The sequence below is a fragment of the Panthera onca genome, chromosome A3, assembly GCF_046562875.1.
Source record: "Panthera onca isolate mPanOnc1 chromosome A3, mPanOnc1 haplotype 2, whole genome shotgun sequence".
In the NCBI taxonomy this organism is placed as follows: Eukaryota; Metazoa; Chordata; class Mammalia; order Carnivora; family Felidae; genus Panthera; species Panthera onca.
In genome coordinates, this window is record NC_138341.1 from 48,719,088 (window position 1) to 48,863,266 (window position 144,179).

The window sequence follows — 144,179 nt, forward strand, 5'->3', positions numbered from 1 at the left end:
GTCCACGCTTATGACAGTTACAGCTGCCATCACCCCAATTCCAAATAAAGTTACATTCTCAGGTACTGGGGGTTAGACTTTAAGGTGGGAATTTTTAGGGGACATGGTTCAACCTGTAATACCATGTTTCTGATTTTATTGCCCTCCTGCTACCATCAGCAATGCCTATGAGGAAGCGGCCAGAATGATGGTGCCTGGGAGGGCCGGGCGGGGAGTCAGGGGTGGTGCCCCAGGAAGAAATCAAAGGGTGGTCTGCAAAACCGGGAAACATCTGCTGGGAGGAGAGCATTTGTGCTGGAAAGTAGCATGTCCTGGGCAGCTGCAGCAGCAGGGAGTTAGCCGTGCAGGGGTTTGGTCCCCTATGCCTTTGTGCCTAGAGCTGGCAGGAACCTGAAGGGAAGGAAAAAGCCCCAAGCAGGCAGCCCCACTTGCCTGGGATGGAGCTGCCAGGGGCGAACAGGGTCAGGCTGCCCCTACAAGTTGGGTGAAGTGATCCCTGGAACCTGAGAGACAGGGGAGAAAAGCAGCCAAGGCCCAGAGTTCTGAGGTACATCCAGGTAGTCTGGTGGGCAGGAACTGGCGTGTGGGGCTGCTTGCAAGGGTGCCTGCGGGGACTGAGGCTGTGTGAGTGACTTGGCGTTCCTTTGTGCAACCATCCAGGATTTGCTGCCGCTCTCTTAACCACAACCTCTTTGAAACACAGATGAATTTAATGGAAAAGCATAATTATAGTGGGGCATCATAACAGAGCACTTGTAGGCTGTGACAATTTTGAAAAAGAAAATTGGGGACATTTACCTCACCAAATATTAAAATTTAAGATAAAGTGATTGTCATCGAGAAAATGTATTTTGGCACCTGAATAAATAACTCAGTGGAATAGGCTTGATGTCGGGAATGAACATAGTGTGTTGCCATACTTAAAATCGGATAAAGGTGACATTTCAATTCAGTGGGAAAATTATGATTGATTCAAGAAATGGTGTTGACCTAATTGGCTCTCATTCTGGGAGAAAAAAAGCAAGGTAGCTACTACCTCATACCGTATGCAGCAATAAATCTCAGATGGGTTTGGGTTAAAGATATAATTCTAAGTAAACAAATAAGCACATAAAGTATTTGAAAAAAATTTAGTGGAAAACTCACTTTCCAAATTTACAAATTTGTATAACTTTGGAGTAGAAGGGATATTTTTAATAATTGTAGAAATCCCCAAAACTGAAGGGAGAGAAAAAAGGACACATGCCTACATATTTTTTTTTCAAATTTTAAGGAAAAAAAAAATGCCATAAGGAAAGTCATATGACAGACTATAGATTCAGATAAACCTGGGCTGCACATATGAGAAGACGTTATCCTTAATTTACCCAAAGCTCATATAAACTGGTAATAAAATGGCAAAAGGCAATAGGAATGTAGGGGAAAACATGAACAGGTAAGTCACAGAAGAGAAAATAAAGATTAAAGTGGAGCTGAAAAGGATTGGTCAAAAGGAAGTTCAAACTTAGTGATTTTATTTTATCAAATTTAATGATTTATTTGTCAGATTGGCAAAAATTAACACCAGTAACATCTTGTGCTTGAGAGAATGTAGGAGGATGAACGCTTTCATACCTTGCTGGTAGGAGTACAAACCACTGAAACCTCCATGAAAAATAATCTGGCGATGCTTTTTAAAGTTTAAAGTGCCACCATTGACTCAGCAAACCCATTGGGGGCAGTTATTCCAGTAGATGTAAAAACACCCCTACCCAAGAATATACGCACATGAATGTTTACAGAAGCACTCTTTGCTGTGGCAAAATATTGGGCAATGCATAGTTATCTATCAACAATAAAAGAACTGAATAAACATGGTGTCTCCATGCTATGGGATATTACGTAGCTATCAAAAAGAGTTAGATTTATCAACATACTCATGTAGAGAGATGCTAATATATTAAGTGCAAGAGCAGGTTGCGGAAAGTGTGTACGCTATGATCCCTTTTCATAAAAAATTCAAATAAGCAGATGAAACTGAATGCACATGCCCATATTGTGTTTGCGTGTATTTGTCCCAGTGTCGAGAAGCGTGTCTTAACAGCATGTGCTACCTCAAGGCGGAGGCATGAGATGGAAAGATTTTTAACTTCTTGTTTCTGTCTTTTTGGCCTTTATGCTTATTACAAGAATCACGTTTTTGCTTTTTAAATTAAAAGCAATTGGATAAAGGCAATTTTAAAAGGAAAAAAGGACAAAGTGTTTAAAACACTTCTATGACTCATCGGGCCCTCAGGATAAAGTCCACTCTCTTTAACAGACTTACAAGGCCCCTGGGATCTGGTGTCCATATACACTACCAGCCTCTTTTCCTTTTGTTTTGCTTTTTTCCCCCTCTGTTTTCCAGCTGTGCATTCCCAGAAGCATTCTTGACCACATTCTGTTCTCACCATAGACCTCCTTCCCATGGGCTGAGCAAAGTATCCACCTACCTATTCCAATAGCTCCTTGTACCTATATCCCTGTGGGCTATAGGGATTGTGGGCCTCCCCCTCAATCACCTGCTAGCTTAGTGTTCTCCCCAATGGATGGTAATTACCAAGAGGGCAGGAGTAGCATTTGTCATGGTGTCCCTAGTGCCTTGTGTAGCTCATTGTAGGTGCTAAATACAATAAATGTTTGTCAAACGAATAAAGGAAAGAAGGATGAAACGAATGAAGGAACGTGAAGCATTAGAAATACCAAGAAGAAAACATAGTCTGTGCCCTCAAAATTGCATGGTAGAGAGACAGGCCTGTAAATAGCCCAGTTATAATAAAAGAAGATAATTATCGTTATAGGACCAAGGGAACACAGACTACCCCAAATTGCCTGGGGGAAGTCTGGAAGGTTTCACAAGTGAGGAAATATCTAATCAAAGATGTGAAGAATGAACAGACGTTTACCAGGAAATAAGAGGATGGTGTGATGTTTCTGGCACTAGGACCAGCCCCTGCAAGGACATGAAGGCATATTCTGAAAGCTTTAAGTGATTTAATATTGCTTGAGCATCAAGTTCAAGGTTGGGGAAAAGGAGTATATGAAAGAAGACAAATGGAAGCAGTTATACTGGAACCAACTCATTCATGAAGGTCCCTGCAGGCCATGCCTGTGAGTTTAGAGTTTAGAGGGGGAACAACTGTGGAAGATTTAAGCAGGGGTGTGACATGAGGGGTTTTAGATCACACTAGTGGAATGAGAAGGGTAAGTGAGGGTGGGGGGGGGGGGGCTCTCAGATGATGTCAGATGAAGGGAGATTGGCCCAGTGTGCAAAACAGGAAGGAGGTCACTACAATATTCTCCTGGTGAAGGCACCAGGCTGAACCAGGGCAGAGACTCATGCAGTAAAAGGAGGTCAAGTTGATGTGACTTGGCACTTGATGATGGGCTGGCATGAGGACGGGGGTGGGGGGCGGTCAAAGTGGACTCTCAAATTTCTGACTCGGCAGCTTGTTTCCTTTATCACAACACAGATTAGCAGAAGAGAAGCAAGTCTGAGAAAGGCAGAAAATGGAGAACTCAGTTTGGGCCATGTTGACATTACTCCTTTCCTAGGGCTGCTAAGTTCTATAAACTGCATGGCTTCAAACAACAGAACTGGAATTGTCTCACAGTTCTAGAGGATGGAAGTCCTCATGAAGGCATGGGCAGGGCTTGCTCCCAGACTCTGGGTGGGATCTTCCCTTCCCTCTCCCCAGCTTCTGCTGGTGGCCTCCAACCTTTAGTGTCCTTGGTTTGTAGCCACGTCGGTCCATCTCAGCCTGTGTCCTCATGTGGTGTTCTCCCTGTGTGTGTCTTCCTATTGCACTTTTCTCTTCATAGAAGGACACCAGTCATACTGGATTAGGGCCCACCCCAGTGACCTCATCTTAACTTGATTACATCTGCAAAGACCCTATTTCCCTTTAAAGTCACATTCATAGGTACTGGGAGTTAGGATGTCAGTCCTTTGTCCGTGGGGCGGCGGGACATAATTCAACCTATAACACTGAGTTTGAAGGGCCATGGGACCTTGGGTGGAGAGGTCCAGGAGGCCTCTGGATAGATGGGAGTGAGGGCTCAGGGGAGATGTCTGGGATGCATCTTTATTTAGAATCTATCAGCAAAAGACACCAGCATGAGGTGATCATAGCAAACAGGTGAACGGCCCGAGAAGAGAAACCTTGGGGAAGGTCCTGTTTAAGGAGGTGCAGGGGGCAGAGGATCCCATGTAGGAGGTGACTGAGAAGAAGGGTCAGAGCATGGTGTGTGTGTGAGGGACTCTGTGGGCATGGCTGACACTGAGCTGGCCTGTGCCCTTCCTTTACCAGGAGCTGACCATCACCCACTGCAGTGCCAGGCTGTGTTTTCTGTTGCCTGGTTCCTTCAGGTCTGAATCTCTCCCCCACATTTGACATGGCCTTTTTTCCCTTATTTAGGAAGCCGTGGAGCCCTGGAGCCATCTCCTGAAGGAGTCAGCATGGGCATTACAAGATGTTGTTGGGGCAGCCGCCTCCCTAAACCCAGCACTACAGTACAGCATTGATAAAGCAAACAAGGCCGGCTTGTTTGTGTTTTGCATTTCTTCAGAAATGAGCTGGCAGTTTTGTAATAACACTGAGGAATTACACTTTACAGCATCACCAAAATATTCCCATATGGCCATAAAAGTGTTGTCCAGAGTGTACACAGTCTTTCCCCTCCCATCGCACACACCCACTCACCCGTAAGAGAGTCTGCAAAGCCAGCTTTTGGGTATCAGAGAAAGCTGCAGATTCTTCAATGTGAGACTGAGAGGGCAGTCTCCAGTGACTGAGCCGAGGACTTCTGAAAGGTGTGCCTTTAAAATATAGTAAACAATAGAACGTGCTCTCCAGGAGGGCTGGGTCCTCCTTGGCTGGGTTGTTCTCTGTTGGAGGCTCTGCATCTGGTAGACATTCAACAAATATCTCCAGGCTCTGGGTGGCCTAGGATGTGAGATGAGTGTCCACACTGGGATCTGGAGTCACTGGGTCAGCAATGCTCAGCCAGTGTGGACTCTCCACCCACAGATGCTGGGTGAGCAGGAGAGAGATGTTTGCATGGTCACCTTTTCTTTTCCCCCATGGGGCTCTGGTGACCAGTGGCCAGGCCGACTATAGATCGGCAGTGCTGGGCTAACATTTCTCATTCTAGTAAGACCCATCTTCTCCGGCTCTGGAAAATGTATGGCAAACCATGACTAGAGTGTCTATTTGCATTATGACTTAATAAAAACAATGGCTAATATTTATCAAGTGTTTGCTATGGATCAGGCTCTGTGCTAAGTGTTTAATATGTATTATAAAATACATATTGTTGTCTTGCAACAACTCTTTGAGATAGGTGCTATCTATATCACCATTTTAAAACATAAACCAAACTTAAAATGATGAAATCACATTATCCAATGGTCGCAGCTAGAATGTGGTCCTGGGGGTGTTTGAACCCAGATTGTCTGGGACTAGGGCCCACCTACCGAGCCCTTTGTTGTGCTTGTGAGTTTTGCCAACCTCCCGTCGAGATTTCTTGTTCATTTACTGCATGCTTAACTTAGGAATTATTGCCCAAGAGATGGGGCAAGAATGACGTGGATGGTTAGGAAGCCCTCAGGACAGCTGCTGTCAGGTTCCAGGAATTAGGATACAATTTTGGCTTTGGGAAGAAAAACAGCAGAGAGTCTAGTGGGAAATGCAGAGGGGCCTCGGCGCCCAGGGTCATTGCTGCCCTGTGAGCTCTGCATGTCTGTCAGGCTCTGTTAAACTGTCACCGCATGCATGCTGGTTTACAAAGGGCATGGACCTGCAGACTGGGCTTCTTTGTCAGTCAGCAAATTATGCATCAGATCCAGTGACTCATCGCCTTTGGGGGTTGGCAAGGCCCTCAAAGATAATCCAGTTTGACTCTTTGATTTCACAGGTGAGAAGCCTGAGGCCCAAAAGGCATATCGAGGACTGTGGCAGATTAAAGATGGCTGCAAATTCTTTGACACTGCTCCCACTGAGAGCAGAACTGTATCCCTCCCCTGGAATCTGGGCAGGTTCTGTGACCACTTAGCTAATAGAAAGCTAAGTGACATGGTACCAGTTTCTGGACTCAGGCCTTACTTAAGAGACCAGTTGCTTCTACTTCCTGCTCTGTGAACATGGACTCTTGGAACCCAGATGCCGTGCTGGGAGGAAGTCCAAGTAGCACCCTAGAGACACACAGAGAAAGGAATTGGGGTCCCTGGTCAACAGCCCCTGCTGACACTCCATATTGTGTGGCCAACTTGGTAGTGGATCCTATAGCTCCAGGCAAGCACTCCTTCCTGGAAACACATGGAACAGAAACAGCCATCTCTGCAGACCCCTGCCCCAAATGCGGATCTTGAGCAAATGAAATGCTTGTTGGTATTTTAAGCCACTAGGTTTTGGGCTGGTTTGCTGTGCAGCAATAGATAATCAGAACAAGAACCAAGTAGTAGGTGTTATGACCCTCAGCCAGTGTTTGTTTCACTCTATTTTATTGGCGCTCGTGACTTCCTTTGGGTCGCCTGATGGCTCACCAGTCTCAGTGGTCTGTGACATTGGAAAGGCTGGTGCATTACCTTGCATGAGGACTGCTGGACTTGAATGTCTTCAGCGAAAGTTACCAAACCTAATGATCATAAGAATCCCTGGAGTCCAGGGGTTAGGTACATAGATTCTTAGGGCACATTCCAGCATATATTGAATAAGAATTCTTAGGGGTGACACCCAGACATTTCCATCTTTGTTTGTTTCCCAGGTGATTCTGAAGATCAGCCAGCTTTGGGAGCCACACTGATCATGAGTCATTTGCAATTGAGAGAAATGTGCCAGTATCACCTATGTGCACAGATTATCCTAAACTAGATATTACTGAAATGTTTCCATTTATGTTAAAATTCCTGGGTGCAATGAGTTATTTCTATTCTCCAGTTAAGCCAGCCTGGGGATTCCATGTTCTTAAAATACTTACTCTTCACTTAATGCGATGATGGCCTGGATATCTCTGATGCCCCTGGACCAAGCCAATGTGTGTAAATAAAAGGAAAGAACCCATTAGTCGTTAGTGTTGTTTGCTAAATATTTATGGCTTTCTCCTCTTCTCATATACTAAGATTGCATTTCCTGGATCCCTGTGATGGAGTGGGACCATATACATAACTCTAGTTAATGAGCAGAAGTGATACGTGTCACTCCTGGGTCAGAGCATTTTGTTACAAGTGCAAAAGCCTCCAGAATTCTCTCTCTCAAACTGCATTGTGACTGGCAATGTTCTGGATGGTACTTGTTTTCTCAGCATGATCCCCTGACTGAGAATGATGTATAGGGCCTCCTTGCTGACCCACAATGGACACATGATATTAGCAAGAACAGAATTTTTATTGTTTGAAGCCACTGAAATTTGGGGGACACTTGTATTATAACATCATTGAGCTAGCCAAATGATGTAGCCAGAGATGTTAGGCTTATCACTCTGAAGCCTCCTATCTCTGTGCCTAGTGGGAAGGATATGCCCCATAGCCAATTTGAATTTTTTTGTGTTTCCTCTTTATAGACTTATTAATCACAAAGTTCTGTTCCCTTTCTTGCATGAATGAACACTTTTCCCCCCAGTAAACTTGTCAGGGAACTGTCAGTATTCTCAGAACAGCCAGTAAGCGTTGAGAACATGATGTTACCAGTTGAAAGGTAATAGCTTTTGTTTGCCTATCACAGGGGACTCTAATAACGATGGATCCTGGGGCATAAACTAATTCAGTGAAAATTCTACTTAAATGTATAAACCACATTGTGTAATAGTATCTTTTCAAAGGGCTGTCTTATAAAAATTTTTTAAAAATAAAGGGCTAGGTCTTACAAGGCACGTTTCTTGACCTTTTTGAAAAGCTGATGGTGTGAGATGATCTTTTTGTCAGTGAAATGAATGTGGGTTTCCTACACTCAGCAAAATTGTGCTCTACATATTCAGATTTTATTGTTAGAGGTAGTTTTTCTCTCATTTTGTAGTGGAGATGCTGAGAATCCTGGTATCAGAGAGAGGAAGGGCCGTGTTGTCTCCGAAGCCAGCCGTGGTGCTACACCTTAGGCAGCTGCAGCTTGCCATTGATCCTTGTTCCTTTCCTTGGGATGAGAACGTGCACTGAATAGGTGCTTTATTTCATCTTGTTTGCAAAGATAGCCACCAATGCTTCCTGGTATCCTAGGTGGTGTGTTTATGTTACCAGTTAACAAATAATTAAGTATCTCCCTATTTGATCTATATTTGAGTTTGGTTTCTGAATTTAGAAGCTTTAATGTTTTATTCAAGTAATATGTGTATATATTCTGCTAACAGATAATTCAATTATTGCAAATAATGCTGAAACCCCTCTTTGCTAATTCCCATTTCCCATTCTCTTTTCCAAGGGTGGATTGTTGTCATCAATTATATGTGGATCCCTTCAAATTTTTAGACACATGCTTACACACAAAAATGTACCTGTAAAATTAGGTGGTATTCATGCATTTTAATTTTTATTTCTTTACATACATGGAATCCAGTGTACCTACTGTTTGCAGATTTCTTTCTTCACTTACTAACATATCTTAGAAAGTTTTCCATGTTGGAACGCCTGGGTGACAGTCATTTAAGCATCCAACTTCAGCTCAGGTCATGGTCTTGAGGTGTGTGAGTTTGAGCCCCACATCGGCCTCTGCAATGGTAGTATGGAACCTGCTTGGGATTCTCTCTTTCTCTCTCTCTCTGCCCCTTCCCCACTTTCTCTTTCTCTTTCTCTTTCTCTTTCAAAATAAATAAATAAACTTAAAAAAAAGTTTTCCATGTCAGTATAGAGAAATCTGATTGTTTTCTATTTAATTGTTTCCCATAACATGGCTGTGCCATGCTTTATTTAAAAGCATTAAGGTTATTTCCAAGATTTTGTATTACAAATAGTGTGGCCACAAACATCTTTAATATGTGATTTGTGCAAATATGCGAATGTTTCTTTAGAGTTCATACAGAAAGATGGAATGGCTTTGTCAAAAAGTCTCAGACTTTCATTTTAATAGATAACTCTCCAATCTCCCTCCAGGTGGCTGGATCATCACATAAGAACCGCCATTTCCCACTCTTTTTTCCATCATTTATATTAAGAAACTTTTATCTCAAAGGTGAAAATGATATTTGCATTCTCCAATTAATAGTGCAGTTAAACTGTTTCTATATTTTTATTTCTATAAATTACTTCTTTAGAATCTTGTCTCATTTTCCTATTGGACCGCTTGTCTTTTTCTTACTGATTTATTGGCATTCCTTTTATTTTCTGCATATTCTTCCTTTATCTGTTGTATTCACTGCAATTATTTTCTGAGGATTTCTTTCAACTTTTTTGTGTTTGTTTTTTCCTGGATGCCCCATTACCTCTGTTTTCCATCAGTCAGGTTCTTGTGTTCCTTGAGTCTGGTGTCTCTTTTTAAAGGTGTTAGCTTTCCGGGGCACCTGGGTGGCTCAGTTAAGCAGCAGACTTCAGCTCGGGTCATGATCTCAAGGTTTGTGAGTTCGAGCCCATGTCAGGCTCTGTGCTGACAGCTTAAGAGCCTGGAGACTGCCTCAGCTTCTGTGTCTCCCTCTCTCTCTGTCCCTCCCTCGGCTCACGCTCTGTCTCTCTCTCTCAAAACTAAATAAATGTTAAAAATTTTAATGAAAAGAATCCCTCAAAAATAAAGGTGTTAGCTTTCCTTCAATGTTTGAGGATTTGTGATTATAAGCAATTCTCTGTATATGGTCTTGTCTGTTAGCTGTGATGCACGTGTTACCTGCTTACTAGCCTGCATAGCACAGGGTGAGAGGTAGGGGAGAGAGGCATTGCACGCTGTACTTATACTCTAGTGCACCCAAAGTGTGGCTAATGAGGAGCAAATTGCTGCTAGGTGTGTTACCTTGTTAGTTAGACTCGGGCAGAAGAGCTCCTCCTGCTTGCTAGGGGGTGTGAGCTGCCCAAGGGAAGAGTCGTCTTCTCTGTCCAAGCACATGTGCTTATTGCTCATCCGTAAGTGCGGATATAGCCCAGTTGTTTGCTGCCTGATCCAACTGATCAGTCCAAGTGGGAGGCATGGGAGGAAGAAGGGAAGATGGAAAGAGAGGAAGGAGGAAGGATGCTACACACTTGGTGGCTCTTACAGTTGAAGCTTAGAGAAGAACCCAGTTAGTGATTACAGGACCCTCCTTTTCTGACCTCCTGGTAGGCTGTGCCCTGTTTTTGCTTTGTCTTTCATAGGTGCCCACTTCTGTGTGCATTTTGGTTGTGGTTTTCTCCTTCAATCCAATCCTATCTGTATTCCATGTTTTAGTCACTTTTCCCTGATTTCTGGTCCACTGATGGTACATCTTATTTTTCATTAAAATTTCTAAAAAATATTTATTTAATTTTGAGAGAGAGAGAGAGAGAGAGAGAGAGAGAGAGGGAGGCAGAGAGAGAGAGAGCACGCATCAGTGGGAGAGGGGCAAAGAGAGAGGGGACAGAAGACCCGAAGCTGGCTCTGTACTGACAGCAGCAAACTCGATGTAGGACTCCAACTCACAAATGGCGAGATCATAACCTAAGCCAAAGTCTGAGCTTGACCGACTGAGCCACCCAGGTGCCCCACATTTTATTTTTCAGAGTGGACTATCCTTTCTTTTTCTTTTTAAATTTTTTTTAATGCTTATTTATTTTTGAGAGAAAGAGACAGAGCATGAGCAGTGGAGGGGCAATGAGAGAGGGAGACACAGAATCAGAAGCAGGCTCCAGGCTCTGAGCAGTCAGCACAGAGACCAATGTGGGGCTCAAACCCATGGACTGCAAGATCCTGACCTGAGCTGAAGTCGGACACTTAACCGTCGGAGTCACCTAGGCACCCCAATACTGGATTATCCTTTCTAAGAATTTGGAGTGAAAGCAGAAGTTACCATGTGAAATCTGTCAGCCATCTTGAATTAGAAGATCAGAATTCATCCGACCTGATTTATATTGCTCTATTCAGTCAGATAATTCTGAAATATTAAATGCTTCTCTTGAGCAAGAGAACAGAGGAAGATTGGGTGGTTTGTCTCATTAATGTAAATATTCTCATCTATCCTTAGTTGTGCTAGACTATTTACGTAAGCTAAACAGGATAGATAGAAGGGAGAAATCCTGACAGTGTAAAAAAAAAAATCTATTTTCAGATTTATCTCTGACCGTATTGTCTACTGGCATTTCCCCAAAGGCCCAATCCTGACTTATGAGCCGCATGTGTCCATTGTTTTTGAATACTATTTACATATTCATATCCTAGTCAGTTTTCAAGTTGCGGCACGTCTACAGCCCTCACTAATAAGTCTCCTGGGAACAAAACTGTCCTCCAACAAACCTGGAGCAAATGAGATGGAAACAAACAAACCGTAAATCTCACAGAGCAGCCTTGGCTTGTGGCTTGTGGCTTGGGGCAATATTTTTGTAAGTTGCTCATGCCCATGACAAATATGTGCCCTTGCAACTTCTCCTTGACTGGGCTTTGCCTCCAGTGAACAGGGAAAACTCTGCTCATGGACGGTGGGCCTTGGCAAACAGCCCTTAATTTTTCCTTTCCATCTTGTTCCCTTTCAGTAGCCCAGGCTCTGTATGACCTCCTCCCACCTGTGAGCACAGGACAAGAGAAAAAAGGACCAACTCTTGATCTCAGTGAGTTTCAGTCAATGTGTTATTTGATCCTGGGGTGATGTGGGGTTTTGCCCCCGCCCCTCCACTGATATACACAGTACCTTGGGAAAATTCAGTTCTTGTGTCACAGATGGGCCACCACAATGAAGAGTAGGACTGGAATCTACATTTATGTTAACAGAGAAGATAGGTGACCGCAAGATAGTTTCCATGAATCTATCAGGAAATTTTCTCCTGTGAATGTTTGTATAGGTTTTCTTACACGATAAGAAAGAGAAAGTAAACACGGCTGAATTTTCTTCAAGACTGTATCTTGAGAAATATTTGAATAAGATGAAGCAGAAAATAAAAGTTGATTTTATTTAACATAGTCAGAAGAGGTTAACTGGGCTTTGTTCTCAGATCACCAGTTTGAGGAAATTGACTGTATCCTGAGAGATCCCATTTATCTGGTTCTCAATGGCTCACAGAAATTTACATTCTTGAAGAAATGACAAGACGTGAACACACTGACCTTGAAACTGCAGGGGGAAAAAGTCAAGAGGACCTCTCATTTATGGAAGGTAAAGTAAAGATATTCAGATTCAAATTGGACATATTTTCCCTTATCAAACTGCCCTGAATTCAGAGGGAATATAGATTTGTGGGAATTGTAGATACTTGATGGAAATGAATTCACAGTATTAAAAGAAAGTCTCAAATTTTTAAAATGCATATGAATCATTATTTATGTTTCTGTAGCTGCTCTTGGAATGGAAACTTCAAGATATTCAGAACTGCTGAACGTTAGCTCCCAGCAGTCTATTTGGGTTAAAAGTGTGTTGTATCCACTGGGAAGAAGTCATAATCCTGAAGTTCTGGAGATAGGGATATACATACTAGACTAAACTACAAATATATTCCATAGGCTTGATAACAATGTAGCCTGTTGATACCATATCCATAATTAACAGGAACAAAATTGAACTCAGACTAGTAACAGGCCTTTAAATTTTTACGGAAACAAAATTTATTAAAATATGTTTTGATTTGCTTTGGCATTCAAGCTAAAAAGGCCCATATTTCTGGCTAGCAAATGGAATATCTGTAAAACCTACGTACAATTCATACACATCTGCGGCCCATCACTGGAAAAATAAAATGCCCAGCTGGATGGGGTATCTTTGGAGGGATTCTGACTCTTGGCTGGTCTCCACAACAGTTTCAGGATTCCTAAATGCCCGAGGATGATTGTGCAAGATGGGTGCAGGTGCTGGTATCATTTGGCCAGATTTTCCCCCATGTAAATGGGATGATGCTCTCTTTCATCTTTGTGCTTAAGGTTCTGTTTTCATCAGCTTTCTGTAAGGAGCCCTCATCAGGGGGAATGACAGACTCATTCAAGCAAAGGCTGTCCATGATACAATGCAATCCCTGCATGCTTTATGCTCTGTTTTTTTGCCTGTGGCGTTTCAGCTCCGTGACTTGGATTTTCCTTGGTCTTTTTTTGCATGATGATTGTTGCATGATGCATTTTTGGTAATAACACTTAAATCTTTGTTCTGGATAAATGCCATCCTTAAATATATGTTTTTCAGCTTGGACTATTGCCACACTTATTTTACAAACATTTGTCCGCACTAAAATGTAATTTTAGATTTTTGTCCAAGATCTGTGACAGATTCTAATCCCCCTCACTTCCCCCACCCCGGCTTTGTTTTCCATCTTTATATACAGGACACTCATCTCCAGTGGAGATATCTTTGGCATACTTTTCTATCTTGCTGGCCCTCTTTCGTCTAAGCCATTTGTGACTTAGAAGCATGCAGACAGTTTTTTCTTTCTTCAGTTCTAATGGATTACGCCATAGTTCATGTTCTTAAAAAAAATCCTTATAAGTGGTTTTATGCTGTGCAATCTTCAGACGTTAATTTGCAGCCCTTCAACATTCTATAGTCAGGCAAAGCCTGGGGGAGAGAGGAGAGTGGTTGGCCTCTAAACCCTTGACACAATGAAAGTAGCTCAAATCTTTGTATGGATTTTTTTTTATTATGAAAGTAATATAATACCTATTAGAGAAAACAGAAAAAGAACCCAGTATCCAGAGGAAATGTGTATTCATTTTGAGTGTCTTTTTTTCTATTCACTTAAGTTGCATAGTAGTTGGGCCTCCAACTTAGATTTGTATCCAGCTTTTAAATTTCATATTACATCATAAATATTTCCTTATGTTAATATTAACTTCATATGGCTTCAAGACATGTAGTCATAGAGATGTACCATAATTTAACAGCTCCTATATTGTTGTTTCCCAATTTTCACAGGTGTATATAATGATGTGATGAACATCTTTGTGCATATGGCTCTTAAAAATTATTTTCTTAGGCTGGTAGTCTGCTGCCTAGACTAGACTCAAAACTCCAGAGAAAGTCTCTCCAGCATGAAGTTCAAATATAACAGGGAAATCTGAAAAACCTCTTATATAACCATGGTACATAACAAAAGAAACTAACTTAGGTGCCATGCATTGACTAAAGTATAGACTTCTTCTAGATGTCCCTAGTTTTTTTCCTGATGTCTTTTTTTCTGTTCTAGGAGGCAACCCAAGACACCCTATAGCTTTTAGGATTCAACTTTTAAAACATGGTAATAGGGGGCACCTGGGTGGCTCAGTCAGTGTCTGACTCTTGATTTCCACTCACATCATGATCTCATGGTTCCTAAGTTTGAGCCCCGAGTTGGGCTCTGTGCTGACAGTGCAGAGCCTGCCTGGGATTCTCTATCTCCCTCCCTCTCTGCTTCTCTCCTACTCTCTCTCTCTCAAAATAAATAAATAAACTTAAAAACAAACAAAAAAACAAACATGGTGATAGTAGTTCATTCAGGAAAAGGAGATGAGATGTGTGTTTTCTGGGTCCTTGCATAGCTAATAATATCTTCCTGACTCCAGCCTTATGGGTGGGATTCTTGAGTCACAGTTTCCTGCCTGTTTTCCTTCTTTAAGTATTTGAATATAATTATCATGTTCCTTCCGTCTGATCACTCTGAGCCCCTTGAGTTTTCCTCCTGTGAACTGGTTCCTCATATGATCTGGCTCCCTGTGTAATAATTGGCAAAGCTTCACAACTCAGATTGCTTGCAGCTTGTCAGAACCTCACTGGTGGTTTGCTGTCTGGCACTGGATCCAAACTCAAGCGGTCTCATCAACATGAAGTATAGTAGAATTTCTACCACTTCCATCTTCAACACGAAAGTAATGGTTTTTTGACACAGCCCATGATTATGATACCTCCTTTAGCAGCTGTATCTCTTTATTGACTCATACTGAATGTCTCTTCAAATAAAATGTGAATACCAAATCAAAAGTTGGTGATAACATGAGGAAATGCTTATGATATCATATGAATTTGAATATTGCCTGTTCAAATAAAATAAAATGCATGGAGTTATTTCTCTGTCTTAATCCATGCTTTCTCAGTGGGAGTGACTAGTGGAAATACCTCTACATTTCAATGGTTTGTGGCTCTCCAAAGCTCAGCCCTACCCAACAAAATCTTTTTCCTTAGTATTTAATTTCTTTTATGGAGAGGTTAAATCACATTAAAATGTTTTCCTTAGGAGAGGTGATAATGAAAGTTATACAGTTGTTATCTTCAACAAAATACAGATTGTCCCAATCTGATAAGTTAATTTCATATCTAGGGAGGTCTAAATGTAAATCTTTATTATGAATTGACCCAAGCCATCAATAAATAATAAACTACTAAAAGGCAGCATCTTGGTTATAAGCAAAATTAGTACCTTGGTATGATTATTAACAGACCAAATATTCCTCCTCATAGATAACATGATATCATTTTGAACACATAACGAAAGACTCTGCTGTAATAAAATGAAGACAGAATAGGGTTAATGGTATTTCCTTCATTTTTCAGATTAACAACCCAAGTTAAATAGTAAGTGAAATCAGTCTGGAACAACTATTAATATATCTTTCCCAGTCTTTAATGATCATTGCACTCTCTCTCAATGCTTATAAATCATCACTACCTTCATCACCATCAGCATCATCACTATTTTTATTGAGCAACTGGTATGTGTAGGTTCAATGATAAATGTCTTACCTTCATCACCACTTATAATATTCACAAAAACTCCTGTGGAGGTAAGTATTAATAATTTATTTTACAGAAAAGGAAACAGAGGCTCAGAGAAGATAAGCATATTTTCAACTTTCTATTTCTCATAAAGGGGTGAAGCTGGCTTTCAAGGCCTGCCTGATTCCAAAACCCATGTGAACTTGCCTTGCATTCATATTGTTATATTTTTATTTTCATAGTCACTAATATGTTCCAGACTCCATCTAATTGGCATAATTCCTGGGATTCGCTTTTCTCCCCGTTTGAAAATTTGAATATTACTTTATTAATCTTCACTTTGATTTCTTGGAAACTATTAACTACTTCCTTGATCATATTCTACGTGTTCCTTCAGCAAACTGGCATGGTATAGATTTGGGCCTGGAGAATTAACTTTACTTAATTAGAACCAGCTTACCACCGCCAGCACAATTAGGGTTTGAATTTAGTATAGAAAGAGTTTGGGAACCATCTGGTTTAGGTAATGAAATCCCTTGGGTCTGAGAATTTGCTAAAGAAAAAAAGCCCTCCCTACTAATCCTAGCTCTGAGGGAATTCTGCCAGGATAGTGCATGTTATAGCTTCAGAGTTAGTATGGCTAAAAATTTTATGAATCATTTGACTCTCTCCATATTAAGCCCTGGTCAGGTTTTCCTGTTTTGCCCAGGGGTTGACCTGGCCATGGTCAACATGTGAGGTAGATAGGTTGTGGGGACAAGAAGACTGCTTTAAGGCAGCTGAAGTTGACAGGTTGGTGGCATTCAGCATGGCTCCTGCAGGATATGGAACCCTCTGATCAATTCTGGGTCACCAATTCCATTATGGCTGTCTTCTCTTAGAAATCCTGGGGCTTCTAGGTTAGCCCAATGTTTGGTGCTATCCTGCTTGACTCTCAGTGCATCTTAAGCATAGGAAAGTATTAAAACATTTTGATGGATTCACATGTTATGATAGAAAGGGCAACAGGTCTTTGATTTTTGAATTGGGGGAAAAATACAAAAGAACTACAGAGAATGAACATTAATGCGCTGAACTCCAAAAACCAATAAATGGTTGTCAAATTTGCTTTTGTTTCTTTTTCTTTTTAAAGAGGTAAAACATTACAATAAAGTTGAACTTCCTTTTGCTCATCTCCCTAGTTCCATTCACCTTCTTCCTTCTCCAGAAGCAAGGACTACCACGAATTTGTCATGTATAAATGTACATACATATACATCCACAAACAATATATCATCGTTTTTCACAAAATGTACAGAAATGGTCTCATATGGTACATATATGCAACTTTCCCCACCCAACATTATATTACTGAAAGTTATTTATGCTGATATATAAAAAGTACATATAAAATAAATAAAATATAGAATAAGTATATAAAAACATATAATAAAAATTCAGCCACTAATTGTATTATATTTTATTATTTATATCAGTACTTACCCATTTTCCTTTTTTTAAAAAAAATTTTTCTTAATGTTTATTTTTGAGAGAGAAAGAGAGTGTAAGTGGGGGAGGGGCAGAAAGGGAGAGGAACAGAGGATCTGAAGCAGGCTCTGTACTGACAGTAGAGACCCCGATGAGGGGTTGGAACCCATGAACCATGAGGTCATGACTTGAGCCAAAGTCGGATGCTTAACTGACTGAGCCACCCAAATGCCCTATCTCTTTTCCTTCTGATGGACGTTTGGGATGTTTTCAATATTTTATGATTGCAAACAGAGCTCTCTTCTAGAGCATAGGGTTAGGTCTTCACCTCAGGTATTAAGTTGAAGTTGGAATGAGTGGGTTGTCACCTTCCATGTTCCAATTTTTATGGAATGATTCTCCAAAGTGGTTGAATCAATTAGAACTTGCATTTGCAGTTTTGACAATTCCTGTTTTTCTTTACCTTAGCCAAAAGGAATATGTCAGACTTTAAGCTTTTGTCCCATTGAGAAATGTTAAATGGAAGCTCAGTGCTATTTTGTTTCATTTTCCTTGTACTAGTATTTCATATGCTAATCATCCATTTATGTTATTCTGTGAATACCAGGAAGGAACACTTATCCCTCTCAATAAAGTGACCTTTATTGTACTGAAGCTATAGTTTTGATTTAATCAATCAGGCCTTTATGATTTATGATTTTTTTATGATTTTTGTATTTTGTTTAGGAGTTCCTTTCCTTTCCAAGGTCATATAGATACTGTTATTTTCTCATTCAGTCTGGAAATTATTTTTTGAATGTTGTAAAATGGAGGTTCAATGGCATTTTCTAGCTGTGAAAAATTCTATATGGAAATCAAGTTGTCTCGGTTCCATTTATTAAATAATCTTTTCCCCAATGATTTATAATGCCTCAATCTACTCTATACCAAAGACTTTAATATATCTACTTTATACTGGGTCTATTTCTATGCTCTTTATTCTATTCCACTGATCTGTTTGTCCATCTCTGGGCTGTTATTCTTGCTGTCCTACTTTATAGTAAGCTTATGTAGCTTATAAGGTAAGTTCTTTGTTCCAGAATTATTTTGGCTGCATCTTGGCTTTTTGTTTTTCCATATGCAGTTTAGAAGAAATATGTCCATTTCAATGAAAGCGCCTATTGAGATTTTGATTAGAATTGCATAGAATTTATATGTTAATTTGATAAGAAGATTATACCAGATATCTTCTACTTCTTCCTTCAAATTCACCCTTTCATTATTTTTTTTTAGTTTTATTTATTTATTTTGAGAGAGAGAAAGGAGGGGAGGGGCATAGAAAGAGGGAGACAGGGAATCCCAAGCAGGCTCCACACTGTCAGTGCAGAGTCCGACATGGGGCTCGAACTCATGAACTGTGAAATCATGACCCAAGCTGAAACCAAAAGTGGTATGCTTAACCGAATGAGCCACCCAGGCGCCCCACAAATTCACCCTTTTAAGATAAGTAAAACATTACAATAAATTTGAATTCCTTTCTCTCTTACTGTCTTACTCTGGAAGGCTTTTACTCAACTACTTTTCCAGATCTCAGTTTCCCCATATATAATATGGGATTAACAAGAGTAATTGTGATAAGAATCATTACAAGGAATTCATATGTCTAGCCATATATGTATAATATATTCTAATGATATATTATAACATTGTAATGATATATACTAACCCTATATGTAGGTTAGTAAATAAATGAATACAATATTCTAAGAGTTAAGGAACAGAATAATATCCATATGAAGAACAAGGATTTGTGAAACAAAAACAATTTTGATATGAATCCTGAACATAGGAGAATCTTGACATAGCAAAAAAAAAAAAAAAAAAAAAAAAAAGAATCAGAAATCCTAGAAATGTCAGTATATTCTCTGAAATTTAAAATACAAATCAATACATAAAATAAGCTCTAGATTGGGAACTCTTTAGAGATAATTGATGAATTGGCATATGGTATGGTAGAAATCACACAGAAGCTATAGAGCTAGAGATTTAAAAAAAAATGAATGTGATGATATGGAAGGCAGGCAAAAAGTTTCCAACACAAATTAAAGAGGATATAAAGAAGTACAAAATAAAGGAAATGGAATATGGCAGAAAATCAATATTAGAAGCAATAATAGCAGAATGTCAGAACAACAGAAAAATATGAGTTTTAAGATTGTAAGAATATACAGGGTGCTGAGTAGGATGAAATAAACTCACAAGTGGACATATTAATGGGAACTCCAGAACATGAAGGATAAAGAGAAATTGTTACCAATTAATAGAGATAAAAGAAAAAACCAGCTAAACTGACAAAAGACATTACATTAGTAACAATAGATGCCAGAAGACAGTAACACCTTTAAAGTTATGAAGGAATATCTCTGCCAACCTAGAATTCTGTACCCAATCAAACTGTACACGAGGAGAGAAAAAGATACATAAACTGTACCCAAACTGTACCCAATCAAACTGTACACTCCTGTACATGAGGAGAGAAAATAAAGCTATTCTCAGAAATATAAAAAGCATGAGTACTGACCTTTCATAGACCCTTGGAGAAAGAGTTACTAAAGGATATACTTCAGCAAGAAGATATGTACATTCATGCTGATGACATGGGATGGAAGAAATGAGGCAAAGAGAGTAGAATTTATTGGTAAATCTAATGAAATAATTTGGGGAAGTTAAAAAGATGAAACTAATGTAAGAAAGTTGTGAATTTCAATAAGGAGATAATACATGTAAGGCCTTTCTCTTCAAGATGTGGATGGGTGACAATCACTTGATGTAAAGCCAAACTGTTAACAAACCACAGTCCTAAGTGTGGTCTCAGCTTTTAGTGGTCATCGCTGATGAGGTGAGCCTAGCTCTGGTGTCTTGGCAGGCACAGGGTGCTTTTAAGTCTCATCATGCTTCAGGAGTTGAAATTCCTCATCTTAGTTAGCTCAGACTGCTATGCTAAAACACCACAGGCTAGGTGGCTTAACCAACAGACATTTATTTCTCAGAGTTCTGGAGTCCAAGATCAAGATGCCGGCAGTTTCAGTTCCTGGGGAGGGCTGGCCTTCTGGCTTCAGATGACTGCCATCTCACTATATGCTCACATAACCTCTTTGTGTGCTTCTGGAGATACTGAGCAACTCTGGTTTTTCTTCTTCTTCTCGTAAGGACACTAATCCTATTATGGGTACTCTACCCTCCTGGCCTGAGCTAAACCTAATCACCTCTCAAAGTTTCCACGCCTAATACTGTCACAAGGGGATTAGGGTTTTAACATGAATTTTAAGGGGAAACACTAAGTCCATCACATCCCTAAAGGGCTAGGATTCTAACCCTCTCTGTTCATTTCTGGATTCATAGATTTATGGCTTCAGCCCCTGTTCGTTGCTATCTCATTCTTGTTTGTGAGCATGCCTTATCTTACTTAAAAACATTTAGGGGCAACTGGGTGGCTCAGTTGGTTAAGTATCTCATTTCGGCTCAGGTCATGATCTCGCGGTTTGTGAGTTCGAGCCCCACGTCAGGATCTGTGCTGACAGCTCAGAGCCTGGAGCCTGCTTTGGATTCTGTGTCTCCCTCTCTTTGTTGCCCCTCCCTCTCTCGTGCTCTGTCTCTCTCTCAAAAAATAAATGAATATTAAAAACATTTTTTAAAAACTGTTTTTACTGTCTTTGGAGAAGGGAGAATTTCAAGTCAAACTTGCATAGTATTATGCATGTTTCACTGACTGAAAACCCCCCAAAGTTTCAGCTGGATTATCTGTAGTCAGCTCAGTATCACCACCACCCACTTCCACCCACAGATTCCCTGCATCACCCAAGGAGAGGCCAGGAATGACATTTCCCAGAGTTCCCTTCTCTTTATGATCCCAGGGTCATGTTGGTCACTGAAAGGCATTTGCATGAGATTGGAAGGCAGAGGAGTGGGAAAGTCCACGCTCATCAAAGGCAGGTGTGAAGTTCTCAGCAGCTGCAGGGTCCTTTCCTATGAAAGAACCTCTCGGGTACAGTAGTCAGCTGAGATTGCCAACGGTAGCTTCTAGAGAATCTCTTGCTTCAGAGTTGCCAGCTAAGATGGATGGAAGGAATTTCTCAAAGTTTTCTGATATCTAAAGCAGCTTCCAAGTAAGCTCTTCAGACCCTCTTATGATGGTAATGCAGGCTGAGATCATCACAAATAGACTCCTTGACTTTTGCTCCCTTGTCCTGCAAACACATGTGAAAGCCTCAAATGCCCTGCTTTAAAGTCTTTATTACTTAGAGTACATCAAGGGATGTGGTAGCCACATTGATACAGCCCCACGATTGCTTTCTCTTGGTATTCACGACTTCACGGAGTCCTTTCCAGTGTCAATCAGGGATGGCTCTGTACATAGAGTCAGGTGGGAGGAATGGTGTATGACTTCTGAGACCAGGTCATAAAAGACGTTACAGCTTCTGCGTTGGCCTTTTGGAAGTCTTGCTCTGGGGAAGGCCAGTTTTCGAGTCACCAGGACACTCAGGTCTCTGGAAGGCCTACCTGATGGGGAACTGAGACACCCACCAATAATCAGCATCAGTCTGCCAGCTGTGTGAGTGGAGTGAAGACTTGGAGTGGACCCTCCAGTTCCAGGTAAGTCCACAGATGACTTAAACCCCAGTCAACCTCCTGAGAGACCCCAAGCTAGTATTTCCCAACTGGGCCACTTCCAAACTCCTGGCCCCTAGAAACCATGAAAAATAATAAATGGTTATTGTTATTATAAGCCACTAAGGCTTTTTTTTTGGGGGGGGGGCGTGTGATTATGCAGAAAGAGATAACTAATACAAGTAGTTTCTAATTTCCTGAACTATCCCTTATTTAAAAACTTTTCATTCTTATCTTTCCTATATTGTCTTACGTACCTATACAGTCACTAAATAATGGAGTTAGACTCATTGCCATTTTTTTGCTTGGATTTGACAAGCCCAGGCAGTTTGCTGGGTGTGAGTGTGTGTGTGTGTGTTTAGTAGGCTCCATACCCAATGTGGGAGCTTGAACTCATGACTCTGAGGTCAAGAGCTACATGCTCTACTGACTGAGCCAGCCAGGCACCTCAGCTTGTGTTTTTCAAACTGGCTGCCAATTTCCAGCTGGAAGTGTTGTTTGTAGCTCCAAAAATTATTAGCATGCCAACTGCTTATTCTTTTTGCAGGAAGAAGATGGCAGGTTTGAGATTGGTCAGGTGTGACTGGTTGAATCCCGTCTTTACTATTTTTGGTGGCTGTATAATCTTAAGCACATTTCTAAAACTTTCTGAATATTAGTTTTCTTAACTATTAAGTATGAATAATAGTACCTACCACACAAGTTTAAAAGCAGGTTAAATCTTAAGAGCGTATTAAAAATTTATAACATAGTGTCTGGCACATAGTGATAATTTACTAACAGTTTCGATAATGACGATGGCATTGATGATGAAGTATACACTTTGGTGTTTGGCGTTCAAGACCTCCCATAAGTACTTTCCTGCTTCAATTGTCTACTGCCATATAACATACCACTCCTGCATTCGTATCTAGCAGCATGGACCATTTTATTATTTCTCACTCTTGTGTGGGTTGGCTGGGATCACTTGAGTGGATCTTCTGCTCCATGTGGCATCAACCGCAGTCATCTGGGGCTAGACTGGGTTGGGATATGCAGGATGGCTCACTCACATGGCTAGTCTTAATAATGTCTGTTGGCCAGGAGTTGGGGATTTGATCAAAGAGCCTACACATGGCTTCTACATATGGTTCGAGCTTCTCACAGCATGGTGTCTGGGTTCTAAGAGACAGTGTCTCAAGAGCAAAAGTTCCAAGAAGCAGGAAGGACAAGCTGCTGATTCTCTTAAAGGCTAAGTCCCAAACTGACATGGCGTGTTTCTGCTACCAGCCCAGATTCAAAAATAGGAGAAGTAAAGGCTACCTCTCCATAGGAATAGTGACAAAGAATATGCCATCATCTTTAATCAACTGTATTTCCCAATTTCCTTTCCAAAAATCTCCCAAAATTCCCTTAAGGGGATCCTAAGGAGTGTAAGTCTATTAGCATTTTCAAAATATGTCTTGCTCTTTGCCTCTTTGTTCAGAGCAAGTCCACACCTCTCCATAAAGCCTTCCCTTGGATACCTCTACCCTCTGGGGGACCCTTAGAATTGACTGTCAGGATCAGCCTTTGATTAGTGCCTCCTGCATAGTTTTATGACAATGCATGTACCTGTTACTTCCAGACTTGAAGACTGATGCTATATGTAGCTGCCCACTGAGTGGGTTTTTCTACTTCTTGGCTTTCCCTGTAAGCCTGGTATAGGTCTTGCCATTAATTAGTATTTTCTGATTTGAATGATAGGTTGTGGGGAGACAGTGGTGATAAGGAACTGGCATGTATTGACCGCTTAGAGTGAAGCATGATGCTAAGTTTACACACTTTTTACCTTTTCCACGACTGTCCTATAAGGCAAGCATTATCATTCCCATCCAACAGCTGAGGAAACCGAGTACTAACCTTGCTTCACACCGAGTAAGTGGAAGAACCAGAACTGGGTGCAGGTCTGTTTGATGCCAAGGCCGTTATCTTTCACTGGTATTGTCCTGCCTACAACTCCTTGAAATGAAGCTATCTGGGAAAAGAGGGGAAAACTATGCAACTACAGACTGTGGTTTTTAGAACATTTGAACCATAAACTCCCCATGGCCAGGGCATGTTCTTGTCAGCCTCTCTGCGTGCAGGCATTTACCACTGCCTGGGACCAAAGCTAAACATTAACCCACACCAGCTCTGCTTTTTCTTTCCGTTTGCAAACTGTCATGGCTCCCAGTGGCTCCCAGAGGGCCATAGACCCTCTCTTTTATTATTCCCTTCTAAACAGCTTCTGGGCATCGTGATGACATGTTTGGAAACACCGTGGCATATTTGTGGTGACTAAACCTCGCTAAAATGCCTGGGTCCTCAGCTTCTACAGGCTCCCTGGCTCCAGCATCACCTGGGAGCCTCTACTTTATGTCTGTGTTTGAGGAATCTCAAGGGGGTGCTTGTGGCTCCTTCTCCCCAGGCTCAGAGGGGAGAAAAAAAATGCTGGCCAGGCATTTCCAGAGGGTTTCACGGGGATCAAAGAGAGAAAAGCAAACACTGAGGGAAAATGTGCTATTTATTCTTGGAACAAAGTTACATTGGCAGCTTTCTCCTCCCCAGTAATGCTTGTTTTCCTGAAAGGATTACACACGCGTTTGCTTCCTCCCACAGGATTTAACCACCACTCAGCTCCTGACCTGCACCGTCTACCTCCCGCCCCCTCCCAGCCATGCTCTCTCCCAGTTTTCTCACAGGCTGGGCAAAAATTAAAGAGATTAAAATCATCCATGAGAGAAAGTGGGTTAGTGCAGCTGCTGTAAATGCCCATGTCAGCAATCCAAGTCAGCAGCTCAAATAAACTTGGCCATGTGAGTGGCGTCCTGGGCCACAGACAGGAGGATCCCAGAGATTTTTAGACCTCCCTCCCTGGGGCAGGAATAAGGAGGCTTAGTCTGAGTGAGGAGGGCTGCCAGGTGGAGGTGTCTTTCTTTGGGAGAGCAAATTCATTCTTGTTTTTCATGGGCATATCTGCTTTTAATTACGTGATTAATTAAATTCATTGAAGGTTATGTGGCACAATAATGTACTGAGATATTCTTTTGTATCGTGTTCTTTTTGCTGTATTCTTCTTTCCTCTGCCTCAAGAAGGTAGGAAGACCGTGGTGTGTGCTTGTTTTGGGGGGCCCTTGTCTTTGAAAACAGACTTTCTAGTAGGAGAAGTCATCCTTATTCCTGTTTTTTTTTTTTTTTTAGCTGCCTACATTCATTGAGGGGAATTGGGAATTGTATTGTTCTGTGCGGGGGTGGGTGGGGTGGTGAAGAGTTGGGGGGAAGGATATGGGGGTGCGGTAAGGGGAGAGGGGTGGCTTTGAGTTTCTGAGGGTGTGCGTCCTGACTGAGGCTAAGGGAGTCCCTGAATAGGAAAGAAAGAACAGGATCACTGGGGTGGGGTGTTCATGAAGTGTGAACACCTGGACCCAGCACCCACACTGGGGGCTGCTGGAGGGGGAGGGGGGGATGTAGAAATAGCTAAACATTAAGGGCTGTGGCCTTACGAACATCTATGCAAAAAAGTTCCAAGACCCAGGCCTCAGCAGAAACTGCCCCCTGGTTCCAAGCAGGATTTGGACAATAAGCCTAGATGTGGTAACAAGTGCGGACAGAGTCCAGAGGGCCCTCTCTGCATGCTTTTTATGGATTACGTCACCAGGGACCTTCCCCTGACCCTGGGGAGATGGCATGCCCCAATAATGACTGAGATTACATTTCCTTATGGAGACAGTCAGAAGCTCAGAGCAAATCCAATTCAATTCAATTCAAAGAAATAAGTGCGTGATGTCCCCTGCACCCTAATCATGTAGTAGCACCTACTAAGTGACAGGCACTGCGCCAAACTCTGCAGAACCAGCTCCCACTGCCCTGGCAGCACCGGGCCTCAGATGAGGCGACACGGTGCAGAGCTCACAGTGTAGACGTGTCACTGATGCTGCAGACTCAGGAGGCTCTGCCTCAATTTGGGGGCAGGGAAGCCTTGTCAGAATTGCTCACCTTTGTTCTGAGTCTTAGAAGATGAGCTGGAATTCCTTAGGGGAGGATGGGGGTGGCATCGAGAACATTTTGTACAAAAGGTACAGAAGCGTGAAACAGCATTGACATGTTTGGGAGCCTGTAAAGAGGCTGATGGGGTGAAGGCTCGACAGGTTGTTACTGGATGAGTGGGAGAGGCAGGCAGGGGCTGACCTGAGGGGCTTGGCTAAGGAATCTAGACTGGATCCTGTGAGAGGCGGGAGACCCCTGAAGGATTTTAGTGACAAGAACAGATGTGTTTGTTATGAAGCAAAGCCAGCTCAGGAAGGTCACAAAGGAGGAGGGATCACAAAGGTAGGAGGGGATCTAGGAGATGGGGAAGTGCACACGTGAAGGGGAAAGTGTGCTGAGGGAAGCGACCAATCGTGGCCAACACTGCAGGGAGGTCACCAGCACGAGTTCAGGAGCAGTAACTGGATGTTGAAATTTGGGGGCTCTTGGTGACTTTAATTAATGAGGGCAGTTTCAGGGGAGTGCTGGGAACAGACCAGACCACAGTGAGTTGAGTACTGAATGGAGGTTACGAAAGTAATGATGGTAAACACACCCATTTGTTCGAGACTTTTGCTTATGAAAATAAATACAGTAAAACCTTGGTTTGTGAGCATAATTCCTTCTGGAAACATGCTTGTAATCCAAAGCACTTGTACATCAAAGCGAATTTCCCCATAAGAAATAATGGAAACTCAGATGATTTGTTCCACAACCCCAAAATATTCATATAAAAATAATTATAATAAGGACGACTTCCACTATCACTAATGGAATCACTGCTATCTCTCGGCTCCATGGAATCCTTTTCTGCATGGGGACCATTGTATACGCTCGCACAGTACAGTATTAATGAACTCTTGTCATATACTATATTTAATGCAGCCGAGGAAAGGGTCTATACCTGCAGGTGGCCTGACCTAGAATGAAGCAAAGCATTCCTAAGCTTACTCTTGGATGGAAAAGCAAAGAATGGTTCATAGGTGCTTTGACAAAAAATACACTAGTGCCAATTGTGGGCACCTCCCAATGTTCCGAAAAATCACTGATTTCTGCCAAACATTGCGGCCTGAGACCAAGCCTCTGAGCACGGGTGAGAGATGATCACCCACAATCCTGCAGAAAGGGGGGGAGAGAGAGAGAGAGAGAGAAAGAGAAAGAGGAACCATTGGCTCAGTTGTGATCATGTGATGTTGTGTCAAGTACTACTCGTATTGCAAGACATCACTCGTTTATCAAGTTAAAATTTATTAGAAATGTTTGTTCGTCTTGCAGAACACTGGCAGAACAAGTTACCTTCAATCCAAGGTTTTACTGTATTTAGAGAAGCATCAATAAATGGGTACATAATGTAGAAGGTTTATTTAACAATAATGTGGGTTTTTTTTTTTTTAATTTTGGAGAGAGAGAGTGAGAGAGAAACTATTTAACAGGATCCACACTCAGCACAGAGCCCAATGTAGGGCTCAATCCCACAACCCTGGGATCACGACCAGAGCAGAAATCAAGAGTCAGATGCTCAACCAACTGAGCTACCTAGGTGCCCCTATTAATGTGTTTTAAATGATGGAACGGGTTCCGGCATGTTCAAGGTTGCAGGGAAGGATACAGTGGGAAGATCAAAGACAAGGGAAGAGGAAGTAGAGTAAGGAAGAAAGTTCCGGCAAGCAGGGGTTTGAAGGGCAGAGAAGACCCCGTAACCTGACCAAACTTCCTGTATGCCCAGGGGCTTTAGTTCACACATCTGCGTGGATGCTCTGTCACCCTGTACATCTCATTACGAATAAACCCTGTGCTTCTGAGAAGTGCATTCAACCATTAGAAATAAAGCAAATGGGCCATATGGTAAATACATTAATCAAACTCACTAATTTAAAGAATTCCAAGTGTGGACTTTTAGGTGAAGCAAATGAATCAAGCCTTTCATTTATCATCTCTTCTTCTGTTAGGACCATGGACTTAGACCCCTTGTTCACACCCAAAGTAGATCCCAAACTCCATCAGCTGTGCCCAGACACAGAAGGCTGGTTGCTGGTTGCACAGACCAGGTGAGTAATAGAAATTACTCTAGTTTTAGCACTGGGTTAGTGCACTCTCTTCAAGGAAATGGATAGTTTGGTACGTTTTGTCATCTGTCCTGCTTGCCCATTTACTTTTCAGACCAACACGCTCTAATTTGTCTATGGTTTTCTCAAGCTCACACCTTTCACATTTATAGGAAATGAGTCTTGGAGGAATTTGGAACCACTGCAGGCAGTCTTGTAAGGAAACACTGAAAGAGGGCACAATGTCCAGTTCAGTTACACTGGTAGGTTGAGCTAATTTAATTTAAATTTTATAGTCTGTTTTAAGCTCTACTATTTCTTATTCCTCTAAAAATGTGACTTTTAATTTGCCACATATGAAGTGTAATTTTTTTTTAATGTATGTTTATTTTTGAGAGAGAGAGAGAGGCAGAGTATGAGTGGGGGAGGGGCAGAGAGCGAGGGAGACACAGAATCCAAAGCAGGGTCCAAGCTCTGAGTTGTCAGCACAGAGCCCGACATGGGGCTCAAACTCATGGACCGTGAGATTATGACCTGAGCCGAAGTCAGATACTTAACCAACAGAGCCACCCAGGTGCTCCTGAAGTGTAATTTTTTAAAAAATATTTATTTATTTTGAGTAGGAGGGGCAGAGAGAAAGAGGGAGAGAGAGGATCCCAGGCAGGCTCCTGGCTGTCAGCCAGGATGTGAGGCTCCTGGATGTAAGGCTCCAGCTCACAAACTGGGAAATCATGACCTCAGCAGAAATCAAGAGTCAGACGCTTAACCAACTGAGCCACCCAGGCACCCCAAAACATAATTTTTAAATAGGTCATGAGACTAAAATTATAGTAAGATATTTCAGTTTTATAATGAGTCCACGGTATTTTCAACATAAAAGTAGAAAGAGATATTTATATTTTGGGTAACTTTTTAGGGTCACATATATTGTGGCTAAAAGATCGAACTTGCATTTTCTTAAAGGACAACTATTAGCAGTTTCACTAGGCATGCTTCACAGTTCGGTCTTTTCATATATATATTTTTTAATAACTGCAAACTCTCGCTTTTACAGTGGCTTGCTGTTGGTTAGAGTGGCTTGCTGTTGCTTGTATGATTTGTTAAAGTTCCGTTTATGTGTATTTACCCTTGTTGGCTGAGATGAAGAAAGTAAAGGAGGTGTCAGCCTGGGCATGAGAATCTCCCTATGGAAAATGGAGGGGGGAAAAAAGATGCAAAGTTTATACTAGGCTATGTTTATGCTTTAGCTGGTGGATATGTTTCGACGGCCACGAGCCATCATTAATCAGAGGTAATGTATTGGGTAGCAGCAACTGGCTAGAGAAATATTTTGATTTCTACTCTAGTATTCCAAGTAAGACACAGTGGTTGAGCCAAGAGTATTTAGATTTCAATTCTTCTGACTGGGGCCTGTGACAGAAATAATTTCATGAGAGATAAGCCTCCCTTTTGAAACAGAATAGAGACGATGCTTGATTGCTGTTTTCTCCTCATTATCTCGTCCCTTTTGGGCACACCACATTTTAAGAAAGGTGGGGGAGGTGATTAGCACATTGCAGGAGAGGAGGGACTCATCTGTACAGCTTATATTCCCTGGGCTTTTTCAGTCTATTAAAATTTCTTTGAAACAACTGACTGCTGTGCCCAGCATCCCCTCATATTTCTCTGTACAGGTAAAACTTCACTTGCAGAAAAGGAAGAGAAAGCTTGGGCACATGGATATTATAATTTGGTTGTCTACATCTGGAAAATAGAACTTCAGAGAGGACATAGCCATCAACATTGATTTATTTGGTGATTAAAGGCATCCATTAGCACTCGTAAAAAGTTGGTAAAAGTTGGCCTGTTTAAGAGTGTGTTGCATTCTCTGACCTTTGCTGTCTGGGAGGTGTTAGTAGCTAAGACTATCAGATGAGCAGTTTCATTTGAGCAGGCTGTTGTGAGACAGTGAGTTAAAGGTGAGACAGTGGGTTAAAAAAAGAAAGAAAGAAAGAAAGAAAAAGAAATTGTCCTGCTGCCCCAAACTAATATTTTAAACAAGTACACATTTTCTTTCCAAGCTCACTTTTGTAAGACGAATAAGATGAATAAATGTGAAATGACCACAGGGCAGAGCATTTAAAAAAAAAAAAAAAAATCCCGGCCTCTTGATTTTCCCGAAGTGACATCATTAATGGTGACACATTGGTGTCTCTGTCTGCACATCCATTAGCCTCTCATTGGGCCATGAGGCAATTTCCTTTGTCTTTCATTATTCGGTTTACATGACTGCTCTGTCGCTCCTGGAGATCATTTACTACTTCTGGAATTCATAAGCGCTGGACTTTTGAAGGCTTCTTGTAAATAGCAGTGCCATAGGAGAAGGGGCAAGGATTCTGGTTTCAATCATTTGTACCTTCTTGGGCCAGAACCAGATTTCCTACGTTTGACCATGTGGGGATGACCTCACTCGCTCAAGGTTGAGATAAATCTAGGGATTTTTGTCAGTTTGGCATCGTCTTCACATGCTTTGGACAAGGGAGTGATTTCAGTATTTTCCTTTTCCTGATGACTTTTGGAAACCATCCACCCCTAGACTGAGCTTACTGTTTTATAAACTTCTCATCTGTTGGGACCTAGGTTTTGTTTCTGCATTTCCTACAGAAATGGTTCTCAATCCTGACTGCATGTTTTGATTACCTGTAGAGGTTAAAAAAACCAAAAAAGTCCCACCCATAGAGATTCTGATTCAACTGGTCTGGTCTGATGTCCAGCCTGTTCTTACAAAACACTCCCCAGGTGAGGACCGAGTGTCACGTGTCGGTTCCCTATGGTATCTGGACAATTCCCTGTGACGGGCAAGTGGTCTGCAGGAAATGACAGTTAACTGAACTGCACCGATAGGTACATGGGCTGCACAGGGCTGGGTGGTTTGGACTGAGGACACACTGGACAAACCTCACTGCTGCAGCTCATCATTTCAGGGTAGAATCTTAAGACCTGCAAGTCTCACCTTAGTTCAGCTGGTAGCTTGGCTTTAATTTGTTGTCTGCCTTTGGGTGTTGTGCCTTGGTTTCCTTATCAATAAAATGGGGCTAATCAAAGCCTGAGGTCATATTTTTGTTTGAGGTAAAACCCAGCAGTAAAATTTGCCACCACAAGCTTTTTGTAAAATGGTCACATTGCTGTCATAGAAACGTGGATGGGAGTTTTGAAAGTGGAAGCAGCAGGGATGTGTCTGGGATCCTGGTCAGCTAATCCATGGGGCCCAGATGCAGACCTATGGGTCCTCCTATCTGATCCTGCCATCATGAAGTGGCTGAAGGAATGTCACAGCCTCCCCTCACTGGTGGTTAGAACTGCCGCATCTCCTTTGTGCTAACGGAGGGGACCTTCCCACGAGTTGGATACGCTGTGGCCCAGGACGTCAGTGTGCGGTGGTGGAGCCCTGTTCTGGGCACCGGTGCCCTGGGGGCCCTGCACCCCTGCAGGGAGGAGCGGACCTGCTGGAAGCCACACCAGTAAGGCTGCTCACACTGGAGCCCAGCTCCCAGGCCTGGACCTGGACCATGGAGTGGTTACTTCAGATCCTGGTTTCCTGGGATAAACTTTTTTCTCTAATTCCCCATCCCTGGCTGTACCTAGAGCTGCACGCTGCACCTGCACACATGGGCTCCCTCCTGCTTCTGCCCCTGTCCAGCTTGTCCTATGGATCTCAACCCCGGCTTGTGCACTCACCCACCCCCACCCTTCAGGCCAGTCCAGCAGATCCTACGGGCCCGGGGGGAGCAGCTCTGCAGGGCGGCCACTGAGCATCTGCCCTGGTCTGGCACAGGGGCCTCATGCCCCTTCCTTACATCTGACCTAATGTTGGAATCGCTGGGTAATGCTATTCTTTCATGATGTCCTCCTAGAGATGCAAAATAGAAGATTTCCTCTTTTATGATAGTTGTGCTATTAGGGAAATGCTGGATCTTCTCGTCTTGGGATAAATAAGATGAGACCCTGATTACTTTCAATTTCTCTTAGTCTACAGGTTATGTCCCCTCATCACCTCTAAGGCTATGGGGTGTCAAGCCACACAAAATACCTGAATAAAAAGGCAATCACAGACAACTATTTTACGGGTGGGAAAATAGAGCATAGAGAGTTTTCTTGATATGTAATTGTACAAGTGAATGGGACTTGAAGTGAGGACTCTTTTCCATGGAAGGGGCAGGGTCCGGGGTGGGGATGGCAGTGGACATGGGCAATGGTGGCAGGGACAAACCTGTCAGGATGCTGTGAGGATTAAAAGAAAGATATGTGACAAGGAAGGGCGCAGGGCCTGGCAACGGAGAGGCCAGTACACGTACAACATGTGCACATCCACACGCTTCACTGAAGCCAGCAGCTTCGAGCAGTCCTTTTCTAAGGCTCAGCCGTAGCCCATGGGGTGGTCTGGGACAGCTTCTGGGAGCATCTGTTTCTGTAGGACCCTGGAGCAGTCACTTCAAAGCCATTCCCTCAAAGTTGGTCTCTATGCAAATATGTATGTTCTGGAGAGTGAGCCTAAGACTCCCAAGAGGGTTCTTGAGCCTCCTAGGTCGAGCTGTACAACCAGAGGCAGGGGCTGCCTTGGACAGCAGCTCTCATCCTTCTGTATCTGTGGCTCCTAAAACCAGCTGGAATGCAGGGGCTCAGCAGTGGCCTTCATTATAATGAAATGAGGTGATCCTAAGCAGAGTATTTAGTCCAATGCCTGTGCGCCCTAAGTATTCAACAAATGTTAGCAGTTCTTAACAGCCGTTGTAAACCCAAAGCTAGGTTCATGGATCAGAGTATTTCCAAATGTCCTTCCTCCAGGTTTAGGGGGGCAAATAAATAGGCTCTGGATTAGGGCCAGACTATGGTAAATCTATGCCATCTATTGGCATTAGTGTGTTTAATTATTTACTCATATATTTAGCACACATTTATTGAGCACCAATTATGTGTGTAGCCCTGTGCCCAGCACACAGTCCTCTGATCCCTCATGTTCGTGCATGGCCATGCACAGGGCAGACACACATATTACACCAGGAAAACCTGCTTCTTAATACGGCCTCTCCATCTGCCTGCTGATAAAGCTGGAGAGTTGGGGAGATCTCTGATCATGGCACCTTACAGGCTAGGATGTGGAATCTAGAGTTAGTCAGGTGTGTATTTTACAGATAAGTAGACTGAGGCCTGAGAGGGGAGTAGTGCCCAAGTTCAGACAGTAATTTAGCAGCCATCTGAGGCTAGAGCTGCTTTCCTGATGAATTTAGGAAACAAGGGTGCTTTTGAGCAGACCAGTCACCTCTGTGTGGGAGAGAGATAATTAGTCTTTACGTTTTCATTTAGACATGGGTGTTCTTTTCTTTTCTGAAGAGGTGCATTTCAAGATTAAATGAAGTAGCTCTTGAATAAGTCTAGAACAGTGGTCCTCAATCCTGACTGTATTAGATCATCTGGAAAGCATTTCAAAAATACTGATGTTGGAGCCCCACCCCAAAGCCAATTAAATAAGCATTTGAGGGGGTGGAAGAGGGGCCTCATCATAGTTTTTAAAGCTCCCCAGGTATTTCTAATATACAGTAGGGGCTTCACAGTCTAATATGCAGTCACTCTAGTATACAGGCAGTGGTCTAGAAAGCAGTGCTTCCGAAATTGTAGCGCACATGTGATTTTCTGGAGATCGTGCTAAAATGCAGATTCTGATTCAGTAGGTCAAGTGGGACTGGAAAGTACCTATTTCGAACAAGCTCCCAGTTGATATTAATACTGCCAGTCCACTAGGGTAGCAGCTCTAGAAGGCACCCTGGATTCTCTTCATACACTGGCCACTGGTTACTCCAGCCAGAGGTCTGGAAGTTACTTCTTTCCTTCATCGTCTCCCCATCTGCCCCAGCAGCTCTTGGTCCCCGTCTCTTGTCAATTCCACCCCACTGCACCCTGCCCTGCGGCTCCTCGGCTCGAATCCTTTCTTGATGTACTGGATCCACATTCTCTTCCCCCTCCCCCCGCCACCACTCCGCACTCCCGGCCATGTTCTCTGCTAGACTGCCTCTTGATGGGGCTTTCTCATTCCTCCTAGCCTCTGCCCAAGCTGTTTTTAATGACCTATCTCTTAAGAGACCACAGCATCCCTGGAGCTTCTCTCTGCTTGTACTAGTCACCTAGGACGATGGTCCACGAACAACATGCCCTTCTGATTCATTTCTGCGTCGCCAGCGCCCAGCTCAGCGCCTTTCAGGCTTTGCATAAATAGTTGCTGAATTTAACCAACAGAACCTCAACTCTGAATACGCAAGGCCAAACAAAGACCTCAGCACTCTCCTTCTGATCAAAATGAACATTCCTTCGAGATTATGCATCAGGCTTTAAACTTCCCGATGGAGGGAGGGGGGGGAGTTGATCAAATTTAACAAAGTAAGTACCTATATCCTGTCTTCTGGGCTGGGTGGTTTAATAGGGGGCTCAAAGCAGGCGACGGGACAGGAATGAGAGATGGATGCTGGCAAGAGCTTGGAGGTCTGCTTTCAAATCTCGACTCATCCCAGCAGGGGGAAAGGCTAGAGCTCTGGGACAGGGTGGGGACGGCGGATGGGGAACCTTCCGCGGCCCTGGAGTGGGTCGGAAGCGTGGGGAGGCAGGCAGGAGTTGGGGAGCGTGAACTAACTTGGCGTGGAGGGAGGCGCCGCACGCCGCAGCCGTTCAGGTTTCCCGTCTTTCCAGCGCCCACACGGGCCGCTGGCTTGGGGAAGGGGGCGGGGGAGAGGGAGGGCAGGTCCGGAGCCGCGGGGGTGGAGGAGGGGGGAGACCGAAGGAAATGAGACAACCTTTTCCTCCCACTGACTCGGGTTGCTCCAGCGTCTGCGGGGCTCGGTGCGGCCGCCCGTGAGCGGCGAGGCCAGGACCCCGCGCCCCGTGCCAGCCCTGGCGGCTCCTCCACTGGGATTTCTTTCTGAGGCGTCAGTGCCAGCCCAAGTCCGGGGCACCGCTTTGCCGCTTCCCCCCCTCGGTGATCGGCTCCGGGTCCCCCGGCTCGGCTCCGCGCGCCCCGAGCGCAGCCCCCGGAAGTGCGCGCCGGCAGCCCCGGCGAAGGTAAGCGGCGCCCTAGAGCGCGCCCCGGGAGCAGGGGCGCCAGGCATCCTCAGCGGGCCTGGGCGTCCCCCGAGCGCCCCCTCTTCGGAAGCACCCAGAGCACTTCTGACCTGAAGCCGCTCCTTTGTTCCTGAACCCCTGCCCAGGTGTTGTAGGCTGGGTCCCCGGGGGAACTCTGCTTCCCAGCGCTTTCTTTTTTGCTTCCTCTTCCAATTTTCCTGTTGCTTCCCCCGCCCCTAGCTTCTTTTTCTCAACCCCCAAACTCTTAGCTCTCTGACTCTGCAGCCGGGCTTCGGAGAGCGGGTCCTTCCTTCCCAAATCTCGGCGCTTCTGTCCTCCTCCGCCTCCGGGAGCACGGGCTGACCTGGCCCGCCCGCGGCAGCGACTGGCTTTGACCCCGGGCCTGCCGGGTACGGACCTGCCCCAAATCTCTGTGGCGCACGTTGAACTCACTGATCTCACCCCTTTTGGAGGCACCCAGTTCGCCGTGCGCTTTTGGCGACCCCCAGGACGCCGGAATCAGAGCCTACTGCGGAGTGGAAAGGCTCTTGGCGCCCCCTAAAGCCTCAGTGGGAGGCTCTGCTGGTGGAAAAGGGCGCAGGCGGCTCCTTGGTGCTCTGTCCGGGTTCCCCACGATTGTAAGGAGTGAGGGGAGCACGGGATCCCGGACGCAAGGAGGCATGGAAGTAATGAGGATATCTCTCTGAAGGAGAGGAGGGCCAACCACATCGTGCTAGCTTGCCATTTTGCTTTTAAACTGCCTGAGTGGTCACATCAAGCCTCTGAGTAGGGACTCTACCCTTATTTTGCAAACGGGCAAAATGAGATGCAGAGAGGTCAGGTAATGTGTCCAGGGCCACACAGCTGGGAAGGGGCCCAGCCAGGATTTGGGTACCAGTTGGTTTATACCACATATCCCATATCCAACCCTATACAGGGTTCCTCTATCTGGAGTGAGCAGGAACTCATCACCTCCCAACGGCTCACACCATGGAGGATCAGACTTTTTCTTTTTTGAGCAAATGCAACTTGTTGCTTTTCAAACCCAAATGATTTATTTAGTTCCTACTATGCTCGAAGTTCAGTGCCAAGCCCTGAGGTTTCATCTTTGACCCTCACTCCTTCAACCTCTAATCATTATCCGGTCTCTCCAGAAATACATAATTCTGCCCCAGAAGGCTGACTTGAGTCTCTTTCCCGAGAGGCAGTTAAGATCAGTGGCTGGAGTGTTTGGATCCTGGCTGGGGCCTTCCTGTGTCTTTCTACAGCTGGAGCTCCTGTCTGTAAAGTAGGGATGGGAGGGTTTAAAGCAGTTGTTCTCAACTGGGGTTTCCATTTTTGCCTCTCCAGTGACATCTGGCAATGTCTGGAAACATTTTTGGCTGTCAACAGGTAAGTGGGAGAGGATGCTATTCATCTGGTGGGCAGAGGCCAGGGATGCTGTTAAATAGCCTGTGATGCACAGACACCCCCCATAGCAAAGAATTACCCAGTCCCAAATGTCAATAGTGCTGAGGTTGAGAAACCCTGGTGTAATGTATCAGTTCATGAAGAGTGCTATTATTCCCAGCTCTCATCCTCTTATCTGCTCTAGTTTGGCCGATTGTACCAGCCTCTGTCCCCAAATCTCCTTGCGTTCCAGTGCCAGAATTCTATTGTTAAAACCACAGCAGGCCACGGTACTACACTGTCTCAGTACCCTTGTCGGCTCCCCAGTGCTAACAGAAGGGATGGGAATCTGCACATGTTTTACAAGCACCAAAGGTAGATCCTGTGCATATTAAGTTTGCGAATCACTATCTTGCAGAGTAACATCTTAACCTCCAACACTGGTTCACATGGCTGTTCACAGTAAGACCTCAACTTACCTTCCCAGCCTCACCTTTTCCACATCTTGAGGCACCCGCCTTACCACCCAATTTACTATTTTGCTATTCTAGGTCCTGACTTTTTGGAATGCCCTTCTTCCTCCTCGACAAACTCCTCATCATTCCTCCAGACTAAAGCTCAAGTCCTCTGCTGTGTGAAGCATTCTTCAGTTCCTACAGCAATTCTCTTGCTCCCAGCTGCCCCAGCTCTGGCCCTTCTCTGCCTTTTTCTTTCAATATATCTTTCCTGTAGTGCTTACTATATAGGGATCCTTTGTTCACCCCCACACTGGTCTCTGTGTACCTAGAACTAGCACAGTGCTGTACTCGTGGTGGTGGTTAAGCTTGTGGGCTTGGGAATCAGGCTGCTTGTGTTCAAATCCCAATTCTGCCACTTATTAACTCTGTGACCTTGAGCAAGTTGACTCAGTCTCTCAAAGCCTTATTGGTAAAAGAGGAAGAAATAGTCTTATCTTCTCTGCAGACTGGTGCAACTAACTAATGAGATAATAATTGTTCATCTTAATACTGATGGCCACCTCCATGCCGGGACATGGTTCAAATTTAGAATTTTATGTTTTTACTCATTCAATCCTCATAACGTCCCTTTAAAGTTAGAACTGGTATTGCCCTGTTTGCCAAAGAAATGGAAGCAGAGAGAGCTAAGTAGTTTGCCCCAAGTCACACAGTAATGGGTGGTAGGGCCAGGATTCACATAGACAACTAGACTCTTGGCACTGTGCAGGCAGGAGGCTTATATGTGGTCCTCCACATATAATAAGTAGTCAGTAAACATGAGCTGGGTTAGTTGTGTGCATTAATAAAAGCAGAAGTCCATTGGCTTTTCTACTCATACCACACCTGTGAGCTAAGATTGTGCCATTATTTTTTTGCAACTCTTGTTCTTTTCCTCTCCTCCTTGCCCGGAACCCATCCTCAGAGAGACAGGACACTGGGTCAGTCCTCTGTCACAGTGCAGGGTCAGCACCAGTGAACTTGATGCTAAATGGAGCCTTAAGTGTGCCCTAAGGGTAGGGTCAAGACAGCATTTCCTGTTTGGGGAGGAGGATATGGAGTCAGTACAGCTGCCTGGGGAGAGAGGTGCAGATTTGGGGTCAGGAACCGTCTGACTCCAGCTTTGTCCTTTTCAAGCACGTGCCCTTTGCAGTGTGCACCTAGCACATAAATACCGGTGAAGTCAATCAGTGAAGGTACAATGGATGGGTGAATGCCACCAGTTGGGTCTCCTACCTTACACTTGATTCAATGCAGAGTGCACTTTCTCTCCAAGTGTTATAAGGACCATTTATATATTAAAAGTAAACTTGTAAAGAGAATTTAATGCCCCCTATGGGGTTTTGGAGAACCAGGTTTGGAACCAGTCCCTGACCTCCTATTTGAGTTATGTGTGATGTCAGATACGAGGTTTACAGCTGATCACTTCATCAACTTGGAATCTTTTACTTCCCTGAATTCAGCACTGCCTTTGAAAGCAGAGCCCCTTCATTGCTGTTCCCTTGGTCACTTGCTCTGTAGGCCAGATGGCCTTGCATAAATAACCTGCACATTTGTGTGTTCTGGCTTCTTCCATAGCTGTGGCCCCCCTGAGTTTGTTTTGGCAAGTCAACCCCCCAACTTCAGTGGGATGAGGCTACCTGGTATGTGCAAGGCCTTGTGTTTTGTTGGGGGTCACAGAAATACTCCAGTAAGGTTGGTTTTGAGGATGGAGCAGGGGGAGAACCTCCTTGTCCCTCAGCTCGAAACCCCTCAGATCCCCTGGGGCACCGCTGTGCCCCTGCACCCCACACTCTAACTGCCTCCTGGCATTATCCCCTCGTCTGGGTTACTAGCTGGCTGATCTGAGAAACAGATTCCCCTGGGTGCTAATGACTGGAGTAAAGGTTGGATCCAAGATCTTTGGGGGCATCACCTGCATTTTTACTGAGGCTTTTAAGGTCTGGTCCAGTAGGTAAACTAGCCCAAAACAGGAATGTCAGGTCCAGTGCCAAGTTTTCAGGTCTCTGACATCACACCTTGGCCGCCACCTTGAGTATTACCTCTTAACTGACCAGCAGGCAGATTCTTAATGAAGCTGGTTCCTACTTGTGTGTCTGGTTCTAGGGAAAGACACCTCACCTGTTTAGTCTTGGGCTGTGTTCCCTGTGAAATCTACCACTGGTGTTTGCCTCTTTGTGAAAATCTGATGCTGTAAGGGGCATTTGGTTTAGACTAAACTAGATCGCACCTTGAAGTATCAGGGTGGGTTTGGAATACACATGGGATAAGTAGTTGGTGTTGGGTGCCAGAGATATGAACATGAAGAGGTCGCGGTCTTTATCATCATGGTCATAGTCTGTGATGTATGAAGGACACATGAACAGGTCATCACAGTGTATTAAGTGGAGTTAGAGATATGAGCAGAGACCTGAGGGCTGAAAGGCACCAGCCACTAGGGAGTCAGGAGACGTTTCCGAAAGAGGAGGATGTTGGAGGGTCTTAATGGAAAAGTAGCTTGCTGGGTTTGGGGGGTATTGGTGAGCATGGGTGTGGCAGACAGGAAACTGCATGTACATGGTACAAAGCCAAGAAAGGGCCTGACAGATGCGAAGGTATGTGATGATGAGGGCTGGTGATGGGCCTGGAGGGGTGGTGATGAACTTTTCAATGCTCCAGGAGCCTGTTCCTGTTTTTAGGGAGACAATGGAGTGACGTTTTAAGCTCAGGTGTACTGAGCTCTTTGAATGATGGCTCTCCCTCCTGTTTCTACTGGCCTGTTTCCTCCAGGGCAATGGGACCAGAGCCCAGGGGCCGTGGGAGGGACACTATCTCCAGTGAGCAAAGAAACCACAGTCACAAACAAAGCTGCAATGGTGATTGTAGATTGTTTTGTTTTCTTTCCAAAGCCCTGGCTGATGAACTGTGTGGATGGCCCCTCCTGAGTCTGGGCTTTTGAATGTTACCTTTAGAGCATCCAAAAGTCTGTATGAATTGCTACACAATTGCTAGGTTTCTCCAGACCGAGGTAGAGAGGGAGGAAGGAGGAAAGGAGAAGCGTGGTGAGGGGAGATTGATCAGCTCTGATTTACAGGAAATCCAGCACATGGCTCTGGTAGATCTACTGCCAGGGTGGCCACCTTGGCTGGGAATTGTGTTTGTGTTCCTAGCCCTCTGTTTGACCCCGAGGTCAGCCTCTTTTGCGTACGGCTCACCACAGGTGATGGATACATGTGCTTGCTGATCAGACCATTGATATAGGTGTTTCTGGAGGTCATCCCAAGACTTCCTTCATTTGTTTATCACTTAGTGACCCCCCTGCCGCATAGGAGGCACTTAGTAAGTGATAAATGAGTGAACGAATGCCGCAGCATGAAAGTCACATCCCATCCCCTCAGGATGCTCAAGGCCTGCATGGAGACATAGACAAGAAAAGCAGCCAATGCAGCACACTGTGCTTAGTGCAGTGACAGAGAAGACGTGGGTGCAGAGGAAGACTCAATCCCACGGTCAGGGAATGGTCGGGGAACGGAGGCAGAGGGAAGGGTGGTCCCTTCTGAGGAATGTCATCCCTCCAGGGAAAGCGGCCCCCTGGGTGGTGGCTGGTAGGCGATTAGCCCCTGGGGTAGGTGTGAGAAGCCCTGCAAAGGGCTTTGCTTGCTTTCATTGCATTTCTCCTCACCACCACCTTCTGAGGTTGGTACTGGAGGAGGAATCAGGATCCCACCCACAGCCAATAGGCAGACCTGGGATCTGATCAGGCCACCGGACTCCGAGCCCTTCCCCATGGCCTCAGACAGTTTCAGGATGGTCATATTATCATCGAAGATTCTCTTAGGAAATCTAATTTGCAAAAAGGAAAGTACAGGCATGTGGGTTTTGTGGGGTGTGAGTTAGGGGGTGGGAATGGCCATTTCGTTTTCATTTTGCCCCCTTCTCTGTCTCCCCTGCCTGATGTCTGAAGCCTTGCCTTCTTAGGGGTTTGAAGCAGTCAGAAGCTCTCTGCTCTGGGGATCAGCACCTCTGTCCTCCTCCTCTCGCCTCCTCTTTGATCACCCGGGCAGCTTGCACTTTGTCCTCTGAGGTGAGATGAGGCGGAAGTGCTGCTCAGCAGAGAAGCAGCCGTAAACTCAGAAGAAAAACAGGCTTTTTACAAAACACCTGCTGTAACTTAAGCCTCTCCCCTTTGCCCTACACCCTCCTGCCTGTGTCATTCAGATGGTCAGTAGCTGCAGGGAACAGATGTCAGGGGATCTTGTTTCTGCACTGGGACCCCTGATCAAAAGGGCTGCCTAAAGCTGTCTTCCTCTGGGCACCTCCACAAACACAGCTGACTTGTCCTTTTACTCCCTCACTTTATTGGGACAAGACAGGCCCCAGCAGCCCATGGGAGAGGGTGGGAAGGGCCTCTTGCTGGAAGACGCATGCATTATTTTCCTGAAGCTCCCATCCTTTGTGCCACTTGGGTGAGCCCCCTCTGACAGCAACAACCTTCCTTGCTAAGGTGAGATGTGACTGGGAAACTGTGGGTGGGCAGAATGAGCACTGCAAGGGGAGTCCAACATTATACTCTGCTGCACATTAAAGTAGGATGCACTGTGAGGGCTTTGTGGAAATACAGAAAGCAATGACCTGGACATTTAGAGTCTGGAAAAGACACACATGAAAGTGAAGAGCGTCCCTGGGGATGGAAGCTTGTGTGCTCACAGAGGCAGCTTGGTGGCTTTGGTGTGTCTGCTCAGCTCAGACTGTCGGTGTTTACTGACACCCTTTGTGCCAGGCACAGTTCTAGGCCCTGGAAACACAAAGAAGGACACGATACTCTTGCTCAAGAACCTCAGCAATCCAGTGTGGACACTGGACACTCAGAGATAGCCTACAGCATTTTGCTGTTCATCTCATTAAAGTAAGTTCTCTGGGGGCGCCTGGCTCAGTCAGTTAAGCGTCCCACTCTTATTTCAATTCAGTCCATGATCTCATGGTTTATGAGATCAAGCCCTGTGTTGGGCTCTGTGCTGACAGCATGGAGCCTGCTTGGGATTCTCTCTCTCTCCTTCTCTCTCTGCCCCTCCCTTTCTTGTGTTCTCCCCATTCCCCATTTATTTACTTTTTAAAGTAAATAAACTTTAAAAAGTAAAGTAAGTTCTCTGAATGCAAGATATAGATTGCTGGAGGCTACTGTGAACTGTGGCTTATAGCAGGTGCTCGACCAGTGACTGTGGTGCCACTCTAAAATTCTGTGCTAGAGGCTATCGCTGAGGGTTGTAGGCATCCAAAGGAGGGGCGCCTACACCCAGCTTGGACAGCAGGTGAGTCAAAGAGGACGTGCTTGTAGGAGGCTGAGGTGGAGGCATCCAGGCTGCTGAGAAGAGAAGAACATCAGAGGCAGAGGAAGCAGGAAGAATACCACATGGCCAGGGGAGCAGGCATGGTGTGCTCCAGGGAAGGAAGGGACTAGGCATGGATGGAGACAAGGGAGGCAGATCTGTAAAGGGGCAAAGGAACCACATCAGGGAGAGTCTTGATGAAGAACTTAGATTTTATTCTGTAGGCACTGGAGAGCTCCTGCAGGATTTCACACAGAGGAGACACTGGGTCAGAGTTTCATTGTAAAAATAGACCCCTCTGGCAGTAAAGTAGATATTGGAGAGGAATAATATAGGTGGCAGGAAGACCAGTTGGGACACCGTTGTACTTTAAAGAGTGGAACGAGCCTGGGGTTTGGAGGCAGAGAGACCTCCATCTATATCACCTTTGTGTAACAGGCTATTTATTAAATGTCTCTAAGCCTCTGTCTTCTCATCTGAAAACAGGGACTCCCGATTCCTCCCTCTTGAATGGATGGTGTTCAGTATTATGTATGATGAGGTATGTGAAGTGTCTACTACTGTGATTGATCCGTAATCAGTATGTGATGATAGTGGTGAAAATTATTTTTAGTATTATTGTTATTTATTGTCATCAGGTGAGAAATGCTGAGGCTCTGAGACATTGGCCATAAGGGCAGGGAACTGGACACAAGCTCAAGAAATACTTTGGCAATAAAGTTGACACATTTTGGTGACTGATTTCGTGGGGGAGTAAGGGAAAGGCAGGAGTCCTAGGATGACTCTGGGATTTTGGCTTGGGCAACCAAGAGGAAAGATAGTGGGGCTATTATTCATTAGGAGACTTAATGGGGAGGAGGGGGAGGAGGTGGAGGAGGAGGGCCTTGCAGGAACTTGCAGGAAAAGATGATGAGCTCAGTTGTAGACAAACTGAACTTGAGGCATCTTAGGGATGGCCATGAAGACATGTCTAGTGGACAACTGGTTTGTAGGTTGACATTCAGGAGAGAAGTCTTAAGGAAGGCTCAAGGGCCAACTTTTGACAAGAGGTAATGAAGCCATGGTATGGCTCAGTGCCCAAAGAGAGAGCATGGGAAGAGGAATTATGATGCTTATTGAGTGTATGCTCTATGTTCTGAATACTTTCTATGTGTTAATTCTCTCAATAACCATTGCCAGGGAAAACTATTACTGTAACTATTTTATAAATGAATAAATGGAGGCACAGGGGCAGCAAATCATTTGCCAGAGGTCATAGAGTAGTAAGTCATGGACTTGGGATATTAGCCCAAGCAATCAGATCCAGGCCTGTGCTACCTGTCTGTACCAGACTGCCTCAGAGAGTGGGTGGTCTCTGAGGGAGGGGAAGGGGGGACCTAGTGAAGATGACAGGAAGGGGCTGGGTAGAGAGGCAGGAGGAGATGAGAGATTGGAATGTGGAAGAGGAGAGTATCCAGGAGGGAGGAATCAATAACATCAAATGATGTGGAAATCCACTAAGACAAGAAGTGTAATATCCATGGATTTGGGAATTAGGGAGCTATTGGTGACTTGATGAGGAGACTTTGGAAGATGAGGTGGGTTAAAGAACAAATGTGAAATGAGGAGGTGTTGATACCAAGTATAGGCAATTCTTTCCAGAAGCTTTGGAAGTAACGAGAGAGAGGTTTTGGGTGGTAGGAGTGTCTCAGAGCTGGAAAGACCTGTTAGTATATATAAAGGGAGGGACGGAGTCAGAGTGGGCCCCACAGAAGGGCCGCAAATGCACTGTGCACACTGGGAGAAGTATCTCTATGTTCATTTTTCTTTTTCACACGTATTTTTAATATTTATCCCCATGTTCTGGATGACTTCCATATTGATGGTTGGAAATCATTCAAGAAGCCCCTGATAGGTGCTTCAGATGTTAGGGGGAGTAGAGAAAATTTCTTTCACAATGCCCGGTGTGAAGCATCCTGTGTGGTTAAATCCAGATCATATCAGATCACGTACAATACATCATCCACTGAATTTGTCTTTGAAATACTCTCTGAGAGAGCACAGTGTGCTGGGGCCCCACATCACATATGGGGAATTAGTGTCTGCTCTGGAGACACCAGGTTGGTAAGGACAGTGGATGGCACAAAGCCTGGAGAGGAAGAGACTCACAGCACAGGGAGGGACACTGGCTTTGAAATGGACATGAGACCTATGATCTGAGTGGAGGGAAAGGAGATTGGGGATGAAAGTAATTTGCAGGAGACAAAGAGTTGCTTGGATCTGACAGGAAATGGAAGGCACATGATAAAGCGATTGTCACCCTACACTTAGAATGACCCTAGATGATTTGGCTTCTGCCATTGAAGTTCTTAATAATGGAAAATATTGACATTTCCTTATAAATGCTTTGTTACCAGGCTTAAAGGACACAGGTCCAACAGGCTCTGAGAAGATACATTTGTCTAGAGCCAAAGACAATCTCTGTGTTTTAATACATAGGTTTCTTTTGTTGTTCAGACCAGAGGTAGATACCACAGAGGGTTAAAAGCTTGACTTAAACAAGAAATTCAGCTTTGCCTTAGTTCATGGTGCTGACATCCCGGAGGCTCAAGGCTAGAATTAGGGTTTGGCTGCCAACTTCATAAATTTGCCTTGGTTGAAATGGCATCTTTGCTCTTCTTGGATACATCTCAGAGGTATGCACATACCTTCACAGAGAGCCTTTATGGATGGGGCTCCCAGAGAGACACGGTCCAGAATCAGAAAGGTTACACAGGAAATGGCTTTGGGATATTTTTTTTTCCCCACATGAAGCAGCAACTCAGCTGAATTATTTGCTTGATCTTGAGCTTGGATTTCAGAAAAAGTAACAGTATGTCTTTCAAGAGTCACATTTCAAACTTGAAGGTTCCCTTGGTACTATTGGAGGTACTACTGGAGTGGGAGTGATCCAGGGAAGGATCATTTCAGCCTAAAACCCCTCCCTATTCTGTCCTACCCAGGTCTCTCACCCTTTGGCTGGGTATGGGTGTGATGGACAGACAAGACACTCTCCCTAGAGACAGAGGGGAAAAAAACTGCAGGAGCCTTGCCCATCCTTCCTCAACAGACAAGGAATAGAAGATGTCCTTCTTCAGGAGGGTATGGTCAGGAAATTATATGGTTCAGTGCAGACGTGGACTCAATGATATAATCCTACATGTGGCTTTATTCCAATTCTTCAGGGTCTGAATTTACTGATACAGCAAGGGGCCATGTATACGTTCCGCACTGATTCCAAGAATGAGGGTTTGTATACGTGCTCCAAATATCTACAACAGAACCATCAGTGGTGCCTATGCCCGTCTGACCTTCTGGATCATGGGAGTACCTGAAGGGTCTGAGAGGCAATATCTGGTATGTTCAGGAAGTAACAGTTTTGATGCCTTAGGTTCTTTCATTTGTATTTGATTTATTAGTAAAATCTTTTTTTTTTCATCTGTCCACTCATTTGCTCGTTCAACAAACTGAACAACTACTGTGTGGCTGGCTCCGGGCTACACGATGGTTATGGGTGGTGAATCTTAACAGTCTGGTTGCTGCCTTCTTAGAGCTCACAGTTGTTAGGGGACAGACATTAAAGAGATAAAACACAAAGAAATGCATAATTACAAACTCTGGTAAATGCTATGCTGGGAAAGAACAGTGTGCTCTAGGAGGGATAAAGAGAGAAGACAGTTTAACGTGAGGGTATCTAGTAAGGAAGAGAGATATGAAGATCCATATCTAGTGTCTATGATGTCCCATTTATTGGTGGCATATCACTTCTAAGGAAGGAGTGTCTTTGGATAGGGCCGAGGGGGGCAATTCTACAAGGCTTCATAAAAGAAGGAATAGTGAAGAACAGATAGAAGTATTCTATATGGAAAGGGAATAGAGGTGTTCTGGATGAAGGGGGCTTGTTGTGCTTGGAGGACACTCATTCAGTGAGGATGGAGATTAGGTTGCAGGTAGGGGAGTAGCAAGAGGTGAGCCAGGAAATAGGCAAGAGCCAACTCACACAGCACTGACTTTCTCTTGGAGGCCAGTCAAAGGAGGGACTGGTGAGTTATTGGGGGGCGTGTACTACTAGAACAAGTTATCAAGAGTCCAGAAAAATTTTTCTGTGAGGGACCAGAAAGTAAATATTTTAAGCTTTGCAGGTCTTACAGTCTCTGCTACAACTACTCTGCTCTGCGACTACAGTGGGAAAGCAGCCATGGGACATAAATGAATGAGCATGGCTCTGTTCCAATAAAACTTTATGTACAAAGCAGGCAATGGGCTGGATTTGCTTGTGACTGTAGTTAACCAGTCCCTGTTCTGGAATAACAATTCTGGTGGCTCACTGGAGGTTCGACTGGAGGACTGGGAGAGAATGAAGGCAGGGAGGCCAGTTAAGAGCCATCGCTTTAATTCAGGGGAACTAAATGGAAGATCATAGGGAGAAATGGTTTGTGACACACTCTGAGGTGAAAGTGACAGGACTACCTGACCAGTTTGATGGGAATATGTCTTGTTGTGTCTTCAATGTCCAGTGGACCAATTCTTCCAGTGAAAAAAATATATAAAAGTTCAGACATTCTGTATGTGTGACTCAGAACCACACATATATCCTGGGAGGTAACCTGCTGGTCACAAGACACCATGCTAGGTGCATTACTTAGATTGCCCCATTGTTAAGCACAATTCTTAAGAATATCAAGTTGTATTTCCAAACTGAACTGTAGAAATACTAAGTCATTTGCCCACAATCACATAGCTGGTACATCATGGAGCTGACACTGAACCTGGGTCTAGTGTCAAAGCCTGTGCCATTCCTAAATGTAATCTCCCCTCCTTGCAGGGCATGAAGTCCCTCTCCCTAAGTCTCCCAGCTCCCTCCTCTCCTTTCTTTCTGTCCCTGTGAAGACCCATTCCACCCTTTAAGGTTATCAATTAGCCTCCGGCACAGCAAGGACTGGACGTGTGTTTTAACTGTGGAAAATATCAGGTGTGAGCTTACTCTTCTGTGCTGGACAGAGGACGTGCAGCAAAACTCAGACCCAGACTTACTGTTCTAACCTGATGATTTGTGCATGTTATAATATGGAGAAGACAGTGTGGCATTAGGTTACAGATTAGGAAATCCCTGAATGCAAGTGCTGAGATTAGAATATTGTCTGATTCACTGCCTGATTTAGATACCCAGGAGATGTTTGTCGGATTGAGGTAATAGTGTCAGATGGAGATAATGGTATCAGATGAGGGAAAATTTGTAGGTTTAAACTCTAGAGGCCAAGGTTAGCCCCTGAAAGGACAAACCTGACCAGGTTGTGGTCAAGGAAATCAATTCAGTTACCATCTCCATTGGGTTGTCTAGAAACCCCACTGATCATTAATTTAGTATCTGTCCAGATTCAGCTAGAGACAGTCTGCCCTGAATATTTTAAACAGGGCTTTAGAGACTGAGAAATATCCAAGAACAACTGAATTATGTCATGGATACAGCAGTCCTTTTAGTGAGACCTAGTGAGCAGAACTGGGTCACATGGTAAATGGAATGGCAAAGAGACCGCCATGATTGACATGGATCAGTCGCATGACCCGTCACGCCTTGGCCCTGGCAGATGGACACAACAAAAGGGCTCCTGCAGCAAGCAGGAAGGGGAAATGCCTTTTGGGGAGATAAACACAGGTGTCTGCCACAGCTGTTGATCTGCTTCTGACCACCAGCCTTCTAGCTCGCTAGGACTGCTATAACCAAGTACTACAAACCGAATGCATTGGAACAATTGATAATTACAGGTAACAACAGATAATAAATTTGTGAGACAAATTTATTGTCTCACAGTTCTGGATGCTAGAAAAAGTATCAGTAGGGCAAGGCTCCCTCTGAAGACACTAGAGAAGCATCTGATCCAGATTTCTCCCCGGCTTCTAGTAGCCAGGTAGCTTCCTGTAGCATTTTTGTCTTCTCCCTGTGTCTTCACATCGTCTTCCCTGTGTGTGTGTCTGAGCCCAAATTTCCCCTTTTTATGAGGACACCAGCCACAGTGGATGAGGGCCCATGCTAATGGCCTCATCTTTACATGGTCAAACCTGCAAAGATCCTATTTCCAAATAAAGTCATATTCTGAGGTACTGAGGTTAAGACTTCACCATATGTTTGTTTGTTTGTTTGTTTGTGGGACACAGCTCAGCTCATAACACAGCCCAGGAGTTTAGACTGCTTCCCGAGGCCAAGGTGACTGAGTGGCATCTACTCTAAGTAAGGTATCTCCACCGATGGTCATCTTTCTGTCCACTTCCTCGATGTGCTGCTGGGGACATGTGGATTCTGTCTCTAGTGGCTCCTGATTTGTCATATTTCAGATGCTTTCCCTTCCTGACTTCTCAGCCTCTGCCCTGGCCAGTGCTCTCTAAGCCATGCTCGAGTGCATTTGTCCTCTTAAACTGTCCTTCCCTACTTGGCACTTTGCTCACTCATTTACCAGTTTGTAAAATATAAGTGTTGAGTTCCTGTTGCATTCCGGTCACTACACTAAGTTCTGAGGACGTAAAGATGAAAAAGGTGACAAAGACAGTTCCTGCTCTCAGGGAGTTTTTGTGGGAGGCCACACAAGCAAATGGAGTGAAACAATTGCAAAGGGAAGTGTGCATGCAGATTATGAATACTGTGTTGTCCCCAGCTTAGTGTCCTCTTTGGCTCCCTAGTGCCAACAGGGGAGAGTCCAAGCTCCCTAGCAGAGTATGCCAGGTCCCTTCAACAGCATCATCTCTTGCTGTTCCTTTCCTTTCACTTTGTGCTTCATTCCTTTTGACCCACCTGCTATTCCCCAACTATATAGATTTCCATATCAAATCTTGTCTTTCTACATGAGTACTGTCTCTGTTGGAATGTGCTCCTCCTGCCCCATCCTCAGCTATTACCCACTTGATTGCAATTCCCATTTCTTCTTGGAGACTCACTTCTCTGTCCCCCCATCCTCTCTTTCTCCCTGTGCTCCCCTTTGGGAATAATACCTGCCTCCTCCAGAGAGACACTGACTGGAGCTTGTTTATCTCTGTAACCCCAGCCTCTAGTATCATGCTTGTGTTAATAGGTGCTTAGTCAATAAATGAGTGAGTGAATGAATACATGAATGATTCCTAGTCTGTGCTTTGCTCCTACTCACTTCAAGCTGCACTTTCCTTTGGACTTCTTCCCTCTAAATCATTTGACCATTACTTTTCTTCTACCACAAGCCCAGAGACCTCACGGCTCCTGATATTCTCTCCATTACGCCGACACCACTGCTATGCTGGCCCTGGTGGTCAGTGGCCACATGTGACTACCCATTCACTGCCATCTCTCTGGGGTGCCCTGCCTCACACGAAGAAAGGCCTGCTTCCTTGCCTGTAGGAACCTGGTTCTCCTAGGACAAGCAAAACTGCCTCCGTGGCCTTCTCTGTGTCTCTGTTTCCAAAGCTTCTCCCTTTCCCAATTTTAGGAGCAACAGACTGCCATTTCTGCTACACTGATAATTCAACAATTATCTTTTTGAGCCCCAAGTTTGTACGTGGGGCTCTGCTGAAGCACATCAACTCTCATCTGATTTCTGCCCTTCTAATCAAGAAGATCTGTTCTTTAATCCCTTCCTGCTAAATATATTGGGTTTCTTCTATGTATTGAATGATCTAGTGATTCAAAAATTTTTTTAGCATTAAAACTCTTTAAGGGATGGGTGCCTGCCTGGCTGAGTCAGCCTGATTTTGGCTTAGGTCATGATCTCACAGTTCGTGGGATCAAGCCCTGAGTCAGGCTCCACGCTGACAGTGTGGAACCTGCTTGGATTTCTCTCTCTCCCTCTCTCTCTGCCCCTCCTCCACGCATGCTCTCGCTCTCAAAATAAATAAAAATTAAACTCCTTAAGTTAAATCTTATATGGCATATCAATGAGTAAAATGGAAAAAAAAAGCCCAATATTTTGTTGCATGTTATTTTCTGTGATAACTCTAGCTTATAACATACAGTGAATAATGGAAACAATGACATTGTCATGAAGAACATGAAAATTTGAAATGGAGGGTCTGGAATGATGGGTACAGCCTCCAGACACCCTCACTATTAATGCGTCCCTGTGTTTTGTATTAGCACCATGGCCTTGTGAAAATTATGACTGCCAGCCATTGGTAGTGATAACACTTTTAAGCAGGATCCCTTGTAGATTCAGGTTATTCTGATTAAAACAACCCAGAACTTTGAAAGAGGAATACAGGAAAAATTGCTTATGATGTTGACTCACTAACCCTATGTGAAAACTGTTTGCATTCCTTAATTACAAAGGATCTGATTGAAAGGAATAGATGAACAGGTTCTTCAAACTATTTATATCTTTGTTTGGCAGAAAACACTTGCTCAAAACATAGTGTATCATTATGAAATGTTAATTATGTTATTAAAATTATTTTCAGAAACTCCAATGCCTGTTTCTCTCTAGTAATCACTTAAAACCTTTAACACAGCAAAAGGAAGGAAGGAAGGAAGGGAGGGAGGGAGGGAGGGAGGGAGGAAGGAAGGAAGGAAGGAAGGAAGGAAGGAAGGAAGGAAGGTGGGGGAGAGGAGGGGAGGGGAGGGAAGGGGAAGGGAGGAAAGGGAAGGGAAAGGTTAATTTAATTTGGCAGGTGGAGTCCAAACTTCAGTTGTCATTTTCACTTCATCAGTTATAGGAGGGGATGGTAACAGCATGGCCCTGCATTGCTGAGTTGGTATTTTAAAAGCCTGCCGAGAACTCTAAAAATAATTTTTTAAATGTGTATTTGTTTTTTGTTTTTCTGTTTGTTTTGTTTTGTTTTGTTTTGAGAGAGAGAGAGACAGAGTGCAAGCAGGGGAGGGGCAGAGAGAGAGGGAGACACAGAATCTGAAGCAGGCCCCAGGCTCTGAGCTGTCAGCACAGAGCCCGACGTGGGGCTCGAACTCATGAACCGCGAGATCATCACTTGAGCCGAAGTTGGATGCTCCACTGACTGAGCCACCCAGGTGGCACCCAAAAGCTTGCCGAGCACTCTGAGGCTAAAACAAGCACTAAAGCTGCCAGTGATACACGGTGCAGCATGTTGTGTGGTCACTCCTTGCTGTACCGTTCACTCTTAGATCTTTATATGAGCAAGCACTCCATGGTTCCCCTGAGGGTTGCCTGGCATTTAACTGAGCATGGCCCACGTGAGCCAGGGTGGCAGTATCTACACATCCAATTTTGCAGCATGAGGAGACTTGCTGCGGTCTGAATTGTTAAAAGACATTTTTTGGAACTGCAGCTTTCCTAATTAATTACATGTGTTCAAACATATGCACGGTTTTGGCAGGAGAACCTTTATTCCGAAGTGAGCATGAGTGTGTTGACCTGTAGCTCATGGGGTCTGCAATTGTTCACGCTTGGCCTATCACACACGTGACTGTATCTGCTTCTGGTTTGAAAAACATTTTTAAAAATGTAATTTGATTCAAACATTTGTAGAACCTTCGAAACATGTAGGTTGGGCTCCAGTGTATCAGAGTAAGGTGTAAGACAGCTGTGGTTTCAGGGAAGCTGCCGGAGCTGGCTTGGGAGGGCCTCCCTGTTGGAATCAGAGAGACGTCTGCCCCGCTCGGGAATGTTCACCTTCCAGATGCTCAAGCCTTGTGTTGACTTGAATTGCAGTGGCACAGAGCAGGTCCTGTGTGGCTGTGGGACTAGCTGCCCCTGGCAAATAGCCATCAGGAAGGGCTCAGGTGGAAGCTGCCCGCCTCCAAGGACTGACGTGGTTCCTGCCAAGGAAGGCTGGCACACCCCCTACCTAGACTTTCTCATTCCTTCATCTCCCCGAGGGACTAAACTGGCCTTGCAGACTCCCTGAACTCAGGGATTTTGCTCCACCCTTCTGATCTATCCTCTGGCGTTAACTGTAGTGAACGGAGAAGTCAGCTTGGGACCAGGAGGCCCACACAAAAAAGAATCAGATGACTAGGAATGTGTCTTGTTCCCATTTGCATGTTCCTCGGTGGGGCGTTATTTCTGAGTTCTCCACATTTGCAGATGCCTCAGATAGCCTGGACTTGGGGGAAGTGCCTCTGGTGGTGGACCAAAGCCTCTGTGTGAGGAATACTGGTTAGGAATAACACGGCAAGTGGATTGCCTTTTTTAATGATGGTCTTGATTAAGGAGCCACAAGTCTGCCCACATGTCCAGCCCTACTTGCAATTCTTTTTTTTTTTTTTTTTAATGTTTACTTATTTTGGGGAGAGAGAGACAGACAGACAGACAGTGTGAGTGGGGGAGGGACAGAGAAAGAGGGACTCACAGAATCCGAAGCAGACTCCAGGCTCTGAGCTGTCAGCACAGAGCCTGACACGGGGCTCAAACTCATTAACTGTGAGATCGTGACTGGAGCTGAAGTCAGAGTCTTAACCAGCTGTGCCACCCAGGTGCCCCTTACTTGCAGTTCTAAAGAGAAAGCCACGCAGGATTCTGTCAGAGATTCAAGACCTGTCGGTATGGCTGACCAACAGGGCTGGAATTCTTTTCAGGCCCAGTGTGGTAGGAATGTTGTGATTCTGTCTGACCACTTCCTGCCAGTCCACATGACAGTTTCTTCTTTCTGCAGCTGACAGTGGCAGGCTGGTTCCCTCTAGAGTCCAGCCATGGACCTTGTCCTCTACATTTGGTGTGCTTCGTCAGGGCACATACCAACTGATGACTCCCAAGTACCTGCAGTTATCACTCCAGGATCACAGCACGACTCCAGTTTTGCTCTCTTCCTTTCCAGTGGTATTCCCCCACACTTCTTTACAATTATTACAAACTGGACAGACTTTATGTTCCAGGGTTTTCCTATACTTCCTCCATGAAGGAAAATATGATGTAAGGCCCCTCTTTTCAAACAGCTTATAGCCTAGTGCAAAATATTTTTTAAAAAGCACATGCTTTTACTATATGCAGAAGATTGGCACACAGGGTTATAGAAGTCCGAAAGGGAGAACAATTATGTATGCAGGGGAAGATCAAAGAATGTTCTTGCAGGAGGTGATGTGATGTGGATCCTGAAGGATGGGTAGGACTCAGAAATGTAATAATGTAGAGAAGTACATTTAGCAGAGTAAAACCCAGAGGTGGAACTGGTTGGGAAGTATACAAAGAAGAGAGTGATTCTATTTGCTTGACATTGGGCTGTTATTGAAAAGAATTTTACTGTGTAGGAGATGATTTCAGGACAGAGGAGTGGCATTATTAGAACAGTTTCCTAGTGCTCAGCCTGGCTCCTGTGTATGATGCTGGCGGTGGGGGGGGGGGGGGGGGGGAGGGGAGGTTGGGTGGGAGGCTTTTTTGAGTTAGGCAAGTGGCCGAGAGCACGGAGAGTCAGAAGGGATAGGAGGTAGAATTTTCAGGGCAAGAGAGAGGAAGGGCTCATGATAACCCCCAAGTTTGAACCCGAGTGATTGGGAGGTTCAGGATATTATGAACACTGTAGAGAAAAGAGGAAACGGGTGGGCGAGGAATGAATTTAGGACACAATGGGCTGGAGAGATCTCTGACAAATCCAAGTGGAGACTCCCATTCTCCCTTGTCCAACCTCAGTGTTTTGGACTCCTCTGTCAGGTCACTCCTCTCAGCTACGACCAAGCCTGGCTTTGGCACCTTATCTGACTTGAGGCACTAAATACTGACCCCCTGATGGGCTGACCTAGGGCTGATGATGAGAACCTTGTTGTTCATCTCCAAACCCTCACAGGACCAGCCTTTGCTCATCCATCTCCTTTGCAAATTTGTGTTCTCTTTCTTATTTCTCACTCATCTAGGCCTTCCTGGGCCAGAAGCCCCTGTCTCCAGGCTGGTGCCAGGGCCCTGGAGGCTGCCTTCCTGGGTTTTTTTTTCCCACCAGCTTAGGGGACACCTTGTGGCTTCTGGCCGGTGCCTATTTTTAAGGCCCACAGGACTGGCTCCACTTTGCTGTCTGCAAAGTCCAGTCCTCAGGGCACATATGTTCCTTAGGGATGGGTACAGGCCCTCTCTCAGCTCCCAAGTGCTACTTCAAGTGCAACACCATACCTCCCCAAGTGACTTCCAGGAAATGAGAGGTGTCCAGCAGGTGCACAGCAAGCACACTCTGCACCCTGCATCCACCTGGGACCTTTGATGAAAGCATCTTCCATCCTGCCTCCCTCTGTCCCGCCCTGGTTATCCTCCCACACCTGGACACCTGACCTTCATGCTACATGGAGGTCTCTGCGCTGCTGGTGCTGATGTTTCCTGTCTTGGCCATTTCTGCTGCTGGTTGCACCTGGGTGCTGGCAGTGCTGTAATCCTGTTCCACGGAAGCTTCCTTTGTGTTTGTGGTTTGGGGCCTGCAGAAATAAACCGAAACTGGGGAGGGTGCTGGGAGCATCCAGAGCCTCTGTGACTGATTTAGTCAAGCATCTTCAGTCACTTTCTTCTCATTCTGAAGACTTCACATAATTAAAACCATCCCTGGCCAACACTAAATAAATTTTGCACATGCTGCTTGAATTACTGTGCAGTCTTACCCCAGTGTGGCTTTCTACGAGATTAATATTTCACTGAAACTGTTCCTCTGGGTAGGCGGAAGCCAGCAGCTGTGGAAATTCAACATTTGCTTTATACAATGAAACTCTAGGACAGGGCTGCTTTTCACATTTCTCAGATATGTAGCCCATTTGGAAAAAAAAAAAAAGCACTCTTGGCAGAGTCCATGTGGCATGAGCCAGATATCCCAGCTTGTGTTACTATATATTTAGATATAAAGTGATGAGAAAATGTGCTTCTAAATGCTTATCATATAACACCGGCGCATAAAAGTTGGAATTACTATTTATTGAGCACCTACTATGTGCCAGGCATTTACATACTCTGTATCCTCACAAACACCCAGAAGCGCACCAGACTGGGCCTATTTGCCTCCTGATCCCTGTTCTATCTTGGACAGCAGGAGCCAACCTGCAGGCTGCCTTTCTCAGCCTCAAGGGTGCTCTGGTTTCCTGCTGGGTTCGGCCCATGGAGGCACCACTGGGACGTTAGAGGGTAGAGGAAAGGAGGAAGCCAATGTTTTCTCCCTCCGTCTCTTCCTCAAGCATCTCCTCTAGTAGTGGCCACATCTCTGTGATTCCAGATTCTTCCTGGTGACCCGGCTCTTGGGCAACACTGCGTCCTCCCTTTGTCCCTTCAACTGTCTGCTGTCCAATTTTGCTGCTCTCTCGATTGCCTCATGGTCCCACCCCATACAACCTTACTCCAACTAATTTCATCTTTTAAAACTCATGTCAATTTGAGGGGTGCCTGGGTGGCTTAGTTGATTAAGTGTCCAACTCTTGATTTCAGCTTAGGTCATGATCTCACAGTTCATGAGTTCAAGCCCCACATCGGGCTCCTTGCTGATAGTGAGGAGCCTGCTTAGGATTCTCTCTCTTCTTCTCTCTCTGCCCTTCCACTGCTCTCTGTCTCAAAATAAATAAGCTTTAAAAGTCATGTCAATTTCAGAAGTACTTTAACCCTCGAATTTGTCATCTCTTATGTGAGGCTTCACATTTTAGCCTCTCTCTCACCTTCCACCTGCATTTCTATCTTTATCATTGTAATCAGTTCCCTGCATTAAATTCTTTCTGTTGAAAATTCTTGAAACAGTTTTTGTTTCTCTGCTTCCATGCTGACTGATGGGTTGAGATAGGAATCAGCCTCATTTTAATGATAAGGTCAACTAACTTGTCTCAGTCTTAAAGATAGGGGATGGTGGAGCTGAGATTTAAATTCAGGCCTGATCCTGAAGCTTATGAGGTTTTCCCTACATTAGCCTGTGTTCTGTTCATTGGTGCTGCATGAACCAAGTCTAATTTCTTCTGCATAATCCCTTCATATTCTAGAAGAAGGAAACTCTCACCATCTCATTCTCCAAGATTTCCCCAGATGAAATTCTCTTCCCTTCAACTGTTGCTTATAAGAAAGAATTTTGAATTTCCCCTGATATCTTGGTTGAGTCTTTTGGATTCATGCTTTTTAAACTTTAATGTGAAAATTATGATTCAGGATGACTCTGGAGACGGTTTCAGATTTACATGCAATTGTAAGAAATAATACAGGGAGCCTATGTTCCATTGAACCAGTTTCCCTAATGATAAAAATTTGCAAGACTGTAGTACAATGACCACAGCCAGGATGTTGTCACTGATACAGTCAAGATGCAGAACATTTCCATCATCACAAGCCTCCCCCTGTTTCTCTCTTATAGGTGTGCTCACCACCCTTCTGACCCCACCCCCTCCTTAGCCCCTGAAACCACTAATTTGTTCCCCATTTCTATAATCTGACACTACAAGAATCTTATATAAGTGAAACCATACAATATGCAACCTTCTGAAATTGAATTTTTTCACTCAGCATAATTTTTTGAAGATTCATCCAGGTTGTTGCATGAGTTAAGATTTTGTTTTGTTTTGTTTTGCTTTTCTGAGTAGTATCCTATGTCATGGATGTACCACATTTTGTTTAAATATTCACTCATTGTAGGAAATTTGGGTTGTTTCCAGTTTGGAGCTATTACAAATACAGCTGCTATAAATACCTATGTGGATTTTGTGTGAACCTAAGTCTTCATGTCTCTGAGATAAATGCCAAGGAGCAATGCAGTTGCTGGTTGTATGTTTGTATGTTTTTTTAAGAAACTGCCAAATTGTTTTCCATAGTGGCTGTTTCATTTTACATTTCCATGAACAATGTATGAGTGATCCATTTTTCTACATCCTTATCAACATTTGATGTTCTCACTATTTTTGAAGATTCTTTATATATTCTACATACTATTTCTTTTGGCAGATAAATAATTTGCAACCCCCCCCCACCCCCAACCCTATAGTTTGTCTTTTCATCCTCTTAACACAGAGGAAATGTGTTTAATTTTGATGGTGTCCAAATTATCAATTTTCCCTGTTTTGGAATGTAATTTTGGTGTCAAGCCTAAGAATTCTCTGCCTCATCCTTGATTCCAGTGGTGAAAGAAGTAGGAAGATATAAGGTTCTGGTTCTGGTTGGAGAGTGGGATTTCTGAGTGTGAGTCAGTCACCCATAGTCACTATGGGAGGGCCTAGGAACAAAGAGCAGAATGAAGACATGGTCCCTGCTCTTAAGGAGCTCGCAGCCCAGATTTCAGAGGTTGCGCCTTTCCAGATGTGTCCCTGGAAATGGTTTGCTGCAGTGGGTTGCAGGGGAAGTTTGATGGAGCAAAGGAAGCCAAGTGGCTGGTAGGCTAGCATGTTGGATGTGTCACGGTGTTTATCAGTCCTGCAGAGAAAAGCAGGTTTCTCTCTGTGCAATAATTTCTCCGGGACCATGTGTATCCTCTTCCCATCCTGTGGTGTAGGAGCTCTTTTTCCATTCAAGCCTTTGCATCTCAGACTCCATGTGGCCAAGTTGGCGTCAGCTCTTGCGTGGTTTTCAATAGTGTAGAGGGGAGGGTGAGTGGGCATCAAAGACCTGCTTCCACCCTTTGGTGCCTGAGTCTCTAAAGAGCTATCAGTTCTGTGCTTCAAGTTTCCTTTTCGTTCTTGCCCTTAATTTCTTCACGAGGCAAATGGAGATAGGAAAGTGCCACAAATTCTCTGTGAGGCTGAGGCAGCTGGGATAAGTATCTAGAAGACATAAATAAACCAGCAGAAGTCACATGCGGCAGGAGTCGGCAGGAAGTGGTGCGGACAACCGAATGCGTGGGTACAGTGTGTAGGCGTGGAGCAGAGGGACTCCGGGATGGACTCCAGTCCTTCTGCACACTTTTCAGTGAAGCTGGCAACATAAAGAAGCTGTGTGGGATTCAGTTGTTTCAGGGACTCCCGCTGGCCTCCCTAGCTGGGCTGAACATAGCTAGAGGCCTTGAGACTTCTGGCTGTGCGAAGTCACACATCAGCATTTCCAGGTTTTTTGTGCCTACACAGAGCTGCATGAGGCTTCATTTCATGGCCCATCTGGGCACTGCTATCTGGGAACCGAATTTCCTCCCTTCCTGTTCCAGGGAGATGCTGGCCTGAAAATTTCAGTGGTGAGGGGCCACGTGGACACATCCCATTCTGGCTGTTTTGTGGGCTTTGGCTGACTGGAGGAAAGAGGAAGCAAGCATCTCTGATCTTTTACCCCTTGCTTCCCTTTCTATGAACTTGGGAGTTTAGTTTCTTTGGCTGTCTGGTTCAAATTCCACATTAAAGTCTGGCAGTGGGCTTTATCCTCTCCAGAGATGCTATTCCATCTTTTCAGAGGTCCAGGTAAACATCATCTGGGCTTCTCTGTGAGGTGCATGACGACACTAGGTCTAAGGCATGATGTGGTCTCCTGAGCATGTGATGGCTTTCTGATGTTTTCTGTGCCATTTCTCTTTTCTTTCAGAACTTGAGAAGCCAACTGAGGCCAACCAAGTTTCAGAACCTTTACTGCCTCACACCAGCGTCAGCAGGGATGAACTGTTTTTGCCAGATAATCCTCTGTTCCTGACAGCACATCTCTCCCCAGGTAGCTAAGGGGATAACGAGTTTTTACTACCCTCTGCACACTATGTAATGAGATAGTAACCTGCATGGGGGCTAACACACCAGAGCCTACTCATTGCTGCTACTAAAGTATAAGATGAAACGTATCATCACCTGGCACATTCTATTTTATACATTCAGTGATTACACTCAATATAAATGAGTGGACTCAAGGTTCCAGAGAATATGATTTTGTACCACTGGAAATGAGGTTGCCTCTAGAATGGAAGCCTGTGAAAATAGCATATGATACATACAATTAGCCATTCAGTCTACGAGATGGTGCTCATAGACAGGCTGTCATCTTCATCAAGAGACTAGCATGTGTTTAGGGAGACAAAATTATGAGATGTAAGTGATGGACAGAAGCTGTGGTTGTTCAATTGTGTTGCAGTTAGTCGGTAATTAGGAGGAGTTTTAGGTCAGGGATGAAAGAAAGCTGTCAGAGAGTAAGAATTGTAAGAACTGGTGGGTTCTGCCCAAAGAGAATGTGCTGTGATTCTGGTTGACTGGTCCTGGAGTGTCCTCTCTACACATGATTTTCCCCAGAATAGTGTGGGATTAATCTGATGGGTTATCACCAGGAGAAAGCCTTGTCTTTGAAAATATGCAGCTCCTTGGTTGCAGTTTTGCCCTTGCCATGATAATCACCAGGATCCACTTGTCTAGAAGAGGATCTGATTTAGCTCTTGTGCCAGTTGACTCTCCAGTTACGAATTAATAAACTGCTATTGGTTGATGTGTTCCCTTGAGGGCTTGGTTAATGTGAGCTATTCTCCAAGAACCCATTCACTTTTGGTTACTATGAATATTGAGTTGTTGGCCCAGACCTTGCACTCATGTCCTGATCAAGGCCTGCCAAGCAACCCCTCTCTCTGACACCTTCCTGACGGTACTGGTGATGAGCACGAGGTTCACAAACACTGAGAGTCACTTAGACTGGTCAATGAAGGAATGATGTTTATTTCAGAACAAGGTTTCTCAAACTTGATACATTCCCATTTTGGGCCATTTAGTTCTTTGTTGTGGGGAACTATCCTGTGCATTGTAGGATGTTTAGCATATCCTTCCCTCCTACCTACCAGATGCCAATATCAACCTCCCACTGCAATTGTGACAGCCAAAAATGTTTCCACATATTGCCAAATTTCCACATATTGCATTTGCCCTGGGGGGCAAACTACCCAAAGTTGAGAATCATTGATTCTAGGAGCTAACCAGTGGTAAGGGACTTCCTTGAGGAACAGACCACAAATTGTACTTGGGGGTGGATGAATGCTTCATGCCCCTCACCTTCATATTGGTAGGTGTATCGATCAGGGTTCCCCAGAGAAACAGAACCAGTAGGGTATATATATCCTATTCATAGGATATATATATGTGATTATGGAGACTGAGAAGTCCCAGGCTCTGCCGTCTTCTAGCTGGAGACCCAAGAGAGCCTGTGGTATCATTCAGTTAAAGTATGGAGGCCTGAGAACCAATGGCGAAAATCCAATCTGAAGCTGGAGAAGATGAAATGAGATGTCTCCACCCAAACAGTAAGACAGGAAAAAAGGGTCAGATTTGTCCTCCCTCTGCCTTTCATTCCATTAGGTCCTAAACAGACTGAATAATGCCTACCCACATTGGGGACAGAGGTCTACTTTTGTGAGTCCACAGGTTCAAATGTTAACCTCATCTGGAAAAACCCTCACACACACACCCAGAAATAATGATTAATCTGGGCACCCCATAGCCAGTCAGGTTGACTCATAAAATTAACCATCACAGTAGGAGATACAGAAGAATTTTAGTGATAAGTCAGCCTGCTCAGAGCCAGTCACAGCCCTGGTATCATTTGGTGTTCTAGGTGGCTTAGAAACACCCTCAGAGACTTATGCATACAAAACTCATGCCTAAATGCTCTTTTTGGTTTTCGGCTAGCCAGCATTTACTGTGAGTCTCCTTTCATCAGGCACCGTGTTGGATGCTTAGGTAACAAGGATACGTCAGATGCCTTTTCAGTCTAGAAGAAAACCTGTAAACTGATCACTCCAATTACACTATCATAGATGCAATATTAGAAGAATACTTGGAGACTTTGATAGCCAAAAAAAAAAAGGGTTTGAGTGATTTGGAGCTTTACTGCAGTGGACCTTGTTTTTTTGCCCCCTCAATCATGAATATTTATTGAATTTTACACAAACATATTTTTGCCTGTAATGATGTGATATATTTTTCCTCTGAATCTCTTAATGTGATAGATTATTTACTATCCAATTTTTTAATAAGTGAAATTACATCTTTTACTTGTAATTAAACTATATTCATAATGTGGTATAAATTAGAATTTAATTGACTTCAATTTTAATATCAGCATAAAATAATTCTGCTACCATTCCTATTAACTTGAAACCAAAATTAGATTGCAGGATTTTTTAAATGGATTAACCTTCAAAATTCACCGTTGTACCTCATTAACACCTTATTACTATTATTTTGAAATTGTGGTAAAATATATATAAAACAAAATTTACCATCTTAACCATTTTAAACTTACAGTTCAATGGCATTAAGTGCATTTACACTGTTGTGCAAGCATCCATTTCCAGAATACTTTTCATCTTGCAAAACTGAAACTTTGTACCTTGTACCCACTAAACAGTAACTTCCAATTCTTCCCTTTCCCTAACCACGGGCAGCCACCATTCTACTTTATGTCTCTGTGAATATGACTACTCTAGTTACTTCATAAATGTTGAATCCTATAGTATTTTGGTTCATTACAGTTCTTTTGTGACTGATTTATTTCACTTATCAGAATGTCCTCGGGGTTCATCCATGTTGTAGTACGTGTCAGAATTTCCTTCCTTTTAAGGGGGAAAAAAGTTACAGAGAGGAAAGGAGGCAAACCATAAGAGACTCTTAAAAACTGAGAATAAACTGAGGGTTGATGGGGGGTGGGAGGGAGGGGAAAGTGGGTGATGGGCATTGAGGAGGGCACCTGTTGGAATGAGCACTGGGTGTTGTATGGAAACCATTTGACAATAAATTTCATAATAAATAAATAAATAAATAAATAAATAAGACCTTAAAAAAAGAATTTTCTTCCTTTTAAGTCTGTAATATTCCATTGTATGTATATACCATATTTTGTTTATCCATTCATCTTCCTTCTTCCTTCCCTTCCTCCCTCCCTCCCTCCCTTCCTTCCTTCCTTCCTTCCTTTCTTCCTTCCTTCCTTCCTTCTATACTAGCCATCCTAATGGGTGTGAGGTGGTATCTCATTGTAGTTTTGATTTGCATTTCCCTAGTGATTAGTGATGTTGGGGATCTTTTCATTAGTTTATTGATCATTTGTGTATCTTCTTTGGAGAAATATCTATTCAGGTCATTTGCCTATTTTTTAATCAGGTTGTTTGATTTTTTGTTGTTGATTTTCTAGGAGTTCTTTATATTATCTGCATATTATCCCCCAATCAGATATATTACTTGCAAACATTTTCTTCCATTTTGCGGGTTGCCTTTGCACTTTGCTGATTGCACCCTTTGATGCACAGAAGTCTTAAGTTTTGATGTAGCCCAGTTTATCTATTTTAACTTTTGTTTCCTGTGCTTTCAGCATTTATCTAAGAAATTGTTGTCAAATCCAGTGTCATAAAACTTTTCTCATATGCATTCTCTTAAAAATTGTATAATTTTAGTTCTTCCATTTAAGTCTTTGACCCATTTCTAGTTAAATTTTTAATATGGTATAAGGTAAGGGTTGGACCTCATTCTTTTGCATGTGGATACTCAGTTCTCTCAACACCATTTGTTGAAAGGACTGTTTTTCCTCATTGAATGGTCTTGGCATTGCTGTTGAAAATCATCTGACCATATATGTAAAGGTTTATTTCTGATCTCTCTGTTCTATTCCAATTGGTCCATATGTCTGTCTTTATTTCAGTACTACATTGTTTTGATTATTGTAGCTTTGTAATAAATTTTGAAATCAGAAAGTATGAGACTTCCAACGCAGTTCTTTTTCCAGATTCTTTTGGCTACTTGAGATTCCTTGAGATTCCATATGAACTTTAGTATGGACTTTTCTATTTCTGGAAAAGAAAGTCATTGGGATTCTGAGACTGCCATAGGACTTTTGAATTCTCTTTTAAAGGAAACATTTTCCAGACAGATAAGGGGAGCAGGGGGCATTTTAGACAAAAGGAAAAGCATGATCAAATGCATGAAAAGATAAAAGAGCTTGATATGTTTGGGGAACTAAAAGTAAGCTGGTAATGTTGGAACATTAGGCATGTTGACATTTCTGTGTATATGCGTGTGGGTGCAGACTCGAGGAGATGAATTAGGAGCTAAGGTAGGAGTCAGATATTGTGGAAGTGTCTGTGTATTGTGCGAAGAAGTTTAATGGGGATTAGTTGAAGGGCTGGGCTGTGGAGTGAAGTGATTATGTTTGTACTTTATCAAGATGGCCCAGTTGGTGAGAGTGTGCACTAGATTGGGCAGGAAGAATTTGTTAGCAGAAGGATTAGGTGAAGCAAAACTCCCAGAAACGAACTGGCGAGACTTGTGCTATGGTAGAATTAGTGGGGAAAGATAGGAGGGAATGGATCTGAAATAGTTTTACACCACTACATGCTCAGACATTTCCCAGTGACTTCACTCTCTTCCTGGGTCCTGAAGTCCTCAGATCTGCAGAACAGTCTCTGAACTCAGAGCGGTGGTTCCAACTATTCACTTGTATCATATAGTTGTGACCTTTTAAGAACTCCAGTGGCTGTTGACTACGGCCCAGGGCTCTGGCTCAGAGGTGCAGGGTCCCTCAGCAGTAGCCGGCCCCTCTCACAGCCCCTGAAGCTCCAACTCCTCATCCTGCCACTCCTGGGCCTCTGGCTGCTCCAATGACCTTGTGGTTATTTCTGTCTTACCTGTGCACTGGTCTTTCTTTCCTTGCTTTGGTTTTCCCTGAGCCCACTGGAATCCACCAGAACGTGAGTTGTCTTCTCTGTTGTGACCCATTCCATCCGCCTGTGGAACTGCAGCTCCCCGGGCCCCCTTGTGTGGTCCACGTTACTGAGGCCATAACCCACCTGAGAACCTGCTTCTTCTCCAAGGACTGGAGTCCTCTGCTTCTTTAGCTTTCCCCAACCTGACATCCCTCCACGCACTGTGACTCAGTTCCCCATCCTCAGCCTAGAGCAGCATTGAATAGGAGTTGTCAGGGTCTTTGCTATTTCTTTCTCCCTTTATCTCAGCGAGGGTTTTGCTGAGTGAACTGGGTGATAAGAATGCCAGGTCTGAGCTGCAGCAGCAGCAGCTGCAGAGACGATGTGCTCCAGCAGCCAGAGGCTGAGCCACTTAACACTGAGATCCCAAGTCCTTGTTCTGAACCCTGGTGGGACCATTCTGCTGGTTGGCACATTCCTGGTCACAGGTGGAGTCATGGAACTGCGGGCAGGGAGTGGGCTCAAGCTCCCAAGTTCTTGTGGGCATTTTAGAACTGGAACCACTCTGGCAGTTCTGCGATAGTCAGCTCTGACCCATTGCCAAAGACGCACATTTGGTGACCTGTAGGATGAGGCAAATGGATCAAAGTACACAAGGACTGTCAGTGCAGGAGAAAGCAGAGCCAGGCAAGGAGTGGGCTGCTGCTTGGGGTTACAATGAGCGATTGAAGTAATGATGGGCTGTGCTTCCAAGGCGAGCCAGACAGAATGCAGTAGAAAGTTGCAGGGAAGGTGAAGGAGAAGTGTTAAAAAGGGAACTGGGGAGGAGATGGGGAAGAGAGAGGGGAAAGTCCAGGAAAAACAGAAATGTACAGAGCTGCTGCTTCCTTGAAAGCCATGAAGCTTGCAGAGCAAAGGAGGACAAGACCCCAGATCCCTGGCTGGGAAGGCTGGTTGGCATTTAGGGGACTGGGTCTTTGTTGTTGAGCCCAGGCTACCTGGAACATGGCCTCAGAAAAGCAGAATGTGTTCTCATCACTTACTTTGTGTTTCCAAACAGAAGAGACGCGAGGGAGGTGCCACCTTGATCCAGCTGAAGCATTTCCAGGAAGCTTCTCTCTGGATGCCACGTCGAGGCTGCCCTTCTGCCGTAGCACAGAGCTGGTGATTGCCGAGTGTGTGGACATGGCTTTGCTCAGCAACATCCTGGCGGCCTATTCCTTTGTCTCAGGTAGTTGTCCAGTCTCGTCTGGGCCAGGGTTGAGGGCTGAGGGTATCTCCTGAGTGGCTATCAATGGCCTTATACTCAGAAGAGAAATGCTACACAAAGTGGAGGGATCCTGCTGTGCTGAATTTTGAGATGAAAGATCTTCTGGTTTGACAGTTAAGCTTGGTATTCTCTAATTCAGCAGATGATTTCGGGGGGGGGGGGGGCTTTCAAAGTTTTATCTTGCTAAAAATATTTGGTTTCCTTGGGGCTCAAGTGAGTGAATAAAGTAGCCTGAGGCTATTATTACTTGTCATTGTGCACTTGACTCCAGGTGAGAGAGGCTCATGGAGTATCCTCAGCCTGCTTATTTCTGTGCCGTGGTTCTCAGCCCCACCCAGGTGTGTGTATGTGAGTGTGTGTGTGTGAGTGTGTTTGTGTGGGGAGCATGTGTTTGTGGGACTGTATAAGGTATCTGATAATCTCCTGGGAGACGTGAAGACATGAAGCATGTAAGTCTGAGAGAGTCTGTTACTTGCCCCTTCCTTGATTCAGAGTTGTACTCTTAAGAATATAGCTCACTGTCTCCTCAGGATGCTTAAGAATAGAGAATATGCTGTTCATATAAGAGAAGCCATTTAAAAATACATGAAAATATACCTCAATCAAGCTGAAATTAAAAAAAAAATACATGAAAATGCTCAATGGTTTGAGTGACCAGACAAATTTTCTGCTGCTTGAGTGAATTTTATTTTTTGATAGTTTGCTTTGGCTTTGTTTTGTTTTGCCTCTTGTCTCAGGATGTTGTGTAAAAAGGAAGGGGCTGAGGCCCTGATTTGAATTCCTCTAATCAGAGGGCCAATTTTGCTTTCTGCTTCTCTAGCCGGGGTTGATGTGTGGTGACCTCAGAGTTCAGAGGTAAAACCTGACATTTCTATTTACAGTGGCAAATCTGAGCCAGGGTTGAGGATAGAGGAAGCTCATGGCTTCTCTTTGAGAGAGGATCTCGGATGATATGCAACCTAATTTTAGAAAGGAGGACTTCTCAGGGTGGCAAGATGCAGCACATGGCCTGCACATGCCTCAAGGCCAGGGTTGTCCCGTCCTGGGTCAGTAAAGGCCTGGGTCATCAGTCAGCCCCTCACCTCCCTAAGGAAGTCTGGTGCCCGCAGCCTCCTTCCCCAGGCACCAAACCCCAGAGGAATCTCAGCTTTGCTCTTTCTTCAAGGCTGTACTGGGGAGCAAGGGCACTGGAGTTGGAAAAGAGATATTTGAAACTCTGGTATCATGTTTCATAAGCAATTGAATGATGATCCTCTCAACTCTGTAGTGAAGACAAACCCAAAATGAAGTGGGTGGTGGCAGGGAGGGCCTGGAGGTTCCAAGGCCTCAGAGGCACTTGCACATCAGCTGTTGCAAGAAAGTATCTCGGGTGAGAACATACAGGCTACTGGACTTCGGAGTTGTGTTTGGCACAGGAGGTTCCTGGCAGTTTTCCATTTCAGCCGGCATGACCCTGAGTTGTGACCATTGAATGTGGTAACTCATTGAATGGTCTGGTGTTTACTGTGGGTCTTGTGATCTTGCTAGAGCCGAAGGAGTACATGGCCCTGTTTTTCTCTCCCCTCCAACCTTCCTCCTTCCAACCACATATTCTGGAATTAAATATTGATTGAGAGACAGGAAGATAATGCTTCTTTTAAGTAAATATGGGCTGAAATAAAAAGAGAATGCAAGGAAATGGAAAGTAAAGTGGCCAAAATAAAATGTGTTCGATCTAGTAAATAGACTTGATGGCTGAAAATTAATTCTGAGTGTGATGGGGGAACAATCCTTGTAAAGAAAATGAATTAAGAAAATTTAAAATATGAAGGTGGATATAACAGATACAAAAATAATTGTTTTAAAAGAAGAAAACAGAACAAATGGATAGGAGGCAATAATGAAAAGTATGTTAGAAGAAAATTGTAAATCATGTCCTAATCTTGTAGCTGTCTCATGTTCTCATTCAGCTGAATCTGGTCTTCAACTACACAGGGGCCCCTGATCCCTTCTAATTTCTTCCAGAGCATCACTTGACTCTTATTTTGTCCACGTGGTCCATCATTTCAGCAACATATTTGCTGATGCACACAACTCCCTTATTCTTTGTCCAGCTTCTGATTAAAACAACAGGCAAAACACTAACTCTAAGCAAACCCTACTTTCTCCCCTTTCTCCCTCTGCACTGAAGTAACCAAATCCTGCTACAACTTTGCAGATGGAAGCCATTGGAAATCCATGGTATCAAACCTCAGGTGGGACTGAAGCACTATCTTGTTCCCATGCATCACAAAGCCATTTCAAACCCTGGAAGTTCTAGTAATTTAAATACCTATTTATCAAAATGTAACCTACGATTAAATGCCAAATGCAAACAAAGAGAAAAAAATGCAGCATTAATGAAGAAGGGCTAAACTTTATAATATATAAAGAGTTTTTACAAATCCATAAAAGATCGGTGTCTCAAAGAATAGTAGCAAAGAACAAGAATCAGCAGTTTGCCAAAGAAACAATGCAAATTGCTGATAAAACACACACAGCTTGAGTTCTAGCAATTGAACAAATGCAAAATAAAAGCAATGAGTTCATATTTTTATTTTATAAAATTCTCAAAGATTTGAGTGATTATGTATATAATTTCAATTTTGGAGACAGTGTGGGGAAGTGAGTACTCACAGTGTTATGGAATTGTAAATTGCTACAACCTCTCTAGAGAATGATTTGGGAACATCTGTCAAAAGCCTTAGAAACATGTGTGTCATTTAGCCAGCAGTTCCACATCAAGGAATTTATCCTAAGGACCTAACTAGGGACATGGGCAAACATTTTACTATGAGAACAATTGATCTCAGAACTGTTTATAATAGTAAAAAATCAGAAAAATGGGTGAATATTAATTGAAGCAGAAGGATGTGCTGTTGAGCGAATAAAGCCTGTTACTATATAATATACACAATATAATCCCATTTATATTTGTATATTCACATGTATATGTAACCACATTTTACTGCAAATTATATCTGGATGTTGGGATTTTATGAGTGCATTTGTGCATTTTTAATTTTCTTTTGCTTAGCTGTATGCTTAAGTATTCTATACGTCATTGATATCACTTTTGTAATAAATAATGTTATTTTATTGGAATTTAAGATTTAGAATTATATCATACATGTATTTTAAAAATTACTACTCCCTTATTCTTTTCTGACTTCTAGACCTAAGTATCTAAATGCCCTGAACATTACCACTTGGGTGTGCCATAAGCATTTCAAATTCAACCTGGCCTGCAATGGAATATTGTCCTTCTTTTTAAATTGTTCTTTCTTTGGTGTACCATCTAGGGCATCAGTTTTACCAGAAATACGATTTCTAGTCTTTGGTATACCTTATTCACTGCCCATATACAATTGGTTAGGGCTGATCTATTTTGCCTCTCAGTGTTTCTCATATGGGTCCCCTCCATTTTATTCCCACCATCATTGAATTGATCCAAGCCCCACTGAGTTTTTGCTTATCTTATCATGATATTTCCCATGGTCTGCCTGCCTTCAGTCTTGCTTCATAGACTGTGTTTTATAGCAAAATGATCTTTCTGAACTGTAGCTGTGATGATGATGTAATTCTTTTTATTTTTTAGAATACTTTAGAATACTTATTATCTCTGGGATGAAGTTCAAACACTTTTGTATGTTTTAATAATTAGGATTGTTTTAAGCTGCAAATAATCGAAAATCTCAACTTGGTGGCCTAAACATATAAGAGTTATCTTACCTTCATAAGAAGTTTGGAGGTAGGTGGTCCATTGGCTCAAAGATGTAGGGACCAGCATCTCTGTGATTTTCATGTTCTTTCTATTCTGGCTGCACAGTGGCTGCTGTCACTCTTGCCCTCATTCAAGATGGTTAAAAAAAGGAAGGATGTTCCAGTAGATCTCTTCTCATATTTCACTGGCCAAAACTTTGTTACATGACCATTTAGCTGAAAAAAATGACAAAGTTTTTTCAACTTTTAGACCAGTGACTCATAACCAGGTGTGATTTTGCCCTACAGGGGATTTCAGGAAATGTCTGGAACACTTTTGGTTGTCACAAATGGGGTGGGGTGGGGCTACTATTAGCATCTATCAGTGGAGAAACGTCCTATGATGCACAAGACAACCCCCACAACAAAGAATTAACTGGTCCAAGAGGTCAATAGTGCTGAGGTTGAGAAGACATGCTCCAGAGGCAAGTAAGGGAGAAGGGATTTGGGGATAGTGTTAAGTTCTCCAACCTGCAGTTTCTTATGTGGCTTACCAGGGCTTTGAGTGCCTGAACTTGACTTCTCTGTGCTGTCATTTAGTTGTAGACCTCCCTGACCAACACCTCACTCCAATTATTCTAAACCACTTGCTAGGCCTTTTCTGACCTCTTTGCCTTTGGCAGTCATTTCCTTTCCCAAGAATTCTTCCCTTCAGTCCTCGACTGGCTAGCTCCCTCGCAGTCTTCAGGGTCTGCTATTTACTCTCTTTGCTCCCCAACCCTGGCTTAGGTGCTCATCCATGTGCTCCTCACACATGTTTTGTTTCCCTTGATCTCAGCACTTGGATTGGAGGAGTTAACATTTCTTGTTTCAACTCTGTGCAGCCAACCCCTTGGGATCATAATATAATAATTTATGATGAGGATAATAATCTCATTAATAGTAATAGCCTCATGAATAACTTCTAATAGGGTTAGAAAGATTAAATGGAATGATTGCTCTTTAATTTAATGTTTTGAATTGATAATACATTCTCCTGCTCACTCTTCCATTTCCTTTAGTTTCTTCCTTAAAGTCACCTTCTCAGTTAAATTCCCTCTGGTCACTCCACCTGCCTGCTCCCCTCCAGCACACATCTGACACTTCCTACCCTCCTTCCTATTTTTACTGTTTTCTTCTCCTTATCACCTTATTACCATCTAACATACAACTATTTTATTTGTTTATTTTATTTAATATCTCTCTGAATAGACTACAAGCTCCCAGGAACACTGGGGTTTTTGTTTCTTTCCTCAGCCTCTAGAATAGAGTCTGGCACCTATTAGATGCTCAACAAATCAGTGAATCAACATGGCTCCATGATCAAACAATATAAAAAGATACATAGTGAGAAGTTTTAACTGCCCCTCCATCCAGTCCCCAAGTTTGACCTATCATCAGGCTTCTCTGCATCCTTCCAGGGTCCTTTGTGCACAGGTAAGGAAATATGAACATACAGTCTCATTCTCTCCCCTTTTATACACAGGTAGCATTTCATACATACTGTTTTGTACTTTGCCTTTTTCAGCGAGCAACCAACGTATCATAAAGATGTGTTATAGCAGTGTATAGAGAGCTTCCTTATTCTTTTAGACAACTATATCCTGTTCTTATGTACAGATGAACCATCATTTAACCAGTCCCCTGCTGATGGCCGGTGAGAGTGATTCAAATCTTTTCAAATGGGCAACAGAGGGGCGCCTGGGTGGCGCAGTCGGTTAAGCGTCCGACTTCAGCCAGGTCACGATCTCGCGGTCCGTGAGTCCGAGCCCCGCGTCAGGCTCTGGGCTGATGGCTCGGAGCCTGGAGCCTGTTTCCCATTCTGTGTCTCCCTCTCTCTCTGCCCCTCCCCCGTTCATGCTCTGTCTCTCTCTGTCCCAAAAATAAATAAAAAAACGTTGAAAAAAAAATTCAAATGGGCAACAGAGTTGCAATAAATAAAACAAACCATGGCATATACACATGTTCAAGTGTATTTGTAGAATAAATTCCCCAAAGTGGAATTGTTGGATCAATGTATAAATTACTAATTAAGATAAATATTATCAAAGCACCACTTAAGAAGGAATTTTACCAATTTACTCTTTTTAAGATGCATAAGAAGGTCCTGCAACAGTATTTCCCAACTGTTGGGTCTTTGACAATCTGATAAATGAAAACTATACATAAATATCATTTAATTTCTGTTTCTCTAGGTCATAGGTCAGGAAACCTTTTCTGTAAAGGGTCAGATAAACAGAGAACAGTCTCTCTGTTCTAACCGTTCAACTCCTGTGTTGATAGCATGAAAGCAGACATAGATAAAACATAGATGAAGCGGCTGGCTGTGTGCCAATAATAAAACAGATGGTGGTCAGGTTTGGCTTATGAGCCATAGTGTGCCAATTCCTGCTCTAGGTGAGCATCCTTTCATATATTGAAGGGCCATTTGTATTTCTTTTTCTGTGAACTGTTCGTATCTTTTGTCCATTTTCTTTATTGGTTGGTCTTTTTTCTTAATGCTCTTTCTAGAATGCTCTTTATGCACTAGCTCTTTGTCTCTGTTACATATTTCAAACATTTTTCATAATTTTGGCATTTGTCTTTTAACTTTGTTTACAATAATTTTTTCCAATGCAGAAGTTTTGGGGATCATTTTTTCATTTAACTAATATTCTTTGAATATGTAATTATAAGTACAGTGGTGTGGACTATGTAGTAGGTCGCTAGAATTTGAATCATTTTTCCTATGAGACTGGCTTGAGAAAGATTGTGTCTTAACAGTGAGGGGACCTAACCCACCATAACTCAATTAATAGTCACAAATCTGGAGCTTGGAGAAAGTACCATAGTTTCTGTTCTGTGTCATCCCTCTTCTGGAAATCCTGTGAGAGTTGAGAACCTTTGTGTCTTTAGCCCAGAAGGCACTGTAAACTAACAGTAAATTTTTGTGGAATAAAGTAACCTTTTATTGACCTATAATATTTGAACAAATTTTAACAATTGGAATATACTCTTCTGGAGAGGGTTTGGTAAAAGTAGTACTTTCATTCACAGCCAATGGCAAGAAAATTTAATGTACTACTTTTGAAAAGCCACTTGGTGATATGTATCAAGAGGTATAAAAATATGTATCCCTTCTAACACAAAGATTTCTTTTCTGAGGGGGCGCCTAGGTGGCTCAGTCGGTTAAGCATCTGACTTTGGCTCAGGTCATGGTCTTGGGGTTCGTGAGTTCAAGCCCTGCACTGGGCTCCGTGCTGACAGCTCAGAGCCTGGAGCCACTTCAGAATCTGTGTCTCCCTCTCTCTATGTCCCTCCCTCGCTCATACTCTGTCTCTGTCTCTGTCTCTCTCTCAAAAGTAAATAAACATAAAAAAAAAAAAAAGCGTACTTTAACAAGAATGATTCCTTTTCTGAGAATGCATTCTAAGGCAACACATGAGACAAGCAAGTGGAAAAGGAAGTAGTGTTACACACAGAAGTACTCTGACTATGCATTTGTCCAAACTCACAGAATGTACAACACCTAGAGCCCGAATGTAAACTATGGACCTTGTGTGATTATGATGTGTCAGTGTTGGTTCATCAACTGTAACAAAGGTACCGCTCTGGTAGGGGATGTTAATAATGGGAGAGGCTATGGGTGTGTGGGGGTGGGGAGTATGTGGGAAATCTCTGTCTTTTCTTCTTAATTTTGTTGTGAACCTAAAACTGCTGTAAAAAGTCTTAAAAGCAAACAAAAAACCCATGCAGATAAAAATATATAAACTATATAAATATAATGAAGTAAATATAAATAAATATGTACATATTCATATGACAGGAAAAAAGAACAGAAGAACATTCACTACACTACACAGTATGTAGTTATATTCAGGTTGTGAGCTTATGGTTGTTTTACAAATTTTTGTCATCCCCTACTCTTTTTTTTTTTTTTTTTTTAATTTTTTTTTCAACGTTTTTAATTTTTTTTTTTTTTTTTTTTTTTTTTTTTTATTTTTGGGACAGAGAGAGACAGAGCATGAACGGGGGAGGGGCAGAGAGAGAGAGGGAGACACAGAATCGGAAACAGGCTCCAGGCTCTGAGCCATCAGCCCAGAGCCTGACGCGGGGCTCGAACTCACGGACCGCGAGATCGTGACCTGGCTGAAGTCGGACGCTTAACCGACTGCGCCACCCAGGCGCCCCAATCCCCTACTCTTTTAATGCTATATACACACATACATGTACATTTATATGTATGCACACATATATACACCTACATACATCTATATACATGTTAATCAACATACAATAAGTTTATTAACTGGACTTTTAGAAACTGTGTATTCATGATTTAATTCAATAAATATTTGTGAGATACACATAATGAGCAAGGCAATATGCTAGATGCTCTGGAAATTCAAAGTGAATCATGTGGATTCTGCCCTCAATTTTCTCACTGTTATATGGGAAAAATAGTAGTTATATAACTAATTACAATACAACTACATAAAGTGCTGCCTAGATTGGAGGGGCTAATTAATCACACTCTTCCTTCCGGACTCAAGGAGCCAGAAACGCATCAGAATAGGGTACTGACTATAGCAGTGGTTAAGCCACAACAGAGAATGTTCTGGGCCTTCTACCTAGCTCCCCTTAGTCCTGGGGTGATACGATGGCAGGTCTTTCCTGCCACAGGTGAAGAAAGGTGAGCAGGGTGGATTAGGATGATGGGTAAGGGAACAGAAGGCCTCTTTCGGGGAGTGTTTATGGCCTGGATGGTCTCAAAAAGGTGAGGATGGCCTCAAAAGAGGTGAAAGCAAGGGAGTATACTCCAGAGCCAGCCTAGTGGGGCAGGGATTCTCCAATATTCCCTCTTCCTGAGGAAGAACAAGTCAGGGATGGAAGAAGGAGGGAAGCTTTTTCCAGCATTTCAGAAAGGGCAGAAGTGTTAGTAGGAGTCTTCGCTTCTTTATGGTGAGGGACAGAATCTCATAAAGAGGAATCCTTGCAATGCCTGAAGAGTTCAGAGAAGAAATGATGCTGAATACTCTCTGATACAACAAAAGCCCCGTTACTCTCTTTAAAACCTATCTGTAAAACTTTTTTTCTTTCCAGTCAAGGGATTGCAAGCTTTGAGGCCAACAAGAAAAGTCTAGGCAGGAGAACCAATTACACTTGCACGGAGACCAGCTGATCTGGCCTGGGCTGCTTCTGCTCTTCTGCAGAGTTTGCTGGGCATGGTCTGACCTCTGAAGGTGCAAATGAAATTAGTCCCAGGACCTCCACATAGAGCCTTTTCCTGCTCATGAAAACAATGACCCTGCAGGAAGCAAGATACAGCAATACATTTATTTTTATTTACTGAGGGAAAACAACCGGCAATAGCCCTCCCCACTCTACTTCCTGGCTAATTAACAGCTGTCTGGATCTGGCCAAGACCAGGGTGGATCATTGGCCAAGAGGAAGTGACCTGGAGCAGAGATGAGAAAAAACAACCACGATAGAGCTACAGTTTCGATTTTTGCAGAAGCATGATGAAGAAAACCAAAACAAATTATATCAGCTGTGAAAATCAACCCTGAGTCACCTCCTCAGGATCCAGTAAGGCCCAGTAAACTCCCTTGCTCTCTCTCATTGCTTTTGCTGGGCTTCTCTAGGAATCCTTGTCTGAGACTGCTGTAGGCAAAAAAGTATGTTTTCTGGTTGGAGTAGCAGGACAGGATGGACTAGTTAAGCTGGGAGAGGGGAGAATAGTGGTTCCCAAGATAAAGTTCAATAACCATCTTCCAGTTAACCTATGTAATGGGAGGCTGTGAGGGCAGGGTGTGAAAAACATGGAGAAATACATTCACAGGGAAGAAAGGGTGGGATGAGAAAAGGAAGGAAGGTAAGGGAGAAAGGGAAAGAGGGAGGAAAACAGATAGATTAGATGGATGGAGGGATGGATGGGAGGGAGGGAGAGAACTCAGAAGGAAGGGAGAGAGGGAGGAAGAAAATAAATAGAGTGAGTTATTATTTATTGAATGCCTATCTTTGTCAAGATCATGGATAATCCTTTTATGCTGGTCATCTGTAATACCTTTAACCCTTACCACAATTCAGTGGGGTAGGTAAGTGGTGTTTAAGAAATGACTTAGATGAGGCTTCAAACTGATGCAGTTCTGCCCAATGGCTTTCCATCTTGGTAAAAGCATGGATTTGGGTATCTTTTCTAGAAAGCCTCCTCAGAGCCCCATATCTGAACTTTAGCTTTTCCACTTACCTTTATGTTTCCAGAGATCCCTCTTTATGCTTCGTAATAGCTCTTCCCTTTGGTCCTGGAATGATTGGGTCTGCTTCCCTGCTGGTCTGCTCCTTAAGGCAAGAGCTGCCTCAGTTCTCTCAGTTTCTGCTGGATATCAACCAGACAGAGTTCAGTTTCATCCCCCTTCACTGAACATGTATTTATTTATATCAAGCAATTAATTCTTATTAGATATAATTGACATAACATTGTATAGATTTAAGGTGACAAGGTGTGGACTTGGCATATTCATATATTGCAGTGTGATTACCATCATACTTTAGCTACCATGTGTCTCACGTCCCCTAATTATTATCTCTTTTTTTTTTTGTGGTGAGAACAATTAAGTTCTCTTAGCAACTTTGAAGCCTGTAATACAATATTGTTTTCTGTAATTCACTATGCTGTGCATTAAATCCCCAGGACTTATTCATCTAGTGGTTACAAATTTATAGCCTTAAACAACACAGCTACGGTTCTCTCATTCTCTAGCCCTTGTTCCATCACTATACCCTCTGTTTCTGTGAGGAGGGCCTCTTTAGATTCCATATATTAGTGATAACATACAGTATTTGTCTTACTTTGTCTGACTTATCTCAATTAGCAATAATGTACTTATGGTCACAACACATTGTCTTTATCCATTCATCTGTTGATGGACACTTAGATTGTTTCCACATCTTGGTTATTATGAATAATGCTGCTGCAAACATGGGAATGCAAACATCTCTTAAAGATAGTGATTTCACTTCCTTCTGTTTCCCTGTTCATTTCAATAGATGTAGAAAATGCATTGGCAAAATACAACATTCTTTCATGATAAAATCCTCAACAAATTGGGTATAAAAGGAACATAATTAAATATGATAAAGGCCATATATGACAAACCCAAAGCTAACATCATGGTCACTAGTAAAATATTGAAAGCTTCTCAACTGCATACAAAAGATCCACCATTTTATTCTTTATAGTTTTGATGTCACCATTTACCTCTTTTTACATTGTGTGTCCATTAATAGATTGTAATAGTTATAGTTATTTTTAATACTATTTTCCTTTAACCTTATACTATCATTTAGTGGCTAATACATGATTCTGTTACAGAATTAGAGTTTTTAAAATCAGACTGGGGCGCCTGGGTGGCGCAGTCGGTTAAGCGTCCGACTTCAGCCAGGTCACGATCTCGCGGTCCGTGAGTTCGAGCCCCGCGTCAGGCTCTGGGCTGATGGCTCGGAGCCTGGAGCCTGTTTCTGATTCTGTGTCTCCCTCTCTCTCTGCCCCTCCCCCGTTCATGCTCTGTCTCTCTCTGTCCCAAAAATAAATAAAAAACGTTGAAAAAAAAATTAAAAAAAAAAATCAGACTGCATATTTACCTTTACCAGTGTGTGGTATACTTTCAGATGTTCTCATGTCACTAATTAGCATTTTTTCACTTCAACTTGATGAACTCCTTTCAGCATTTCTTGTAAGGTAGGATAGCCTCAGCTTTAGTTTCTCTAAGAAAGTCTTTATTTCTCCTTCATATCTGAAGGATAACTTTGCCATATAGAGTATTCTTGGCTGGCAATTTTTTCTTTCAACACTTTAAGTATGTCATTCTACTCTCCCCTGGCCTGTGGAGTTTCTGCTGAGAAATCCACTGATAGCCTAATGGGTGTTCCTTTATAAGTTACACTCTTTTTTACTCTAGATGTGCTTAAGATTCTTTTTCTTAATTTCATTATAATGGGTCTTGGAGGTGTTTTTGCTTTAAGATAATAGGGTGATCTAATAGCTTCATGAACTTGGATGCCAAAGCCTCTTCTCGGTTTTTGGAAGTTCTCAGCTATTTTTTTTTTTTTTTAATTTATACAGAGAGAGAGAGAGAGCACACATGAGCAGGGGGGAGGGACAGAGAGAGAGAGAGAGAGGGAAAGAGAGAGGAACAACCAAGCAGACTGCATGCTCGGCATGGAGCCTAATGTGGGGCTTGATCCCATGACCCTGGGTTCATGAGGTGAGCCAAACTTGAATTGGACACCCAACCGACTGAGCCACCCAGGCAGCCCTCAGCTATTATTTTAAAAATAATCTTTCTGGCCTCTTCCTCCTCTCTTCTCCTTCTGGAACTCTGATTATGCTAATATTTGTACATCTGACTGAATGGTCAGGTCACATAGGCTTTCTTCACTCTGTCATTTTTTTCCCTCTGTTTGCCTTTGATTGGGTTATTTGAAAACAACTGGCTTCTAGGTCACTTATTTTTGTCTTCCATTTGATCTCTGCTGCAGATTCTCTCTATTGCATTTTTCTTTATTTTATTTTATTTTAAAAAAAAAAATTTTTTTTTCAACGTTTTTTATTTATTTTTGGGACAGAGAGAGACAGAGCATGAACGGGGGAGGGGCAGAGAGAGAGGGAGACACAGAATCGGAAACAGGCTCCAGGCTCCGAGCCATCAGCCCAGAGCCTGACACGGGGCTCGAACTCACGGACCGCGAGATCGTGACCTGGCTGAAGTTGGACGCTTAACCGACTGCGCCACCCAGGCGCCCCTCTATTGCATTTTTCATTTCAATCATTGAATTCTTCAGCTCCAGAATTTTGTCTGGTTCTTTTCTAAGGTTTCTATCTCATTGCTAAATTTTTCATTTTGTTCATATATTTTTTCCCTGATTTCATCGAATTGTCGTCTGTGTTTCTTTATAGCTCATTGTTATTTTGAATTCTTTACCTGCTAGATCATAAGATTTCATGTCTTTGAAATCTTTATTGAAGGATTATTATCTTTTGGTGGTGATAAGTTTCTTGATTCTTCATGTTCCTTATAGCTTTGTGTTGCTGCTTTGTCTTTAAAGTAAAAGACACTTCCTCAAATCTTCACTAGTTGCCTTCAGATGGAGTATATTGTTCATTGATCCTGTTTTATCTGGACTTGCATTTATACACCTGCTCCACACTTCTTACTCCCTCTTGTGGCAAAATTTTTAAAGCTTTTATGTCTTTTCTGGATCTTCTTACAGCTCACCTGGCTGGCTACTAGAAACCTCCCTTTTGTTTTCCAGAAGGTGGTGCTACAGCTCAAGTTTCTGGTTTCTCTCTTGCCCACAGATCCTAGTCTATTTTTTTGATAGCACTCTAGTTTACCCAGCTTTCTTTTGCTGCCAATCTTGGAGCCTGAGTAAGGAGCCACCTTAGAGCAAGGGAAAGTGTAGGTTTAGCACGTGGGGCATGAGGGGTGTCTGTCAGCTGGTGGAGAGATCCTTGGCTGAGGTTCTCCCAGTGGATTGTGGGTGGACTTTCTCCAGACATCCTGAGTGCAGTCAGCATGAACCATGTCTCTTTAATGCCCTTTGATAGTCTTATCTGTCTCTTTCCCAATTTCTTCCCTCCCCTCAGTCATGGGGGTCCCACTTCAGACTCTGGATGTTCCTGGAGGGAAATGCGTTTTTCCCTGCTGCATCCAGCGTAGCTGGGGTAACCAGGCACTCACACACATCTCTCACTTCCCCCCACAGAGTGGTGCCACCGGATAGTTCAATTCTGTGCTGTCAACTTGGAGGGGAGGGGCAATGCCTGAAAAGTTCCTTCAAACCCCTTTATTGTTTGTTTGTTTGTTTGTTTGTTTGTTTCCTTAAGCGATGTGCTGGAATTGTTTCATCCAAGTCAGCACTTTTCAAAATTTTCCCCAAACACAGCTGGGAAGGGTTGGGGTTGGGGTTGCTAGTTCCACAGCCCAAACTGAAGTCTGTCTGTGGTCTATTATGGGATGATCAGGTGGGCAAGACTCCTCCCGGGTTTCTTGGGCTATGTTGTTGGATCACAAGACTCCCACAGAGACACTTTTGTTTGTGGATGGATGCTTAATTAGCTGTTAAAAACAAGAGACACAAAAAGTAGGGATATGTTACACTGCTATGATACTGATGTCACTTCCCTTTCACCACATTTACATTGTTGACTACTCTTGCATCTACTATTAGTGTCCTCTGTTTTCTTCACTCCTCTTCATACCTCTAATTTATATCTATTTTATTCACATAACTGTCTTTTTGGCAGGAGTTTTGGAGAGAAGGAGGTATCATAAACACATGTGTTCAATATGCTGTGTTTAGACTGATAGAGCCTTTTTTTGGGGTACAATTTAGGATGCATAAAACTTCAAAATGCCTATGCCCTTCGATGCAGTTATTCTATTTCTAGGTAACTAACCTGTAGAAATAATTCTGCATGTGTATAAAGAGATGTGTACAAGAACACAAGCATGTTGACTCTAGCATTGCTCAAAATAGTAAAAAAATTGTAAACCACTTATATTGATAGTATTCAGGAAATGGTTAAATAAACTTTGATATGTCCACGCTACAGAACACGGGGCAGCAGTCAGAAAGAATTCTGTTGACATATCTGGAAAGTTCTCTAAAAAATATTCTTAAATTAAAAAAATATATATATATGATACCACTTACATTCTTTAAAAATCTATAAAACAATGTGTATTTTGATTCATACTTATAAGTGAATACAGATTATGGAAAACTAATTTGTTGATGGCAATCTTGGGTCATATCACATTGATTATGCCCTGTGACTCAAGGCCAGGCATGCCCCTATGTTCTCATACTTGCCTAGAAAGGGAAGGTTATTCACCCCAAGTCTCTCATCCTGTTGAGCACATCATACAGGGATCATCATTGGGCTCACTAAGCATATTGCACATCAACAGAATGATTATTTTCTTTTCTCACCAAGGAAAAGTTCAAATTTCTCCCCCACCAATTACCTGATGAGGTTATTATAAACTACCTACTCTGGCCTTTCAGTCTGTGATTGTATAAGCTATCTATTGCTGCAAAGCAAAATACCTCAAAACTTAAAACTTAAAACAATACACATTTATTATCTTGTCATTTCTGTGGGTCAGGAATCTGAGACTGGCTTAGCTGCAAGGCCAGGGCTGCACTAGGAGGGCATGGTTCACTTCCACATTCACTCGCATGGCCGTCGGCATGATTCAGTTCCTTCCAGGCAGTTAGCCAGAGGCTACACTTAGTTCCTTGCCATGTGGGCCGCTCTATAGAGCAGCTCACAACATGGCAGCTGGCTCCATCAGAACAAGTGAGTGAGAAAAGCCAGAGAGAGAGAGAGAGAGAGAGCGCATAAGCAAATTGGAAGTCAGTCTTATATAACCTAATCTTAGACTCATCCATCACTTTTGCCATATTCTATTTGTTAGAAATCCTTGACTGGGTCCAGCCCATTAGGTCCAGCCCTCAAAGGGAAGGGCTTGTGCAAGAGTCTGAATACTAAGAGGTGGGGGGGGGGGGGGTGCAGGGAGCATCTTGGAAGCTAACTACATTTGTTGACTAGACCTGTAATGGTATAGTTAGAATAAGAGGCAGCTATCCTTGGTTTTATTTATAAATTTGTTGTCAAGAAGAAGAAGAGGAAGAAGCAGGAGCAACTGCTGCTGCTTACAGCTGTGCTTAAAAGATTATTCAGGGGTTGTAGGAGCATATTCAGAAGCCAAGAATTTTCCCATGTAGGCAAAAATGGGCTTTAAGCACAATACATCTATGAGAGAGAGAGAGAGAGAGAGAAGAAACAGAGAAATTGAGCATGCACACGAGTGGGGGAGAGGGTCAGAGGGGGAGAGAGAGAGAGAAAGAAAGAGAGAGAGAGAGAGAGAGAGAGAGAGAGAGAGAGAGAGAGAGAGAATCTTAAGCAGGCTCCATGCCTAGCACAGAGCCTGCTGGATATCAGGACTGTAAGACCATGACCTGAGCTGAAAATCAAGAGTCAGATGGGCTTAACCAACTGAGCCACCCAGGTGCCCTTAGACACATACATCTCTTAAAGAAATGACATCTAAGTATACTTGTGCTTATAATCGGTGCTAAATAATACTTTTCTTTCTTTTATCTTTTTTTCAAAATTATTTCAAATTTAAAGTTACAAGGATATAGGAAAAGAATCCCATACATCCTATACCCAGATTCAGTACTTGTTGATAATTATGTTTTGAATACAGTATGCAGTTTGTCACATAGGAAGGCAATATGTGTAACCATCGGAACTTTGAGGTGTGCTGAGACGTGTGCAAGGTGGGCGGGAGCTCTGTTTCCTCTGCGCATCTGGAGTCGACATCTCTAATGCCTCTGTTTCCTCCCGCAGAAAACCCCGAGCGCGCAGCTCTGTACTTTGTCTCCGGCGTGTGCATCGGGCTGGTGCTCACTCTGGCCGCCTTGGTGATGAGGATCTCTTGCCACACAGACTGCCGACAGCGTCCCCGGAAGAAGTTCCTGCAGGACCGAGACAGCAGCAGCGACAGCAGCGACAGCGACGACGGCAGCTCTGACACGGCGTCTGACATCTCCGTCAGGAGACACCGCCGCTTCGAGAGGACTTTGAACAAGAACGTGTTCACCTCGGCCGAGGAGCTGGAGCGCGCCCAGCGACTGGAGGAGCGGGAACGCATCATCAGGGAGATCTGGATGAACGGCCAGCCCGAGGTGCCCGGGACCAGGAGCCTGAACCGCTACTACTAGGGGCGGGAACGGATGCCCGCGTCTCAGGAAGCCGCCGGGGAGGGCCAGGGCCCGCTGGGCACAGGGCTGAACGCAGTTCTGCTTAAGCCCTGGGGGCAGAGATAAGCAGGACACGCCCATTTCCCAGACAGGAGGACTCATCTTTCCTTTTCGATTAAATTCATGGAGAAGTAGAAAACCCAAGTCAGTTCATCAACCTTTCCAGGTCTTGGAACGGTGCTGAAAACCCTCTCCAACAATGTGGGTGGAGATTAGAGAAACGGGACTGTGGTTTCTCTTGATTTCTGAGGATCTCAGAAGTTTCTGCAGACTTCATTGCTTTGTGTTATTCCTTTACAAAAGGAAGATTTTCATGGCATGAAGGCTAGGAATAGCAGGGTGAACTTAACCCAGTAAATGCAATTTTCTAAATGACCCCATGCTATGGAGGTGATTCTCATCCAGATAGCATGATTTATGCTTATTATTTAAGGCTGATTTTTAAAAATCTTGTGTTGCAATGGCAACCTTGTCCATTTTAACTGGCACCTCAGGGATTAAAATCCTATTTTTTAGTATAGTTCCCACCTCATTCATGAAGATGGATAGAATTAATGTATTATGGGAGATGTGTCAGTGAACTAGAAAATATCAATAACCTCAAAGGATGAAGGGTTTTATTTTAAATAGTTTATAAAATATATATTAACATGCATATTTGAAGATGCTGCATAAGAATAAAAGATGTGTCTCCCCCTGCCTCCCGCCCCTTTGGAGGAAAGAAATTTTGTTATAAATCTAGATACTCATGATTTTAAACATTTTGTTAAAAAAAAAACAAGTTTGAATTTCCCAGAAAAGAATGGGAATGGGAGATGAGGAATAAAGCCAAAATTAGGATGAGATAAAAAAAAATAATAAATACTACATAAAATCTTTTTTGTTTCATGTCCATCTCTGTGGTTATATTTACCTTAAATGGCAGTCATTTCATAGGTGGCTATGGTCTTTTGCCATGCTCTTTTAATAATTGGGGAATTAGGAGGAATGGAGAAACTGAAGAATAAAGAAATGGCCTTTGTGTGACTAACTAGGGACTTTCTTTTTTTTAACATTTTTTAAAGTTTATTTATTTATTTTGAGAGAGAGAAAGCATATGCACAAGCAGGGGTGGGGCAGAGAGAGAGAGAGAGAGAGAGAGAGAGAGATTCCCAAGCACCTCTGCACTGTGAGTTACAGGTCTGTTGGCTCCCTTCTCTTGACATGCAGTGTGTTCCTTAGTCTGTCCCAGTGCTCCTGGCCCTTCCTACTGAGAGTATCTCCATTGGCATCCATTGGTGTCATCAGTATGTCTGAAAGAATGGTCCTGAGACTTCCTCTGCTGGGGTCTCTATTGCTTTAGCAACCCACTGTCTATGATAGGGACTTGGTGGGCTGTCTTAAGAAGTGAATGATCACAAAGCTCTCTCTGTTTGCCCAGGGGACAATATAGTTAGCTTGAAACCTTGGTGGCTGGTCTGATTATACCATTTTGGGTTGCCTCATTGGCTAGTAACAACTGCCAAAAATCTTGTTAAATCAATGTCTTTGAGTCTGGGTTCCCACCCTTGTGCTTTCAGTACCTAGGCAATAATTGCCTGGGCTTTAGGTTAACCTCATCCATCTCTGTCTCTGTCTTTTAGAAAAGTGAAACATTGAGGTGTCTTCATCCCTAGGATTCATCCAAAGCTGATAACAGGGAAAGATATGACCCTCATTAGTCAGGGGCTAAGGGGGCAGTGGTAAAGGTGTTTGGGAAGGTTCTGGGTCATCCGGTTTTCTTAGTCGAATATCCTGATGCCTTTCTGGCAAGTCCATACAAGTTCCCGTTTTGAGGGCGGTGGGGGCTTTGCCTAAGGCACAAAATACTAGATAACAGTTTAACCCACTGCTTCACTTTCATATACCCAGGATTCCAGCTTTCAGTCAAAGATAGGGAGACCTTACATTCCTTATCTTGACCCAAGCAGTTCTACATTTAGGTCTGTCACTCCTGGTTCCAGTTTCTGCAGGAGGCCACATTCATTTGCAATAGAATGATACCCAACTTAAGAGCATTTATTGGTTCATACAACTGGGAAAGGTGAGGTTGGATCCGGCTTCATGGATGATGGGGTCCAGCTGCTGAAATGTGATCAAAAGTTTTGTTCTTTCTCAGCTCTCACCTCTGTTTCTCTCTATTGCTGGTCTCATTTTCTTCTCCTTCAGAAGAAACTGTGACATATGTAGACCAACGTAGTGTATTGGATTAATTGCTACTGACCAAGCATCCATACAGCCACAAGTGGGGTGTGTGTGTGTGTGTGTGTGTGTGTGTGTGTGTGTGTAGGCAGTTTCACAGTTTACTAAGCTCAGGAGACAGCATGGCAAGGATGCTTCTGATGCAGCTTCCCTGGTCTTCCATGTTTCCTCAGAGAAACACCGGCTGACAGTTAAACATCTGACATATTAGGAAGCATAGTCACCCTAGGAAACTCCCACCAACTTCCTTTAAGAGTCTCTTCCTACACTGTGAGGCACAGGTAGTCACTATCAACTCATGGCACATCTCAGCCCCCTCAGCGGAACCTTCACTAATGGCAGGGAGTACACTCCAGGCGCTTTTGGATTTAACATCATCCCAATATAAGGACACAAGAGGAGAGAAACATCTTGCTTCAAGGTTCAAGATTAAAATCACAGGGAAGGACTACTTGGCCTGGCTTGTGTAGTGTGCCATTCTAGGAGTTTTACCATTACAGGTACTATATTTAACTCATTAGGGATGCCTGGGTGGCTCAGTCGATTGAGTGTCTGACTCTTGATTTTGGCCCAGGTTGTGATTCCAGGGTCGTGGGATCAAGCCCCATGTCAGTCTCCGCATTGAGTGTGGAGCCTTCTTAGGATTCTCTTTGTTTCTTTCTCTTTCTGCCCCTCTCTCTGGTTTTCACACACTCTCTCTCTCTTAAAAAAAAAAAAAAAAAAAGTGATTTTCTCATGGTCGTGAGATTGAGCCCCACATCAGGGTCTGAGCTTATCATGGAGTCTGCTTAAGATTCTCTCTCTCCCTCTGCCCTTCCCCCCCTTATGTAAGCTCTCTCTCTCTCAAAATAAAAAAATAAATATAATAATTAAAAAACACACTTAAGTCTTTAATCCATTTTGAGTTAATTTTTGTGAGTGGTATATAATAGGGCCCAATTTCATTCTTTTGCATGTAAATATCCAATTTTCCCAGCATAATTTATTGAAGAAGCTATCTTTTTCCTATTGAGTATTCTTGGCTCCCTTGACAAATATTACTTAGCTATCTACGTGTGGGCTTATTTCTAGACTCTTGATTCTGTTCCATTGGTCTATGTGTCTGTTTTTGTGCCCGTATCATGCTATCTAGATTTGTAATATGATTCGAAACCAGGAAGTGTGACACTTCCTGCTTGCATTTCTTGCTCAAGCTTGATTTAGCTATTTGGGGTCTTTGGTGGTTCCATATGAATTTTAGGATTTTTTTTCCATTTCTGTAAAAAGTGCCTCTGGAATTTTAATTGGATGCATTGAATCTATACATGGCTTTGGGTAGTATAGACATTTTAATAATATTAATTTTTCCAATCCACGAACATGGGATATCATTCCATTTATTTGTGTCTTCTTTAATCTCTTTCATTAAACTCTTATAGTTTTCCAGGTACAAATCTCTCACCTACTTAGTTAAATTTATTCCGAAGTTTTTAATGTGTTTGATGCTATTGTAAATGGCATTATTTCCTTTATTTCTTTTTCAGATGGTTCATTGTTAGTGTAGAGAAACACAACTGGGATTTTTGTACTTTGATATTATATCTTGCAACTTTACTGAATTTGTTTATTAGTTCTAAGAGTTTTTTGGTGAAGTCTTCTAGGTTTTCAATATGTGACCTGCAAACAGAAACAATTATACCTCTTCTGTTCTTATTTGGATGTCTTTTTTTTTTTTTTCCTTTTTATTTCCTAATTTCTCTGGCTAGGACTTCCAGTACTTTGTTGAATAGGAGAGCTGGAAGTGGGCACCCTCATCTTATTCTTGATCTTAGAGGAAAAGTTTATTTTTAAGTTTATTTGTTTATTTTGAGACAGAGAGAGAGAGAGCATAGGGGAGGGGCAGAGAGAGAGGGAGAGAGAGATTCCCAAGCAGGCTCTGTGCTGTCATTGGGGAACCCTACTTGGGGCTCAAACTCACAAACAGTGAGATCATAAGCTGAGCTGAAATCAAGAGTCAGCTGCTTAACTGACTGAGCCACCCAGGTGCCCCATTAGAAGAAAAGTTTTTAACTTTTCACTGTTGAGTATGATATTAGCTTTGGACTTGTCATATAAGGCTTTTTTAAAGTATTTATTGAGAGTTTTTATCATGAAAGGATATCTTTTTTTCTCTTTTAGGTTTATATATTTATTTTGAGAGAGAGAGAGAGACAGAGAGAGCACAAGCTGGGGAAGAGCAGAGAGAGAGAGGGAGAGAGAAAGAACGAAGCAGGCTGAGGGACGATGGGGGACTTGATCTCTTGAACCGGAACTGTGAGATCATGACCTGAGCTTAAATCAAGAGTCAGAGTCTTAACCAACTGAGCCACCCAGTGCCCCATGAAAGGATATCTTTAAATTCTTATGTTTTAATTGGAGTTACTTTATATTCATTGAGGATATCCATCCATCTCCCTTTGCAATAATTCATGTTAGATTCAAAGTTAACTTATTCCTGCCTCTCCTCTTGTTATGTGAATTTTTTTCACATCTATTTATGTTTCTCATGGTACTTCTTCCCTTTCATTCTGATATTTTATTTACATGTATACATTGCTAGCATTCACTGTGTTGAAGCAAAATGGCAGTGCTTCCTGCCTATCGCCATAGCTTTTCACAACAGTTTCAGCATCTTTCTTATCAGAGTGGCTGTTCTGATAAAGGCAGCTAAGCTTACTCTTCTAATCAGCTTTGGGCAGAACAAAATTAGCCTCATTTATTATGTCTTTCCTCATCGACTCAGCCTGTATTGAGATAGCACAAATTGAAAAATGGACCCCTCTTAAAAATTGTAATAAAAAAAAAAAAATTGTGGGCAGAAAGAGGTGTCAATCTGCTAATTGCCTACCAGCCCAAATCAGTCTGTATAGGTCAGGATACTTTATTTCTTTGCCCTAAATATTGGATTTAATATTTAACAAACATAGAACCACTAAGTATCAGGCTTCAGGTCTACTTGAAAATCTGCATAATGACCTCACTTTATCATTAATTGTAGATTTGGAGATTCATGAATTTTTCTTTATGTTTTAAATATATGAATTGCTCTTTCACCCTGGGATAAGAATATCTTCCTTACATTTTCCAGATAGAGTCAAATATTCCTTTGTGTCCCCACTGTTCCTTTCATACTCACACTCTATGTGATTTTTGTGCATCTGCCTTTGTGCCCTAGCTTTTAAGCCCCTGGTAGCTGTATGATATCTTACTCACCTCTGTATTCTCGGTGTGCATGCAGGACCTGTAACACAGTAGCTTCTCATCAGTTGTGAGTTAATGAAATAACACAAAACCTCAGAGAATGGGAAACAGGGCTAACTGCAATGTGCTCTTCTACAGAGTTTCAAAGCCTTAACTGTTTGCAATGAAGATGATTTTCTTAAGTTTATGAAGTTCTGCCTTATCTCCTTTCATTTACTCTTTCCTCTTCTGTTAACCATTTTCTTGTCTCTTTCAATTGTCGGATCTCTCCCCCGTCTTCTTTACATTAACTCAGCTGTGACCAGGTGGTGGGGCTTTCCAGGCATTTTGCAAGTTTAATCCAGCACTGAGAGTCTTACAAAATTCTTACAGGTTTATAAGGAATGGGCATACCTTCTTGAAATTGCAACAGCTATTCTTAACCTCATTGATAACTAGTTTTCCAGTTCCCTGGGCTTGAAACAAATAAAGGGAAACTTTTAAATCAGGCTTAACCACTGGGAGTGTGTCTCTTGTGTCTCCCAAATAGACACCTCATCTATCCTTTATTATTCCTAATTTCAAGATCATCTTGGCCTCACTTGATCTGGGGCACTTGACCTTCAGTTGCATTTAAAAATCTCCTTTCTATAGGAAAAAACATCACTTGGTCCCTGAGAGAGGGAACTGCTGTAAGAAAGTCTCTTTTCCTAGCTCTCTGCTCTTTCTTGGTTTCTTTCTTTCATCAGTGGACAGAGATCAGGGCCTAAAAGTGGTATCGATGAAATTCATCGATCTTAATTAATGGAAGCCCTTCCAGCTCCCATCTGAAGAACACAGGAACTTCTGAGGCTCTAAGAAGAAAGATTTCTCTGGGCCCAAGGCCAAGCCCCATATTTGGGAGTCTGCTCAGAATTGTGCAATCAACTCCACATAGTCAAAAAGACCAGGAGATGAACTAAAATCCATCCCTTCTACTCCCGAAAATTTGTGTTTTTATCCATAGTCTCCAGTCTTTTCATGGAGAGTATTTGATGCCTTAGACTGTGTTACAACAGCAAGTCTCATATATGTCTTTGGAATGGAAATATTCAGTGTACTATCTGGATATTCCCTAGTGAATTCCTTGAATGGAAAGAATGCATTTCTGAACCAAGAACTTCTGATAGAAAGGAGAGATACATAAACAAAAAGACATTTTCTCCTTATGATATTACTGTTATTTTGCAGAATTAGACTTTTGAGTATCCAGGACTCAAGGGGCTATTCCTACCTTTTTGAATACGTCTCCAGGTAGCCAATTTATTAGTGTGTATTGAAGGATATCTGTAAGTGACAGAGGCAAAATAAAGTAGAAGTGATTTAGCTGAATCACACGAGCTTCTAAGGAAGTGCTTTGTAAGAGATTGTAAAGCAGAATTCTACAAACTGCAGCTTCTGGGCCAAATTCAGCATACTACCTGTTTTTGTACCACTTACAAGCTAAGAATAGTTTTTATATCTTAAAATAATTACATTTTGCTTTATTTCATTTATTTTTAAAGTTTATTTATTTTTATTTTTTTTAATGTTTTTATTTATTTTTGAGACAAAGAGAGACAGAGCATGAGCAGGGGAGGGGCAGAGAGAGAGAGTGAGACACAGAATCTGAAGCAGGCTCCAGGCTCCGAGCTGTCAGCACAGAGCCCGACGCAGGGCTGGAACTCAGACTGTGAGATCATGACCTGAGCTGAAGTCAGACACCCAACCGACTGAGCCACCCAGGCACCCCTAAAGTAATTACATTTTAAATGGTTATGCATGCACCTACATAATATCCTCAATTTTGCTTGGGGCACCTGGGTGGCTCAGCCGGTTGAGTGTCAGACTTCGGCTCAGGTCATGATCTCACAGTCTGTGAGTTCGAGCCCCGCGTTGGGTTCTGTGCTGACAGCTCAAAGCCTGGAGCCTGCTTCAGATTCTGTGTCTCTCTCTCTGCCCCTTCCCTGCTCACGCTGTCCCTCTTTCTTTTCCCCTCCTCCACTCACGTTCTGTCTCTCTCTCCTTCGGAAATAAATAAACATTAAAAAAAATTTTTTTTAAATCCTCAAATTTGCTTGACCCACAAAGCCTAAAATTTACTATTTGGTAAATTTATTATTTGGTTATTTATGGAAAAAGTTTGCTGATACCTGTTTTAGTGTTTTAGGCACCCAAGGAAGAGCTCAATTGTAATCAGTTAGGGAAGGAGGAACTGCCAAGAGGAATGTGGCTGAAAGTCAGGGGGAGGTAGATGATTGGCAGACCTGGGAGATGAGACATAGTTGCATTAGCTAGCATCAGGTTTCATCTGGAAATGATATTCATCTGGAAATATCAACAGAGAATAGGATAAATGCAGATTTCTATTCCCTCCCCAACTGTGGCAGGCTGAATAATGATTCCCTAAAGATATCCATGTCCAGATTCTTGGAACCTGTGATTATGTTACCTTACATGACAAAAGAGACTTTACAGATAGGATTAAATTAAGGGGATAATTGATATAGGAGATCATTCTGTATTTTTGGGGTAGGCCCAATGTAGTCACAGGGTCCTTATAAGAGGGAGGCAGCAGGGTCTAACTCCGAGAGGATATGTGATGAAGAAGCAGAGTTTTCAGGGATGTGGACATGAACCAAGGAATATGAGCAGCCTCTAGAAACTGGAAAAAGAACAGATTTCCCCCTGGAATCTCCAGATGGAATCAGCCTTGTCAACCCCTTGATTTTACATAAGGCTCACTTTGGACTTCTGAACTCCAAAAATATCAGATCATAAACTTGTGTTGTTTTAAGCCACTAAGTCTGTGGTAGTTTGTTACAGCAGCAATAGGAAATTGATATGTCTATCAGCCTGTGCTCCTTGGGTTGTAGAAGAATTATAGGCTTCACTATAGAGTCTCAGACAATATACAGCATGCCTATAGACAAGCTGGGTAAGAGGAAGAGGTGCAATTGAAGAAGAAGTTTAGAGTATAGAACATGTAGCTGATTGCAGATTGACGGTTTTAGAGAGCATTTGGAAAAGGCACCCAAGGAAGAGCTCAATTGTAATCAGTTAGGGAAGGAGGAACTGCCAAGAGGAATGTGGCTGAAAGTCAGAGGGAGGTAGATGATTGGCAGACCTGGGAGATGAGACATAGTTGCATTAGCTAGCATCAGGTTTCAAATGACCTCCACCAGGTATCTATCTGACATCTAATGATGTCTCCATTGACAGAAGAAGAGAAAGGACAGAGGCCCTTAAAATGACAAGGGTGTGTTTTTGTCAGTCATATAAACTCTGTGACTTCTTTTCCAATCAGAATATTTATCTCTACCTGCCTCTTATGTTCAGATCAATTCTCCTGTCTCCAAGAATCCACCTGTCCATTTTGTTTTCTGTAATTTGCACATGGTGGTATCCTTGGCAACCAGTCATTTGTCGCAGATACAGCACTTAGAGCTCAAAATCAGGTCCTTATTTCAAAAACTATTCACCAAACAAAAAACTATTCACCAAACACACCAATATCTGTTAAGATAACGTTTCTCAAAATTATGTTCTGCACCTCACCAGTTACCACTCCTTGGAACTAGGGGTCCGTAGACCCATAGACACTTTTGGAAGCACTTCCTTAAATCAGTAAAACTGAATGTAAAACACAGGTTAAAACTGAAATTTGGAGTGAGTTCCTGCGTGTGTTCCAGGCCTTCGAGGAGCTACTCGTACATACAATTTCTGAGGTTTTCTCAGAAATTTGGGTCCATACTGAAATAGACCCTACAATTCAAAATTATTTATGAACCATATGAGTATGAAAGCATGAAAATCCAAAGCTACTTTTGGAGGGTCTCCCCAAATATCTGAGTAGTTTTTAAACTTTTCTGAACCAACTTGCATGTGAGCACAATGATGCACAACGTCCCCTTTCCCAAGATGTCTGCAGCCCACAATAACCAGTTCCTTCCAGGTGAAGGGCACCATCAGCCAGGATTTCTCTAGGGAGCAGTAAGGTGGCAAGTGCTACCAAAGGCCCCCTTGACATGCAGGATGCCCAACTCTACCCTTTTGCCTAACCTAAAAGTGTGAAAAGCTTTTAAGAAGGCTGAGGTTCCAGGGCACCTGGGTGTCTCAGTCGGTTGAGTGTCTTGACTTAGACTCAGGTCATGACCTCCAGGTTCGTGAGTTTGAGCCTCACGTCCAGCTCTGTGATGACAGCTCAGAGCCTGAAGTCTGCTTCGAATTCTGTGTCTCCCTCTCTCTCTGTCCCTCCTCTGCTCGTGCTTTCTCTCTCTCTCTCAAAATAAATAAACATTAAAAAAAATTTAAAAAAAAAAAAGAATGCTGAGGTTCCTTTGTTGGATTTGAAACAGAGCCACAAGGATCAACCTTGACATACTGCAAATAAAGAGGCAGGCGATTTGTTAATTGAGTTTAACTCCTCTTACATACTCAGTGCTAAAAGGGTATTTGGCAGGTAATTTCTTGTTTAATTGTCTGTCTCCTCTACTAGATTCTGAGTTTTATGAGGTCAATAAACCTGTCTTTTCAGTATTTCTAGCACAATGCCATGCCTTAGTGTGTGCTCAGTAAACATACATTGAATGGATAGCAGAATGTTAAGTTTTTAGCATCCCAAAGCTCTTTTGAAATTCAGAGGCAATTTTGGCATTGTTGCTATTGCTATACAAGGTGGCAATACTAATTGTGTTGTTGTTATTTTCTGCCAGGCTATTTGAGCTGCCAATAGGGAAAAATTTGTTCTTTTGGTAAAAATGAACAAATAAATAAAATAACCTCTGATTATATCCGGAGATTTTATTAATATGAGGAAAACCTATGAAAGAGTAGAATGTTGGGGTGCCTGGGTGGCTCAGTCAGTTAAGCTTCCGATTTTGGCCCAGGTCATGATCTCACGGCTCTTGGGTTCGAGCCCCGCACATGGCTCTGTGCTGACAGCTCGGAGCATGGAGCTGCTTCAGATTCTGTGTCTCCCTCTCTCTCTGCCCCTCCCTAGCTCACACTCGCACTCTCTCTCTCTCTCTCTGTCAAAAATAAATAAACTTTAAAAAAGAAAAAGAAAGAGTAGAATGTTTATAAAGCACTTTTTTTTTTTTTTACCCCTGAGATTCCTTGGTATAAGTTCTAGAGTTTCCACTGGTATCATTGCAGGAAGTGTTAACTGTGTACTTAACTGTGTACTTAAATTATGTTTAAGACACCAAGAGAATTGTGTCCTTTACCTCAGTTTGCAGAGGAGGTAAGAAAGTACATGATGGCCTCTTTGCAAAGTATAATATGATAAACATAAGACTAAAAGACACAAAGTGCTAGAACTTTCCAGCGGCTGGAGAAAATACGCATAGAGCTGCCTCTGTTTCTCTGAAGCATTCAGCCTTAGGAAGAATGAAGTCTCTCTGACACAAGAAGGCCAATTGAATACACATTCAAAGTAGTTACACATCCATTAGCCATCTTTTCTTGAAGCAGAATGCCTCCTAGTTGGTTGAGGAATAGCATATACACACAGTATTGGCCTTTTTCTACAGGAAGGGCAGCCTTATCAGTACATTCTAGTTACCAGTAATATTTATCTCCACATCTTGTTCGTGCTTCATGCACCAGCATACTGGGTTATTTCTTCTTTACCAAAGCCTTTTGTAGATAAGTATTCTTATATATAACAGAAACTTATAAGACAGAAATCTATCATCCAAGATTATCAGAAACTGCCCATCTAATCTAGGCCTTCTGTCTATTAAAAATAATTTTAAATTACTACATAGGGGCACCTGGATGGCTCAGTTGATTAAGCCCAACTTCGGCTCAGGTCATGATCTCGTGATCCACAAGATTGAGCCCTGCATCAGACTGTGCTGACAGCATAGGGCCTGGAGCCTGCTTTGGATTCTGTGTCTCCCTCTTTTTCTGCCCCTTCCCAGCTCATGCTCTGTCCCTCTCTCTCTCAAAAATAAATGAACAGTAAAAAAAAATTTTAACGTCTACATAACAATTCCTTTCTGAATATCCACAGAGGTCTTGGAGTTGGGTCTAAAAGTGGTGAGGACAATGACAAAGGAGAGGAAAGACAGCATCCTGGTTGTAGGCAATAGTCAGAAAAAGTTTCAGAGGTGGAATCAGGGGCAGTGGGTAGTTCCATTTAGCTAGAGGCATGAGACATCTTAGGGAAGAGGTGGGGATTAAATCCTAAAAGGTAGATTAGATTCTAGTTTCTGGAGAGTTGGACTTTGAGAACTGACTAATAATACTGGCCATTTGTATTTAAGCAATGGAAAGCAAGGGAAGATGTATGAACCAGAGGGTTATATGATCAACACATGCTTCAAAAAAAAATAATAATCTGGATTGGAGAAGGTAGAGTCTTATAGAAAGGGGTTTAGGCAGAAGACTTTGCAATAGTGTGGTTACAGAATCAAGAAGATCGAACAACTGATTAAATGTTGATAGGAGACAGAGGAGAAAAAGAAGAAGTCCAAGAGGGATCTGAGGGTTGAAATCTGAATTATTTAATCTTGTGACATCATTAAAATATAATAGTAAGATTAATAACATTTAAGAAACACAGTTTAGTTTACATAATATTTTTACATATATTAACTGTTTACAACAGAAAAAGTGAGTCAGTGGAGAAAATTGGTTTTGGGAGGAGTAGACTAGTTGACATCTGTTGCTTTTGCCTATCCAGCATACTTTCTCCTTTTTCTCAATTTTTCTATAAAAGACTACAGTTCATGTGATTGAAGCCAATTGATAGCTTCCAAGGACCTGGATCAATAATTAGCATATTTCCACATTTCAGTCATGTGATTGGTTATAGGATGGTCAGTGTCCCAAGTTAGCCCAATGAAATCAATTGTAGAATTATTGATGGAATATAGGAAAAAGGAAGTTCTTTCTTTCTCTAGGTTTACTAAGGCAGTGAAAGTAGGCCTGGTACTTATGACACCTGTAATATGAATGTATTCTAATAGGGAGACCCTGACTTAGAAAGAAGGAAGTGAATACATACACACACATAACTGAGAAAGAGAGAGGGAAAAGAGAGAGAGGAGGGAGGGAAAGGGAAGGGAAAGGAAGGGGCGGGGAGGGGAGGGGAGCTGAAGGAAGCTGAGGGAAGAGGTTGAGATTCAATTCCTAACAATACTGAGTTCCTGGATCCAGTTCAGGATTCTTACAATTACGTAGGGAAATATATTCCTCTTTTCCCCATTTCAGCTACTTTAAGTTGGATTTCTGTCATATGCAGTGCAAAAGACCCTGGTGAATGCAGTGATGATGTGTTTGGCTTCAAACATATAGAATCTCAGGTTCCAGAATGATATCTTGGTGGACTGTAACTCTGAAGAGAAGCTATAACCAGGGATATATATTTGAAGCTCACCTGCTTGAAAGGGATGTTAAATCTTTGGAAGTGACTGAGTTCCTCAAGAGCAAGAATTCAGAGAAAGGTGGGAGGGAACAGAGGGCAGAACAATGCTTAGTCATAGGAACTGAGAGACAAAAAGAGAAAAAAAGAAATGGTCTTCAGGGTTAAGTAGAAGTTAAATAGAATGAAGTTTGTCACTGGGCTAGCAATTGGAAGTCACCAGCCACCATTTAGGTAGTGATTTGTAAGGTCATGGGTCTTAAAAATGATTACAAGAGGATAAGATATGGATTTCCCCTTATATAGTACTTTACTTTATCCTCCATTGGCATTTATAGATTTTAGTAAGACATTATGTATATTATCCATCTTTTCCACTCTGCCTGACATCCAGTGGGTACTCAATAAATGAATGAATAAAAAGAAAATTGGCAGATGTATGTATAGAGTGTTTTTATTTAGGAAATGGGTTTTGTCAGGGAAAACATGTTATTTACAATGTGCTTCAAGTTGAAATCTGAGAATGTGCCTCTAGCATAACAACATCCACAATTTAAGGCTGGCACGTAGGATAAATCAGCCTAGGTAGCTGCAGAGCCCTGTGACTGTGAATGAGTCATAAAACACAGGAGACTTGAGTTATGAACTCAAACATGCAAAGCAAACATTGTAAAAGGATGGAAACACCTTGTATTTATGACAAGAAAATCGAAGAAGATAATCCATCTTCTATCATTAGGCTCTAAATGATCAGCAAAACCTGGTCCCTAGATTCATTCTTTATTTTTCATTCTTTACATTTTCCTCCTGGCTTTAGAAAAGGAAGGCATTTTGGAATAGGATGGAAAATAAGCCTAATCATGAATTTTAACACCAACCAAATGGCAGTGATAGTTTGGATTGCTAAGAGGATTTTATGGCTCCATGGAAAAGAGTTGATGGCTCTGATGGATTATTGATGTCTGGCATGGGCAAGGGAAGGGGGTAAATCTCTATTTCATTCAGATCTCTGCGCAAATAACACTTCAGAGGGGACTTCCTTGATAATTCTATCTAGGATTATCTTCTTATTTTTCTTTATAACACTTTGCACAATCCAATATTACATCATTTTTACATGTTGTATTGTCTATCTTCTCTTCACTGGATTATAAGATGCACAAGGATTTCACTGCTCCTAAAACAGTGTCCTCAGCAAACACTTAACTGAATGAATGAATGAATGAATGGTTTTCATGCTCTGTGTTAGTCAAACTGGACTATGATAAAGATCATCTTTGGGACTGGAGAACTCGGAGACAGTATTGCACATGAGCAGTTGCACCCCTTTCGGATCTTAGTGAAAGGAAAGGAGAGTAGAATCCCTATAACCCGTGTATACAAGCACAGATATCCACTGAAACTTGGTTTTCAGAAAAGATAAACAAGCACAACTTCCCCCTTCCTCCCTTTCTCAGAGGCTGTATTTGGAACGCAAGGCTGGGACCACCCACAGAGCTGGGGATCTGGGCCCGCATGTGTGTGTTCTATGCTGGCTCTTCCACTTTAATGGAAGAGCTGCTTAAAAGAAACAATCACAATCTTGAGCGAGAGTTAGAGCAATGAATCATAACATTGTAGTGACACTAATTTAAGATTCAAAGGGTTTGGGAAACACAACTGTCAAACAGCAGGATAAGCGTGGCTGGGTTTGAAAGCCTTAGTTATGAATGAGTGAGCACGCCTTTACCAACAGCAGGATGGAAATACACAAAGGGACACCTTGCTTTAAAGTTATTTCATTGCTTGGGGTTTGGGGCCAGAGTGTAGGAATCCCTGAACCAAGTCCCACTTAGGTCCGCCAACTGAGTGCTTGATTTCCCTGGGGGAACCTTTTTTGAAGGGAAAGGTAGCTCTGATCCCACCCTGGTGGAATGGGTGTCATGGTGGTCAGGATCCGAGAGGCAGAGTGAGGCCTCGGAGCCAGGGGAAGAAATAACTGCCAAACTTAGGGGTCAGGGTAGAGGTGGGGGCCAGAAGCAAGGCCAGCAAATGGGAATTAAGGCAAGGATGAAGGGAATGAGAGATTCCAGGCGCATGTTGGTGCCTGTGGTGAGTAGTAACAAAGGATTATTATGAGGACTGGGGAAAGGCCAAAGAAGAGGCAATGACTGCATGGCAGTCAGAGCGAATGACTGTAGTCAGAGCGAATGTTAAGGGATTGCTATGTGGGAGAAAATGGACACATGTGTTCTATTTATTCATAATTTATGTTTGCATAACACTTCCAAAAAATTTAAGGCGGCTTTCAAGAATAGAAACAATTGCAGTGCAGCTGTTAAAACAGAATAGAGAAATATTTTTTAAAAAGGAGAAGTAACAGGAAACAAATTTACTAAATGTTTAGGAAAAATCTGGTTATTTTAATTGGACATTGACTTTAGCTCTGAATCTCCTAGCCAAGGAAAAAAAGAGGAAATTTTTCATAACTGGCAGTCAAAAGAAAGTAGGATTAAATTCCAGTTTTCTCTTTTATTCAGAATAAAGAGAACAGAACCTGCCTGTGGCAAGAGATGGAGTATACCCAGTGAAAAGCAGAGAGAGAAACTGAGGATGCTGCTTGCTGTTTGGGTCCCATTCTCCCTCTCATGCTGGCTCCACACCCTCGCTGACTTCTGGCCATAAGATTCTCACCCTCTGTCCATCTTCTTTCCACCCATCTGGCTGCTTGAGGCACCAGAGAATGAATGTAAGCCTTTCACCGCCTTTTTGCTATGCTCTGAACAAACCCACACCCTTTTACCTTCTGGCTTTTACTGAGTATTACTTTGGGTGAGACTTCAGATACCACAGAGACTAGAAAAGTTTTCCTGTCTCCTGCTGACATTGAAACAGACTTGTGTCCTCACCGATGCCTTCAGTGGATGGGGTAGAGCTCTTACACACCCTATTGTATCCCTCTTTTATTTTTACCACAGGGATGGGCACCCAGCCTGCCTCCCACCTTCCCTGACCTCTGAGTCTCATTGGGTCTGACTAGCCACGTGAGCTCTCACATGTCTGTGTTGGTAGACCATCTTTACCTGAAGGATAAAGAAGGGGCATAGGATCTTTCCCTCTCTTCAGTGGCTTCATGAATTCCATCCACAAACCCTGATATTATTCTCACCACCCCTTATCATAATACTCTTTACACTTCATTGTAATTGCTTGTTTAGTCAACCTGTCTGCAGCTTGCCAGCCCCCCCCCCACCCCCGCCAAATACCAGAAGCCACGAACGGAAAGGGCCAGCCTGTGCCTGTCTGGTTTGCTGTGGCATCTCCGGCACTTAGCCAATGCCTGACACAAAGTGAGCATTCAAAAACCATTTCATTTATTTAACAAAGATTGATTAAGCAACTATTACAGGAGTGGCACTCTTCTAAGCATCTGAGATACCCGAGGAAACAAATGGACAAATTGCTTTTCCTTGTAGATCCTACATTCTCCCGGATTTCGGTAAGTGAATAACTAATGGTCATGGAGGCAATAAGGAGCAGTTAATTAAAGAGCAATGAAAGGGGTCAGGACAGTCCAACAGTGGTTCTCAAACTGGAATGTGCCTCAGAGCGCATTGATAAACATGTGGACTCTCAGCCCAGCTCCAGGGAGTGTGAGGCTGGTATGGGGCAGGGGCTCTCTCCTGTGGGTGGTCCTCAGACCACACTTAGAGCCATCTTGTCCGGTCTCCTAGTGTCAGAAACTTGAGAGTAGAATTTTGATGAATGGGGTCAGGAGCATGGTGGGTTGGGTCAAAGTGACATTCTCAACACAGCAGCAAGTTGTGAAACAGTTTTAAAAAAAATAATAAAAGCAGGTGAAACTGTCTTTTATCCCAGGTGAAAGACTGGCTGACTTCTGCCTTAAATCAACAAAGGATGTCCTGCCCTGAGGCATTAATCCTCTGTTGGCATAAATAACCAGGTATCAGAGAAGGCTCTGGGAGGAAAGGGAAAGAGGCTTGTGCCATATTTTTTACTGAGAGGCCAGGGTGTATCTACTGGCTTCTGGCTCAAAGCATCTGCTTTTTACCTACATATATGACAGTGAGTAGACGGCAAATGTATATTCATGCTCTTCACATTCTTTGGAATTGAGGCATGTAGGTAGGCAGCCCAAAGGCACCATTTTCTCCTGGGCTTTCTCTACCTCACACAATTTCCCTGTCTCACCCTTAATCCTTCTTGGAAAGAACACACATTGGAAATGAGGGATAGGACCATCTCCCCGTGGCCCTACTCAGACCCTACCTCAGCATGTGTGGGTCTGATGCCAGCACCTGGGACCTCCGCCTGAACTAGCCAGGATAACACTGGGCCCCCTGGGCTCCAGAGAAGCTGTGGGGCGCCACCAAATGCCTCTAATGCCCGTAACGCAAGCCCTCTGGTGGGCTACCCTCTCCTGGCCTCTTGATCCTACATGCACCTTGCTTTCTTTCTCTCACTTCCAAACCTTTCTACTCTGCCTTGTGGAAGCCTCATTATAAGGTAAAAATAAAATGATTGTCCTATATTATCCACCTCTTTCCTGAGGGTTTTCTCCACATCTTGTTTTAATGGAAACCAGACTTCAATCTATGTGTCACTTCTCCCTGCGGCCCCCAGGGTTGGAGGCTTCTTGTTCTCCTAAGTCCCATGAAATGCAAGACAGGCAAGAAGAAGTCCCATCATCTTTGAGGTATATGCCATTGGCTGTGTACCAGTCTGGAGAAACCCAAATGTTTATTTTTTTGTTCTAACATATAATCCCCTGATGAAAAACAAAAATCACCTGAATGTGCAAAATGGTGCTTCTACAAAGCATTGTTCCCTAGTGCTGCCCCACAGTCTCTGAGATCCACACTAGTTGTCTCCCTCCCTGTCTCTCTCTCTCTCTTTCTCTCTCTCTGTCTCTCTCCTTTAGTTCTCCAATTTCAGCATTTCAAACATTTACAAGACTGGTCAACCTGCCTCCTTTCACTCTCAGCAGTTGAGTTTATGCTGTACTGTGAGGTAGGGCCCTGGAGTGTAGCAACAGCCAGCAGAGATCAGAAGTAGGAGCTGCTGGGCTCTGAACCCAGGGCTCTCTGCTTCTTGGCTATGTAACTCTGGGCAAATTTTGTTTGCTTGTTTGTTTCTCTTTGCTTCAGTATCCTTCTGTAAAATGAGGGTGATAACATTTACTTTGTAGGGCTATTATGATGGTCAAAGGAGTTAATGCATAGGAAGATAAGAATAGAGTCCAGAATATGATACAAACCTAAGAAATATTGCTTATTGTCTCCTTTTGTATTTCCAGGACTCTTTCTTTCACTAAGACTGTGGGCTTCTAGATATAGAACCTTCAAGGTGGAGGGCAGAAATGGGTCATATTCACATAAGACTAGGAAGCTTTACTGATGTCTGCATGTATCATGGGAACAGGCAATGTGAGGTCTCAAGTCCAGGTCAAAGGAAATTTTCACAGAAGTGCATGTAGCTTATAACCTCCCCACCCATTGCACAATCCTTCCCAGTTTGGTCTTTGCTTATCACTAACAACTCGTATCCCTTTTCTAAAAAGTTTTTTTTAATTTTATTAAGTTTTTTTATATTTATTTTTGGGGAGACTGCAAACAGGGGAGAGGCAGAGAGAGGGGGACAGAGAATCTGAAGCAGGCTCTGAGCTGACAGGCTGACAGCAGTGAGCCTGATATGGGGCTTGAATTCACGAACCACAAGATCATGACCTGAGCTGAAGTTGGATGCTCAACCGAGTGAACCACCCAGGTGCCCCTAATTTTTATTAAGTTTTAAATTTTAATTCCAGTATAGTTAACAACTCATATCCCTTAATAAATTGAAGAGGTACCTTAAGGAAAAGCAGGAGTTGTGTCTAAAAATGCAATCTTTGGGGCACCTGAGGGGCTCAGTCGGTTAAGTGTCCAACTCACAGCCGTGAGATAGAGCCCAAAGTCAGGCTCCTCACTGAGCATGGAGCCTGCTTGGTATTCTCTCTCTCCCTCTCTCTCTGCCTCTCCCCTGCTTACACACATGATTCTCTCTTTCAAAAATATATAAATAAGCTTAAAAAATAAAAAATAAAAAATAAAAATGCAATCTTTGCCCTGATTCAGAATTGTTTGCCCTTAGGGGTATAATTCTGGCATTTTGTGGCATAGAAAATCTGCTTATGAGCACCAGGAAATCCATGTGGTGGATCCAGAGGATTCTAGGAGATTTCTTCCACAGTGTCTGGGAAATACCATATTAGAAAACTACATCTGCGTCACAAGAGGAGAACATGGTGCGTGGTGCACAAACCATCACAAAGGCTCTATTCTAAATGGTGGAGGGATGCAGTCCTAGGCAGGCATGAGCCATCAGCTGCAGAAGCTTCGGCCCTCGGTGCAGATACCTAATCTAGATCACCTCCACCCCAAGTACATTTGCATTTTCTATAAATCTACCTAACATTTAGTTTGTTTTTGTATTAAAAGACTCAGGCTTCCTCTTCTATTATGCCCAGATGCCCTTTACATTGAAGTGCAATAAATTCCAAACACTCCAACCTGGCCTCAGGGGAGACCAAAGTGAACCACAGTTAGGCATAGATCATGGAGCCCAGATGTGGGGATGATGCCGGCTCTACCACATGCACAAACTCATGTTCCCACTGGCTGACTCACACAGAGCACACCAGAACAGAACACCTGAAACAAAACAAACCTGACTCTCCCAAGGTGAAGAACAGCCAAAATATCAGATCTGCGAAGGGAGTCCCTAATCTCTTAATAAAAAGCAAGAAAAAACAAGAATAAGGAAAAAGTATTATTTGCAAAATCCTTCTTTTCATGTCATCTCAAATAATTTGCCGTTGTTCTTCCTCTTGTCACAGGCAATGTAGACCCATTTTTTCCATCTCCTTAGGCCAGGTTTATTGCATCTTCCAACATCTGGTTCACATTTTTTTGTTAGGTTACAGTTAACAGCATTAGAAGTTTCCAGGTCCTTATCCCCATCCCCAGGAGTTGTGAATCCCATTAATGAGAAAGATCTGAAAGGTCTGTATCTGTCCTACAGGACAGATACTTAGAACCTATGGTCATAATGGCAATTTGGTCTTCATCAAGGTGGCCTTTAGCAGGGTTTGCCCAGGACTATCTTGGACTTAGTACTGAATCTCCTCAATTTCAGGTATATTGGGACACATAGTCACCCTACTGTACCCAAGAACTTTATTAAAAACACTGATGTTGAACACCTCTCTCCAGACAGTGTCTTTTAGTTGGCACGGGGAGGTTGGGCATCAATGTGGTTCAAAAGTTCTACAAGGTGGTTCTGATGCTCAATGAAGTTTGAAGGTCACACCTCTAAGATACGATCAGTTAGTTTTGATCAGGCTGGTGAAAAAAGGTTTCTCTTAGGACATGATGTGTCCTCTAATAGATGTCTAGCCTGACTCAGTTTCTCAGATGCCTTTCAGAAATACAGGTACTTGGGCATCTGGGTGGCTAAGTCGGTTTTGTGTTTGACTTGGGCTCAGGTCATGATCTCATGGTTCATGATTTCAAACTTCACATGTGGCTCTCTGCTGTCAGTGAAGATCCTGCTTCAGATCTTTTGTCCCCATTTCTCTCTGCCCCTCCCCTACTTGCTCTCTCTCAAAAATAAATAAACATTAAAAAAAAAAGAAAATAAATACAGGTAATTGTGGTTTAGCACTCTCCCAGTCCTCAAACAATCAAAAAGTGCCAAACAGGGAAATGAGAATATCCGACAAAATTGAATAACTAAGTGCATCATAGGGATATACCGGATACTGCTCTTAAAATCCCCCCAAAATTAGATGAGAACAATTTCTAGGAACTCATGTATCTTACACCGTAACATCTGGTTCCTCAAGAATCCAATGCCAATGAATTAAAAATTCAAACTGAAAAGGCCACCACTCAGGCTCAGCTGATGCCTCAATGGTGTGTACTTTCCATTGTTGACTGCGCCATCCCCAGCTACCGACTACATTTTCCTTATATTAAGATATCCCTCAATACATGCAAAAGAAAATCTGGAAACCCTTGGCAAAATCTGAGGATGCTTTTCAAAAAGAAAAATAAATTAAAAAAACATTTTAAAAAAAGAACAAATGAAACCAAACCAAACAAAAAAAAATTAAGAGCAAAAAAAGCAAAAAAGTATTCTTTAGTAGTTTTCAGTAAGTTTTGCTGCAGCTTGGATGAATTTTCTGTCTGTAATTTTCAGCTCACTCTCCTAGAAACCCAGTAGGAACTAGCATGAAGCTTTGGGAAAGGAGTCCACTTTGGCCTGCCTCATCCAGTTAGCAGGATACCTCTACCAAATGACCAGGGCTGAAGTTTTTGACAGGAGGGTTTGGACTCAGGTAATAAGGAAGTGTTCCTTTACCTGCCATTGTTCTCAGTGCATTCCTGTATGCCTCCTCATCAAGTCTAGGAGAGAACTCAGTCAGCAAGCCCCAGCCTTTTTTAAATCTGAGTAGTGGAGACCCATCCACAAGAAGGGACTAATTGCAAGCTGTATATAACAAGACTGGAAAATTATTACATTAAGGCAAGAGATGAGGATGGTTTATGACAGATACCTGAAGATTTAAATTGAATATATAAGATGAGCTTTCAGTAATAAGTTGCTATTTACAGTAGCACAACTGTTAGAGCTCTGGTATTCATGACAAGTTTCCATGGATCCATGTACCAGAGTTACCCAGAGAGTGGAAAAAATATGGATTCTGTAACTATAACTCGATAGATCTCAAACCAATAATCTGGTGTTGGAACCTAGGAATCTCTATTTTTCAAAACTCTTCAGGTAATTTTTGCTCATGTCTGGTCTGTAAGCTAACTCTGTAGGCCTTTTTTACTCCATCAGCCATGTCTCCAAGAAGACTAGAAGACTGTAGACCTATGTTCTAATCTGACATGATTCTACATGTTTATTTTTTGTTTTTGAGAGAGAGACAGAGAGCATGAGGGGACAGGGGAGGGGCAGAGAGAAAAGAGAGAACAGAGGATCTGAAGCAGGCTCCATGCTGACAGCAGAGAGCCCGATGCAGGGCTTGAACTCACAAATCATAAGATCATTACCTGAAGTCGGATGCTTAACCAACTGAGCCACACAGGTGCCTCTAATCTGACATGATCGTAAAGAAAAGGTGAGAACCTTGGGGTCTTCAGTTTTCAGATAAAAAATCGACTGAAGACTGGCTACTATTATTGTCCTTTTGAATTTCTCTGATGTCCAGCTCTTCATTCATCTAATGAGCTCCCCTGGCCTTCATGGATAAGGTCTGTACCTGGTACCCATCATCTGTCAGGCAGAGAAAGTAAAGGTGCTTTATTATTAGGTGACCATATCACTGATCCTTTGAAATTGAAAGGGGGCACTATTAATAATCACTCCAAATAGTAGGCATAAACTGGGACTGCCTGAGGCAAACCCTTTTGTATATCCATTCTGTTAATTCTCACTAAGCCTCTACCACCACAAACCCCTATTCCTTGAATTTGTTGATTAGTGATAAAGTCTCTCTGAAACTTCTTTCTCCTCCACCCACTACAAAAGCTTTTGACATTCCAGTGTTTGATTGAAGGTTTGTGGCCTTACATCTAACCCTAGTCTTCTTTTAAACTCTCTTTATTACAACATATTTCTGAATTTATTATTCACTTGCATGTTTTACACTTTACCATATAGGCATGAATCCACAAGTAATGTCTGGCATTGTTCTCCCTGTTTTAAAACTGTATGTGTTATTCCACAGTCTGCCTGTTCTCACCAATACTATGTTTTTAGAGATCTCTCACTCTACCATTTGCTTTAAACACTGTGTTGAAGTGTTTTCTAATAGACCACAATTCGGGTATCCATTCTCCTATTCATGTACATTTATGTATATGTAATTTTTTTGCTGTTACAAACAATGCTGCTATAAAAATTCTTCTATATATATTCTTTTGGAACATGTATGCAAGTTTTTCTAAGATATATTCCTAGAAGTTGAATTTGGGGTCATAGGTTTGTGCCTCTTCAACTGTAGTAGATATTGCTAAATTTTTCTCTAAAATGATTGTGCCAGCTTATATTCTCATAATCTGCACAGAAAAGCTCCCCTTTTGCCCCATCCTTGCCAACACATGGTAGTATCAGCTGTGTTAATTTTATTGTTCTGGTATATGAAATAGCACTTTCTTATTTCAAATTGCATTTCCTTGATTATTAGTGATGTTGAACATCTTTTCACATATTTACTAGCTATTCAGGGTTCCTCTTTTATGAAATGTCCATTCATATTCTTTGCTTTTTTTACTCTTGCTGATTTGTGGTAGCTCTTTATAAATTCTGGATAGAATCCTTTGTTGGTTATATGCTTTGTAGATCTCCTAGTCTGTGGGTAGAATTTTAATTTTGCTGTTGTCTCTTGTTGAACATAAAGTTTTATTTTACTGGAGTCAGTTTTTTATCTGTCTTTCCCCTTATGATTTGTGCTTTCTTCATGTCTTATTTAAGATTCATCCTCTACCTCGAGAGCAAAAAAAGATATTATTCTCTTGTATTTTCTTTTAAAAGTTGAAAACTTTTGGGGTGCCTGGGTGGCTCATTCCGTTAAGCGTCTGACTTTGGCTCAGGTCATGATCTGGCGGTTGACGAGTTCCAGCCCCACGTCCAGCTCTGTGCTGACAGCTTGGAGCCTGGACCCTGTTTGTATTGTGTCCCCCTCTCTCTCTGCCCCTTCCCCGCTCATGCTCTGTCTCTCAATAAATAAATAAAACATTTAAAATTTTTTTTAAAAAAGCTTAAAACTTTTATTCTTTATGAATATTCTTTATTCATGCTTTCCTCATGTTAGAATTGATTTTTTATTGCTGAGATGAGTTAGAAATCTAACTTCATTTTTCCCCCCAGGGATAACCGATTGTCCTAGTATTATTTATTAACTGGTCCATTCTTTCTCCCCCTGCTCTGTAAGGCCATCTATGTTACTTATCAGGAATGTCTTTTACTCTTTTATCCCATTGATCCATTTGTCTACCCCACACACCATTACCACAATCTTAATTAACATAGCTTTACAATCAGGTTTGAGATCTTGTAGGTAAATATCCTGTTTTTTCTTCTTCAAAATTGTCTCTGCCATTCTTGTTAGAGCCTGGAATATTTACTATCTGAAATAGTTTGCAAATTTTTAGTGTAGGTTGATCGGCAAGGATGTTATTGGGCCACGGAGCAAAGGATGGTAATTGTTCAGGGTCCCTGAGTGTGAACAGTGAGTTCTCTCCTGTGAATTTCTGTCACTTTCCTCTCCGGTGCTCCACTGAGGCTGCTGGGGTTATGATGGCCTGGGGTCAGAGGCACTTGAAAACTCTGAAGGCTCTAGCCCCTTCTTCTCTACCACATCAAACTTTACTAAAATGTACTTCAGTTGACCCTTGACCAATGCAGGGATTATGGATTCTGACTCCTCAACACAGTATAAAATCCATATACAACTTTTGACTCCCTCAAAATGTAACTACTAATAGCTTACTGTTGACCAGAAGCCTTACTGATGATATAGTCAATTAACACATATTTTGTATGTTATATACATTATATCCTGTATCCTTACAATAAAGTAAGCTAGAGGAAAGGAAATGTTATTAAGAAAATCATAGAGAAGAGAAAATACATTCATAGTACTGTATTGTGTAAAATCTACATATAAGTGGACCTGTGCAATTCAGACCTATGTTGTTCAAGAGTCAACTGTACATCTCTCAATAAATGTAATCTATGTACAATTATAAAAATTAAGATGAAATGCAATTTTCTAGTTGACATCGTGTTACATTTTGTAGATATTAAAATTAAAGATGTAATATTTAGAGAGGTGTCCTGACTTAGAGATCCAGAATTGAGGACACAGGAACCAAATTCTTGGGTTCAAATCCTGACCCTACCACCTACTAGCAGAGTGATTACTATGGGCCTCAGGACCTTCAGCTGTAGCATGCAGATGGAAGTAGTACCAGAGGGATGCTGAACAGCACATGAGTTAGTGTGAGACAAGGGCCCAGAACAGAGCTGGGAGCATAACAAGTACCAGGCAGGTGTTTGCTGAGATTACTATTTTATTTTGTAGTTTTCTCTTCATATTTTTAAGGTTTATTTATTTTTGAGAGAGAGAGAGGACAGAGACAGAGGGAGAGCGAGAGGGAGAGAGAGAATCCTAAGCAGGCTCTGCACTGCACTGTCAGCAAGGAGTCCGATGTGGGGCTGGAACTCCTGAACTGGGGTCATGACCTGAGCAGAAATCAAGAGCTGGTCGCTTAACCGACTGAGCCACCCTGGCATCCCTCTTTTCATATTTCATAGCCTATGCCACTTTAAGTTTATTTTCAAGCACTTAAAAAAAAATAAATAAGTACTTGCAGCCAAATGCTCTACCCCTGAGCTATACCCCCAACTTCAATAAGCACTTGAAAATCCATTAGGCTTCAAGCACTGTCTCTATAGCTCCTCATGATGTAGACAAGCCCTGCCCATCTTTGGGGAAGCAGCGACATCTCTGCTGCTCTGGGTGTGCTTTTTCTCTTGGGCTTACCTTCTGTTTGGCCTACCTGTATTCACCATCAGAGAAGCAAGATCTAGAAGGCTGAATTTAGCATTAAACCCTTTGGGAGAAAGGACCAGGAAAGCCACTAAGCTGTTTTGGTTCTAAACCTTAGTTTGGGACTTTGTGATGTCAGCTTAATTCATCAAGACACAGTGTTAAAGTGGTCATATGATTAGAGTAGAAGAGAACCTGCCTTTGTCGGGCCTCTTCTCCATATTGGATTTGAACCTACATATAGGTTGTGTGGGTTCAAAATCCTGGGTGCTAACAAAGACATCATTACTCAAAATGTTTATTCACAAGATACATTCTAGAGTAAAAGTGCAATTGGCCACAACCATCCCTGAATGTAGAAATCCTCTACATGTACCTAGCTTGAACTCCTTAGGGTGGATTCCGAGTTCTTTGCTAACCATTCTACCCTCAGCCTGGGCTATGTGTTAATAATATTTTTTCTGCAATCCAGGCAACCTGAACCAAAGAGAACTTTGGAGATTAGTTGCTGTGTGGCTATGTTTCCCTTTTCCGTCTGTTATATTTAGGTAGACTTCAAAATACCAATACCCCTAGTTGGCATGATTTTATATCAAACCATTTTATGAGTTCTTATTCTCATTTTTCCCCCTGTAAATCTGAGCATTACTATGTAATGAATATTGTCTTTGTAAGTTGGTGAGAGACCTCCCTCTACTGGGCAGACACACAGCTGCTGCCCAGACTTACAATGAGGAGTACTCATCTTCACATTATATATTGAAAAAGAAAATAGTTTTTGTCTTTGGTTAAAAATGAAAGTTTTATAATGCAGTTGATCTTAACCTGGTTTGACCTAGGATGAATTGTCCCCAAGTCTCTGCCTCTTCTTTCCTTTATCCTTTGCACAAAGCAGCCGAATGAGTGTTGCTGTGACCTGTCACCGTAATGACTGAAACAACACCAGGCTGTTGTCGGCTTTTTCATTGCTGTGATGTGAAAAACTGATGCAGAGCCAGCAGGCAAAACCACAGTGCCTTTAACTTAGTCCTGTAAGTGGAGAAGTTTATTCTAAAGACAATTCTATTGTAGATTCAGGCTATGCACAGGTCCAACACAGCGAGTTGCTAAGTTCTGTGGCTTCCTAATGCAGGGTAGTGTTTCTAATGCCTTCTTTGGGGAGAAATTCTGTAACCTTTCTACAACTGCTTTCCATGGTTTCTCCCTCCCCCACAAATTCTTTGTTCATTCTTAATAAACAGGTGCTGTCTGGGCAGATGGAGCAGCATGTTCGTGCATTGGGAGAAAGGAGTATTTGAGATCTATTGTGACTTTTCTATTAACTCAGAGAAACTAGGACACTGGGATGCAGGTGTAATAATGCTGGAGAGGTGAGCTGGGGACAAGTTGAATGAGTCTGTGATGCTGACTTTAGATTTGATCCTGAGACAAAGGGTCACGATCTTAAAAGCCTTCAGGGTACAGGTAGACCTGAAAGTGACTGAAATGGCTGAATGAGACAGGAGAGAAATTGACCCATTCAAAGAGTACAACCACAATTTTCCCAGCCCATGGTTGCCTTGTGCAAGTGATTCCCCCCCCCCCCCCGCTCCAAATTAATCTGTACTTAAGAATTTTGGCAACTAATTAAAAAAAAACAACCCTTAGTTTAGGCTACCTTGTGAAACAAGTTAGTAAGATCATGGAATGGACAAGTGATGAGGGCATGGACCAAGATTTGGTCAATGAGAAAGAACTCATCTCTGCTGTTCTGTTCCTTGAGTTGTCCCTAACTGGTTAGTTCCCTTTATAACAAATTCTCAGAATGATGTGGATTGAGTTCCTAGTCTGGCAAAATGCTATTCAGCTTCTCCACAATATGCTTTGTCTAACCCATAGAAGTAAGTCTACTGTTTATGACAGACCCATTTTTTATCTGACTGTGGACCAGTGACTCTGCGCATAGAAGGTGCTTAGTTCACACCAAATAAATGAATGAATGCAAGAATGTTTCATTTCCTCTCACAGAAAATACAATCCCCTGGATTAGATGAAAGCTTATGCCCTCCATAAGTGATGGCAGACAGCTTTATTATAGGGCTATAAAATAAACTTGTCATTTCCAGCTCAAGGCTGACTTAATTATATACCAAAGGAGGGTGCTGAAACCTATTATTTTTATGTGAGTAAAAGAGTAGATGGTGAGGAGAAATGTCAGGATATGTTGCCTTGCAGGCCCTTGGGAATAGAGTGTCAGTACTAGAGTATGAAGTACTAGAGTCAAAAGTACTAAGAGCAGTAAAGAAAGTAAAACTTCCAAAGAAGGTGATGGAGATTATCCTCCAAAAAAGGAGATTCCATTGTTAGACCACGGCCACTTGTGGGGACACTTTTCTTCAATCACTCATTCAACATCCTTTACCAAGAAAGTGCTCTTTATCAGGTTCTGGGAGTAGATCAGTGAAAAAGACATTGTTCTGGCCTCATAAGCAGATAATCACAACACAGGAAGAGGAGTGCATGGAAGGGAAGGTGCAGGGTATTTGAGGAACTCTTAGGAAGATGGGATGGGAGTCCTGAGGGTGTTGTGTGGACACGATGCCTGTGTGGATAATTATAAGATGAGTGGAAGAGACCCAGGAGAAGATACTTCTTTGGGGGATGGGGTGGGATGGGCAGGGATGTGTACCAAGCAGAAGGAAGAGTTTACTCAAACCCAGGAGGAGACAGCAAGCTTCATATGCCTCTAGAAGGGAATGAAGTTTATTCTAGCTGGAGTTTAGAGTGTGAAAGTGAAGTGGTAATATCTCACTCTGGAGCCTTAATTAGAGGATAGACCACAAAAGGGCCTTGTAACCATGTTGAGGACTTTGGACTTTAACTTAAGAACAAAGGGAAACCACAGAATTTTAATCAAGAAACTCATCAAGGGATTCACATGATCACACTTACATTTTAGAATGGGAAGTAGAAGGATTGAACTGGAGCAGACTTGAAGCAGAGGGATCAATTAGGTGCTTGTTGTCATAATCCAGAAGAGAGCTGACAGCAGCCTGGAGTAGAAGAATGGCAGTATGGTTAGAGAAAACTATGTAGACGTGAAGTGTTCTTAAGAGATCAGTCTTCTCTCTCTCATACACACACATGTCCCTCAGGAACTGATGAGTGAAGGTGGTCTAAGAGGAAATCAGTGATGAGGGCTGCAGTGTTGGGCCCACTGAGATAAGAGACACATGAGGGGGAGCAGGTTGAGTGGCGGGAGGTGAATATATCCAGTAAAAGTCTCATAAAGGGATCTTAAAGGGGGAGATTTGTGACACGTCAATATTTTGATGATAACTGAAGCTGTATGAGGGAATGTTCTCTCATTTCTTGTCATGGGGATCAGCAGGTGGACAGGGAACCAAGGGGTGCCTAGGTGGCTTAGCCGGTTAAGCGTCCGACTTCAGCTCAGGTCATGAGCCTCTGTAAGTTCGAGCTCCATGTGGGACTCTGTACTGACAGCCTGGAGTCTGGAGCCTACTTTGGAATCTGTGACTCCTCTCTCTCTGCCTCTCCCTTGCTCATGCTCTGTCTCTCTCTCTCTCAAAAACTAATGTTAAAAAAAATTTTTTTTTAAATGTTGGTTAAAGTAAAGGACACAAAAGTCACATTTGTGTGTAAAATGATCAAACATTTTAGGTTAACTTAAAATGTAAATATATTCACATGGCAATCTTTGATATAGAATTATGGCTTTTAAAAAACTTGGGTCCAGTGATTAGAATTCTATGTGAATTCTATTAGAATAGAATTCTATTCTTTTTGCTTAGATCACACTTAGAATGCACCACCTGGAATTTCAAGTTTCGGTTTCTATAAAGTGGAACAAGAACCAAGAGGCACTTGCAAAAAATTCCAAATGTATTGTCTCTAGATGTTTACTTTTCTTTTTGTTATTTATGGTTGTCTCAGTCAACCTAATTCATTTTTTTAAAGCCATTTTTCTTTACTGAATCTTTCTAAAGCATTCAACTTTTTCTTTTTGAAATCACATTTTATCAGATTATGGAATATTTCATTACAGTGGATATACAATAATGAGTGGCGTTCGGCAAGGAACAAATATGCATGGTAAGTTCACAACTCAATGGGTGGGAACATTTTACAAAGTAATGGGGCAGCCTGAGCATGGGCCAGTGTTTTACAAAGAGAATGGGGAATATTGGTCTATCTATTGATACGTTGAGATGGTTTAAGAGAGCTTCTACTATAATTAAATCTTATGAATACAAATATAGTGATATTTGTTTTTAAGTCATAAATTCTGTTTTGCAAAATCAGCCTTTAAAATAAAAAATTTGGGGTGCCTGGGTGGCTCAGTTGGTTAAGTGTCCAACTTCAGCTCAGGTCACGATCTCGCAGTCCGTGAGTTCGAGCCCCGCGTGGGGCTCTGGGCTGATGGCTCAGAGCCTGGAGCCTGCTTCGGATTCTGTGTCTCCCTCTCTCTCTGCCCCTTCCCCGTTCATGCTCTGTCTCTCTCTGTCTCAAAAACAAATAAACGTTTAAAAAAAATTTTTAAAAAAATAAAATAAAATAAAAAAATAAAACATTTACCTCTCCATCTATCAGAATATCTGCTTATTACAGGAGCAATAAGGCATAAACAAGTTAATCTCCTTTTATTTTTCAAATAAAAAATAGAATTCCATATTAAAACAGTGATCTTAATGTTACACTAACTCTTGATCACCAAGAACAAATTTTGTAGTCAATAGGAACTTGCCTTTCCTACTGTTTCCGAAATGTTTCGAACTTTTCCCATACCTAATCTTATGCACAGATAGTGATTTGATTGCTGCATTTTGAAATCACTCCTTTGAGCTTCCCATCATTGGCCTTTTTTAGCAGTTTGTGTTCAACCTGGTGGACTGCATATCATCAAAGTGGCTTTGTCTCTCTCGCTTACTGGCTCACCAGAAGTGTTTCAGACAAGAAAGCTTTATTTCCCAGTCTGCTAAAATTTCCCTGGGTTCCTTATTCTGCCTGTCTGAGCTCCTCTTTCTTTGTTTCTTCTACATGAATAAAAGACATAAAAAAAAGATGTGCAGAGCATTGCTATGTGAATAAAATAAAATTCCTATTCCAATGACAGACCTCCCTACTGATTTATTTATTTTGTCTCGATGGAGGAGAAAAACAGTTTCCCTTCTGAATTCAGTATTTCTCATCTCCACCTGGCCTTACCCAACTTTGTTCTTCCTCCTGTCTTCCCTCCTGTTCTTTGACACTGTCATCCCCATCTGCCTGTGATCCCAAATCATAAATGTAAGTGGCATCCTGGTCTCTCTTCTTTAAACACCATACCCTACTGGTCACCACCCATTATCAATTCTGTCTTCCAAATGTATCCTCCCAGGGGCACCTGGGTGGCTCAGTTGGTTAAGAACCTGACCTTTGGTTTCAGCTCAGGTCATGATCTCATGGTTTGTGAGATTGAGCCCCAAGTCAGGCTCTGCACTGAAGACACAGAGCCTACTTGGGATTCTCTCTCTCCCTTTCTCTCTGCCCCTCTCCCACTCATGCTCTAAACAAACAAACAAACAAACAAACAAACAAACTTTAAAAAAAGAAACCTTCCTACCAAATGTATCCTTTCAACTTTCTCCCCACTTGATTCTTTCACCTGGATTATAGCCTCAGGCTCCTCCTAGTTTACCTTCTTCCCACTGGATTCGGTCCATCTTTCATCAGTCACCCCCACTGCTGCCAAAGTGATATTTTCTAAAAGTGCAAAAACATGTACGTCATCTGTCTCTGTGAAGCCCCACATAGCCACACACTCCCTGCAGGACGAAGTGCCAGCTCCTGCTGGGGCTCCTATCTTTCCCTCACCTCTGCAAGTTCCAGACTCCTTGAGTTGGCCAACTCCACTGCATGGTTTCACGTCCCTTGCCCAGTGTGTGTCCCCTCCATCTAGAGGGCCCTTCTCCACTTGGAAGCATGGCAAATCCCTACTCATCCTTTAAAACCCATGTATCACTTTCTCCCAGCAGCTATCCTATGGCACCTCTGTTCCTCCCTCCTTCCTGGTTGTCACTCTGGAGTACTGGTCTGCCTCCAGGGTGCAGATATTATCAGAAAGTCCATTTCCTCATAAGACCATGGACTCCTTGGCCACTGTTTCACTCATCTCGGTTACCTAGCAAAGTGCTGGCTGCACTGAAGAAAACAAAAATGTATTAATAGTTGGTGTATAAATTATTTAATAAACATGCAAATGAATGTTCCTAGCAGAGTTTCCTTTTATCCTGCATACTCTTGGGGAAAACTACAGTTCAGAATAAGGGATATGTTCACCGCATCTGGCTCTAGTGGAATTATAGGCAGGATAGAATAGATCTCCATGAGGAACGAAATAAGCTGGCTGGATACCCCAGATATCTGTCACTTCTGGGGATTAGAAAAGAAGAACAGCTGGTCTCTATGTACACTGGGTTTTCCTCACACTGGAAGGAAACTCTACCAGCAGGCTGGTAACATGGGGCTTTTCCTGGCATGCTTTGTGGAAACTACCCCCATAAGGTCAGCTGAACTGTGTATAACAGTAAATGTCACTTAAAAATCTCTGAGATTTAATGAGCACTCACAGCATTATGTGGCAACCTTAGGGAGAGAGGATTTGGAGCAAGGGCTTAATGAGTCAGCGATTTGGAATGTGCGGTTTATTATCAGTGTAGTAAAACCTATAACTGCTGAGGTGACGTTGTCTATAAAGTAGGCCTCCATTTACTGTTAGGCTTGTAGGGAGGGAAGCTACCCTCCAGCTCCAGAACAACAAATGCAACAGTGAACCAGTGATTCTTACTAAATTAGTTAGGATTCTGGATTGCTGATGAAACATCTGAGCTCAATTAGCTTAAGTATAAAAGGGGAATTTATGATGAGAATATAAGTGTGTCTCAGGGAAGCCAAGAATAAGAACACAATTGCTAGAACCGGACCCAAAGGGACTCTGGTTTCTCTCTTATACTTTTTTGTCTCTGAGCAGTTTTAAGTTTTTCTACTTCCTACCTTTTTTTTTTTTTTTTTTTTACATTTATTTATTTTTTGAGACAGAGAGAGACAGAGCATGAATGGGGGAGGGTCAGAGAGAGGGAGACAAAGAATCTGAAACAGGCTCCAGGCTCTGAGCTGTCAGCACAGAGCCCGACGCGGGGCTCGAACTCACGGACCGCGAGATCATGACCTGAGCCGAAATCGACCGCTCAACCGACTGAGCCACCCAGGCGCCCCTACTTCCTACCTTTTGTAGATCAGCCACCTCTCCTTGCAAATGAGAAAGTTTTTCTTTTTAATGATTAAAAATTTTATTTTAAAAAGTACCATATAGTCGGGGCACCTGGGTGGCTCAGTTGGTGGAACATCCGACTCTTGATTTCAACTCAGGTCATTGATCCCAGGGTCTGGGGGGTTGAGCCCACATCAGACTCTGTGCTGAGCATGGAGCCTGCTTAAGATTCCCTCTCTGTCTCTACACCTGCTCCTCTCCTGTTCACTCACATTCTCTCTCTCTCTCTCTCTCTCTCTCTCAAAAAAATATCATATAGTCAAATTGACTTTTTTCTTTTGAAAAACATTTATGAATTTTGTGAATTTTAACACAGGTATAAATTTGTGTAACTACCAGCACAACCAGGATGCAAACATTTTCGTGGCCCTCAAAACTGCCTCATGGTACTGCTTTGTAGTCATCCCCTCCCTCCACCTATAATAACCCTGGCAACCTCTCCTGTGTTCCCCATCACTGGAGTTTTTCTTTTTGAGAATGTCGTATAAATGGAATCATACACTATGCAACTTCTTGGACCTGGCTTCCTTCGATCAGCATGGTGTCTTTGAGATTAACTCAAGTGGATATGTTTATCAGTAGTTTCTTCCTTTTTATAGTTGAACAGTATTCCATTGCATAGATGTACCAGACTTTGTTTATCCATCTACTGAAGAATGCGATAGTCTTAATGCTTACCTCTTTGGCTGCCTGAAAAAGATTAACTGATGTTCTTGGCTTCAATTCCAGAGCCCCTTGCAAGACATTCAGAGGCTCAGCATAGGTTAGACTGTCATCCCTGGAGAAATCAGCTTAGAATGGGGATAAGGAGTTAGGATTGGTCTGGCTTGGGTCTGTGCTCAGCCAGCCGGTGCATCATCTCTAGACAGGAGTGTAGTCATGGAGAGCAGGACAGCCACCATAGAAATGCTGGGGATGGAGAGGGAGAGGAGTGAGTGGTGGAGAAATAGTGCATTCCCAACCTGTTCTCCTATGAATTGTTCTTCCTCTTTTCCCTGATACATCGGTCTAAAACGTATGGTTCTCCAACCTTCATTCATTCATAAGCTCTCAGAGTGCACTGCAAACTCCATTTGGTGGGAACAATTATGTCCCTTCATTGTCTGAATGGTGACAGATGGGTAGTGATTCCCCATGGGGTGCATGGCCTGGCCCATTCACCTTCTCTGCCCTGGCCCTCCTCTCTCAGCACTGTGACTTGCCTGGATGTCCTTAGCAATGGTGAGGCTTCAAGCAGAAGATTAAAGAAACATAGTTTAAGCCCAACCTGGGGCAGGCATTTTTCTTGCAAGTCATGTTCTCATCTCCCATGTGTCTTTTCTTTCTTTGAAAGATAAAAGGCTTCTTTTTCTTGTTTTCCCATTTAAGGAGTCTTTCCAATCAGTGCTGCACTGCCTTCAAATACATTTATTCTAGCCAGTGCACAACAATGGCTGTGATTGGCTACAGGTTGAAAGCGGGCTTCTGCTCAGCTTTGTCTGTCACCCACATATCACTTGCATCAAACAGAGCTGCCTCTGCTTAAATCCCTAAAGCCAAGGAAATGAAAAGAAAAAGCCAAACCATAGTCTCTCTCTCTCTCTCTCTCTCAGTGCCTCAGCCTTTGTTCCTGAGGAAAGGGAGAGATAGAGGAGGGTGACCCCAGGCGTAAATTCAACCTCCTCCTCCTTCAACCAGAGGCTTGCTCCTGTGATCTCTGCTACATGCAAGCTCTCTGTGTAGATTTTATTAGAGGAAAGAATCCCAATATTGAAAAAAAGAGTTTGACAACCACCGCCCCAGCCAAACACACAGACACTGAAAGTCCTACACTAGTACATGCCAGGAGTCTTGCTTCTGTTTCATCTGTTTTGCTCATCTTTTGAGGATTTTTCTTATTTTGAAGTTGCTTCTCCAGGATCTACCTAGTACATAATCTAGTTATCCCTTCTTGGTGTATTCAGGAAGATTTTTTTGTTTTGTTTTAAGTTTTTAAAAAGTTACTGATACAATCAATGTTCACTGTACAAAATTATGAAATGTCTGAAAGAAAAAAAATAGGTGACTAAAAATTATCCTTCAGTTCCACCACCTAGAGACAGCTACTTTTAACATCTAGTCCAACACCAAATCCTGTAATTGTACCTTTAATGTATTTGGAAAATCTATCTCTTTATTCCATTTCTATAGCCACCATCCTAGTTCAATTTTTAATCAGACTCTTAATCTGTTAAAAATAGAAATCCAACTTCTCACTTTTTTTGGTTAAAAACTTTCAGTGGCCTCAAGTGGACAAGCAAAAAACACTTTTCCTGTGAGCCACAAGGGGCTGCTTGCTCTGGCTCTTGGAACTTCTTTCCCCAGTGAACTCCACTACATTTGCTCCGAGGGTCCCATGTCAGTCCCCAAGAATTCCACTTGCACGATAAATATGAGAAATTCCTTCAGATGTCTAGCATGTGTTGGCATAAACCCCTGGGTTTCATTGCTAATACAGAGGATTTCCTCTCTGGTTATTTCATCAAGAATGTGAGAAAGGAGAGGTACATGGAATCATGTTGCCATCTTGCATCCGTAAGAAAAAAACTAATTCTCGCTCAACAATCAGCTATGCCTTTTTATGAAGTGCCAGCTGCATCCCTAAGTCATGGCGATGAAGGTCAGAATAAACAGATGTGGCCATATTGGATGCCTGATCACCAGAAAGAGCTGCCTTCAACATTGGCAAAGCAACATTGTTACCATCTTTGACCTCAACTACATGATCTGCTGTATGCATGCAAATTCAATGGCACTGTCTAAACTGAGACTGGGAAGCTTGTGATCGATGGGAAGTATGCCTCTGTCTTGTAACGTCAAAGGGGGATGATGCTTGTGCTAAATGTGCTTTGGAGTCCACTAGTGTCTTTACTACCTAACAGAAATCTGGGCCTCACTTAAAGGGTAGACTCCAAAGGGCTATCATCTCTGCCCCTTCTGCTGATGCTACCATGGTAGTGCTGGCAGTAAAGCATTAGAGGTATGACCACTCCCTCAAGATTGTCAGCAATGTCCCCTGAACCACTTCTTGGCCTCCCTGGCCCAGGTTATTATGATAACATTGGCATTGTAGAAGGTTGATTACCATGTTTATGCTATTACTGCCATGTAGAAAACTTTAGATAGCTCCTTTGGAAGACTGGCATGATGGCTGGGGTGCTGCCCAGAACACCACCCTTACACCCACTGGCATTGTCAAGGCTGTGGGAAGGGCCTCCCTGAGTTTAACAGGAAACTCACTGGCATGGTCTTTTAAGTTCCTATTCCCTATCTGTCATGGATCTGACCTGACCTCTGGAGAAAGTTGCAAAATATGACAACACTTAAAAAGTGCTAAAGTAAGCGTCAGAGGGGTATCCCAGGTGACAATGAGGTTTTACAGCAGTACCTACCCCTCCACCTCTGATGTTGGGTCTGCTGTTGCCCTCACAACAATGTTACAAGCTTATTTTCTATTATAATGATGAATTTGGCTCTAGCATCTCTGTGGTAGACTTCACAGTCCATGTGGCCCCTACTTAATAAGCACCCTGGACCAACAGCCCTAGCAACAGCATCAGAAGAGTTGGCCTTTGGGTGGGTGGGTGGGGGTTCACTGTCTGTTATAAACTGAATTACGTACCCCCCCCCCCCCACACACACACACACATACACAATTCTTACATTGAAGCCTTAACCCCAGTGTGATAGTATTTGGAATTTGGGCTTTGGGGAGATGATTAGGTTTAGATGAAGTCATGAGGGTGGGGTTCCCATGATGGGATTAGAGTTCTTATAAGAAAAGACACAAAGGAGAAGGCAGCTGTTTACAAGCCAGAAAGAGAGCTCTTACCACAAACCAACCAAGATGGCACCTTGACCTTGGGCTTCAAGCCTCCAGAACTATAAAAAAAATAAATTTCTATTGTTTAAGCCACCCACTCTCTCTTACTTTGTTTTGGTAGCCCAAGATGACAGAGACTGGCCTAGCTCTATTCCTTCATCACTTAGAATCTCTCCTCCTTGATACATTTCTATCTCAAGTCTCCTGGAGAAGAGGAGGAGCTTATAGAGATAGCTAGTCATGTATCATCAGTTACATTAATCAAGTCTATACATTGTCTCCCCACAAAGAAAAGAAGTTAAATGAAGCAAACTAAAACAAAACAAAAGTAAAACAACAATACAAAAGAAACAAAACAGAGTACTCTCCAACAGTTCAAATCAGAAAGCCAAACACTATAAAAGAAAAAAGAAAAACAAGAATGGTAAATGGTTAGCAGCCTAAATCCCCTGGTTGAACTCTCTTGTGGGCAAATGAGATTTTCTGAGAAGAATCAGGGTCTATTACTTGTTACCCCCAATGGAAGACTTTTATGATAAATAATTAAGGAACCAAAAGTCGTACCTGAAGCCTCTTCCTTTTCTGACAACATGTATTGGCAACTCTTGTCTCTATAAAATCATGTTTCTAAACTGCCTGACAAGGAATGGATTAACCCTTTAGTAAGTAACCTGTCTTGGGACCAGTCTTCCCTCACACTTCACACATCACTCTACTTTTACATGAATATGTATCAATCTAAACATTTGTGTAGCAATATGTATGGTTATAAATGATTTTCACATGTATTACCTAATTCCAATTCCTATATTCAAGTGCAAATTAGCCACATCTCAGGAATCTCCAGTCTTGGGTCTCTAAGCTCAGTATTTTCAATAATTTGAATTTAAATGCTGAAGCGGGTCACCTTTGAGCCCTCTACTTTCTTTTCTTATGCCCCAAGACCCCACTCTCCCCTTTACTGACCTGTGGTCTTTACCTGATAAAATGCTCAGTTTGAGTGCAGTGGTTTGATAAATATTTGTTGAGTGAATAAGTGAATGAGTAAATACATGAATATTTCTTTTTTTAAATTTTGTAATGTTTGTTTATTTTCGAGAGAGAGAGAGAGAGCAAGTGCGGCAGGAACAGAGAGGGAGGGAGACACAGAATCCAAAGCAGGCTCCAGGCTCTGAGCTGTCCTCAAAGAGCCTGACGCAGGGTTCAAACTCGTGAACTGTGAGATTGTGACCTGAGCTGAAGTCAGACACTTAACCCACTGAGCCACCCAGGAGCCCCAATACATGAATATTTCTACATTTAAATTAATTGCTTAATGCGTTTTCCTTCTTGCCTGTGGCTTCTCAGTCAATTTTCCCTTAGTTTCATCCTCTTTGTCTACATCTCTTCCACATCCACTTGTCTCTGTTGAAATCACAGCAAGCAATAAATTGCCCACTGAACAATTCGTACTCAAGCTTTTCCCTCCATCCAGAATGCCCTTCTCTCCCACACCCTTGTCTGCCAGAGAACTCCACTCATCCATCACTGCCCAGTCTGAATACCAATGGGTCAAACCTGTGGATTTCCCACTCATCCTCCCAGCCAGTATTAATTGCTTGCTTCCACTGAACTTTATAGATGCTTTCACTGTAGAATTTAAAATGCTGAATTATAACTTAATTTATGGATGTTTGTCTTTTTCCTAGGCTAGTGAAACCTAACTTAGACTACATGACAAAATCTTCTGGAGAACTTTACCGAATCGGAATCTCTGGGAGGGAGCCTGGAGACCTTTATTTTTATTTAACAAGGACCTGAGTTGCCATCTTTTGCAATCCTTTAGGCTGGCTTTCAAAAATCTTTGCTCAGGCTATATGGTCCTTAACTAAAGGAATGCATTTTAGTTAGCTTTGTATCTTCAGTTTAGCATAGCATTCGTCTACAGGAGACACTCAATACATGTTTATTGATCCAAACTGAATTGATTATAACTTCCTGCCTGCAGCTCTAAAATTCCTGAATATAACAGAGGAAGGGGAAAGATATAAAGGGGGGGAAATTGCTAACAGTGAAATTTCCAGCAGCTGATCAGAAGATATTTGAAAGCAAAGCAGTCTTCCTAATGATTGTCTATACCCATAAATAAGGCCCTTACATAAAGGAGGGAGACTCCCCCCACCACCCTTAAACTTAGTCGATGCTCACTCTGATTTTGGTTACAGGCTGTATGAACTAGCTACGGGAATCATCTCCATCATGGATGTGCATATCAGCTTCTTCTCATCTTTTGTTGTTGTTTGTTTGTTACCAGGATACAGAGTTTTACCAAATGTTAAATTGATCACCAGTGGGTGAGATGGCTTATTGCTTGCTGATCAGGTTACAGAAAACATTAAGATGTCAGAAAGTGAGTTCTGTCTTGCCACATCTCAGAGAATTTAAGAGATTTCAGTAGTTCTTCGCTGTCTTCTTTGTTCAAGGCAGCTAAGTTTCAAGACCAATAGGAGAGAACTTATTACTCTAATAAAATGAAACACTGAAAAACGGTTCGAGAATATTGGCAACTCCTGAGATCCCCTTATTAGAATAGCTTAAAAGCACTTTGAGAATATTAGTACTAGGACTACAAATCACCATCAGATATTCATCTCTAGTCAGATTATTTAATTCCTTCTCTTGGACAATATTGAGTTTTTGCTTCATCATTATCGAGTTCCTTAAAGGAAGAGTATATATCTCATTCTCATTTGTATCTATCTTACTGCTTTGTCCAATGCAAGTGACCAACAAGTGTTGAACTTGTTAATATAATATTCTTTGCTTTTACTTTTTATTTTACTGTTTTAATTATAAAGGTAATACAAACTTCTAAAAAAAACCCTCAAATGTGTGTAAATACATCAAGTAAAAAAGTTGAAGTCCATAAGCAAAGACAGAAGGCTGGAATGACCCCTGTGGTATCATTAAAAAGGGATTTTTGGGGGCGCCTGGGTGGCGCAGTCGGTTAAGCGTCCGACTTCAGCCAGGTCACGATCTCACGGTCCGTGAGTTCGAGCCCCGCGTCAGGCTCTGGGCTGATGGCTCGGAGCCTGGAGCCTGTTTCCGATTCTGTGTCTCCCTCTCTCTCTGCCCCTCCCCCGTTCATGCTCTGTCTCCCTCTGTCCCAAAAATAAATAAACGTTGAAAAAAAAAAAAAAAAAAAAAAAAAAAAAGGGATTTTTGTAGGGGCACCTGGGTGGTTCAGTTGATTAAGTGTCTGACTCTTGATCTCAGCTCAGGTCATGATCACAGTTCATGACTTCCTGCCCTGCATTAGGCTCTGTGCTGACAGTGCAGAGGTTGTTTGGGGTTCTCTGTCTCCCTCTCTGCCCCTCCCCCACCTGCGTATGCTCACTCTCTCTCTCTCTCTCAAAATAAAGAAATAAACATTAAAAAAAAGAAGTACCAAAAAAAAGATTTTTGTAGTCATGAGACTTTTGCCATTATTAGCATGCCATTTACAGCTATATACTCTGCATGAGCTACCAGGCCAAAACAAACAAACAATCTCCCCCAATCCCCATTAGCTTAGAAGGAGATATACAGACTACCATAAAATTCTCCCTTCTTCTCCTTTCAGAGGTTAGTCTTTCTCTTCTGTCTATCCATTGTTCAACATCTGACTTTTGGGAAAGGAGCAAGTCTCACCTTCAATACTGATTGGTTAATTTGAACATTATATGATCAGAAAAATGTAAATAGGAATTCCAGGGACTGGGATGGGGCTGAAGTCAATGTGAGGTTGGGGATATGAAGCAGGGGTTGGACACAGAGCAGACAGAGAAAGAAGGAGACAAGAATGAGAGTGTCCATGAGCGAATCTAATCCTAGATTTCAACAGTTACATCTCTTAAGTGAGGGAGTTGGGCTCTTGACTGCCCCCTATGATGCTGCCCACCCCAATACACAAATCTTTGAATGCGTCTGCCATAACATTTGTAAGAATGTTCTGAGGTTGTTTATATAACTGCTTCTCTGCCTTTGTAGCTTATTCATTTGAATCCCTAAGGCCTGAATAATACCAAGAATGTAGGAAAGAACTTAACTACAGGCATTGGTTGAATAATGATTGGAATGGGTAAAGTGTGTGAAAGTGCTCGTAATCTAGATACATTATGTGAGATTAGATCACACATATCCTAATACACAAAATGTTGTTTCATTGGGTAACTGGGATTCTTAGTGGTTAAAGAAAATCTAGTTTAGAGTCTACAGATGACCAAAATCCTCCCCAACACCTGTTATAGTCACTAAACTAACTCTGAACCAAGGATTTAATAGAAACCTGAAGACAATAAGTCATTTGACAGTTAGTTGATGTCTCATTCGAATCCCAGAATCCCAATTTTATCCCTTATTAGCTATATGACCTTGGACAAGTTACTTCCCATCTCTGAGCCACAGTTTCCACATGTGTAAAGTGGGGCTATAAAGTAGCCTACATCATAGACATCGTGGTGAGCTGTAAATAAGTTAGGACATGTGTTAAGGATAGAGACTGTTTTAAGGCCACAAACCACATGCCTGTGGTTCATCATCCCAGGTACATCCCATTGCCACCAACTTCTCCCAGGCTGCCATCCTGTCTGCTTCACTTTCCTCCTTGTTAACCTCTCCAGTTCTGATAACTTTCCCCTTCTAACCATTTTTATTATGTCCCACATATGGTTAAAACAACAACAAGACTTTATAGAGCATTTAACTTATTTTAGACACTGTTCTGTTTTCCATGAATCCTTTTAATCTTCTTCACAACCTTATGATTTAGGTACCATCATTATTTCCAATTTGCAGATGAAGAAACAGAACCAGGGACGAAGTAACTTGTCCAAGATCACATAGCTTGTGACTGATAGAAACTCGAATAAACCCAGCCTGTCCTCTGATTTTCTTCAAAATCCTTCCTCTCCAGTATGGCAAAGAAGTTCTCTTCTCTATTCTCTTCACATTGAACTCCCTGCCCTTCCACCAGGATACTCTGCTTCCTTGGGTTGTACCTTTTTGAGGGGACACTGCCTGGATCCATCCATACAAAGGGCCACTTTCTGCCTGCTAATACCCAGTTGAGTCTGGCACCTGAAGCCTACCCATCCCTTGAGATGGGTTGAGTTTCAGGTCCTGGGTTTTATAGTCTTCCAGTTGTGCTTAGATAACAAGGTGGATCAGCAACAAGATGCCCCCTCTAACCTACTCCTGCTTGTACAAATTACACCCTCACTCTGATGTTCCCCTTTCTGCATAATTTGGGCTCTGCCCTTTCCAAATCTGACTCTCCCTAATTTGTATCTTGTATGTTTGATGCTTTCTCCACCTTTATACCATAATATATATGGCAGAGCCATGTCATACTTTTTTGTTTCATTCCATTCAAAGGCATCTCCTTAAAACAGAGCAATGATTCTGGAGCCAGACTGATTTGGAATCTCTGTTTTCTAACTTTGATTTGGGACATGTTGTGTAACTTTTCTGTGCCTCACCAATTACATCTTTATAACGATAATAATACCCACTTTATAAAGTTGTCATGATGGTTAAATGAGATAATGTGCTAGCAAAAGGCTCTGCTTCACATATAGTCAGTGCTCAATAAATCATAGCAACAACTGCTTGTGGTATCAGCATTGCCTGCCATGCTTGGCACCAGCCCACTGAGTTGGGTGATCAGCAAGGCTATTCATGCTGGGCAGACCATGACATGTAATGAATGCAAACTGACAGCTTGAATTGCTGGCCAGATTGAGATGCATTCCCTGCCCCAAGCAATTTCCTCTTCAGGCTATGTTTGAAACCATGGCTGTTATTCTGACTTCAGCCCCTCCTTGAGAGTCAGGCAGAACACTTCAGCCTCTCAAGCTTTTTGGTTTATGTTTTCCATATTAAATGGATCCCTTCAGAACGTAAGGTAATGGCGGAGTGGTGCTGTCATTTAATACAAAGTTGATTATGCTGCCGCCAATTTCTGGCATGGATGGGATCACATCCCAATCAGAAGCTATTGTCCCCCACAAGCCCCGATTGAATGTGCACCTGTGTGCTTCTCATGGACTGCATCTTGAGGCTGAGAGACTTCAAAGCTGTGGGCGAGGGCACTGTAGGGGGCCTGACACCCGTGTGCTTGGAGGCGTTCACAACCACATCCCTGAAGCATCTCTGTGCGTGAAAGGAAGGTGCTGTTCACAAAACCACTCCTTGTTGTGATCTGGGATCCCATGAATAGCTGAGTGATTGCATTCTTGGGGAGGTTCCAGCATAGTGGTTTCAAAGTCAGACAGGGAGGGTGAGAAATACACGAGGAGAGGGAGGCAGAGGAGTTCAGTTCTACAGTAATGCAGAACTTAGGCATCTACTTTTAAAGCCTAAGGGTGGAGTGACATTTTCACCTGCTGAAGGCCACGTCATGATGAGACTACTCTGCACCTTTGGGCTCTTCTGCAGCTTTCTTTGGGCTGAAAGCACACGTGACATAGTTTGGCTTCATTGCCCGAGTTATGGTAGTTGGAGCAAGAATGAAATAGATGAGTAGCAAGGGGCTAAGTAGTAAGAAAGGAGTGCTCAGCGAGGAGAATCTGGTCAGTGGTTCTCAGATGTGGGTGCTTGTAAGAATAAGAGGGCATATTACAGAGACATACTCATCCACCCCACCCCAGATCTGCTGCATCAAAATTGTTTGGGGCAGTGGGATGGTGCCTGAAAATCTGAATTTTAAATATAAATGTAACACTGAGGATAATAGAAGCATTCAACTCTTGCATTCATTACTACATGCAAGCATTGTCCAAAGTGTACATATTCACTAATGCATTTAATATACACAGCAATCCTGCACATAGGGTACATTATTCTCATTCCCAGCAGCAGATGACCCAGCTGGGCAAGGTAGGGACTCCGGTGAGTTGTGGGCACATGCTACTGAAGAAAGTAGTCACTGTTGGGACTATGCAAGTGCCTCTCAGGAAGTAAGGGCCTCCTTAACCTTTGTGGCCTGGAGACTCCACTTGCCTCACTTGAGTCTTGGCCTTGGAGCTGAGATTGAACCCAAGGAGTCTTTCTTCAGAGCATAGGCTCCTAACTTGTAGTACACACAAATGCCACAGAGAAGGATCTAACAATGGAGATGTCTCCCCCATGACCTCTGGGTGATGGCAAGGATTACCCTTCAGGAGATCTGCACTGTAGGGAGTACAGCTGGTGGACAGTTGCCAAAGCTGCATTTCAGTATCTGCCATTGCTCTCACAACAAGGCAATGTTCTCCCTGGGCTGGGGGCTTATTTTTGCTGGGCCATTCCTACCCAACATAAGAAATGAAGAAGTTCTTTCTGTCTTCTCCTGCTTCTCTTTCTTCCTTATTCACATTGGTTCCACCAATAAGTGAATTAAATTATTCCCACACAGATAATTCTATCTTGGTGTCTCCTTCTTGGGGAATCTGACCAACATATCACTCTCTCTTCTACAACAGTAACTTTGAAATATTTTTGACTGAGACTCACAGTAAGGAAAAAATGTTTTAACTTGTCACAGTGTGTGTGTGTGTCTCTCTGTGTGTGTATGTGTGTATACATATATGTGCAAATATACATCATGCATACATGGAAAAAATTTTCAAGAACAACACCTACCTTTCCTATATGCAATGTATGATTCTATTCCGTCGTTTTAATTTTTATTTATTTATTTTTAAAATTTTACTTCTTTATTTTGAGAGAAACAGAGAGAGTGTGAGCAGGGGAGGGACAGAGAGAGAGGGAGAGAGAAAATCTCAAGCAGCCTCCATGATTCAGCACAGAGCTGGACACAGGGCTCGGGCTCACAAGGATGAGATCATGACCTGAGCCAAAATCAGGAGTCGGATACTTAATTGACTGAGCCATCCAGGTGTCCCTGTCATTTTTTTAAAAAAGAGAATTCGGTTTACAACCCACACAATTGCACTAAAGACCAAACACATACCAGAAATGCCATTTATGTGCACCCACTGGCAGCATTTGCTGTGATTCACATGATGGTAGCATTAATCTTTGATTGCCCCATCCTTGGCCAGTGCAGGAGGCTTCTTGCTCTGTATTGACCTTCCCAATGGTCTGTTTCTTGTATTTTCCTGTGAGATGTAGTCCTACTTTTTAAAGAACATACCATGACTGCAGGGAAATGGATACTAAATCAAAAGATTTATATAGTTGCTCCAATATTAGGAGCACCTGGAAGTCAGGATACTCTTTTCAGAATGCTTTAGATTTGATCAGTTTAAGGTCATGATCCACAAAATGTGTGTTTGCATGTGTATTTGCTTATTTAGTAAAAACATTTCTTATGTCGCCCACCAATACTGGTTTCTTAATTGCTCCTTTGATACTTGCTAGGGCTCATTTTTAGCAATCAAAGACAGGTTCCTGAGATTAAAAAACATTTATTGGATAGTAAATTAAGATTGGGGAATTCTATCCATTTAATTTTTGATGAATTGAGCAAAAGCTGATTTTTAAAAAAAATTTAGCTCAAGGAATGTTGCTTGTCTTCAGGAGCATGCTTTGAGAGGCAATGATTTATATACTGTGCATTGTGTTCCTAGCCCATGTGGTCCTGCACATTCTGCTCATGCTTTTTAGAGGCACCTCAGTGCTGTTTGGCTTAATTCTATTTTGAGATATCTATCCTAGAAAAATAATCAGAGTTACAGAAGATTATTTATGTACAAGGGTGGCCATTATGGCATTATTTATAATAGTGTAATATAGGTACCAACATTAATTTCCAACAGGGATGGTTCAATAAACCATGACATATCCATAAGAATATGTGATAAAGCACCACTGGCTTGTATTTATTTTGGTGATATTCAGAGCTGAGTAACTGGCACTCCCTTTAGAGAGAGCACAAAGTCTCCAGTTTGTCATTTCTCTCCTCTTCCCTACTGTGTAATACCCACTTTACTTATCTACTTTCCTGCCTGACATTGGTAGGGATTGAGGTTTTGGTCCCTGGCTGACATGATACTGTCCAAATTCCTTTGCATAATATGGTGAGCTCAATAATGGTTCCCCAAAGATGTTCATGTTCTAATCTCTGGAACATTTGAATATGCTAATTTACATTGTAACAGGTACTTTGGAGATGTGATTAAGTGGGTGGGCCCATTGTAATGACAGGGGTCCTTGTAAGATGCAAAAAGAAGGATCAGAGTCAGAGAGGAGATGTGGACAGCAGCAGAGGCTGGAGTGATGTACTTTGTAGATGAAGAGAGAGACCATGCGTCAAGGATGTAGATGGTCTTTAAAAGCTGGAAAAAGCAAGGAAACAGATTCTCCTTTAGAATCTCCAGAAGGAACACAGCTCTGCTGATACCTTGATTTTAGCCCGTAAGATCCATTTTGGACTTCTGACATTCAGAATGGTAAGATAACATATGTGTGTTGTTTCAAGCCACTAAGTTTGTGCTAATTTGTTAGAGCAGCAATAGGAAATTTATGCACACAGCATTCAAGTTTGTTCAGTACCTGACTTCAGCCCTACCCTTAATTCTCATTTCCTCTTCTCTGCTTCATTCTCTATACAGCCTAGAGTTTCTCCACACCAAATTACTCATCGTTTCCCAGGACACCATGTTTTCACACCTCCATGTCTTTGTGTCATTCTTTTTACCTAAAATTCCATTCTCCCCTTTCTTTCAAGCTTCCAGAAGAGAAAGGGGGGAAGCCTTTCCTAGTAAAGGAATTTCTACCACCTATAGTATAAACAAGCTGAGGTTGGTGGAAGACACCAAAGATCATTCGTTAGGCTTCCTACTTGAGGGGTGCCTGGGTGGCTCAGTTGGTTAAGTGTCCAAATTCAGCTCAGATCATAATCTCACAGCTTGTGAGGCTGAACCCCACACTGGGTTCTGTGCTGACAACTCAGAACCTGGAGCCTGCTTCAGATTCTGTGTCTCCATCTCTCTCTGCCCCTCCCCCCACTTTTGCTCCATTTTTCTCAAAAATAAATAAACATTTAAAAAAAGTTTCCTCCTTGAGAAAGTAGAGCTTATTAGGCCCCAATTATATACCCTAATTTGGAAGAATTATTGCTGGAGGTGAAAGCATATTGTGGAAGAAAATGGGAGTTCTTGGCATGAAGTCCTTTTAGCATTGTAGAGCAGCTGCTCTGGGGAGCCCATATGGTGGAAGGTGTAAAGGCAAGCATGAGCATGGCTAATGGAAAGATGGCCAATGGTGGGGCTTCCCAGAGACATAGCTTCCTTGAGCCTTTCTGTGCTTCCTAAGTATCAAGCATGTCATGCATTTGTAGTTAAAATATAATGTTAACTGAAGAAAGAGTTGGGACGGCAATCAGCCTGTTTTAGTTTTACCTGTAGAACTGCCAGGCTCAATAGTAGGTGGCTATCTGCTGTGGAACAGACAGAATTTCTCCACCTGACAACACTCACATCTACATCCACCTAAGAAATAGGGTGCACTTTCCTCCACCTGCCTGCATGAATGAACTGTTTCTGGGCTGCTGAGCACCATTCAGTCAGTCTTGGCTGGGATCATTGCCAATTCTTTTGAGCTAATTTGTTTTCCAAGATGAACAACATCACCAGTATGACCTGTTAACATTGCTGAGGCCTCTCCAACAATTTGCCAGTATTTAGGTATGGTATGGACCACACATGCCTAGGGAGAACACAAATCAAGCCTTGTGATCAGTTCCCAGCATTCTGCAGGATGGTCTCTATTGACACATTTTCACTTTCAGATCAGATATCCTCTACTACACCAGATAGCTTCTTCTTTCATAGGCTAAAGTGCCATCTGAGGCTCTCCATCCACTCCACTCCCAACAATTCCTATTCATATAACCATTAGGTATGGCCCAGCCCAGCACAACACAGCTTTCCTTGCAAGCTTTGGATCTTCGGTGGGACCTCTTCCCATAGCATGGCATTGGTGAGGCAGGTGGCTATCAGAGTCCTGACTTAATGCTGTCACTGCTCCTCTGCTCAGTTTGTGTATTGGGGGCAGCCCCTCAAACAACCACCTAGCATTTTAGGTGGAGAATTTTAAGATGGCAGCTCCTATCATTATTAGTTCATCTAGTGTGTCTCTGAGGGATGGGGGAAAAGTCTTGTAATGGTATACTGTTTGGTGCTTTGACACCCTTTCAGTTGGCTTCTACAGACCTACCTTTCAGGATTTCTTCACCATAATTAGCCCTTGACATACATTTAGCCGGTTGTTTTGAGGGGATTGTGGACTCTAAGTGGAAAGATTCTGTCTGAGGATAGGTGGGGATGCGGGGGTGGAGGGAAATACATCATTACAAGTGCCTCAAAAATCATCCCTTGCTTTGCAGAGATAAAGCAGCATGGATTTTCTGACACTCATCCAGAGCTTTCCAATCAATACTTAGCCAGTGGAGGAAAGAGACTACATTTTCCTCCATTTATTTATTTATTTTTTATGTTGCCAGCAGGTTTGCTCTATTTCTGATAACAGAACTTGTGTGGGCTGCCCCATCCAATTCTATTCCTCTAAGATCTTTGTGATAGATCAATTTTCAATTCTAGTTGATCAAATTTTGTCTTTTTTTCCCTGTGTTCTCATAGGCCTTTAAGTGGAAAGTTGAAACAGGACTGCATTTGGGCCATATCACACTAAATTGAAACTACTAGATGTAACTTTCAAAAGGCTGTTTTGTTCTCTTTGGTTTTTACCCCAATGTTTGTCTATTTAGACAAGCCCACTTTATGGCTTGTAGAACAGAGCTAAGTGGAAGTAGTTATTGTGATGGAGAATGAGGAGCTTCATTCAGTACTTACCTTTTTTTTTTTTTAAGAAAACAGTTAATTTGAATGGGAAGCTCAGAAACCTTTAGTGTTTATATTTATATACTTGATGGAGTTTTGGTGCCAATTTTTCTTTCTTTTGGATGAGAGATAGGTAGTTTGCAGTTGATTGTGCATTTACAATGCACTGTCTGATGTCTCATTAGCAAACAAAACAATAAATTTCATCACATGTAAGCTAGTGACATATCCTCTCCTATAATGTATGTCAATTCTTGAATACTGAGAAATTTTTTTTAAATTTGAAATGTTTTCTTTTGAAATCTAGCTGCCAGTCTATTTCTCTATTTCCCCTTCAGTCTTGATCTTTGAAATAAAAATCTGCACTTGCTGCCACATTCCACACCCCAGTCGTTCCTTCATTCACTGGATTCTGGGCCACTGTTAACCCATGGCAGCTCATCTCAAAGGTCACCATTGAATTCCTAATGGTCAGTTCAACCTCCAAAATTTTCAGCCCTTTGCTCACCTAATTGTAACATCTGATTTCATGTCCTACTTCATAGGGAAAATATATGTGAACCAGCTTGAACTTTCTCAACCTGCTATCCTAAATTAAGTCCATCTTTTGTTCAAAGTTCCATTCTTGATACCAGTCCCTTCTATTTCATCTCAATGTTACTCGATCAATAACTCCTCTCTTATATATCAGTGTTCCTCCATCTACTGACTGCTTCCAAATCAACTTATGAACATGTTCAAGTGCATCCCATTGTACACACACACACACACACACACACACACACTTCATCCTTGATCCTCTATTCTCCTTCAATTACTAGACCATGTGTCTTTTCTTGAACAACCAATTGGTTGACATAAGCAGTTTCCACTTGCAATCTCCAAATTCTCACCTATTGTTTTCTCTTAAATGTTTTAAATGATTTTTTTTTTTTTTTGGCATCTAATGTGATTATTATAGGTTTTTTTCTCATCGGATTCTTGGAGGTTTTTTTTTTTTTTAATTCAATTTTGCTAATGTTTTATTTGACATTTTGCATGTCACAATGATTTACCCTCATGTTTTCTTCAAAGAGTTTTATAGTTTCAGCTTCTACATTCAGGTTTTTGGTTTTCAATTTATTATTATTATTTTTAATGTTTATTTATTTTTGAGAGAGAGAGAGAGACAGAGTGTGAGCAGGGGAGGGGCAGAGAGAGAGGGAGACACAGAATCTGAGGCTCCATGCTCTGGGCTGTCAGCACAGAGTCCAACACGGGGCTCGAACCCAGGAGCAGTAAGATCAATACCTGAGCCAAAGTCAGACGCTCAACCGAATGATCCACCCAGGCACCTCCGGTTTTCAATTGATTCTTAAGTCAAAGTTGGGAATTTATATTTTCCTAGACAGTGCTCTGAAAGTATTGCCCCCAGACCAGCAGCACCAGTACCTTCAGGAACTTGTTAGAAATGCAATGTCTCAGGTCTCAACCCCAGACCACTGAATAAGAAACTCTGGGAAGGGGGCCCAATAATCTGTTTAACAATCTCTCTAGGAGATTTAGATACATCATCAAATTTGAGAATCATTATTCTAGAAATGCATTCTTTTCATACATATTTTTAAGTTAATTGGTATCAAGTGCTACTTGTTCTTTTTTTGCTAATATTCTTCAAATATGAAATTACATCTCTCTCATTGCTAATATTGTGATTTTCTCTCTTCCTTGATGTTGATCATATTTGCCAAAAGTTTGAATGTATTGTTGGTTTCTTCAAATAACCAAGTTTTATTTTATTGATCATCTTTTCTGTTTCTGTTATTTGGTTTAATTAATATTTGCTTTTATCTTCATTGATCCATTTATTTTACTTTGTTTTATTTTGGTTTTTTTAAGTTCTTGAGTTGAATGCCTTATTTTTTCACTTTTAATCTTTTGTATTCTCTGATCTAGTGCACTATACCTTGTGTGTACACTTTGGCCTTAGTCACACAAATTTCACTTTATTCTCACATTACTGTTCTTCACTTCTGAATAGTTTGTAATTTCAGTTTCGATTTACTCTTTTATACAGAATTTCTCTGAAAGGCTTTAAAATTTTGGAATTTTTTCCTTTTTCTGATGCAATATATAATATACTATATATATTTGTATAAATGTATATTTGTTTTGTTGTTAATTGTTCTAACATGGTCAGAGAATTTGGCCCTTTTGGGATTTACTGAGATTTCCTTATGCCTAATAATTGGTCATTTTTGTGAATATTTAGTGTGTTTATATAGAATGTATATTCCCTGTTAAGTAGAAAGATGGGGTATGTGTGTGTCTACATACATACATGTATGTGTGTGTGTGTGTGTGTGTGTAAGTATATATGTGTGTGTGTGTGTACACACATACCTATTTATCTGTTAGATTTAGGTTTTTTAAATATTTTTAAATGTTTATTTATTTATTTTGAGGGGCAGAGGAGAATACATGAAGAGGGAGAGGAGCAGAGAGAGAGGAGAGATAGAATCCCAAGCAGATTCTGTGCTAATAGCACGTAGCCTGACCCAGGGCTTGATCCCATGAACTGGGAGATCATGATCTGAGCCAAAATCAAGAGTCAGATGCCCAACCACTGAGCCACTCAGGTGCCCCTAGACTTAGTTTTTTAAATAGATTTTAGTTTTTAGTTGGTTTTGGATTTGAAGAAAAATTGAGAAGATAGTACAGAGATAGTACAGAGAGTTCCTATATGCTCTGCACCCAGTTTCTACTATTAACCTCTTACTCATTATGATATGTTTGCTATTAGTGGACCAATATTTATATATTATTGTTAACTAAAATCTCATTTCACACTATTGAAAACAATAGAAAATCTCCTATATAATTTTTCTTTTTTAAAATTTTTTTAAATGTTTGTTTATTTTTGAGAGAGAGAGAGAGACAGAGCATGAGTGGGGGAGGAGCAGAGAGAGAGGGACACACAGAATCTGAAGCAGACTCTAGGCTCCGAGTTGTCAGCACAGAGCCTGACACGGGGCTTGAACCCACAAACTGTGAGATCATAACCTGAGCCGAAGTCGAACATTTACCCGACTGAACCACCAAGGCGCCCCTCCAATATAATTTTTAAAAAACAAACTGTTTCCAAAATCTAGCAAATTTATGGTATCAATTGAGATTCTGTTCAGCTGAGTATATACAGTGGTTTAAACAAATTGGGGCTATAGCGAATAATACTGTGTTATATATTTAAAAGTTGCTAAGAGATTAGATCTTAAATGCTTTCATCACAAAAATATAAATGGAAATTTTGCAATGTGATGGAGGTGTTAGCTAATCTTATTGTGGTTGTTATTCTGTAATACATATATTTATTGAATCATTGCTTTGTAACCTTAAACTTATACAATGTTGTATGTTAATTATATCTCAATAGAAGAGGGAAAAATAAATGTCATAAAAACCATAAAAGCAACCAAAAAAAACCTAAAAGAAAAAATATTTTAAAAAGCAAAACCCAAAACCAATAGAAGGAAGAAAATAGTAAAGATTAGAGCAGCAATAAACAAAATGGAAACTAAAAGAAACAATAGAACATATCTATGAAACCAGGAGAGTTCTTTGAAAAGATCAACAAAATCAGTAAACTTTTAGCCAGATTCATCAAAAAAAAAAAAAAAAAAAAAAAAAGAAAGAAAGAAAGAAAGAAAAGAAAAGAAAGAAAGAAAAGGAAAGGAAAATGAGAAAGAGGACTCAAACAAAATCAGAAATGTAAGAAGGGAAATAACTGGCACCACAGAAATACAAAGGTTTATAAGACAATATAATGAAAAATTATATGCCAACAAATTGGACAACCTAGAAGAAATGTTTAATTCCTAGAAACATACAACTTCTCAGGGATCCTGGGTGGCTAAATTGGTTAAGTGCCCAACTTTTGGTTTCAGCTCAGGTCATGATCTCACAGTTCATGAGTTCGAGCTCTGAATCTAGCTCTGTGATGACAGCATGGACCCCTCCCTTGCTCACTCTCTATCTCTCTCTCTCAAAAATAAATAAGTAAACATTAAAAAAAAGAAACATATAACTTCTCAAAGTTGAATCAGGAAGAAATAGAAAATCTGAACAGACCAATTACCAGCAATGAAATTGCATCAGTAATAAAAAAAAAAAAACCCAAAAAACAAAAGTCCAGGACCAATTGGCTTCACAGGTGAATTCTACCAAACGTTTAGAGAAGAGTTAATACCTATTCTTCTCAAACTATTCCAAAAAATAGAAGAGGAAGGAAAACTTCCAAATTCATTCTATGAGGCCTGCATTACCCTGATACCACAACCAGATAAAGACCCTCCAAAATGAGAGAGAGAGAGAGAGAGAGAGAGAGAGAGAACTACAGGCCAATATCCTTGATGAACATAGATGCAAAAATCTTCAACAAAATATTAGCAAACTGAATCCAACAATACATTAAAAATCCCATGATCAAGTGGTATTTATTTCTGAGATTCAAAGATGGTTCAATATTCACAAATCAATCAATGTGATACCACACATAAGTATGAGAAAAGGTGAAAAATATGTGACCATATCAAAAAATGCAGAAATAGCATTTGACAAGTAAAATATCCATTCATGATAAAAACCTTCAACAAAGCAGGTTTAGAGGGAACATACCTCAACATAATAAATGCCTTACATGAAAAACCCACAGCTAACATCATCCTCAATGGTGAAAAACTGAGAACATTTCCCTTAAGGTCAGGAACAAGACAAAGATGTCCACTCTCACCACTTTTATTCAACATAGTACTGGAAGTCCTAGCCACAACAATCAGACAACAGAAAGAAATAAAAGCCATCCTAGGGCGCCTGGGTGGCTTAGTCAATTAAGCATCCAACTTTGGCTCAAGTTGATCTCACAATTAGGTTTGTGAGTTCAAGCCCCATATCAGGCTCTCTGCTGTTAGCACAGAGCCCATTTCAGATCCTCTGTCCTCCTCTCTTTCCATCCCTCCCCCACTTGCACTATCTCTCTCTCAAAAATAAACATTAAAAAAAAGAAATAAAAGAAATAAAAGTCGTCCAAATTGGTAAGAAATGAAACCTTCACTGTTTGCTGATGACATGAAACTACATCTAGAAAACCCTGAAGACTCTGCCAAAAAACTATTAGAATAAATGAATTCCGTAAGGTCATAGGATACAAAATCAATGTACAGATAATCCACTGAATTTCTATACACTAATACTGAAGAGCAGAAAGAGAAATTAAGAAAGCAATCCCATTTACAACTGCACCAAAGATAATAAAATACCTAGGAATAAACTTAACCAAAGAGGTGAAAGATCTTTGCTCTGAAAACTATAAAACACTGATGAAAGAAATTGAAGATGGCACAAATGGAAAGATATTCCATGCTCATGGACTGGAAGAACAAATATTGTTAAAATATCTATACTACCTAAAGAAATCTATAGATTTAATGTAATCCCTATCAAAATAGCAACAGTATTTTGCACACAAGTAGAACAAATAATCCTAAGATTTGTATGTAACCTTATCAGGCCCTGAATAGCCAAAACAATATTGAAAAAGAAAACCAAAGCTGGAAGCATCACGATCCTGGACTTCAAGCTGTATTACAAAGCTGCAATCATCAAGACAGTACGGTACTGGCACAAAAACAGACACCCAGATCAACGGAACAGAATAGAGAACACAGAAATGGACCCACAAACGTATGGCCAACTAATCTTTGACAAAGCAGGAAAGAATATTCAGTGGAATAAAGACAGTTTCTTCAGCAAGTGGTGCTGGGAAAACAGGACAGCAACATGCAGAAAAATGAATGTGGACCACTTTCTTACACCATACACAAAAATAAACTCAAAATGGATGAAAAGACCTGAACGTAAGACAGGAAGCCATCAAAATGCTAGAGGAGAATACAGGCAAAAACTTCTTACTCCCCAAGTCTCTGGAGGCAAGGGAAACAGAAGCAAGAATGAACTTTTGGGACCTCATCAAAATAAAAAGCTTCTGCACAGCAAAGGAAACAATCAGCAAAACTAAAAGGCAACCAATGGAATGAGAGAAGATATGTGCAAATGACATATCTGATAAAGGGTTAATATCCAAAATATATAAAGAACCATAAAATTCAACACCCAAGAAAACCAAATAATCCAATTAATAAATGGGAAGAAGACATGAATAGACATTTTTGCAAATAAGACATCCAGATGGCCAACCGACACATGAAAAGATATTCAACTCACTGATCATCATGGAAATGCAAATCAAAAGTAAGAGATATTACCTCACACCTGACAGAATGGCTAAAATCAACAACACAAGAAACAATAGGTGTTGGCAAGGATGTGGAGAAAGCACTGTTGGTGGCAATGCAAACAGGTGCAGCCACTCTAGAAAACAGTATGGAGGTTCCTCAAAAAGTCAAAAATAGAATTACCCTATGATCCAGCAATTATGCCAGGAGGTATTTACCTAAAGGATACAAAAACACTAACTCAAAGGGATATATCCACCCTGGTGTTTATAGCAGTATTACGTACAGTAGCCAAATTATGGAAACAGCCCAAGTGTTCACGACTGATGAATGGATGAAGAAGAGGTGGTATGTATGTATGTTTGTGTATATACACACATACATATATAATGTAATATATATATATATATATATATACACATATATATAATATATTATTACTCAGCTATAAAATAGAATGAAATCTTTCCATTTGCAACAACATGGTTGGATCTAAAGGATATAATGCTAAGTAAAACAAGTCAGTCAGAGAAAGACAAATACCATATGATATCACTCATATGTAGAATTTAAGAAACAAAACAAATGAACAAAGGGGGAAAAAGAGACAGAGGCAAACTAGGAAACAAACTCTTAACTATAGAGAACAAGCTGATGGTTACCAGAGGGGAGGTGGGTGTGGGGATGGGTTAAATAGTTAATGGGGTTTAAGGAGTGCACTTCTGATGAGCACTGGAAGTGTTGAATCACTATATTCCACACCTGAAACTAATATTACACTGTATGTTAGCTAACTGGAATTTAAATTAAAACTTTAGTAAAAAAAAAAAAAAAAAAGAGGTGACATACACCCATGCACACACAGTAGAATATTATTCAGCCATATAAAAGAATGAAATCTTGGTATTTGGCAAGGACATGGATGAAGCTCGAGAGTATAAGGCTAAGCAAAATAAGTAAGCAAGAGAAAGACAAATACATATGACTTCCTTCATATATGTAATTTAAGAAACAAAACAAATGAGCAAAGGAAAGAAGGAAAAAAAGAGAGAGAGAGACAAACTAAAAAACAGAGTCTTAACTATAGGGAACAAACTGATGGTTGTCTGAAAGGAGGTGGATGGGGTATGGGTGAACTAGGTGAAGGGGATTAAAAGCACACATCATGATGAGCACTGAGTAATGTATAGAATTGTTGAATCACTAAATTGTGCACCTGAAACTAACATAACACTGATAACTATACTAGAATTAAAATAAACAACTTTTTAAAAAGAAATTAAAAACCCCAAATGAACAGGCATCTATATAATGTAACATTAATTTCTGACAGAACTCTTTCTAGAAATAAGGTGATAGCTGTTTGTTTTTTTATTTTGTAAGGTAGATTCTCATTAAAGACATGCACAGAAGGAGGATAGCTACTGTGACCAGTATTGTTTAACACTTTGCTGGAAATTTCAGTAAAAACAATAGGCAATGGAAAATAATTAAGTTGGGCAACTATTGGAAATGACACATTATAATTCCCATGTGATATTTGCCTGACAACCAAAGGAAATGAACTAATAAAAGTTTACTTAGGAGAGGCCAAGATGGAAGTTTTTTTGTTTTTTTGTTTTTTTGTTTTTCTTGCATCTTTCGCCCCTGAAATGTAGTCAGATCAACACTAAACCATCTTGGACACCTAGAAACTGATTTGAGGATTAAATCAGTGCAGACAAAAGTCTGCACAACCTGAACTATAGAACTCGGCAGGTATGTGCACAAAGAGGTGAACTAGGGGAGAGAGAAGCTGAGGAGGGCAGGGAGCTCTTTTTGCTGGTGGAGAGAGGATGGAGATGGGGGAGAGATTACAGGAAAAGCACCTCCCCTGAAAGCAGCTGGAGAGAAAAAGAGTGGAAATAGCCACATGGACTGAACAAAAAAGGGAGAAAGGAGACAAAAGAGAGTTTAAATTCTGTTAAGACTATAAACAGGGGGGGCTCAGAGCCTGAAATTCCACAGTTCAATACCTGGAAGTGCTCTGGTGAGAAGGGGAAATCTCTGGGAGCAAAGAATGAGGTCCGAGGGGTCCTTGGGCCACATAGGGAAAGGCAGTTCCCCTGCTGGGAGGACATTTGGTAGAAGTGGTTTGGTCCCCCCACAGGTAAAGGTCCCAGTGGATCTCAGAGAATGGCCACATTCACTGGTATTGGAGCAAGGACGTTAAGGGTGAAGCCTGCTGCCAGATGTGTGTTGTGATTTGCCTTAGTCCCTGAAATGCTGCTGTCACATGATGGCACAAACTTTTTCTGGGGCAGGCTGGCAACCAGCTGCAGTCTCTGGGTATGGGCAGCTGCACGGTCTCGTGAATGTTCCAGGGGGTAGGGGTTGCTCAGTGAGACCCTCCCCCAGAGGATCAGAATGGGTCAAAGCTGCGGTCCATCAGAAGTGAGGGGTTGGGAAACACTGCCCCATCTGAGATAAAACTCAGGAGGGAGGTGCCACCTGGCAACATGACAGTTTGGTCATGGACAGTGTAGAAGCAGGGAGTAGACAGAAACCGGAGTTAAAGGAGGGATGCTTGATTGCCAGTTGCAGAGAGCACAGAGGTCTGAAACTAGAGACTAGGTAGCTGGCTGACACCATTTCCATCCCTCCCCGTGCTTGCGCATACATGCCTACATGTGGCACAACAATCCACCCCAGTAAGCTATGCAGCACCATCTAGTGGAGAGCAGAGCTGTTACACTAAGCCCCCCCCCCCCCCCCACCAACCGGGGGGTACTGCGCTCTTGAGGAACACCATGAGTCTCTCTGACTGCTTAGTTTACAGACTATAAAGTGCTTCATAGTTTGACTTCTAGGAGAAACTGGATATAATTTCAATCATATTTGATTTTGTTTGCTGGTCCATCTATTCAATTTTTTTTCCTGACTCTTGAATACAGAAAGAGAAAAAAATTATTTTTATTTTCCATTTTTATTAAAAAGATTTTTCTTTTTTCTACTATATTTTCATTTTTTATAAATTTTCATATTATATTTTACTTCTATCATTTCATTTTATTCTTTTTTGAATTCATTTTTTCAAATTTTCAGAAGTCTTCCTATTTTTTTTCCTTTTTTTTCTTTTCTTATCTTGCCATTTTTTCTCTAATCTATCAAGTTTGTTTCAACAATCAGACCAAAACACACCGAGGATCTAGAATCCTTTATTTGATTTTTTTGTGTTGTTTTTAATTGTTTAATTTTTATTTTTTTTACTTTATTAATTCTTTTTCTTCCTTCAAAATGATAAAACAAAGGAATTCACCCCAAAAGAAAGAACAGGAAAAAATGACAGCCAGGGACTTAATCAACACAGATACAAGCAAGATGTCTGAACCAGAAATTAGAGTCATGATAATAAGAATACTAGCTGGGGTTGAAAATAGATCAGAATCCCTTTCTGCAGAGTTAAAGAAGTAAAAGCTAGTCCAGATGAAATAAAAAATGTTGTAACTGAGCTCCAGTCTCAAATGGATGCCATGGCGGCAAGGATAGATGACACAGAGTAGCAAATCAGTGATACAGAGGACAAACTTATGGAGAATAATGAAGCAGAGAAAAAGAGGGAGACTAAGGCAAAAGAGCTGATATAAGAGAACTCAGTGACTCATTAAAAAGGAATAACATCAGAATCATAGGGGTCTCAGAAGATGAAGAGAGAGAAAAAGGAGTAGAAGTTTTATGTGAGCAAATCATAATAGAAAACTTTCCTAATCTGGGGAAAGACACAGACATCAAAATCCAGGAAGCACAGAGAACTCCCATTAGATGCAATAAAAACCAACCAACAACAAGGCATATCATAGTGAAATTCACAAAATATTCAGTCAAGGAAAGAATCATGAAAGCTGCGAGGGAAAAAAGTCCTTAACCTACAAGGAAAACAGATCAGGGTCACAGCAGACCTATCCACAGAAACTTGGCAGGCCAGAAAGGAGGGGCAGGATATATTCAATGTGCTGAATCAGAAAAATATGCAGCCAAGAATTCTTTATCCAGCAAGGCTTTCATTCAAAATAGAAGAAAAGATAAAAAGTTTCCCAGAAAACAAAACTTAAAAGAGTTAGTGACCACTAAACCAGCCCTGCAAGAAATTTTAAGTGTGACTCTCTGAGGGGAGAAAAGGAGGGGAAAAAAAGACCAAAAGCAACAAAGACTAGAAAGGACCAGAGAACACCACTAGAAACTCCAACTCTACAGGCAACATAATGGCAATAAATTCATATCTTTCAGTACTCACTCTAAATGTCACTGGACTAACCACTCCAATCAAAGACACAGGGTAACAGAATGGATGAGAAAACAAGATCCATCTACATGCTGTTTACAAGAGACCCAATTAAGACCTAAAGACACCTTCAGATTGAAAGTAAAGGGATGGGGAATCATCTATCATGCTAATGATTGCCAAAAGAAAGCTGGAGTGGCCATACTTACGTCACACAATCCAGACTTTAAAATAAAGACTATCACAAGAGATGAAGAACAAAAGTAAAAATGAATTATTCGGACCTCATCAAAATACAAAGCTTCTGCACAGTGAAGGAAACAATCAGCAAAAGTAAAAGGCAATCAACAGAATGGGAGAAGATATTTGCAAATGACATATCAGATAAAGGGTTAGTATCCAAATCTATAAAGAACTTATCAAACTGAACTCCCAAAAAACAAATAATCCAGTGAAGAAATGGGCAAAAGACATGAATAGACACTTCTCCGAAGAAGACATCCAGATGGCCAAACGACACTTGAAAAAATGCTAAACCTCACTCATCATCAGGGAAATACAAATCAAAACCACAATGAGATACCACCTCACACTTGTCAGAATGGCTAACATTAATAATTCAGTCAACACCAGATGTTGGTGAGGATGCGGACAAAGAGGATCTCTTTTGCACTACTGGTGGGAATGCAAACTGGTGCAGCCACTCTGGAAAACAGTATGGAGTTTCCTCAAAAATTAAAAATAGAACTACCCTATGACTCAGCAATTGCACTACTAGGCATTTATCCAAGGGATACAGGTGTGCTGTTTCGAAGGGGCACATGCATCCCAATATTTATAGCAGCACTATTGACAATAGCCAAATATGGAAAGAGCTCAAATGTCCATCAACAGATGAATGGATAAAGAAGATGTAGTGTGTATATATATACAATGGAGTATTAGTTGGCAATCAGAAACAATGAAATCTTGCCATTTGCAACTATGTGGATGGAACTAGAGGGCACTATGCTAAGTGAAATTAGTCAGAGTAAGATAAATATATGACTTCATTCATATGAGGACTTTAAGATACAATACAGATGAACATAAGGGAAGAGAAGCAAAAATAATATTAAAACAGGGAGGGGGACAAAACATAAAAGACTTAAATATAGAGAACAAACAGAGGGTTGCTGGAGGGGTTGTGTGAGGGGGGATGGGCTAAATGGGTAAGGGACATTAAAGATTCTACTCCTGAAATCATTGTTGCTCTATATGCTAACAAACTTGGATATAAATTAAAAACTAAATAAATTTAAGAAAAGGTTTACTTAGAGATCAGTAAAAAATGTATACAACATCCAAGATTTTGTACATATTCAACAATGCACAACACAGATTTATAAAAAGAGCCCATTGACAATTGCAATTAGAATATATAGGATTAATCTTAATAAGAAATATAGAAATGTTCAGGACTTACTAAAATAAAGGGGGAAAAATCCTGAAAATTAATTCAGAAGAAAGATATCATGTTTCTGGATAAAGAATACTCAATATCATAAATGTCTCCAAATAAATTGATACATTTGGTGAAATTAGTACCAAGGAGGATAGTACATGTACTGACCTTTTCAAGTTCATGTGGTAAATAAACAATAAGAGCTAACAAAATTTGAAACAAAATTTCAAAACTAATTCTGGCACAAAAAATCCATAATATGAGATATTAAAATAGGTAAGTTTCTAATAATTAAGAGTAGAGGCTTTGACTTGCAGCAATGGTGGAAGAGCCCTGCTGTGACCATTCCTGTCAATAAAACAAGAAAAACCAGATAAAATACCAAAATGTCCATTTAAAGGCATAGGCAAGCCACCAAGGCAGAGAAGATAATAGAACGATATCTAACGTGTTGGAAAAAAAAGTAACTAGAATTCTATACTGGAGAAAATAATTAACAGTGTCGACTACAAGAACTGAAGTTAGCAGGTCTTTGCATACAGTTGACTAGAAGCCTGAGACCATTTCTTTTTTTCTAATGTTTATTTACTTTTGAGAGAGAGAGAGACAGACAGAGTGTGAGCAGGGGAGGGGCAGAGAGAGAGGGAGATACAGAATCTGAAGCCGGCTCCACATTCTGAGCTGTAAGCACAGAGCCCGATGCGTGGCTTGAACCCACAAACAGTGAGGTCATGACCTGAGCCAAAGTCTGACACTTAACTGACTGAGCCACCCAGGAGCCCTGGAGCCTGAGACCTTTTAATCGACTTGAACACTCCCCTGACTATGATCCCTAGGGCCTTGGGATTAAACCTTTTTCAAGACTCATCCTTAGGGTGGGGTAAAGAGGGAGATGGGTAGGAGAAGCCTGAATATCTCTTCATCTTCTCATAGAGGCCAACATTTATCCTGTTTCTGTACTTTCTCTAGTTGATTCCAAATACTTTACATTGAAGACTGTAGTCCCTAGGTTGTGGCCATGTCCCTATGTTGGGATATCAACAGAGAATCAAAAAAATCCTCCTGGCTCATGTGTCTGTTTCCTTAGTTCTTGTCTCTGCTTCTTTACATCTCCTGGGGTGAATAACATGAGTGCTTCAGTAACTCAAAGTCTGTGGAATCACCCCTCCCTCACATTTGAAAAAAGTCAGTAGAGGGCATCACTTACCTTTACCCAACTTCTGACACTAGGTATTCATTCAGTATTCTTTCTGTCTTGAATGAGGGTCAGTGACCTTGACCAGCCAAGGTTACAGATCAGGTGATACATGTGCACCAAATGACATTACGGCCCTAATTATACAGTGCCAGGACTATGAAATGCCCTGCATGGCTGCTTTTCTTAAAAGTGGCCTCCAGGTCTCTTCTCTGGTCCTTTCTCCATTCCTCATACTAAGGACGATTCAAGAATAAGGCTGCTCCCCCCTCTCAGTCCACCTCAATGGAAGAAGACTTTCCCCACAAAGAGAATCAGCTGAAAAGTCCTGCACATTTCAAAGCTCTCTTTTTAATTTGACTTCTTCAAAAAAGCTAACGTCTGGGAAAAAACACTTTGGCTTGAAATGAGAGTGCTTCTGGCTTCTTCTGGCTGCATGAACATATGCATTTACCCTTTGAATGCTAATTTTAGGAATATATCCCAAATACATAATTGCAAAAATGTAAAAACATACATGCATAAGTCTATTCTTTACGGTTTTTCTTTATTTATTTACTTACTTATTTACTTATTTATGAAAGAGAGAGCACAAGTAGGGGAGAGGCAGAGAGAAAGAATCTTATGCAGGCTCTACCCTCAGTGCAGAGCTCAGTGCATAGCCCAATGTGTGGCTAGATTCCATGACCCTGGGATTATGACCTGAGCTGAAATCAAGAGTTGGAGCCATGCAGGTGCCCCTACAGCATTTTTTAAAAACTAAAAGACTGGAAATAACACAAATGTCTTGAGAGGAAATTAACATGGGGAAATTGTTACAAAGGTATTAGAATTGCTAAAAGGGCAAATGGGATGGTAGGAGACCAAGAGATAAGCAACAGCAAGCAACTACTACAAATGGGTCCACCATTAGTAGTGTGTCCACCGCTAATGGGACAAAGAGAAAAGATGACCTTATCAGCTGGGGCTTTCCAGTGGGGCTACCCTGGCTGAACCTGACTGAAGCCAGTTATCAAGAAAGCCTGGGTTTGCAGGGGTCAGCCAGAGAAAAGCAGGAGGAAGGCAGAGAATGCAACTCAATCAGATGGTTTCTGTTGGAGGCTCCCTGTGACTCCCCATCCCCGAATATGATT

The 144,179-nt window shown here is 42.1% G+C and overlaps 1 protein-coding gene and 2 long non-coding RNA genes across 10 annotated transcripts; 1 reads left to right on the forward strand and 2 right to left on the reverse strand.

The window, feature by feature from the left end:
• Positions 1-19,969: 19,969 nt before the first annotated feature.
• LOC132693882 (uncharacterized) lies at positions 19,970-26,397 on the reverse strand. The gene is made up of 3 exons (XR_009617028.2): positions 25,873-26,397; positions 23,758-23,872; positions 19,970-21,952 (listed from the first exon to the last, which is right to left on the reverse strand). It is a non-coding gene; the product is annotated as an uncharacterized LOC132693882 (long non-coding RNA).
• Positions 26,398-34,127: 7,730 nt separating this feature from the next.
• EVA1A (eva-1 homolog A, regulator of programmed cell death) lies at positions 34,128-82,379 on the forward strand. Of its 8 annotated transcripts, none has more exons than XM_078444634.2 (5): positions 34,447-34,647; positions 34,800-35,033; positions 58,599-58,721; positions 64,730-64,900; positions 81,102-82,379. In XM_078444634.2, the coding sequence occupies exons 4-5, from the start codon at positions 64,855-64,857 to the stop codon at positions 81,473-81,475; spliced, it is 420 nt and encodes a 139-aa protein (XP_078300760.1). In that variant the 5' UTR covers positions 34,447-34,647; positions 34,800-35,033; positions 58,599-58,721; positions 64,730-64,854; the 3' UTR covers positions 81,476-82,379. The 8 variants fall into 8 exon arrangements, with proteins under 8 accessions (XP_078300763.1, XP_078300760.1, XP_078300767.1 ...); XM_078444635.2 differs by lacking the exon at positions 34,447-34,647 and adding an exon at positions 36,384-36,425 and having other exon boundaries at positions 34,722-35,033; XM_078444637.2 differs by lacking the exons at positions 34,447-34,647; positions 34,800-35,033 and adding an exon at positions 34,128-34,358.
• Positions 52,992-70,607, reverse strand: LOC145715359 (uncharacterized). The gene is made up of 3 exons (XR_014137411.1): positions 70,203-70,607; positions 68,690-68,896; positions 52,992-54,562 (listed from the first exon to the last, which is right to left on the reverse strand). It is a non-coding gene; the product is annotated as an uncharacterized LOC145715359 (long non-coding RNA).
• Positions 82,380-144,179: the final 61,800 nt, after the last annotated feature.

Coding starts and splice junctions, on each gene's coding strand:
- EVA1A (XM_078444637.2), top strand. CDS start 64,855: ATGGCTTTGCTCAGCAACATCCTGGCGGCCTATTCCTTTGTCTCAG. Junction 64,901..81,101: donor GGCCTATTCCTTTGTCTCAG/GTAGTTGTCCAG, acceptor TTCCTCCCGCAG/AAAACCCCGAGCGCGCAGCT.